Source organism: Tamandua tetradactyla, chromosome 9, assembly GCF_023851605.1.
Source record: "Tamandua tetradactyla isolate mTamTet1 chromosome 9, mTamTet1.pri, whole genome shotgun sequence".
Classification (NCBI taxonomy): domain Eukaryota; kingdom Metazoa; phylum Chordata; class Mammalia; order Pilosa; family Myrmecophagidae; genus Tamandua; species Tamandua tetradactyla.
Genome location: NC_135335.1, coordinates 101,374,140 through 101,518,318, shown reverse-complemented (window position 1 = coordinate 101,518,318; position 144,179 = coordinate 101,374,140). Strand labels below are relative to the sequence as shown.

Here is a 144,179-nt window from a genome sequence, read left to right as displayed (position 1 = left end):
CAGTCCACAGGGCAAGTGCCAGCTCCAATTTCCTGGAAGCTGATCCTGGAGCCATGGGGTCAATGAGGATAGGCCCAGCACAGAACTCTCCAGATGTGACTACCTCCTGAAGCTGAAGTGGTGACGGAGCAAAGCTTGCTAGATCTCCCCAGGGTGGAGGGCCTCTTTGAAACTAGGGATAGAGTCCAGTGGCATCAGGGTAGGAAGCAGAGATTGTTAAGGCATGAGGCAGGGGTGGGCATTGCTCCGCAGAGGTCATTTTATTACTCTTTTTTTTATCTGGATGCTCAAATAAGGAAAGACAATGCCTGAATATCTTTCACCTGGCCCAGAGGTCTAGCTCACACCATCATCCCATCATGTTTACTTTGCAAGCAGCAAAAAGCAGAGCAGACTCTTTCAGAATCTTAAGTATATACACTTTAAATTTGACGTCATGCTTTCTGTGTTAGTCTTTTGTTTTGTTTTGTTTGTTTTTTTAATGAGGAGAAATGACTGGCTTTTACCTAATTAGGAAGGTAGGATTCACAGTTTCAAAGACAGTGCTCACAGCAGATGGACCAAAAAGTCCAGGAAGCTTTTGGTCAAAAAGCTGTGGAAGTCACAGCTATTGCAGACAGAGAAGCCCCTAAGGGAAGATCCTCTTGGGACACCACTAACTAGGGTACAACCTCTTCACATTTCCCAGCCCCCTGCCTGCTGGGGAAGGTGTAAGGAGAGAGGGAGTGCTCCAGAAACATTTGCGGTCCAGAATGTGCCAAAATGGGGGCTAGCATAGGAGGAAGCCTTTCCTGCTTCCTCGTGGTAAGGTCTTTTTATTAAATCTCTTCTGAGGTGCAGACCTTGGAGAATGACCCCTTATTTCTGACCCCTTCAGCCATGGCAGAATTTATGTTTCAGGATTTGCCTAGATGCCCTCAGTCCTTCCTTTCTAAGCCCCTCTCACCTAAGTAGCTTTTGTTTCCTACTCGTCCAGGGGCCTGCCTGAATTTCTCATCCCCAATGGAGCCTGCTGAACTTGTCCAGAGTTGAAGATAGGGTTGGAATAAGTTCCTTTTCTCGGAAGTATTTGAGTAGTAAAGAAGGGGAAGATTCAGGGGTGATAAAGAAGACAAGTGTAATTAACACAAAGTAATGAATCACTAACAATGGAATATCCGTGGACTCTGTAGAGGCATTCCCTCACACCACATCCTTTGGGAGACTCCTTTCCTCTTTCTAGCATGTTTTCTTTGGAAGCCTGGCTTTCCTAAGGGGGAGATAAACACTAGAAGCGTGAGTTATAGAGGGAGGAGGAGGATGCAAATAGGCACCAACTTTCCTGGGCGGGAGCTGTGATTCTACCATTTCCTAGTTGGGTGATATTGAGCAACTCAGCTTTTCTAAGCTTCAGATTCTCTATCAGATGAAGAGGAGTCATTTCCCAGCCCTGCCTGCTTCCCACGATTGGCATGAAGATGAACAGATTCTATGTGAAAAGGCCCTGTCAACGTTAAATGCCCACGATTTAGGGGAATTAAAAAGCTTCCTGGGCCACCAGCCTCTTATTATTTCCTTCCCACTCACGTTCCCAGGCACTTTGCAGGAACTCCGGAAAGTGTCGTTCAAGATGTTGAAAGCACATCAAGCTGTATGGGAAAAGTCAGCCCCACCTTTTTGAGAAATTGTGAGGAGCAATAGGGGCCACGCCTACTCTGTGATAAACAGAACAGAGGCATCTTCCAAAGCATCCCTGATATCTCGAAGCATAGCTTATCCCTCCCTTTCTTTATGTTCGGAGAGGGTGTGTGTGTGTGTGTGTGTGTGTGTGTGTGTGTGTGTGTGTGTGTGCGTGCGTGTGTTTGACCAAGCACTGCGCCTCAGCGAGAAACGCGGTCTTATATTGCTGCTTTGGAGGACATTGCGCACGATCGGGTGTTGGGAGAAAAGACTGGGGCTTGGCATTGGGTGTTTTCTGCGCTTAGAGCGGTGGCCCCTTCGCGAGCTCGGCCGGGTTAAGGTTCGGCGGGCCACGGGGAAAGCGCCCCGCTGCACCCGGGCAGCTGGTTGGCTCGTGACAGCCAATGAAGCGGCGCGGGGGCCCGTGCGGGCTGTCTGAGGTCCAGCGCGGGCACCCGGCCACTGCGCGATGAGCGGAAGGACAGCGGCCGGACGCAGAGTCACGCACAATCCTCAGCGCCCTACGGGAACCGCGGACTGGAGCGTCGCTGACCCCGGCCCGGTTCCGTGCGTTCGGGTCCCCACCATGGCCGTGCAAGCCTGCTGGGTCCCGCGTCCCGGATGGGGCTCTGATTTCCAAGTACGCCACCGAGTCCGCGAGGACACGTGTCAGTCTAAAAAGTGTCCGGGGCCGGACAGACTTGACATTTATTTAACCGGTTAACATCTCTGATTTCTTTCAGAACCATTCTCTGCAAACGGATACGGACTTCGATCTGCAGGATTTCAGAGCCACAGTGGATGAACTCATTGCAGGCAAGTGCAGTGTCCTGAAAGTTAAACAACAGCTGTGGTTCCCTCCACCTCAAAACCAGATTTCGTGGTCGTGAAGGTAATAAATTAGACAGCAGTCAACGACTCCTCAAAGGGTCAGACTCTTTCATAGTATGACCCACCCTTCCTGGTGGAGAAGATTAATCTATGGATCTCTAACGCTTTCTTGGTTTGGGGGTGTGAGTTCTAGGAGAGGGAGCCCCACGCTGTGATGCAGTGGGGGAGAGGTTGAATGACGGGAGTGTGGAGAGGAGCGAAGGCCAAGTGTGAGTCTTCCAGACCCTGGTAGGTTTGCCCTGGCCACCGTGGAAATCCAATTCAGTTCAGGTCAACTCAACGGGCATATACTGAGCATTTGCTGTTTATGTACAGAATATCAGGAAGGATCTGGAAGTCGAGGAGATTGCAGTGTGAAGGGTGCTCTGTTTAGTAAAGAAAAAGCTTTCACATGAACCCTGCACCCGGTGTGGCATTTTGCCTCTCTGGCTGGCACCGGTCCGAGACTGCAAACCCAGCTCCTGCACTTTCCCCTAGACTCGTCCTCTTTGATGTCGCCACCCCTGGCCGGAGGAGACTTCCCCTTCTCGCCCTGCGAGGTATCACCGTTCGGACCCTGCCTGTCACCGCCGCTGCACCTTCCAGACGTGACTCCACCAGAGCAATACTGGAAGGAGGTGGCCGACCAGAACCAGAGGGCTTTGGGGGACGCGCTCGTCGAGAATAACCAAGTAAGGATGTGGGGTGGCAGCCAGGAAACCTGGGGCGGGGGGCAGGGGTATGGATGGAGCTCAGGGTGGAAGTGGGGGTCCCCCTGAATGCCTAAAGGCGCGGATGCCTCTGTGGCTGTCAAAACAGTCGGTGGAGTGGAGGTATACAGAGCTGGTATTACTCCAGTGGCACCACCTCAGTTTCCACTTCATTAAATGGGAATAATACTATCTCACCGGATTTTTAATAGGGCCGCCAATATTTATCGAGAGCCTTCTATGTACTTATCAATTTTCTTTCTCTCCTTATACTCACAGTTGCCCACTGAGGTAGGTAATCTTACCAGCCCTATTTTACAGATAAGGAAACCGAGGTATATAAGAAGATTGAACTTCATATTCAAAGAGGCAAAGCCATATTAGAATCTAGATCTGCCCCGTGCCCAGGTCAATACTTTACCCACCACTCTATACTGAGGATTAATTGAGATACATTTTGTCGGAATGCTTTGATAAAATAACGTCAAATAAAGAAAATTCATTATTGTTCTCACCATGCAAATGCCCTTTGAGTTCCCAGTTCCTGATGAGACATTAGGATCTGGGTTTAATTCATGCACAATATTCAGACGAGACCACCAAGTATGGTGGCCGAGAAGTGAAAATGGGTCCCCTCTCCTTGCAGTTGCATGTGACGCTAACTCAGAAGCAGGAGGAGATCGCCACGCTCAAAGAGCGGAACGTGCAGCTGAAGGAACTTGCGAACCGGACCAGGCACCTTGCCTCGGTGCTGGATGTAAGTGGGACGCCGGCGTGCGGGAAACCTGCGGGAGGTCGGAACAATTCCTCTGAACCTCACCCTAGTCTCAGTGTGGGAGCCTGGAGGGGGGTGAGAGAGAAGGAGGAAGACCGCCGGGAGTTCGCTGGACCACCTGCAGCGAGTCTCTGAGTCGCGCAGAGTTTGGGACGTGCTTTGTGCGCTCAGGTCTCACTTTGCGCTTCCAGCCGGGGTCGTCTTCCTCTTGCGTCCCACTGCGCCTCCTCTCCATCTTTCGCAGAAGCTGATGATCACGCAGTCCCGGGACTGCGGGGCAGAGGCTGAGCCCTTCCTGCTCAAAGCGACGGCCAAAAGGAGCCTGGAGGAGCTGTTTAGCGCTGCGGGACAGAATTGCACCGAAGTGGATGCCATCCTGCGCGAGATTTCCGAGCGCTGTGACGAAGCCCTGCAGATCCGCGATTCCAAAAGGCCCAGACTGCAGCCAGAGCTCGCGAGCACGGACGACAGGCCGGGGAACCTGCACGGCTCTTTCCGAGGGCTGCGCACCGACTGCAGCCGGAGTGCGCTGAACCTGAGCCACAGTGAGTTGGAAGAGGGCGGCTCCTTCAGTACCCCCATTCGCAGTCACAGCACCATCCGCACCCTCGCCTTTCCGCAGGGCAACGCCTTTACTATTCGGACAGCCAACGGCGGTTACAAATTCCGCTGGGTTCCCAGCTGAGCTGGTATGCAATCTTCCGAAGCACTGCCCGGAATCCCAACTGAAGTCCCTGACCGCCAAGCGAGCGTGGCTGGAATTGTTTCCCGAACTGGCTTTTAAGAGCAACTCCCCCTGCAGGGCAAATGCTACCCTGGAACTGATTTTTTTAAGAAACAAAAATATCTTGATACCACTACACTGTATTTGAAGTTGTGGTTCAAAATATTATATTGTACATCCTCTGTTGGAGGAGAAAGAGAGAGAGATCCACAGTCAATTTTTTTTTTTTTTTTGGCATGGACAGGCACCGGGGACAGTCAATTTTTAAAGTATTTATTTTTAGAGCTTTGAATTGTGTACATTTAGAGCTGGAAGAGACTTAAAAACCCTTAAAATTTTGGTTACTTTTATAATCATATAATGCCCCAGTTTTATAAGGAAAAGGAGGTTGAAGTTAATTTGCCACAATAAGAAGCACTGTCAGAAACTTCCAGTCGCTCTCAAAGTCAGTTAGAAATTTTGGACCCAGGAGCCAGCACTCTGGGTGAATGTTTCAATATGTTACACAACTTCTCCCAGGACTAGAAGGACACCCAAATTTGTTATTATTGAAAATTGTTATTCCAACTGCCAAGATGAAAAATCTGGAGAGGTATTGCCTTGGGGCAGTGAACTAGGGAAGAATGCAAGTTCTCAGGGGCTGTGGGCTGCCAACAAAATAGGTGCCAAACACATTTGTTTGTTATGGTCATTACAATAATTTTGTAGGATTTATGTTAAATGTTTATATCAGTTATATATACAGATTTATTTGTGCAAGCAGAATAATCGTCCAAAAAACAAATTTTGTTTTTAAGAAAATGGCATATACCACATGAAGGAGTGCTCACACTTTTTGCCAGAAACTGAGTGGACATGTTAAAAGTAAAATTTTATTGATTCAAATTCCATGGATAAACTGGGGTGCACATTCATGTGTTTTATTTCCTGGCTTGATCTTCTAAGAAAAACTTACATGATATATAGCACCTTAAATTTGACTCTTCTATTCCCTTTTGTCTGAGATTCCTGTTTCTCACCTATTTTGAAATTATGTGAATGGCATATGTCAAGTGGTGATTTGTGTTCAACCTCCATAGTTCTTACATGTAAGAAATAGGAGGGCTACTTCTTACATTTGGGGGCTCAACCTGGGCATGTTTCCAACCCTATTATGCCATTGCTGCTTCTGCCATCTGAGCGGAGATATCAGGTAACAGGTGAGCTGGGTAGGGTGGTGAAACCTGCTTCTCCAGTTTGCCATGTGTACTGTTATCTGTATTTAAATAGCCATTTAGAAAGAAAAAAAAATTAATAAAATAGACCACATTTCCTCATATTTCAGTTAACAAATGAATTTTTAAAAAATACAGTGGATGGTCCAGAAATTTTTGTTTCATCGGCTCAAATATAGAGTTACCACAGTTCAGGAAATAAAAAACACTTAGCCTGTCTTGAAAAAATTTGGCTTGGTTGTCAAAAGGGATCATTTTCCTCTTCATTCCTCAGTTAGTATTTTCATAATGCATAAGTTTCAATGGTGGGGAGATTCTCTTGTGAGCTAATGGCACAAACCACCTACTCTGTTAGCAGTTATAGCTTTAAAATGACTTGAGTCATCTATTAATTTAGCAGACAGTTATTGAATGTTACTGAGAATGCCAATGATACAGATACCAAAGAAATAGCAATGAAAGCTGAAGACACGAACACCCAGCTTTCATATGAGGAGCTTACTTTCTCCTGGGAAGCAGTAAGCACTATACAAATAAATGTATAAATGTATAAAGAAAAATGAAGATTAAGGAAGATAGAGAAAATCGGGACCAGGGGATGCTATTTTAGAAAGGACTCTCTGGTCAGAGAAGGTGATATGTGAGCAGAGAGCTGAGAAAGGTGAAGGATTGAGCTTTTTGGGCATCTAGGCGAAAAGTATCCCAAAAAGATAGAACAAGAGGTGCAAAGACCCTGAGGGGGATAGTGTGGTAAGAACAAAGTGAACAAGAGGGGAAATGACGAGGCAGAAGAGGTAACAGGGTCACTCAAGGCCTTTTTGAAGACTTCAGCCATAGTAGCAGACACATGATCAGATTTAAATTCTAAATGGAGTGCTTGAGTTTCTTTTAGAGAATTGGAGTGGGGTGGGTATGGGAAGTAAGGGGAGAATCAGGGGAACCCAATTGGGGGATACCAGAATAATCTAGGTGAGGAATAATTATGATTTGTGTTAAGGTGGCAGCGATGGAGGTGGCGAGAAAGTTGTCAGATTCTGGATATATTTTGAAAGTGAAGCCCCTGGGACGCTCACTGATGGATGGTTGTGGGATATGAGAGAAAGAGAGGAGGCAAATATGTTAGTTTACAAGCTGCCAGAATGTGATATACCAGAATTGGAACAGCGTTTATAAAAGAATTTAATAAGTTACAAGTTTATAGTTCTAAGGCCATCAAAATGTCCAAACTAAGGCATCCAAGGAAAGATACCTTAATCCAAGATAAGCTGAAGAGTCTGGAAAGGCTATCAGCTGGGAAGTCACTTGGCTGGCCTCTGTTGGTCCCTTGCTCCTGGGCTCCGTTGCTTTCAGCCTCTCTTCCTGGGGGAATCCTCACTTTGTTTCTCCAGGACTGACTTTCATCTCTTGGCTTCCCTTGACTCTCTCCAGATTCTGTAGTGAAATTTGAGAACTGACAGGGTTTTAGAGGCCATTTAGTTCTCCTATCTAATATTAATGCTGAAGAACTGAGACCCACATTGTGGGGTCGGGGGTTCTGCTTTCTGCCCTGCTGTAAGAAAATGAGCTTCTTTCTTTTCTCAAGATATCAGAGAACTTAGTGGATAAGACAGGTGGTTTCTGATGGATGTCCCTCTGTTTTCGAACCCATCTGTTGACTTGCATCATTTTATGATTCCCAGATAAAAATCAGAAAGGCAAGGAAAAGCTTTCAAAAATGGGTTTTGGAAATCAAATCCAAATCCAAAATAATTTCATAAATGAAGATAGCATGTAGCCTAAACCGTGAAAATTCAAGTGCCTAAATATAATAGATATATCTGCAAGAAAGCAACTCACTTACAACAATCAAATAGGGAGATAACTATTGTAGATGATAAAGACAAAATATCAAAAGTATAATAACTACTATAATTAATTATGGTAATTATATGGGAGATTTGTTTTGTTTGTTTTCACTCCCTGGAAGAGGAGGAATAAAGAGTAGATGAACTAGGTATATTTGGGGAATTTCCTGAAGGGCATTGTATCTGGAAAAAAGGAATACAAGGATCATTCTGAATTTGGTTTTTCTTATACTGTTTTGAGATACCATTAGAAAATTAGATATAACTTTGAGATGGTCAACATGATCTGACCACAAAGACATTTTGCTTCCTGGCATTAGTGAAATTTTCTCTTTTTAAGAAAGACCCAATAAAATAATGAGGCTCCTGATTTTCTGAGAGGGTCTTAACAGAACATATGCTAATGACATAAAATCCTAGATCTGATTTATGGGGAGGTGGAGAAGTGAGCCAGGACCTGCTTTGGTGGAAGAGGGCAGGAGACACAACGATGGCGCAATGGGCTGAAGAGACCCTTTGACTTCCCCCATGGGACAAGCATCTGCGGATGGAGACTCAACAGTTGAGGTTAGTCCAAGAGGCGTCATTGGTCAACTACCTGCTTACTGAGGGACAATGTCCAGAATAGGAAAGGATCCTCCATTAGGACAGGGATGGGACAATGGAGATGTGACTATAGGAGAAGTCCCCCTACCCACTACCACCAATTTTCCCCCAGAAAAGAGGGCCTACTGACAACTCTTAGGACAACTTTTAAAATTGTATGTCATTGGATGTACTCAAGTTTATTTTGAACTATTTCCAGAAGCGGGGAGATCATGCATGACCAGGCTGGAATGAGAATATGATTCTATAGAAAAGAGAATACAGAATTACACTACTGGGGCATATCAAAACTTTTCTATGCAGTGGTGGGTAGTCTGTGGGACTTCCTTCTGCTGGGTGAGCCCACAACTCTGAACTCCTCTGACCAGTGATTTCCTCACTGCTTGAGAACAGTTAATAACCCAAGGACTGAGTGCTTCTGTGAAAAATGAGGGGGGGAATAGAGAACTGTTCCACTCACATGAGTCCTTATAGTGCAAATCCTTTGCACTGCTTGTTTCTAGTTTGGTAGCCAATTTCAGTGAGAGCAACTTTGATCTGAATCTGTCATATTCCCCATTAGTCTTTGAAGCAGACCAGCTCAAAAGACAACCCGGCCAATGATTCTTTTTCAAGAAGACATGGTATCCTGAAATCATCTCAAGATCCCTTTATTTCCAGTAGGGCCAGGTACTGTTCTAGGTTTTGGGGAGACAGCCATGAACAAAACAAAGTCGTTGCTCTCATGAAGCATGCATTCTAGTAAGGGAGACCAATAGTAAAGAAATATATAATGCCAGATACTTAATATGTGTTATGAAGAAAATGAAACAGGTATAGGGATAGGGTGTGAATGGAGTTACTGTTTTGGATAACAGGGTAGGGTATTTTTAGAACAGCTAACAAAATCAGCTTAAAAAAAGGAGGCATGTGCATCTTAAATAAATGATCCCTAAGGGTATGACCACATACTAGTAAAAGTGGGAGGTTATAAACAGTGTTATCAAATTGCAGTGTGCATCACAATCACGTGGAGGGCTTACTAAAGCCCACCCTGATGGGCTCCTACCCCGAGTGGAAACTCAGTGTGAGATCTGTTGTGACACCCAAGAATGTACATTTCTAACAAATTAACAGGTGAGGCTGATGTTGGGGTCTCGGCTACATTCAAGAACCACTGTTCTAAGGAAACTTTTAAGAGATCAATGAAAAAGTTTCAAATAAAGAAAGAAAAAATAATTGTCCTAATGTTATGAGAATGATTATTGTGATTTAAAATTAAATTTTAATGGTAAAATAATATCCAGATTTAAAAAGGGCTATATTTTAAATAGTTGAAAGTGAAGATAAGGTGCTTTGAAAAATGATGGTAGATGACTTGAGAGAGATATTAACATTAAAGATGCATGGGCAGAGTCTGAATAAAATTGTTCATGAAATGTGTTAAGGAAGCTCAATTCAATGTGCCTTTATAAAAGGAGAGAGAGATTAGGATCTTGTCCTAATTCCTTTCATTGAAAGTCATATATAAGAAAAACATAACTAACACTTCCAGGTAAAGAGTTACAATATCATTAGTTTATAGAATTAATTAGTGATTTTTTTGTTACTGTATTTTACCTAAAGGTGAATTTAGGCAGTACAGTAACAACTAAAGAATTACAAATTTTTGGAGCAAAATGGAAAAAAAATCATTGGCCGGGTTGTCTTTTGATCAAATGACTGAACATAGCTTGTTAATCTTACTTTGGTGAGCCTTAAAGTAGATGCTATGAGCTAAAATCTGTGTCATAAGTAATGATGTCTCAGCTTCAGCATAAGACTTCCTATATGTGGAAATCAAACAGATTTCCCCAAGTTCCCTTTCTCTCCTCCTTTCTCCCCTGATCTCTTATCTCACAGAGAAGAGCACCAGTACTCTGAAATCCTGTGCCAGGCAGTTGAGGTAGGGGTGGAGGTGACTGCATTTGCTTCAGTTTTAAACTAATAAGGGTTTGTTTTCCATGCAATAGTAAGCCGAAGCAAGAGTTGCTAACATTTGGTTCGATTGCTCTATGATGCCATCAATGAACCAGGTTCTAATCTGCTTTTTCCCCCTCAACTTGTTAGTCCTTTGTCCTCATACTCAATGCTTCATGATCCAAAGATTGCTGCTGTAGCTCCAAAGTCATGTCTACATTCAAAGTGAAAAGAAAGAAGGGATAAGGGGTTGCACTCATTGTCTCTGTCACTTTTATTAAGGAAACAAAAACTTTCACAGAAAATTCCCAAGGGACCTCCACTTAAATATCATAGCCAGACCTGAGTTACATAGTACCACTACTTGAATGGGAGGTTGTGAATCTAGTTTTCTCACTTTTTTAGCCATTACAGCAGAAAATAGGGAAAGAGGATGGAAATTGAGAAAAGCGGTTGGGTCATCCAACTAATGTCTGCCAGAAAGGTTTGATTAATCGCAGTACCTAAGGAAACCTGAATAAAATTGTTCATGAAATGTGTTAAGGAAACTCGATTCAATTTGCCCTTATAAATGTGGGCAGAGGTATTAGAATCTAATCCTAATTTACCAGTACCTCTCCTTTACCTCATTCTTCCTAGAGACTTATTATGATGATCCAAAATGAAATTTAAGAAAACAATTCAATTTACAATTGCATCAAAAATAATAAAATACTTAGAGGTAAATTTAACAACAACAAAAAAAGAGTATATGTGTACTGTAAAAAGTACAAAACGTTGTTGAAAGAAATTAAAGACCTAAATAAATGGAGAGACCTACCATGTCTTTGGATCCGGAGACTTAATATGACTAAGATGACAATACTCCACAAATAAATCTACATATCCAACAGAATCTCTACTTAGATTTCAGCTGACTTCCTTGCAGAAATTACAAACTGATCCTAAAATTCGCGTGGAATTGCAAAGGACCCAGAGTAGCCAAAACAATCTTGAAAAAGAAAAACAAAATTGGAGGGCTGCTCCTGTAGACCTTTCCCCACTTCAACCCCTATTCTCTGCCTTTTTGATGGTCCAAGTTGCCCAAGAACTAAAAAGAAACCAAACAAAAAAAAATATCCCATGCTCTAGAAATCAAAGGTGTGAGCATGGGTACCTGGAAGGCAAAAATAGCATCCTTGTTTACAACTGTATTCTGTAACCTATCTGCCAAGTGGAGGAAATCAGAGAGTGTCTTTATTAACAAATACTGGAAACCATTCCCAACAGTTTAACACTTCTAGGCGACTGAGGGGAGCCAGAACAGGGGGAAGGAAATCAATTCTTGTCTCCCAGTGTAATTGCCTGATTCAAGAGACCTAAGACTGAAATTTGGAAGGAGGATTGCCAGGGTCCCAGAGAACTTGCGGTTCTGATGCTGTGCAAACATATCCCTGTGAAAAAGATGCATTTAGTCAGTAAAATCATTTACTGCAAAAACGTTTTAAATTTTGATGTAGTCCAATTTATCTATTTTTAATTTGGTCACTTGTGCTTTCGGTGTTGTATCTAAGAAACTGTTGCCTAACCTAAGGTCACAAAGATTTACTTCTCTATTTTCTTCTAATAGAGAATTGTATCAAGTTTTATATAAAAATTGTATAAAGATTCCTTCCTTGTTATTATGTCTCCTTCCTTCCTGTTATTATGTCTTTGATTCACAAGTTATTCCTTAAGGCCTTATATGTTATTTTCATCTGTTTATAAAATATATTGCCACTAACTTCCAAAATTAATGTGAGACCATTTGTAATAAAAGCTTACACGAAACGGGACAGTTAAAATTGAGTGCTATTAAATAGAAGGAAATGAGTATAGTTAGGATAATAATTCACTTTGGTTCAATCATTCTTAAACTTGCAGTCTTATAGCCTTCCTTTAGGCAAACACCTGTTCAGATTTCCATAGCTAACAACTATTTTCAATATTTACTTTTAACTGCTTAACAAAATACTGGGTAAATCAGACACAACAATAATCTATGTTTATTGTACTGATGTAAGGGGAAAAAACATCACAGATTTACTTAAATTTCTGTGGGCAGCCAAGTAATAATTAGAAATCGCATTTAGTTAATAAGATGTGGAAAATTCAATTATTTCCAAGCCATGCCACAGTTTAAAGCAAATCCAGGTGAATCATGTTCTGTGAGTGGTAGTAATAGTTTTGAGCACTTGCATAAGAGCATTCCTAACTCACAAGGTTTCAGGATTTGTTTTTGTTTGTTTGTTTTTTGCATAGGCAGGCACTGGGAACCAAACCCGGGTCTCCTGCATGGCAGTGAGAACTCTGCCTGCTGAGCCACCGCAGCCCACCTTCAGGTTTTATTTTATATTTATGTCTTTAAATGTAAATTTCTAATGTAGAAGACAGCTTGTGATGTGGCTTCCAGGATCGTAGTGACTTCCCCTTTCCTGGGAACAAATCTGAGTACAGAGGTTTGGATCTGTTTGGCAAGGGCTGGGCATCACCCTCCCTCCCACTCTCCCTCCTCCCTTCGGTAATAACTGATTGATCCAGGAGATTCTTTTTTTTTTTTTAACCCAGATTTATTGAAATATAATTCACGTAGCATGCAATTCACCCATGTAAAGTGTACAATTCAATGTTGTTTAGTATATTCAGAGGGGTTTTTGCATCCATCCCCACAATCTAATTTTAGAATAACTCTGTCCCCCCTAAAAGAAATCCAATATCCATTAGCAGTCACTTCCCATTTTCTTTTCCTACATCCAGCCCTAAGTAAACACTGACCTATTCTCTCTATTTAGATTTTCCTATTCTGGACATCTCATATAAATGGGATCATACAGCACATTTCTTTTGTGACTAACTTCCTTTACTTACCACAGTGTTTATAAGGTTCAGCCATGTTATACCATGTATCAGTACTTCCTTTTTATTGCCAAGTAATATTCCATTGTATGGATGTATCACATTTGTCTTATCCATTCAGCAGTTGACAGACATTTGTGTTGTTTCCACTTTTGGGCTACTATTATGAACACATCTGTACACGTTTCTGTGTGAGTCCATGTCTTTATTTCTCTTGAGTGGAATTCCACCTAGGAGCGGAATTGCTGCATCATGAGGTAACTCTGTGTTTAACCTTTTGAGGGACTTTCCAACTGTTTTGCAAAGCAGCTGCACCACTTTACATTTCCTCCAGCAGTGTATGAGAGTTCCAGTTTCTTCAACTCCTTGTGAATGCTTATTAATGTCTTTTTTATTATAGCCATGCTAGAGGGTGTGAAATAATATCTCATTATCTCATTGTGGTTTTGATCTCCATTTTGATGACTAATGATATTGAGCATCTTTTCATTATTGGCCATTGTATATCTCCTTTGGTGAAAATCGATTCAAATTGTCCATTTTTTTAATTGAGTCGTTTGTCTTTTTGTTATTTAGTTGTACGAGTTCCTTGTATATGCTAAACATAAGTCGCTTGTCATATATATTAGTTACAAATATTTTCTCCACTTCTGAGGATTATTTTCACCTTCTTCAAGGTATCATTTACTGCAGAATCCTTTTAAATTTTGATGTAGTCCAATTTATCTATTTTTAATTTGGTCACTCGTGCTTTTAGTGTTGTATCTAAGAAACTGTTGCCTAACCTAAGGTCACAAAGATTTACTTCTCTATTTTCTTCTACAAGTTGTATAAAATTTTCTCTGTTAATTTAGGTATATGGTTCATTTTGAGTTAAATTTTTGAATTTTTTGTTCTGTTAACATATAAGCACCTAAAATTGTACCCACTTTCAATTATACAATTACATTCACAGTGTTGTGCTACCATCACTACCATCCATTATCAAATGCTTTCCATCACCCCAAGGAGAAACTCCACGCCAATTAAGCATAACTTCCCATTTCCCATTTCCATTCGGTTCCCAGTAACCTGTACTTGGTTTCTGACTTTATGATGTCAAATAAGTGAGATCATATAGTATTTTTCCTTTTGTATCTGGCTTATTTCATCTTATAAGCTATCTTTCAAGGTTCATCCATGTTGCAGCATACATTTGATTAATTTTTGTTTATGCAGTGAGGTTAGGGGTCCAACTTCATTCTTTTATCACTGGACAGTCAGTTATGCCAGCACTGTTTATTGAAAAAGCTATTCTTTCCCAATTGAATTGTCTTGGCACTCTTGTTGACAATCAGTTGACCATAAATATAGGGGTTTATTTTTTAACTCTTAATTCTATTCCACTAATCTGTATGTTTATCCTTAAGGCAGGATCATACTGTTTTGGTAATTGTAGCTTTGTTATAAGTTTTGAAATCAGGAAGTGTGAATCCTCTAACTTTACTCTCTTTCAAGATTGATTTGGAAATTCTGGGTCACTTACATTTCCACATGAATTTTAGAATTGGCTTATCTTTTTCTGCCCCCTCAGAAGCCAACTGCATTTTTGACAGGAAAAGCTTTGAATCTCTAGATCAGTTTGGGAGGTTAAGTCACCTTGACGATATTAAGTTTTCCAGTATATGAACATGGGATGTCTTTCTCTTTATTTTGATCTTCAATTTTTCAACGATGCTTCATAGTTTTCAGAGTACATATCTTGTACTTCTTTCATATTTAAATTTTTATCTATTTTATTCTTTTTTGATACTATTGTAAATGGAATTGTTTCCTTAATTTATTTTTTGCATTTTAACTGTTGATGTATAGAAGTGTGAATATTTATATATTGCACTTGTGTCCTATAGCCCTGTTGAACTAGTTTATTAATTCCAATATTTAAAAATATATATTCCTTAGAACTTTCTTTATACAAGATCAAGTCATCTTCTAATAGATATATTCATTTCTTCTTTTCCAATATAGGCATCTTTTTTTGTTTGTGCTTTATTTTTAGGGAAGGAAGGAGGGAAGAAAAAAGTAGTGGAGAAAGAGAGGCAGAGAAAGAGAGGAAAGGAGAAGGGAGAAATAAGGGAAAGAAGAAGGGGGAAGGAGGGAGGTAATTGGGTAAGAGAGCACCAAATTCCCCATCTCCCCTCAAAATCTTCATAATCTGGGTATCTTTTATTTCTTTTTCTTGAAAATTGGTCTCACTAAGATCTCCAGTACAATATTGAATGGAAGTGGGAAAAGTGGACATCTTTGTATTATTTCTGACCTTTCATAATTAATTATCATATTTGTTCTGGGATTTTAATAGATGCCCTTTGTCAGATCAAGGAAGTGTCCTTCTATTCCTAGGTTATTTATTAATTATTTTTTTGTTAGACGTAAATTTTAATTAGGACTTGCAAACAGGAGAGAATCTGCCATGGTGGTGGCCAGCCATGAAAAATGAAGGTTAGCACTCCACAAAGTGGGCCGGAGAATAGAAGGGCTTATAAGGGTTTAGGAAAAGAGTGTGAAAGCAGAGTTTCAGCAGGGTCTCCTGACATAGGGCTTTGTTATCAACAGTGATCAAGGGAAGGGAGTTTCAGTGCTTTGTTTACAATAGTTCTAAGGCCATGAAAACATCCAATGCTAAAGCATGTCCAAATTAAGGCATCAACAGGAGGTTACCTTCACTCAAGAAAGGTTGATGAAATTCATGAAGCGTCCCTGTCGGCATATTCCTTCTTCATATCCAAAGGTCTCTAGCTGTGTGGACTCTTGTGGTTCTTCAACATTTTTCCAAAAATGTTTCCTCTTTTAAAGGATTCCTGTAAACTAATCAAGACCCACCTGGAATGGGTGGAGTCACGTCTCCTTCTAATTGAAGTTTAATACACAACTAATTTAATAAAGATTAATACACAATTAATTTATACAATTGAGCATGCTGTATCTCCATGGAGGTAATCTAATCAAGTTTCCAACCTACAGTGCTAAATAGAGATTGAACAAAAAACGGCTGCCTCCACAAGATGGATCAGGATTAAAACAAGGCTTTTCTAGGGCACATAATCCTTTCAAACTGACATGCCCACCATATATTATCAGTACTGGGTTGTACTGCCACAGCTGTCCATGTGGGAGGCTGCCTGCTCGTGGACTCATCAGTGCACCAAGCAGACTCTGGTATGGTACCCATGCTTTCTATAGTGGGCATTTCAACTGCTATTTCAGGTGCAAAAACTTAAGCTATTGAATCTTCTATATAGGACACAGGTCTGAGAATCTCATTCATTTCTTAAATCAGAGGGCTGGTATTGAAATACTGTAGGTAGACTTTCCATCTGGTCAATGTGCTCAGTTGGACACTGCCAGAGCAGGGATTAAAAGTCATGTCGGTTATCCACCCTGAATAGGGAAGGCCGTTTTCAAGGTGACTGGGCATCTTTGCATCAGTCCCTCTACTTGCAATAAGGCATTCTATGCAGCACACAATTGCTTTTCCAGGGGGCTGTACCTCAGTTCTGCCCCTTTCCATAATTGTGACCAAAAGCCAAAGGGCATTCATCTAGAATGTTGCCTCTGCCACATACATTTCCCCTAGCTCCCGCCCAAAGCCAATATCAGTGCATCCAATTCACAGGGTGGGGCTGGATCTGCACCACCACCCTGCCCCCACGCTTGTGCCTGCACTAATGCCCTGTTTGCCTTTTAAAAGCGGCTTGCTGGAGTTCCTCCCATTTCAAAGAATGGTCTTTTTTAATCAGCATATACAAAGTTTTAGCATTTGTGTTAAGTTAGGAAAGAAAGTTTCCAATATCCCAACAACCCCAAGAAAGCCATTAGATGTTCTGGGGTATGTGGCATGGAAAATGTTTTACCTTATCAATTACTGCGGAAAGAATAATTTTTGTCTTATCCAATCATATAACACTTAAGAATTTGAGAGATCAGCCAAGGCATTACGGTTTGTCATCATTAATTGCCCATCCCCCAACTCCCAAGGTGAGATAACAATGAGCCTGAGGCTTCTTTTAGTTCTGAAAGAGAGTAACTGGTTCACATGGCATCATCAATATAGTGAAATAAACTTTTCCATTTAGCCAAATCCTTTGCCACAAGGCTGTGGCATATAGTAGGGCTCTGTAAATAGCCTGGTGAAAGCATGGTGAAAGTCCTTTGTTGTCTTTCTCAGGTGAAAGCAAAAGCAGGTTGACTGGCCTTAGGTAAGGGAATACTAAAGGAAACATTAGTGAAATTTAACATGAAGTGATAATGACATAATTGAGTGCTAATTCTTTGAAGTAAAGAGGCAACCTTTGGAACCACTGCATACAAAGATGGTGTTACTTGTTACTCTATCCTTTGCTTCCCAAACCTCTTCTAAGTGGCATGCACACAGTGGCTTTTGCCACTTGTTCTGCCTCAGTAGTCAGTGGCAGGGCTCCTAACAGAGGCCAAGCTATGGCTGCCACTATTTGGCTTGCTATCTGTTGCAAATCAGTTAGCAACCCTGCTGGAGTTTTTAGGACATCCCCATTCTCTCGTGGCAGTCCCCATTTATTTGGAACAGTAGCCATTCCTCCCTACATGGATGATAGAGGATCAACTTGGGATTTCCTACATGGATTCTCCTGTCCAAAACTCATGCCTGCTACGGCCAGCAGCACTTTGGTCTCCTGGCTGGATCACCAATTGTTCCAACTCAGCTCTTGTGGGGTCGGGTTGGAGCAGCCCAAAGACCAAAGAACAAGCCAGGCAAAGAGTTAGGCATTGATTTTAATTAGGACTTACAAACAGGAAAGGATCTTCCATGGTGGCAGCTGGCTGTGGAAAATGAAGGTTAGTGCTCCACTATTCCTGGTTTATTGAGCATGTTTATTATGAAAAGGTGTTGAATCTGTCAAACCCTTTTTTGTGTGTCCATTGACATGATCATGTGTTTCTTTGTCCTTTATACTTTTAATGCATTCTATTACATTAATTTTTAGACTCAGGAGAATCGTAATGCAGGATAAACCAATTAGAATTCCCTTTCCTGGAAAACTGAAACTTGTCACTGAGAACTTCAGAGACCTGTAATAATTTTAATGACAGATCAAATTTTTACATCAAAACTTTGGGAGTATGCATTATTTAGGCTACGAGACTATCATGGAGGCATTCCAGGTGGCTGCCATCAGTGAAGTGAATCATGAGTCTTGGAAAGTTTCATGTGTCAAACAAAAAAGAGGTGAAACTTTTCATGCAAAGGACCAGACACTCTGTGGGAGAAAGCGTAGAGCAAAGGAACACAAGGCTAAGGAGCAGCCAGCTTTTGTGCTTTGTTGGTTCCTTCTTTCTTAACAAAACAAAGAGGAGGGAGACATTTGGGTTAAGGCTGAGTGGGAAGGCGTTTGTGCCTGGTTGTCACAGCTCTTCCTCAGTGATCTCAAGCCTCTGGGGGGAAACAAATAGTAATTTTTATTTACACTCAAGGCTGAAACTCCTGCAATATAAAGCTGTCTTTAAAAAAAAAAGCTCACAAGAACTAGAGACTTCACAATCATGTTTCTTTAGCTTTCTAAAAATTCCCTTTTCCTTTGCTTTCTCAGTTTTGTCTTCTTTTTAGGAAGATGATAAACTTAAAAAATCTATCATTGTTATTGAGCTCTGTGAATATTATCTTTATGCAATTGAATCTCATCAGCTTATTTTAAATCCTAGATTTTGGTTAATTCCCTGGGAAATAATATACTGCTCAACTTTTAAAACACATAATCAGTTAAAAATTGAAAACGTGCTTTTTGTTGATAAATGAAATACAACGTGGATTGTAAGTGTATTTGCACTGGAGCTTGCATACCTTCTGCAAAACAAAATCAGTGCTTTTCGTCCTTTGATGGGTCCTCCTCGCAATCTGGTGTACATTAAAGGACATTCATGAAGCCAAAATCTAAATTAAGGCATCTTCTACTTGTGAAATGTTAATATAAGGAGTATAATTATCAAAAAATGTTGCTTTTGGCTGGCTTTCAACATTTACTGTATTTGTGGAAGGGAGAGAAGGAGACTTTTTTTTCAGAGGTCACTCTGTCAAAACAGCTGTCATGCTCCCCACGAACCTAGGTCATTTTAATGTTGCTGAAGGTTAGAGTATATAGAACAGAAAATAGAAATGAGTGAGAGAAATCTTTTTTTATTTTTTTGGTACATGCCAAAAAGTAATGTTGCTCTAAAATTCAAAAAATAGCAAATCAAAGGTAACAGAAATACAGCTATTTTACACTTGAAGATTTAATCTCAATGGTTCATTCTTTACCCCCTCTTCTTGCTGACTCCCAATCAACCTTAATCTCAGGATATCACCAAGCAAAGTTTTGCTGCAAATAAAACAAAAGACCAAACACCTATTCAGGAGTTCACTAAAAGGAAACAAATTAAATAAATGATGCACTTTCTTTTTTCTTTTAACTTATTTTATTGTATAGTATAACATATATGCAAAGCAAAGAAATAAAAAAGCTATAGTTTTCAAAGCACTCTTCAACCGTAGTTACAGGACAGATCCCAGAGTTTGTCATAGGTTACCATATGATCCTCTCATATTTTTCTTTCTAGCTGCTCCAGGATATAGGAGGCTAGAGGGCTTAAACACTTTTTTATCATCACAATCGACTTTTTTCCTCCTTTTTTTTGTGAAAAAGAACATATATACAAAAAAGCAATCAATTTCAAAGCACAGCACCACAATCAGTAGTAGAACATATTTCAGACTTTGACATGGGTTACAATTTCACAATTTTAGGTTTTTACTTCTACCTGCTCTAAAATACTGGAGACTAAAAGAGATATTAATTCAATGATTCAGCATTCATATTCATTTGTTAAGTCCTATTTTCTATGTATAATTCCACCATCACCTTTGATCTTTCTATACCTCTCTTTAGGGGTGTTTGGGCTATGGCAATTCTAAATATTTGATATTGGTAGGGTCTGTCACAGATAGTAGGGGGATGGAACTATCTGATGTTCTGGAGAGGCTGGGCTAGGTTTCAGGACTTACAGGGACCAGGGACGCATCTGGAGGTTGTAGGTTTCTGGCAAATTACTCTAGTGCCTGGAACCCTTGTGGAATCTTATATACTACCCTAGGTGTTCTTTAGGATTGGCTGGAATGGTCCTGGTTGGGGTTGACAGGTTATGATAGGTAGCAAGGTTGCATAAGAGCAACTTCCAGAGTAGCCTCTCAATTCTATTTGAACTCTCTCTGCCAGTGATACTTTATTAATTACAGTTTTTTTCCTCCTTTTGTTCAGGATATAATTGTTGATCCCATGGTGCCAGGTCTGGATTTATCCCTCGGAGTCCTCTCCCACATCGCCAGGATGTCATGTCCCACATACCGGGGAGGGCAATGATTTCACTTGCAGAGTTGGGCTTAGAGAGAGAGGCCACATCTGACTAATAACAAAGGTCCTCCAGAGGTAACTCTTAGGCATACCTATAGGTAGTCTAAGCTTCTCCATAAATGATGCACTTTTAAACAGTGACTTTGTTCCTGTATTTTGGGCAAATGGTAGACATTTTAATAACAATTGAAATACATGAAGCACTGAGGCAATTGCTCAGTACTATAGCATTGAAATATAATCTTTTAAACTCAGTTCTCTCAATATATGAGGGGTGTTATTTCTTTTCATTATTATCTTTTAGGTTAACTAATTTCTTGTTTCAATTTAACATATTTCTTATTACATGTCTTATATATGAAAAGCCAAAGTGGCAGATTAAGGTTATGTGGAAATCAAAGGAATGAAAAATAAATCTCGTTTGTGCCACTGAACAATATCATTTGGATCACTGACATTAGTATTTTTATTTTTATTTATTTATTTTTTAACATTAGTATTTTTAAAACATATTTTTATTGAGATAATTTCACACACATACAGGCCATCCAAAGTAAACATTCAAGGGCTCACAATATCATCACATAGTTGTGTATTCATCACCATGTTCATTTTTTAGAACATATGCATCACTCCAGAAAAAGAAATAAAGAGAAAAAAAAAAAAACTCATGCATCCCATAACCCTTACCCCTTCCTCTCATTTACCCCTAGCATTTCAGTCTACCAAAAATAACTTTTTTACATCTTACCCAGCCCCCCTTATTATTATTATTTTTTTATCCTTATGTTTTTACTCATCTGTCCATACCCTAGATAAAGGGAGTATCAGACACAAGGTTTTCACAATCATATAATCACACTGTTAAAGTTATATGGTTATACAATCATCTTAAGAATCAAGGCTACTGGAATACAGTTCAACAGCTTTCAGTTACTACTCTCTTGCTCCTCTAATACACCATAAACTTAAAAAGAACATCTATATAATGCATAAGAATAACCTCCAGGATAAGCTCTCAACTCTGAAATCTCTCAGCCACTAAAACTTTATTTTGCCTCATTTCTATCTTCCCCTTTTGGTCAAGAAGCCTTTCTCTATCCTATGATGCTGGGTCCTGGCTCATCACTGGGAGTCCTGTCCCACATTGCCAGGGAGATTTATGCCCCTGGGAGTCATGTCCCATGTAGTAGGGGAAGGCAGTGCCTTCACCTGCTGAATTGGCTTAGAGAGAAAGGCCACATCTGAGCAGCAAAAGAGGTTCTCTGGAGGTGACTCATGCATAATTATAAGTAGACTTAGCTTCTCCTTTGCAGGAATATGTTTCATAGGGTGGAGCTCCAAGATCGAGGGCTCAGCCTGTTGAATTTGCTGTTCCCACTGCTTGCAAGAATATCAGGAATTCCCCAGATGGGGAAGTTTAATATTTCCTCCTTTCTCCCCAGTCACCCAAGGGGATTTTGCAGATACTGTTTTGTTCTCAGCCCAAATCACTCTGGCATATATCAGGGCATCACACTAATTTGTACAGAGCAGCAAGATCTCACACCCTATTCAAGATTCATGTGATTAGGCTGTTTGAATCAACTGACCATACAAGTTAAATTAGATAACGTGCTACCCAAAATATAAAATTAGCACCAAATAAACATCTCTTCCTTTGGTCTCACACAGAAGTCGAAGTTTTAAAATACAGACCTTATCATCCTTTACCCTGTATTCTCGTTTACCTTAGTCCTATTCAGATCGGTTTCTTTCATATCTCTAGTTGAAGTCTGATTACTTTTTCAACTTTTTTAACAGTTGCTGTTTGGGGTACTGCTGACTGTCATAATTTCAGTGCTCTAACTCTGAGTCTCAGGTGTCACATATATACCTGAAATTTCAGGGAATGACCAGGTTATACACCAATAGCTCAGTATCTCAGAATTTAGAAATAACAGTTACGACTCCAGAATAGATGTGACTGCTTGCTGTAAGAGCTTACAATCTAGGACCCTTTACAATAGGCCCCAACTTGATAGCCCGTGCTCTTGACTTCAATTCTCCAAGTTTGGGTATATTGTAGTTAGTACATATGAGTGAGGCATGATAATATTTGTCTTTTTATTTCTGACATTTCATTCAATATACAGTCCTCAAGGTTCATTCACCTGGTTGTGTGCTTCACAACAGTTTCATTCTTTTTTCATGAATAAATATTTGGAACTGTACTGAGGACAAAATTCACAATGTTTGCACTTTTCCCCTTTTTAATGAAAACTTATATTACACATTTAAACATATTTTAAAGTAAGCAGAATAGTATAAAGAATCTCCATATGCCTATCACATAGTTTAATTAGTTACCAAGTCATGGCTAGACTCTATCCATACTCTGACCTACTTCTCCATTCCTGAATTATTTTAAAGCAAATTCTTAAAGCATCATTCAACAGTAAATATTTATTAATTATTCTCTAAATATTAAGGACTGCTTTTAAAAACATGGAGTGAAATGCCCAAATCTTAAATGCCTTGTTTGATGGGCTTTGACAGGCGATTATGCATGTTTCCCAGAACTCTATCAACATAGAGGATATTACTATGTCCTAGAACAATTCCTCCTGGTAATTTTCCAGTCAATCTCCAACCCTCCGCCCCCAAAGCCACTCAGTATTCTGATTTTGAACATCATATATTAGTTTTGCTTGTTCTTCACACGAGTGGATTCTTGTTTTATGTATTGGTTGTGTCTTGTTCTCTCATGCAACATGTTTTTGAGATTTGTGGTAAGCAGATTAATGGCCCCCAAAGATGGCCATCCTCTAACCTCCGGAAGCTCTGAATACATTATGTTCCATGGTAAGGAGGAATTAAGGTAACAGGCGGAATTAGGTTACTAATCTGCTGACTTTGAAATTGGGAGATTATTTTGGATTTTCTGGGGCCCAATGTAATTGCGAGGGTCCTTATATAAGTGAAGATGCAGGCAGAACTTCAGACTCAGAGGAAGATTTGAAGATGCTATGTTGCTGGCTTTGAAGAAGGAGGAAGAGGCCATAAACCAAGGAAAATGCACCAACCTCTAGAAACTTGAAAAGGCAAAGAAACAAATTCTCCCTAGAACCTCCGGAAGGAACAAAGTTCTGCTGACCCCTTGAGTTTAGTCCAGTGAGACCCATTTTGGACTGCTACCCTGCAGACCTGCAAAATAATAAATTTGTATTGTTGTAAGCCACTAAGTTTGTGGTAATTTGTTGCAGCAACAATTAGAAAAAAATACACAGTTTATCCATGTTGTTGCATATGTGAGTAGTTTGCTCTGTCTGTGTTGCTCAGCAGAATTTCATTGTACAACTATACCACCATTAAGAAAAATCCATTTTCCTGTTGAGGGACATATGTGTTATTTCCAGTTTGGGGCTATTTATTATAAACAAAACTTCCATGAAAGTTCTTGTACAAGTTTTTTTTTGTGAACATATGTTTTCATTTCTTTTGAGTAAAAAATACCTAGGAATGGGAATTTTGGGATCGTAGGGAAGATGTATGTTTAACTTCATAAGAAATTTCTAGTTTCCCAGTGTTGTTGCACCATTTTACACTCACATGACACTGTATGAATTATGCTTGTTCCACACTCTTGTCAATATTTAGTGTTATCTGTTTTTTAAATTTTAGCCATTCTAGTGGGTGTGTAAGTCATGCTAGATTTAATGCACATTTCCCTGATAGCTAAAGATGACTTTTTTCCTCTATTTATTAGCCATTAATATACTTACTTTGTGAAATGTCTCTTCAAGTCTTTTGCCTATTAAAAAAAAAATGGGTTGTTTGTGTTTTTGTTACTGACTTGTAGGAGTTTTAAAAAATATATATTCTGGAAAATATATTTTGTCAGATATATGTATTGTGAATGTTTTCCCTTTGTGTGATGCTTGCTTGTTCATTTACTTAATGGTGTCTTAATTATTTTGTGCTTAGTGCTTCTTGTATTTTATCTAAGAAATCTTTGCTTACCCTAAGTTCACAAAACTGTTTTCCTTTATGCTATTCTATAATTGTTATGGTTTTTAGCTTTTACCTTTAGGTTTATGATCCATTTTGAGTTACTGACTGTGCATGTTAAGAGGTATGGGTCAAAGCTAAAAGGCATCCTTTTCCCCATAGAATTGCTTTAGCACTTCTGTTGGAAATCAATTGACTTTATGTTTAGGTCTATATTTTTAACTCTATCTGTTCCATTTATCATTTTTTTCTATCTTTATTCTAATATCACATATCCTTGATTACTGTAGATTTATAGTAAGTCTTGAAGTCAGATAACGTAAGTCCCCTAATCCTGTCTGCTTTTTCAATTTTGGGAGGGGGTGGATTCTAGTTCCTTTGTATCTCATTTAATTTGGGAATCAACTTTTTCATTTTATCACAAAAAAAGACTATTACATGGAAAAAAACTTAATTGAGGTAGAGTTGACATATCATGAAAGTCACCCATTTTAAGCGTACAACCCAAAGATTTTTATTAAGTTTACTGGACTGTATAACCATCACCATTTTCATCACTCCAGTTACAACTTAAGTCTATTTACTGTTAATCGCCATTTCCGCTTCTGGACAAACACTAATATACTTTCTGTCTCTACACCTTTATTTGCCTTTCTACAGTTTTCATATAAGTGGAATTTTACAATCAATAGTCTTTGTGTCTGGCTTCTGGCATAACATCTCCACTCTGACTCTAACTTCCTCTGTATGGCCCCCTGGCTTCTAGGCTCCAGTACCATCTTTTGCTTCCGTTGAACTTCTAATTCTGAGCATACTAGTGGCTTCCTCTTTTATAATCTCTAGCTTGCCTCAGCAATCTGTCTTGGTTTCTCAGCTCTTTCATCATCTATGCAGCCAATTTTCATCTTAGTTGAGTAGAAGTCATAATTTTGTTTTGGTTAGCAAAATATTTTGTAAGATTTTCATCATTTGAGATACATTGAGATTTATTTTATAGCCCCGTATATGGTTTAAATTGGCGAATGTACCATATGCATTGAAAAGAAAGTGCGATGTACAATTATTATCATGCTCTATATGTGTCAATTAGGTTAAGGGGTTTGATATTATTGTTCAGATCTTCTATATGTTACTGAGTTTCTGCTTTTTTGACTTAAATAGTTTTCCTTTTGTTCTGTCAGGTTTTGCTTCATGTGTTTTGGGTCTCTGTTATTACATACACTTGTAATTCTTATATATTTTAAGGTGTTAACTCTTATAATTATGGATTATCCTATTTTCTATAGTAATACTTGCCTTGAAATTTATTTCTCCTGATATTGACATAGCTACTCCAGATTTCCAATGCATATTACTTGCATGCAATATCTTGTTTTTCCTGTTATACTTTGAAATTAGTTATCTTTCAATTAAATTACCTCTCTTATAGAGAGAAAATACTAAGTTTTTGCTTTTTTATCCCAGTCTGACAATTTCAGCCTTTTCAGTATATGTTTTGTTCATTTATATTTAATTTAATTATCATTATAGTTTGATTTAGTTCTGCTAATTTGCCATTTGCTCTTTATTTGTCATATATATTTATGTCTGGCTCCTCTATTCCTTTTATTCCTTATTTTGTTTTAATCAAGTACTTTTTAGTATTCCATTTAAATTCCTCTATTGGTCTTTTAACTCTATCCCTAAGTGTCAATTTTTTTTAGTGGTTGCTAATCTAGGGAATGAAATTTGCATCTTCAATTTATTACAAGATACTTAGATATTGAATTACTTCAGGTAAACTATATATAACTTTCAATAGTATAATTCTTTTAATCATCCCTTCACCCTTCTGATACTACTGTCATATATATTTCATCAATTTATGTTATCCACTCAAAAATTAGAGTGCCATCACTTTTGCCTTTCACAAATATGTATGCCAAAAAATCAAGAAAAATACAGTATTTTATATTTGTCCACATATTTATAATTTCTGGTGCTCATCTGTTCTAATTTACTAGCTTCCAGAATGCAATATACCAGAAACATAATGGCTTTTAAAAAGGGGAATTTAATAAGTTTCTAGTTTACAGTTCTAAAGCCAAGAAAATGTCCCAATTAAAACAAGTCTGTAGAAATGTCCAATCTAGGGCATCCAGGGAAAGATACCTTGGTTCAAGAAGGCCGATGAAGTTCAGGGTTTCTCTCTCAAGTGAGAAGACACATGGCGGACACAGTCCCAGTTTCTATCTCAGCTGGAAGGGCACATAGCCAGCAAGGCGTCATCTGCTAGCTTTCTCTCCTGGCTTCCTGTTTCATGAAGCTCCCTGGGAGGCGTTTTCCTTCTTCATCTCCAAAGTTCGCTGACTGGGGAATCTCTGCTTCTTGGTGCTGCAGCATTCTCTACTCTCTCTGAATCTCCTGCGTTCTCCAAAATGTTTCCTCTTTTATAGGATTCCAGTAAACTCATCAAGACCCACCTAGAATGGGTGGAGACAAGCCCTTCACTTAATCCAGTTTAACAACCATTCTTTTTTTTTTTTTTTTTTTTTAAAGGAAAGACAGAGAGAAGGAAGGAAGGATAGAAGGAAGGAAGAGAGGAAGAAAGGGAAACATCTTTTTAAACATTTTCTTGTTTTATTGTATTTTGTTTCTCCGTTTTCGTTACATGGGCTGGGGCCGGGAATCGAACCGAGGTCCTCCGGCATAGCAGGCAAGCACTTTGCCCGCTGAGCCACCGCGGCCCGCCCTAACAACCATTCTTGATTGAGTCATATCTCCAGGGAGATGATTTAATTAATGTTTCAAACATACAGTACTGAATAGCGATTAGGAGAAATGGCTGCCTTTACAAAATGGGATTAGGATTAAAACATGGCTTTTCTAGAGTACATACATCATTTCAAACAGTCACATCATCATTCCTACTTATAGATTTAAGTTGCCATCTGGTGTTATTTACCTTCATCCTGAGGAACTTCTTTATCATCTCTTTAGAGATAAAGGTGTGATTATCTCAGTTTTATTTACTTGAAAATATCTTTATTTTGCTTTCATTTTTGAAGGACAGTTTTGCTGGACATTGAATTCCTGATAATATTTTTCTTTTAATACTCTACATAAATCATCCGATGTGTTTTCGCATCTTTTTGTGTCTGTTGTTATGAAGCGCCTAAGTGTATTATTGTTTTGAATGTAATATATCATTTCATCATCTGGCTGCTTTCGAAGTTCCCTTTTTCTTTAGCATCCAGAAGTTTGACTACATTGTACCTAGGTGCAGTTTGCTTTGTATTTATTCAGTTTGGGATCTGTTGAGTTTCCTGGATCTTTAAGTTAATGCTTTTCCCCACATTTGAAAAGTATCCTACCTTTATTTCTCTTTCTCTTCTCTCTCTCTCTCTCTGGGACTCCAACTATGCAGAATAGAGACTGCTTTATATTGTAACAGAGATCTGGAAGGCTTGGCTCATTTATTTCCACCTTTATTTCTCTGTTTTAGTCATATAAGAATTTTTATTGATGTACTTCAAAATCACTTTTTCTTTTCTCTGCTCTCTCTAACTTGTTGTTGAGACCAGGTAGTGAATTTTTCATTTCAGATATTATACTTTTTTTTTCAGATATTATACTTTTCATTCCCAGAATTTATATCTGTTCTATTTTTATAGTTGCTATTTCTCTGTTGAAATTCCCTTTCTATTCACTCATTGTCTATTTTATTTCAATCCTTTAAAAATATTTCTAACAGATGATTTTAAATCTGTTAAATCAAATAAATACATATTTGCACTTATTTGATTATATGTCCATTAGTTAACCATGAATACTTAAAACACAAAATATTATTAAAATGAGCCAAATGGAAATTTGAGAACTGAAAAATACAATTTCTGAAATAAAAATAAAAAAATAAAGAATGGGTTTAACTACACTTTAAAATAGACTTTATTTTTTAGAGCAGTGTTAGACTTACGGAAAAATTGAGATGATGTACAGAGAGTTCCCATACATATTTTTCATTCAGTTTCCCTCTAATTAACATCTGATGTTAGTATGGTAATTTATATTCAGTGAATCAACATTGATACATTATTATTAACTAAAGCCCATACTGTATTCCAGATTTCCTTAGCTTTTACCTAATGTCCTTTTTCTGTTCCAGGATCTATCCAGATACTACATTACATTTAGTTGTCTGTTTCCTTAGACTCCTCTTGGCTCTGACAGTTTCTAATGCTTTTCCTTGTATTTGATGTCCTTGACAGTTTTGAGGAGATTGGTCAGGTATATTGTAGGATGCTCCTGTTGGATTTTGTTTGATGTTTTTCTCATTATTAGACTGGGGTTATGGATTTTGGGGAGGAAGATCTCCAAGGTAAAGTGCCATTTCCATCAATAGGATCCATACCATGATTTGTGACTGTTGATGCTGACGCTGATCACTTGAGTGAAGCAGTGTTTGTTTGCTTTCCCCACTGTAAAGTTACTTTTTCCCCCCTTTCTATATGATATTCTTTAGAAGGTACACTTAAGGAATGGGGAGTTATGCAACCTCTCCTTTGTGGTGGAGAAGGAGTATCTACTTAAATTATTTGGCGTTCTGCACAGATTTTTCTCCTTACCTGCAACATATTTTACTGCCTTTAAAAAAATCTCTCTCTTTATCACTCATTCATATCATCTCTTTTGATTTCAGATTAAACAAAGAAAATAATAGATTTTTCTCTATATATAAGACAATATTATTTCTAAATCTAAATTGGCTTGTTTTTATCTACTCCAAAAGTTAACTAAGCAGAATAAGGTTGATTATGTTTGTTTTCATTTTGACTACTATTTGGCTTTTACCTAAAACTCTATAATAAAATCCTCAGTACCTTTTTATTGTTTGTCTTTGCAATAGTTTAGTCTACTGGTTAACACTATTAACCTTGTTTTACAGAGGATGGAACAAAGTGATTAAGTACCATTACTAAGTCCTTACTGCAAGTCATTAGATGAGCTGTCTCTATGATTGATTCTTTGCTTTGCGCCCACTTTGCATTTATCTTGTTTGTAAATGTTAAGACTTTTCAGAAAAAAATCCTTCCCGTTTATTTCTTGTGTTTAAGTCCTCTAGTTAAAATTTTTCCTGTCTTTACAAAAAATGTTTATTTGGTACAAAATTTATATTTTGACTAGCGCATTTCCTAACATAACTTATGTAGATAGCTTGGTTGAACACCATAAGTACATGGAACCTTGGGTAGGACATGAGATTTTGTTGGTTTGTCCAGGTGATGCCCTGATGAATCCCAGAGTGATTTGATCAGTGAGTGGAAAAGTATTTGCAAAGTCCCCTTTGGGGAATGGTTGAATGGGAAAATTCAACCTCCCCGAGTTGAATTCTTGATATTCTCACAAGCTGTGAGGACAACCAAAGCTATAGACTGAGCCCCCAGTCTTGGGGGTTGTTCATATGAAACTTAACCCACAAAGGATAGATCAAGCCTACTTAAAATTAGGCCTAAGAGTCACCCCCAAGAGAACCTCTTTCGTTGCTCAGATGTGGCCTCTCTCTCCAGCCAATACAACAAGCAAACTCACCCCCCTCCCCCTGTCTACATGGGGCATGACTCCCAGGGGTGTGGACTTTCCTGGCAACATGGGGCAGAAATCCTAGAATGAGCTGAGACTCAGCATCAAGGGATTGAGAAAAACCCTAGAATGAGCTGAGACTTAGCATCAAGGGATTGAGAAAACCTTCTTGACCAAAGGGGGAAGAGTGAAATGAGACAGTGTCAATGACTGAGGGATTCCAAACAGAGTTGAGAGGTTATCCTGGAGGTTATTCTTATATATTAAGCAGATATCACCTTGTTATTCAAGATGTAATGGAAAAGTTAGAGGGAACTGCCTGAAAATGTAGAGCTGTGTCCAGTAGCCATGTTTCTTGATGATGATTGAATAATGATATAGCTTTCACAGTGTGGCTGTGTGATTGTGAAAACCTTGTGTCTGATGCTCCTTTTATCTACTTTGTCAACAGACGAGTAGAGCATATGGAATAAAAATAAATAATAGGGGGAACAAATGTTAAAATAAATTCAGTTTGAAATGCTAGTGATCAATGAAAAGGAGAGGTAAGGGGTATGGTATGTATAATTTTTTTCTCTGTTTTCATTTTATTTCTTTTTCTGTTGTCTTTTTATTTCTTTTTCTGAATTAATGCAAATGTTCTAAGAAATGACCATGTGATGATATGCAACTATGTGAGGATATTGTGAATTACTGATTATATATGTAGAATGGGATGATCATAAAAAATTAAAAATTAAAAAAAAATTTTTTTTCTGTCTTAAATAATGAAATTTTATACATAATTTAAAGAGGAGAAATTAAAGCTACGCTTTTCTACAATGCTCACGAAACCACTAACCAGCACAAACTAAAATGTAAAATCAGAATGTCACTTTGAAAGTAAGGCAAACCTCAGTATTGCACGAACAAAATGTAAAACTGCAAATCCAACAACAAATAAAGAACTTACAGGTGTCACTACTTAGAGAAACTTTAGCTTTATGTTCTTTTGTTTCTGGATTGAAAGCAAAACATGTTTACATTTAAATTTAGAAAGTTTTGCTGATCCCTATTCTTAAAAGCAAACACTTCACAGTAAGTGGTTCAATCATAATGTGTGTATAGTAGGAATAGAGAGTTCTGCTAAGGAGATGGAATGGAAAAAAGAAAATATGAAGGTGGAGCTTGGCATGAAGAGTGAGGTTGAGGAAATGGAGCTATTTGTTAAATTTACTCCTATGGGAATTTTAAAATGAATTCAAAGTTGTTAAACAAGTTATAATGAAATCTATACTATTAAAAATCTTTATATGGTTGTGGTATAAAGAAATTTTGAAACGTCAAGGAGTCACATCCATCATAGGAAAATGGCATTAGTATCTGAGTTTAGTATAGAAAATAATTTTTTCCAAGAAATATTGTATTTTCTGAGCCAAGTAAAGCACAGAAAGCTAGCTTTATGATGGCACAAAAATATTTAATATATTTATACTGGTGGGGAAAAGTCTATAGATAGTTTTTTTGTTTTGCATGGGTAGACTCCAGGAATGGAATCCTGGTCTCTGGCCTCACAGGTGAGAATTCTGCCATGGAGTCACCATTGCACCACCCTATACCTAGATTTTAAAACCATCAACTAAATGGAACTACTAAGTAAATCAAGATAATGAATTAAAACCAAGAATGTATCAGTACTACACTGTCAAAATGCAAAAATTTGAACTGTTTTATTTATAAATAATAATGACCTTATTCTATTAAATGTATTACATTTATTGAAGACACATTTTTATCAGATCAGTTGATGAAAGCTAACGTATTATATAACATTGACAGGTGATTTTCAGTTAATCACCTAACTAGTGGCTTATTAGGTAGTCTAACAGTCTCTTACTCTAGGTTTGTTTTCAATTAATTTTTGGAGATATAGTTACAGTGGGCTGAACATTAATTCGCTCAGGATAGTGTGCTGGTTTGAAAGGATGTATGTACCCTACAAAAGCCATGTTTTTTTTTTTTAATTTTTTAAATTTTTCTTAAACATAACAACATACAAACATGAACATTCTTACCATATGATCATTCCATTCTTGGTATGTAATCAATAACTCACAATATCATCATATAGTTGTATATTCATCACCATGATCATTTCTTAGAACATTTGCATCAATTCAGAAAAAGAAAAAAGAAAAAAACTCATGTATACCAACCCCCTTACCCATCCCTCTCATTGGCTTCTAGTATTTCCATCTACCCAATACATTTTAGCCTTTGTTTCCCCTATTTTTTCTATACCCCTTACCACTCCCTTTCATTGATCACTTGTATTTCAATCCACTAAATTTATTTTAACATTTGTTCCCTCTATTATTTATTTATTTTTAATCCATACATTTACTTGTCTCTCAATAATAGACAAAAGGAGCATCAGACACAAGGTCTTCACAATCATACAGTCACACTGCGAAAGCTGTATCATAATACAATCATCTTCAAGAAATATGGCTATTGCAACACAGCTCTACATTTTCAGGCACTTCCCTCTAGCCTCTCCAATATACCTTAACTAAAAAGGTGATATCTATATAATGCATAAGAATAACCTCCAGGATAACCTCTCAACTCTGGAAAAGCCATGTTTTAATCCTAATCCCATTTTATAAAGGCAGCTGTTTCTTCCAACCCCTATTTGGTACTGTATGTTGGAAACTTTAATTAGATTATTTCCATGGAGATGTGACTCAATCAGTGTGAGTATTAAACCAGATTAGGTGAAGACGTGTCTCCACCCATTCTGGGTGGGTCTTAATTGGTTTTACTGGAATCCTTTAAAAGAAGAAGCACTTTGGAAAAAGCTAGAGAACTATAAGAGAGAAAGCAATGAGATTTTGAGAGAGCAGAATGCTGCAGAACCACGAAGCAGAGTCCACCAGCCAGTGACTTTTGGAGATGAAGAAGAAAAACACCTACCAGGGAGCAGGAGAGAAAGCTAGCAGATGACGCCATGTTCACCATGTGCCCTTCCAGCTGAGAGAGAAACCCTGACTGTGTTCACCATGTGCCCTCTCACTTGAGAGTGATGCCCTGAACTTCACTGACCCTCTTGAACCAAGGTATCTTTCACTGGATGACTTAGATTGGACATTTTTATAGACTTGCTTTAATTGGGACATTTTCTTGGCCTTAGAACTGTAAACTAACAACTTATTAAATTCCCCTTTTTAAAAGCCATTTTGTTTCTGGTATATTGTATCCTGGCAGCTAGCAAACTAGAACAGGTAGTATCTGTGAATTCTTGTTGGGCCTACCCATTTAAAGTACTTCTCCTTAAAAATACCTGAAGAGATTCTTTACCTTAAGGCATTAATTAATTAGGAAAAAAACAATAATTGAATAGAATTCACATACTCTGGAATAGATCATACATAATTTACAAACAACAAGCATATGCAAGTACACAGCTGACACAAAGGGCAAAAATAGCCTCCTTGTGTGTTCACAACCAGTCATTTCCCATTAGGGTGATGGTGAAGCCCTGGGCTAGAAACGTGCTCTATAGAATCTACCCTTGATCTATTTTCTTCTGTAAATTTCTCTCCTTTGTATCCATTCGTTGACCCATTTCTATATTTCCTGATAGTCTATACTGGTCCATTTCAAACTGATTAGTTCTTTGTATCTGAAATGATATGCTAATTACAGGATTTGTAGTCTGTCTAAAGTTGCTCTAAAGTTCAGTCCTTCAAAACAGACTTTCTACATCAGCTCTGGAGACTCCACTAATTATACTCTGTGGTGCTGTTTCTGTTCTCATTTCCTTTTCTATTATGAAAACTGTGTGATGCAGTGAATTCAGGTAGTGTGATGACCCTTTAATTTAAACATACCCTACCTGGAAATGCTTTTATATACCTGTGCATATCCTCCATAAAATAATCCCTAGTACATCATCACTGGCTGCAATGGAAGAGTTTTTATAAACTGACTTGGTTCTAGTCGAGAATATAGGACTGTATAGCATTGGGATTAAGTGTGATTTTGTTACATTGAGTTGTTTTTCCCCTACCATCACGTGTCAACTTGGCCAGGTGATATGTTTGTTTATTCATTTCACAGATGAATGAATCCCATGGGCTAAAAGATGAGGAAGGTAGAGCCCCTATTTCTAAGGGCTTAGAACCCTATTTCTAAGGGGCTCACAGTCAATTTGGGGAAAGCTGTATCAAGGAAAGAATGATGGAAGGGAAGGGAAACAGGTTACTTGGGAGACAGGACAACTTCATTCCCCAAGGTAATCCGGGAAAGAGAGCCACAGCAGAACATGGAAAGATGCAAAGATAAATTCTAAATAAAGAATTTCCCTAGCTAAAACTAATTGAGGATGAGGAAGTCAGAGGAGTGATTACAATGAGGAGGGCTACCGGCAGGGAAAAGGAAGGGCATGAGGAAACCTTGCGGGGTGGTGAAAATGTGCTATGCCTTCATCTGGGTGGTGATTACACAGGTGTATTCACATGAAAAAAAGTCATCAGGCAATACACTTAAGAGTACTGTACTTTATGCATGTTATGCATCAATAAAAAGTAAAAGTTTTTCCTCTTAGGGTTGGCCGTCTGCCCAAGGTGCATGAGGTTCTGGAGAGCTCTGCCCCTACTATTCTCTCTCTACTCCCTCAGGCCTGTTGACAGGACCCAGGACTCAGACTTTATTAGTAGTGGCACGGCTCTACTGCATTTTAGGTGAAAAAGGCTTTTGAAGACAGATTTTGGAAGTTAAATACCATTTAAAACTAACACTACAGGAAAGCGCAATTGACGTACAAAAGACATCTAGAGGGCAGTTCAGCAAACAGAGTGTGGAAGAATTGTGCTTTGTCTCTCAGAGGAATGAGACCAGGGTCCTACTGGCAGGGGCTTGATCTTCCCCCAAGTTAGGGTCTTGCCCATATTACTATTGGTTCAACTCTTGATTTTTAGGAAATGTGATGGCCAGGTTCACGTGTCAACTTGGCCAGGTCATAGTAACTAGTTGTCTGGTTAAACAAGCACTGGCTATCTGTTGCTATGAGGACATTTCATGGGCTTAAGTCATGAGGATGTTGGCTGCATCCGTGGCTGACTACCTCTGCAGTCAGCTAAGGGGAGTGTCTTCTGCCATGAGTGACACTTAATCTAATCACTGGAAGGCTTTTAAAGAGGAATCAGAAGAGACAATCCCTCTTTCGGCTTCAGCCAGCCAGCCTCTCCTGAGAGTTCATTGAGGACCTTCACTGGAGCTGCCAGCTCATGGCCTTCCCTACAGATTTCGGACTCTTACAGCATGAGACACTTTCATGATCTTATATTTACAGATATTGTCTGTGGATTCTGTTTCTCTAGAGAAACTTAATACAGGAAAAAGCAAAACCTAGTGTCTTAGGAAGAGATGCTCAAGATCATTAGTTATCAGGGAAATGCAAATCAAACCACAATCGGATACCACATCACACCCACCAGAATTGCTATAATTATCAAAAAGACAGATAATAACAAGTGTTGATGAGGGTGTGGAGAAATTGGAACATTCATACATCGAAGTTAAGAATGTAAAATTGCGCCTCTGTTTGGGAAAACAGATTGGCAGTCCCTCAAACGGTTAAACAGAGTTACCATATGACCTAGCAATTCTAGTCATAGGTATTTACCCAAGAGAAAGGAAAATATGTCTACACAAATGTACCTAAATGTTCATAGCAGTATTATTCAAAATAGCCAAAAAGATGGAAAGAACCCAAATGTCCATCCACTGATGAGTGGATAAGCAAAATGTGCTAAGTTCATACAATCGAATATTTTTCTGAATAAAATGGTATGAAGTGGGCGGGCAACAGTAGCTCAGTGGCAGAGTTCTCGCTTGCCATGCCAGAGACCCGGGTTCGTTTTCTGGTCCTGCCCATGTTAAAAAAACAAACAAACAAAAAAGGTATGAAGTGCTGATCCATGCTGCACCATGGATGGACCTAAAAAATATTATGCTAAGTAAAAAAAGTCAATCACAAAAGATAACATATTCTATGATTCCATTTATGTGAAATGCTCAGAAGAGGCAAATCTGTAGAGACAGAAAGTAGATCAGTGGTTGCCTAGGGCTATGGAGAGAATGGGACATTACTGATAAATGGGATGGTTTTTTTGGGTTTTTTTTTTTTTCATGTTTTGGAACATGAAAATATTCTAAAATTGATTGTGGTCTTGGCTGTAGAATTCAGTGAATATATTAAAAAGCATTGAATTGTATGCTTAAAATGGGTGAATGGGTCTGTGAAGTATTCCTCAATAAAACTGTTAAAAACCCAACGTAGTGCCTTTGAAGAAAGCAACAAAAAACTTGTTTAACACCAACATTTAAGCAATGATATCAGAAGGGTAACTGCTGCCCTGGAGCAGGCCACCTAGGTTTTAATCCTAGTTTATTAAATCCCATAAATAAAAATCAAGTTCCTTAACCATTCTGGGCCTCAGTTTCCTATTTGGAAGATCAGGATATTGGTAGAACCTACCTTACTCGTAGGCAGATGCTCTCAGGTTTTGTGCAAAACTGAGTGAGTTAACAGGTATGTGTACAGCACTCACGGTTAGTGCTCGATATGTTAGCTCTTATCTGTAGAGTGCTCTGACATTTATAAAGTACTCTTTCAAACATTTTCTCATTTGATAACACAAGTAGCAGGAATTTTTCATTCCATCTGTTAGAGTTAGTCCTCAGTGAAATTTTGAGCAGCTTGTTTTTGGCACTCAAAAGTCTCTTGATATTTGTTCATCTCTCTCACCGGCCTTTCATTCATGAATACCTAGAGTTTAGCCTTAGTTATTTCTTGCTTTTTACCTAATTTCTCTGAAGATGTCAATAAATAACATTTAAATACATGGCTCAGTCAAAGATGTTTGCATGTTAAAAGAGATAGCTTAAAAATGAAAAGAAAAAAAAAGCCTATAGGATCAGAAAGAATGGCTCTCAAATCATATCACAGAAGAGGCATCTTGTCCTACCCACTCCATAGGGTGGACTCTGAGTCTTGTGATGATTAACCTATGATTTGGTACGAAACATTGGCCTATTCTAAAATTAGCTTAAAAATCGAAAAATTGTAAGAATCCTCTAATATATATATAATTTATACTTCTGTTCCTTAGATTCATTAACACTCATGTTAATAAATCAAGTTTCTAAAATTTGCTCTAAATTCCTAGAATTGTTTTTATTCTAAAATGAGGCATCTTATTGAGTTTTTTCTTGCTATAACATTAATGACTATAAGAAAAAGTTACTAAACATTCATAAACTTCCCATTTTGATATATTCTAGACTCATGTGTTCGTTCATACAAAAATATACTTAAAAGAACAGGACTCACACTCCATTTGTACTTGCTTTTTCTCCTACTTACTGTTTATGATTTTTTATTTCTGAATTATCTTTAATGTCTTCATTTTATTATATATGTGCGACTATTTTATTTAACCAATACCTTGTGGTTGGGTATTTAACAAATCTGCAATAGGTCATTAACTGCTTCTGTAATTTTATTGTTTGAAAAATGTACAAAATGCCAGGAATTAAAGGAAGAAAGGAATTTCTTTTTTCAAAATTCAGCCTTTTGGGCTCTTATAGTGGTGGAACAGTTTTGAGTTCTATAATCTAAGACAAATATTGAAACTTGAGGATTCAGAGGAGGCCAGTAAACAAAGAATTGAGAAATCGGAATTGAAATTATTTAACCTTAAGTAGAGAAAGCTTAAAGATGACTATATTTATTTATACAAAAATAATATCCTGTAGCATCTTGTATAATGATACTCTTCTCATGGTCTGTGAATATTAGGGTTATTAATGAGTGTGCTTCTCCTCCTTCTTAGCCTTAGAGGCAGAAACTATATTATTTCTCTATTTCCCTTGTAGTATGTGCTGTTTGTAGAGTAAATGTTTGTTGGACTGAAATGGAACATAATTATGCCATTTCAGGTCGATAGAACGGGGATAGTTTAGTGCTGTTTACAGTTACTCTCCTAATTCGAATACATTTCTAAAGCAATTGCCAGGCATGTGACCCTGTAAACATTGCTAGTATGCTACAGTTTGCTTCCTATTCCCATGAAGAAAAAATTGAGAGCATTATGCTCACTGGCTTACCGTAGCAAATCAGATTCTTGTGTATAATATTACTGAAATGTAAACATCATTGCGTTGAAATTGGGGACTCACCCACTAATTTGAACTGTATTAAATGTTAACTAAATGCTTCTGTATTTACACAGGTATGTTTGCTTACTGGATAAGGGTAGTTGGAAGTGTCTCATTAAGTATGATGATCTGACAATTTTGTGGTGCAGCTGAGGGACAAATTTGCTATAGTAGTGACACAATTCAATTTTTTCTGGGCAGTTATAACAAAATATGTAGGGGATAATGCTCTGAAATATTACAGAGAAAATTAAAAACACTTGTCTGTATCTGTGGCACACACTAAATCCATTTATTGATATTATGCTGTCTCAAACTTTGAGGGATGTTGTAAAATTTTGCTAGTCTCTGGAGCAATAAGGTAGCTATAAACTATAAGATTGTTTGGATCAGGACTTCTTACATTGGATGGTAAAATAACTTAGGTGGCTTGTGCCTTGCTAATCTAGATCCGACTCTGGTGGGGGTTGGTGGTTGTTTTCTGTTAACAGAAAACAGAATATGCCCTTGATTCGATGTTTATTTATTTATTTTTTGTAGTAGGTGACAAAATTAAGACTTTTATGTAGTTACGTCTGCAGTTAATGAAGACAAACATCCTATATTGTCCCCTTACTATGTTGTCCCAGAAAAACACCAGAGAAACATGTTTATAAATGCTTAATTTCCTTAGCAAAATCAGGTCATTTGGAGTTGCAGGGTTTGAATATTCTTTTAAAATGCTCCTCTCTTTATGGCATCATTGAAGTTTATACAAAAATGCTCTAATGTATTTAAAATGCTCAGGGTAGTGACTGACACATTGTTCTAGTTTGCTAGCTGCCAGAATGCAATATACCAGAAACGGAATGGCTTTTGAAAGGGGAATTTAGTAAGTTGCTAGTTTACAGTTCCAAGGCTGAGAAAATGTCCCAATTAAACAAGTCTATAGAAATGTCCCATCACAGGCATCCAGGGAAAGATACCTTGGTTCAAGAAGGCTGATGACGTTCAGGGTTTCTCTCTCAAGTGAGAAGGCACATGGCGAACACAGTCAGGGCTTCTCTCTCAGCTGGAAGGACACATGGTGAACACGGTGTCATCTGCTAGCTTTCTCTCCTGGCTTCCCGTTTCATGAAGCTCCCTGGGAGGCGTTTTCCTTCTTCATCTCCAAAGGTCGCTGGCTGGCAGACTCTGCTTCTCGTGGCTATGTCATTCTGCTCTGCTCTCTCTGAATCGCCCCTCCTCCAAAATGTTTCCTCTTTTATAGGACTTCAGAAACTAATCAAGACCCACCCAAATGGGTGGAGATGCGCCTCCAGCTAATCCAGTTTAACAACCACTCTTGATTAAATCACATCTCCAGGGAGATGATCTAATTACAGTTTCAAGCATTCAATACTGAATAGGGATTAGAAGAAACAGCTGCCTCTACAAAATGGGATTAGGATTAAAATATGGCTTTTCTAGGGTACATACATCATTTCAAACCATCACACACATGGTTAGCATTTAATACAATTTAGCTTTCATTTAAGAAGACAGTTTCTTAGTATAAAAACTCATTCAAAAAGTTAATGGGTACAGCTATAGCAGAAAATAAATCTGATCTCAAAAAGGGAGAAGTTTCAAAATGAAAGGAAAATAGCAATTTAGATGATCAAATGCAGCAGAATAACTGAAATGCATATTATGCTGCATTTTTTTTCACTTAATAAAATAGTCCTAGAGTTTCCAAATAAGTTAAACAGTGCTAATTACTTTTCTACGTTTACAGTGCCACCTTCAGGAAAGAACAGTGCTCATTTTCATTAAGTGCAAATGCATTCTAAAGATCATGTGTAATAAAGAGTGTTTTAGTTGAGTTGGTTATTATTAAGAAAGCTCACTCTGCTTTTTTTTGGCCTGGGCATGTTCATTCCAGAAGATAATCTGTGAGTTTTTACATTTTGAAGTGGGATATTAATAATAATAATTAAAAAGAAATGAAATGCATATGGTTTCTAATTTTCTCTTGACTTTTGGAACACTAAGGTCATCATATACAGATGATTTTGCAATTTTTACATAGTTCCAAGAGATTTAAGTGTCCTTTGCTAGTTTGCTCCATTAATGAGTCTCATAAGCAAATTTTCTATCATATCTAATAAAAAATGGTACTAAATAGTTACTTGTGCACCTTTAGTACTTGTCTTAGTTTGCCAAGACTGCTATAACAAGTACCACAATTGGTTGGCTTAAATACTAGAAACTTATTGACTCACAGTTTGGAGGCTAGACGCCCAAAATTCAGGTATAGCTTTCTCTCCTGGCTTCCTGTTTCATGAAGCTCTCAGCAGGGCATGTCTTCTCAGAAGTCTGTAGACTTCTTGTGTTGCTTTTCAATAATCCTGTGCCCCATGGAGATCTGTTTCTTTTTGTCTCCTTTTGTGGCTTGTACTTCTCCTGTTAGGTCATCAGGGCCTCTGTCTAGACTTCCTCTCCTCATAAAGACTTCAGTCATACTGAAATAAATCCACCATGATTCAATTTAGTCTTATCTAAGGATTTGTGGAGAGCCAATGCATAAATAGGATGTCCATTCCCATGGGATCAGGATATAAGAGACGAACATGCGGAGAACATGTTTCAATTGACCACTTAAAATAGTACCCAGTTAGTTGAGGAGGCCAAAGTGGGTTAGATTAAACATCCTGGGGAAGGAGAAAGAGGAGGGGGAGCTGTTGGAACTCAGTTCGAGTGTTGGTTACCATTCAACAAGGTAACCACTAGTCGATATAATATGGCTATTGAGCATTTGAAATGTAGGTGGTACAAATTGAGATGTGCTATAGTGTAAAGTATGTACAAGATTTTGAAGATTTAATGCAAATCAAAGCTGTAAAATGTATCACTAATATTTTTTTATATTGACTACATGTGGAAATGATCATATTTTGGGTATATTGGGTTAAATAAAATATATTGTTTAAACGGATTTCACCTATTTACTTTTTTGTTTTTTTTAATGTGACTACTAGATAATTTAAATTATATATATGGCTTGGATTATATTTCTATTGGACAACACTGCTCTAGGGCATGTTTATCCCTGGAAACTTACAAATAATCACAGTGGCAGCAGCACCCCTAAGGATGATGGATTTGAAGAGCTTGTACCATGTGCCTCGTATTATACTAAGTGCTCACAAGAAACCATTAAGGTAAAGTTCCAGGATTACTCCTGTTTTACCTGGAAACTGAAGCTGAGAGATTAAATAATTACCAAAGACATTACAGCTAATAAATAGAGGAGGAAGGATTTGAACTGTATCTGATTCCAAAGCCCATTTTCTTAGTATCTGTACTATTCTGGCTTCTGGAATAACCTTTACTTGGAATCATAGAAATCAGAGCAACACAGAGAAGGTAGAGAATTTAATTCAAATGTTCACTTCTTTAGGTGGGGGAAATGAGGCCAAAAGAAGATAAGTGCCTTGTTCAAGACTTCCTGTAGTTGTGCCTCATATAGCTTACAACTAATTTGGGGTGCAGTGGATCATGAAAAATCCTAAGAAGGAAAAGAAGAGGGTGCTATGAGAGCAAATAATTAAGGGGATGAGATGTGGTCTAGAAAAGTCAAGAAAGGAAGTGGTGTTTTAATTGAGGTCTGAGATTAGAGCAGAAATTTACTAAGTTCAAAGAAGAAGTATTTATAATAAGGGAAATAAAATATACAAACGTCCCAAGGCAAAAGGACCTGGCTCCTTTCAGGGAATGAAAGGTCATTATAAATAGAATGCAAGGCAGGAGTGGGAACTCAGATAAGTTTGGAGAGGTAGGCAGAGGCCAGAACACATAGGGACTTTCAGGCCTTATGAAGATTTTGGCCATAAGAAAGCCATGGAAGGAAGGACTTTAATCAGAGGAGTAACACAATCCGATTTGTTTTTAAAAGTGGTCACTCTGGTTATTCTGTAAAAAATGGATCAGAGATGTTCTAGTTTGCTAGCTGCCGGAATGCAACATACCAGAAATGGACTGGCTTTTAATAAAAGGGAATTTATTTTGTTAGTTCTTCAGAGGAAAGGCAGCTAACTTTCCACTGAGGTTCTTTCTAACGTGGGAAGGCACAGGGTGATCTCTGCCGGCCTTCTCTCCAGGCCCCTGGGTTCCAACAACTTTCCCCAGGGTGACTTCTTTCTGCATCACCAAAGGCCTGGGCTGAGCTGCAAGTGCTGAGATGAGGAATGCTGAGCTGCTTGGGCTGTGCTACACTGTGCTCTCTCATTTAAGCACCAGTCAATTAAGTCAAACATCATTCATTGTAGCAGGCATGCCTCCTAACCGACTGCAGATGTAATTAGCAACAGATGAGGTTCACGTACCATTGGCTCATGTCTGCAGCAACAAAACTAGGTATGTTCACCTGGCCAAGTTGACAACTGAATCTAACTACCACAAGAGAGGTACAAGAATAATGTGGGACGCCAGTCAGGCAGCTGTGCGGTGTTAGGGCAAGAGCTGATTGTCACTTACAGGGACAATCCTTTATAGTTTTATAGCATGGGCTGGCCTAGGGTGGTCTTTGCAAAATGCGCATTGATTCTCCTATTCTCCACGGCCTTAGGCCTATGGTGTCAAATTTCAGGACCTTCCATTGCCTCTTCCTTTGGAAATCTTTTAACCTTTTCTCTCTCTTCCTTTGGAAATCTTTTAGCCTTTTCTCTTCCTCTGTTTTTCAGCTTTCACCTGAGGTGGTTGTGGCAGGGTTGCTTCCTAGTGGTGGAGCTACTCTGCTCACTCCTCTTAAACTTATGCTTTTCCTAAAAGGGCATCTGAAAGCAATCACTTACAGATTAAACTTTCAAGCTCTCTAAATGTTTTCAGTAGAAATGTATATCCAGCTAGGGAAAGGCCACCCAATTCATTGTAATCTTTTAGTCTTTTTCTTCCCAATTATTTTATTCTTGTGAGTATTTTACCACTTCTTTTTCAAATAAAAACAAAGATTTATAGTATCTTGGACTAAGATGATTGCCGTGAATTTGAAACGAAAAGTTTGGGTGAAATTTAGGAGGTAAAATTGTCTGGGCTTGGTGTTGGATTGATCAGGAACAGGGAATGAGATGCTGAGTATAATCCGTAACATTCTGGCTTGGTTAATTGGAGAGATATTATGGTCTATTTACTGAGGTAGTGAATATTGGAGGAAGCCAAAATCTGGAGGAGAGGTCATGAGTTCAGTTGGATGGATGCTGGCGATGCCTGTGGAGAGTCTGGACTGGATTAGGTATGAGTCACTGACCCCACGGACAAGGTTGAGATTACCTATGGAGGGTATAGCGTGTAAAGAAGCCCTCCAGTGGTGGCTGGAGCTGGCTTGTACGGGCCTATGAGCCGATTTTGCTTTTCTGTTCCAACTTTGTATTCAGTAATGCCTTTTCAGAAGTTTGAAATAGGCCACACTGGGAATATTTACACCACAGAAATTGGCAAACCTTTTAACTCTGGGCTTGCCCTGCAGCAAATTTACCAAAATACTGGTTAGATGAAAATTTCAAAAGCCTAGTAAGAAAGGTGAATCAGTAATCATCACTGAAGAGGAAGCCTGGGAATATACAGTGTTGATAAAAAAAAAAATAGAAAAGAGTCAAAGCAGGAGAAAATGATAAGTAACTTCAAATATTAATGAGCTATCAGATAAGGTGAAAAGTAAGACATTTATTGGTAGGAGCAACAGGAGAGTTATAGCGAACAGGTTGATTTTTATTTTTTTTACTTCTCTTAAAAATTTGGAGTTAGGAAATTGATTGGAGTGATTTGGAGTTAGGAAAGTGAGACAGTGCAGTTTAGCTGTGGGGAAGGTGGGCTAGAACAGTAGTTGGAGAATGAGTACATTTAAATGTTTAAGGGAAGAATAGAAGAGAGGGGAGATAGCTATTAAAGTTGGGATCTTAAGAAGATGGTTAAAGTCCCTTCAGGAGAAGGGATATTTTCTCTATTGCATTGAAAGGAATGAAAAAATGTAGGTGTTACAGGGTGGGTTACCAGAAATCAGACCTGGGTTTATTTTTCTCAGATTTACCTTATAGTTTACGATGACTTCCTGACATAATTTTTAGGTACATGAATATACTTGTGAGATTCCTCCAGATGATTTAGTTTGTCAATATCCATTTTGAAGTGTGATATTTAAGTGTCATATCTATAGATAAAGTCTGTCTAGTACAAAGGAAGGAGTAGCATTTCTCTCCTGAGGACACTATATTTCTAATACAGAAACTTAGTGTTTTGGTAACTATCTTAACATCATCATATTGATTCATATTAACTTGCAGTCAACTAAAATACCCAAGTTCATTATATGGTGGTGTCTTTCTAAAAATTTTTATTGATATATATTGTATATTCAAATACAATGTAATCATCCAAAGTATACAATCAGTGGTTCACAATATCATCATACAGCTGTGCATTTATCATCACAATCGATTTTTTTCTTTTTTTGTGAAAAATAGCATATATACAAAAAAGCAATAAATTTCAAAGCACATCACAGCAATTAGTTGTAGAACAGATTTCAGAGTTTGGTATGGGTTACAGTCCACAATTTTAGGTTTTTACTCGTAGCTGCTCTACGATACTGGAGACTAAAAGAAATATCAATATAATGATCCAACAATCATAATCATTTGTTAAACCTGAACTTCTCTGTATACCTTCACATCACCTTTGATCTTTCTCCCACTCTTTAGGCATATTTGGGCTATGCCCATTCTAACTTTTTCATGTTGGAAGGGGCTGTCAATAATATGGGAAAGGGGGGTGGGGCTATTTGATTTTCTGGAAGGGCTGGCCCCTCTGCATTTCAGGACTTATACCTCCCATCAGGAGGTTGTAGGTTTCTGGAGAGTTACCCTAGTGCATGGAACTTTTGTAGAATTTATATAATGCCCTAGGTGTTCTTCAGGATTGGCAGGAATGGTTTTGGTTGGGGTTTGGCGAGTTATGATCGGTAGCAAGGTCTAACTGAAGCTTGCACAAGAGTGACTCCAGAGTACCCTCTCGCCTCTATTTGAACTCTCTCAGCCACTGATACCTTATCTGTTACACTTCTTTTCCCCCTTTTGGTGAGGATGGCATTGGTGATCCCACGGTGTCAGGTCTGGATTCATTCCTGGGAGTCCTATCCCACGTTGCCAGGGAGACTTTCACCCGTGGATGCCAAGACCTCTTTTTAATTAGTTATCTAAGTGCCATTACTTCATCCCAAAAGAAAGAAAATTACACCTTTAGTGTTTTATATTCTCTATCTTGATCTTCATTATAAATGTGTGCAGTAGGTTATCATCTTATACAGATGAGGCACCTAAGCTCTAAAGCAATGCAATAACATGTTTTAGGTTACATAGAAAGTGGCAGGCCTAGGAAGACCCAAATCTACCTTAATCCGATGACCTTTCCTTTCCACTATATCTTTTAACTAAAAAATTTCTTAAATTTATCACATTCTAAGCACAGTGTTATTAAGGTCTTTTGTGAGTGACTGTATCTTGGTTCCACAATTTGGAACCTAATTTCATTTACAAATCAACTCAACAAACATTATTGAGCACCAAATATATGGAAAACTTGCTGTGTACAAAGCTAATCTTTCAAAAGGATACACAAATGTGAAAGACAAGATCTTTGCATTCTTGGAGTTTACAATATAAAGGATAATGCACACACACACTTGAAATTAAGTAGAATAGAGATACAAACAACATGCTGTGGGAATGCAGGAGGAGAAAGAAAAAATTCCTACTAGTGAGATCTGAGAGGGCTTTTTGGAAAAGGTAACTGTACTCTGAGCTGAAATCTGTCAGGTAAGCTTTTGCCAGGAGTAGACAGGGAAGAGAGACAATTTAAAATGAAGCAAACCCAGCAAAGGCCTAAAGGCAGGGGTTTATGACAAACTACATTGTGGGGGACAAGAGATATAAGTGTATTGTGGGAGATGAAGCAGGGAGGTAGAGAGAAGTTTAATCATCAGGGGCTTACAGATGAGCTAGAGAACTTGAAACTTAAATCTGTATGTAAGGAAGTTCTTTCAAGGAATCTGAGTCAGTGGAGACAATTACATCTATAGCATTATTACTTCACTGCTTTGCACAATGAATGGAAGTTGCTGAGTGCAAAAAAATGTGTTAAATAAATGGACTGGGGCGGGCCGCCCTGGCTCAGCAGGCAGAGTTCTTGCCTGCCATGCCAGAGACCTGGGTTCGATTCCCAGTATCTGTCCATGCAAAAAATTTAAATGAATGGACTGATCCGGAATAGGTTGGATGTAGAGTGGTCAGTTAGGTTAAGATAATCGACATGAAGATGATCATAAAGCTCTGATGAGAGTGGAAAGCTGAGGGCAGAGGTCATCAGCACTGCCAGGTGAAAATAACTGTATTTGATAACTGGGTTTGGGCATACCGGGAAGTGAAAGAGTTAAAGAAGGTTGACTGTTATACAGAGACGATGGTGATGCTGGGAACAGGCCCTACAGCAGGAATAGATGTTCCGGGAGAATGAGATGAAGGAAAGATTCTCAGTTCTATTTTAGATTATGTGGAGTTTGAAGGGCTGGTAGGATATCTACTAGAGATACCTAGCAAAAAGGTGGACTTTCAAGTCTATTTGCAGACCTGTAATTTAGAAATGGAACATTATAGAAAAGGATGCACAAATATTTGAAAAAAGTAAGTAATAAGTCATAAGCGATGTAAGCCGAGGTGACGTGCTACTTTGACCACTCTTCTTTTTTTTTTTTTTTGACCACTCTTCTGATGGAGGTTTAAGCTTTTATAGCTCTGCTGATAGTCTGAATTATAAGGGATTCATTCATTCCTATGTGCTACTCTGAGCTGTACAGTAGGGAGAGTAGACCCAGTCAGAAATTTATTGGTCCAGGACACAATGGTTTCATTTCCTTTCTTTCCCTCCACAGCTAACTGCTTCACCCCACCACAGCGCAAACATCCTGAACTCTCCAACTTGCTCCACACCATATAGGTCAGAGTCGGGGCTCACTCTTCTCCATTTCCCGCGCATCTTCCCACCCCCCCTCCCGCCCCCACCAGGTATAATGCTCACGGGTGCAGCGCTTTCCCCCAGCACCCGCTCTCTCAAACCCCCCACTGGCGAAGGCACGTGCCCCAGAGACCGTTGGGGCAAACACCAACCGTCCCTTCCGACCAGTAGACGCGCGCTCCGGCGCGGGTCCGGCTGGCGCGCGGGAGCTGAGCGCGCGAGCCGGCGCGGGCTGGCTCAGGAGGGGTGGCGGGGCAGAGACCTGAGGGCGCGGGCCGTGGGGTCGCGAGCTGGAGCGGGCGGTGCGCGGGCCGTGGGGGCGCGAGCCGGGGCGGGCGGTGCGCGGGCCGTGGGGGCGCGAGCCGGGGCGGGCGGGTGCGCGGGAACTGAGGGCGCGCGAAAGTGCCCTGGAGTTCCGCGTAAGCGGCGCACGAACCGGCGGTTGGAGCTGGGGGTGGGTGGGGAATACTGCGGTTTGCATTTCTGGGAAAAGCAATTGAATACCAGTGAAGTAGAAAAAGCAAGTTGCAGAACCTTAAGTGCCATAATAGCTCATTTACGCAGAAGGAGTCCCAGGATCAAACTATTGTTGCGCTCGCATGCATACATGCATGCATGTAAATGCCCTGAAAAAAAGCCTGACGAGGCTCTGGGGAAGGGAGTAGGATGGGAGAATTGATGAAGGGAGCTTACTTTGTACATTGCATGTGTCTGAAATATTTAATGTTATTATTTAGAACGAAAATTGAAGAAATAAAGAGATTTTAAAAATCTGCTTTTGGGAAGCTTGGGTATCCTAAGTCCATCAGTAGGGACCTTCTCAGACTCGCCGAAACACCAGGTAGTTTGAGAGTCTGGAAAAGCTACTTCTCTCTCGCCCTTCTCCCTTCCTTCCTGCTCCACTTTGGCTATTTTACTCGCCATCCTCAGAATTTGCTTTTGTGGAGGAGATTTCTTCACAGCCTTTCTCTTTATCCCATAACCTACCTTCAAAAGCCACTCTCAAAGAGGAAACATTTTTATAGTAGTAAATTACTCAAAGACACGTGAAACATGAATTAGGCATTATTCCTATACCATATTTGACAAAAATTAAGAGAAAATATTTACAGGTTAAGTCAGTTCCTCCTCAAATATAGGATTTTACAGGTGCGATCAATTGATACATTTATTTTTTTAACATTTAAGATAATTTCAGATCTATAAAAAGTTAAAAAAATACAAATAATTTCACTATATACTTCACCTAGCTTTGCATTTTACATAACCACAGTGCAAGAATACAAACCAATCAATATCATTACTGTTATAGTAACTAATCTATAGATATTATTCAAATTTGTCCAATTATCCAACTGACATGTTTTGTTTTGTTTCTGGTCCAGGATTCAATTCAGGATCTCACATTTCATTTAGTTGCCATCTTTACTTGGTTTCTTCTAATCTATGACAGGTTCTCAGTCTTTTCTTTTTTCGTGACTGTAACACTTTTGAAGAGTACTGGCCAATTATTTTGTGGAGTGTTCTTCAATTTGGATTTGCCAAATATTTTATCATTATTGAATTTAGGTTATGCATTTTGGCAAGCATACCACAGAAGTGGTTTTGTGCCCTTCTCAGCACATCATTATCAGGAGGTACGTGATGCCAACATGTCTCAATGGTTAGGCTAACTTTGATCGGTAGTAGAAAGTGGTATCTGCAAGTATCTCCAATGAAAAGCTGTGGTTTTTCCTTTTTTATTTAATCTTTTTTCTTTTTTTTAGAGAGAAAGAAAATAGAGTTCCCATATACTGTCCCCCCACACACAGTTTTTTCCTATTACCTTTATTAAAATTGATGAAACTGTATTATTATAATTAAACCATTAACTATGGTTCATAGTTTACCTCAGAATTTGCTGTGTTGTAGAATCCCATGGTTAAAAAGATTTTTTTTATTCTAGTACCGTATATTCAACCTAAAAGTTTCCCCTCTTAACTACGTTCAAATATATAATTCAGAGGCGCTAATGACATTCACAATGTTGTGTTAACATCACCACCATCCATTACCAAAACTTTACCATCGTTCCAGAAACTTTGTACCAATTAAGCATTGGCTTCCCATTTCCTACCCCCACTTGGTCCCTGGTAACCTGCATTCTAGTTTCTGACTCTATGAATTTGTTTGTTCTAATCATTTCATATCTGTGAGATTATATGATATTTGCCCTTTGCATCTGGTGTATGTTACTCAATATTATGTTTTCAAGGTTCATCCATGTGGTTGCGTGTATCAGAACTTCATTTCTTTCTATGGCTGAAAAATATTCCACTGTATGTTTATACCACATTTTGTTTATCCATTTATCTGTGGGCGATGGGTTACTTTAATCTTTTGGCAATTGTGATTAATGCTGCCATGAATATATATATATATATATTTTGCATGGGCAGGCACTGGGAATCTGCTGCTATGAATATTGGTGTGCAAATATCTGTTCAAGTCCCTGTTCCTAATTCTTTTGGGTATGTACTTAGAAGTGGGATTGGCAGGTCGTACTGTAATTCTAAACTTACTGAGGAACCGCCAAACTGCTATCCACAGTGGGTACACGATTTTATGCTCCGATCAACAATGAATGAGTGCTCCTATTTCTCCACATCTTCCCCAACACTTATTTTCAGTTATTTTAATAGAAGACATTCTTGTGGGTGTGAAATGGGATCTCACCGTGCTTTTGATTTGCATTTCTCTAATGGCTAATAATGTTGGCCATCTTTTTATATGCTTTTTGTCCATTAACATTTCTTGTTTTGTGAAAAGTCTATTCAAGTCTTTTGCCCATTTTTAAATTGTGTTATCTTTTTATTCATGAGTTTTAGGATTTCTTTATGTAATTTGGATATTAAACTCTTGTCATATATGTGGTTTCCAAATATTTTCTCCCATTCCATAGGATGACTTTTTAATTTCAAGATGAAGTCCTTTGATGATCAAAAGTTTAAATTTTTTTTGGCCTGGGCAGACACCAGGAAAAGTTTCAAATTTTGATGAAGTCCCATTTATTTTTCTTTTGTTGCTCATGCTTTGGTGTAAAGTCTAAGAAACCATTGCTCAACACAAGCTCTGGAAGATGCTTCCCTATTGTTCTCCTAGAGTTCTTTAGTTTTATTCTTAAATTTAGGTCCTTCATCAATTTTGCATTCATTTTGTATATGGTTTGAGTAGGGGGTCCACCTTCATTCTTTTGTATGTGACTAATCAGTATTCCCAGTACATTAAAACATTTTTTTAAAACTTTTTTTTAATTGTATAGTATAACAAAATATATACAAAGCAAAGAAATAAAAAGCAGTATTTTTCAAAGCACTCTTCAACAAGTGATTACAGGACAGATCCCAGAGTTTGTCATGGGCCATCCTCTCATATTTTTCCTTCTATCTGCTCCAGAATATAGGAGGCTAGAGGGCTTAAATACTTTCTTTATCATCACAATCAACTTTTTTCCTTCTTTATTTTTGTGAAAAATAACATATATACAAAAAGCTATAGATTTCCAAGCACAGCACCACAATTAGTTGTAGACCATATTTCAGACTTTGACATGGGTTACAATTTCACAATTTTAGGTTTTTACTTCTAGCTGCTCTAAAATACTGGAGACTAAAAGAGCTATCAATTCAATGATTCAGTATTCATATTCATTTGTTAAGTCCTATCTTCTATGTATAATTCCACCATCACCTTTGATATTTCCATACCTCTCTTTAGGGGTGTTTGAGCTATGGCAATTCTAAACTTTTGATACTGGAAGGGTCTGTCACTAATATGGGGTAGGGCAATGGATCTGTTCTGGAGAGGCTGGGCTAGGTTTCAGGACTTATCTGGACCAGAGACCCATCTGGAGATTGTAGGTTTCTGGCAAGTTACTCTAGTGCCTGGAACCCTTGTGGAATCTTATATATTGCCCTAGGTATTCCTTAGGATTGGCTGGAATGGTCGTGGTTGGGGGTTAGCAGGTTATGATAGGTAGCAAGGTCTAACTGAAGCTTGTATAAGAGCAACCTCAGAGTAGCCCCTGGACTCTGTTTGCACTCTCTCTGCCACTGAGACTTTATTAATTACACTTCTTTTCCCCCTTTTGGTCAGGGTAGAATTGTTGATCCCACAGTGCCAGGTCTGGATTCATCCCTGGGAGTTATCTCCCATGTTGCCAGGAAGACTTTCAGCCCTGGATGTCATGTCCCACGTAGGGTGGAGGGCAATGATTTCACTTGCAGCATTCGGCTTAGAGAGACTGAGGCCACATCTGAGCAACAAGAGAGGTCCTCCAGAAGTAACTCTCAGGCATGCCTACAAGTAGTCTAAGCTTCTCCACTACCCACATAAGCTTCACAAGAGTAAGCCTCATGACTGAGGGCATGGCCTATTGATTTGGGTGTCCCCAAAGTTTGACACAGTATCAGGGGATTCCCTGGTGGTAAGGTTTAATAAATCCATAGTCTTTCTCCCTTCCCTCAGGGGACTTTGCCAATACTTTTTGATTATCTGCTTAATATACTCTGGGATGTTTCCAGGCATTACAATAATCTATACAGTATTAAAGGACTTCTTTCTTATTCTGTGCTTCCTGTGTTTCATTTGTTCAAATGAGCTCTACAGATAGGTTGAATTAGATTATGCACTACAGAAAATTTCAGTTCCAGATCAAATAAAACTTTCTTCCTTTGGTCTCAAAGAGTGTGTGTGGTTCTAAAATATAGACACTGTGTTCCTTACCCCTATGTTCTGAGTTACTTTAACCCCAGCCTGTTTGGCTTCAGTCTTATCTCTAAATAACATTTTATATATAAAATTGTTCAAGGATTCTGTTGGGGGGAGGGGGAGAACAGTACCCCGGAGTGTCTTATGCATCAATCTTGGTCTACCATAAGTCTGTTTTTGATCTTATGGGGCAAATACCCTCATTATATGCACACTAATTTTAGCATCTATTGTTCTTAACTGCAAAGTTACTAATGTGGAATTTGCCAAGTGGTGATTTTTCTATATCCATCATTCTGAGGTTGAAATTTAATCTGAATACTCAAGTACATACTAATACTTTTCTGGTTTACACCAGGGGGGAAATGCAATTGGAGGCTCTGTGACAAGCATTTGGATTAATTGCTAAAATGGTACTTGTAAATGTATTGCTTACAAATAAAACTTCATTTTAAGCAAATAATTCGCTCTTATTCTCAGTACTTGTAAAAACTTGTATTTTAAAGACCCAATTTTCATTGTTTTATGAATTCATTAATTTATTTTTTGTCCATATTGTACCTGTTCTTATAAAAGAGAAATGTAAAATGATATTTAAGATTTAGAACAAAATTCAAAGTCTTGCACATTATTTCTGATGTTTTGCGAATTTTGATCGGCATTTGTAAAATTGATCATTTACATTAGCAGTACATCTTGCTATCATCCACTTTCTTTAGCCTTAAGGTTTGCTGAAAGGATTTACTATAAATCGGAATGTGTACTCCCTTGAATGTATTGCAAGGAAAGTAGAGCTCTTGTGGGTAAAACTTAGAGATCTTTTAATCAGTAGGTTATTTGGGTATCAAACACTTTGATAATCTCATAGAGAGGTTGTTACCCTGTTCCGCATTATCCCTACTCTTTACCACTGTACGTGGAAAATCAGTCTAAGGTTGAGTCTTAATTTTAATGACAATTTTTCTTGCTTTCAGTATGAAGGAAAGCGGGAGAGTGAGTTTCAGCCTTTTTTTCAGAATCACTGACACTTTAAGTATGATATCTTTGAACCCTTTCCCGAGAAAAATGCACAAAACCACCTAATACATTAGAGCAAAATGCAATCCCATGTCAGATGGGGGGGTGTAGAGGGTGGGAGGCGATAGGGGAGGGAAAAGCAGCTGCCATATTGAGGTTTCTCAGACACAGTTTACCCTTCTGCCATATGGCACAGCTTGTTTCTCTTGGCAGCTCAGGTGGGCACTAAGGCTGCACAGCCCTTCTGGCGCCTTGTTTCTTCCCTCCAAACACCTGCCTCTACTTCTCACTATCATCTTCTCCTCTTTTATCATTTAGTCCCCAGTCTGCTTGACTCCCTTGCTGGTTCTTCACTTTTCTCTCTCCTCTCTCACCAACCACATGTTTAGAAAGATAACTAAAGTGAAAGAACCTGACCACTTACAAATGGATAAAGCAGAGAATTGTGAATAAATGCATCACAGTTCTTCTTCTCTTCAGCTTGGAAATCCTGCCATGTTTTCCCTGCGGGTTTGGAGCTGAAGAAGAGTTCACGAATCCTTGGGGGAGCACGTGTAAAACCAATCGCTTATGCAAACGGTTGCTACCATCAATGAGGAGAAGGCTGGATACTTACTGCACCCCTCCAATCCCCCAAAGGAAGGATGGAGTGCTGAAAGGAAGGTGAGGGTCGAGGAAAGGGGCTCGAGACCGGTTATAACAAAACCTTTTTGTTTCTGAAAATGGGAAGAATTTGAACTCCTTGAACCCGCGTCTCCGCCCGCTAACCGCTAACTCCCTAGTCCCCAGCAGCTCTAACAGCCCTGGGCGCCGGGACCAGCCTCTGGCCCGCCACCGCTCGCGGCAAAGCTTGGCGCTCTCGCGCGCGCCCCCGCGGACAAAGAGTCTACAGCGGGCGGCGGCCGGGCCCGGCGCGGAGGGAGTAGTGGCGGGGGAGAGGCGGAGCCGCGGCGCGCTCGGGGAAGCCCTCCCGGGCTCTGACGTCACCGGAGCGCTGGCCAATGAGAAACCCGAGAGGGGGAGTCCCGCTCCCGCGGCCGCCCCGCCGGCTTTTTAAATGGTACCCTGGGGAAATTTCTCCCGGACCAGAAGGAGGAGTGGGAGAAAATAAAGGTTGGGGGTGAAATAGGATGACCCTGGGGGACGAGACTCTAGGGATTTGGTGATTAGGCGTCAAGGTTGTCTTAGACCAGGTGGGGAAAACCGGAGGCCATTGAGGAGAAACTGAACTCCAGATCAGGCCAAGTCCGCTGGAGATGGATGGCAGCTGAAGCGCGTCCCCCGACGTAGGGTCCGGCCCGAAGAAGAGAGGCTGTGGGTGAGTAGCGCTGAGCGGGCTTCGGGCCACCGTTTGTAACACCTGTTTAGGACCAAGAGGTGGGACGAAACTCTAAATTCGAATCTTAATTTTGAATTCGTAATTATATTCTGGAGGTACGTGGTTGCTTTTTCGTTTCTTTCTTTTCTTTATTTCATTCTTTCTCTCTTTTTTTTCAGTAAATGTGGTTTGACAAGCTCAGGACCTAGAAACATTCCACACCTAAGGTGGTATCTTTTTCGAAATAGTTTCTCCCTCAACAGGTTATCTCTGTTTCAAAGGAGAATATCGTGCGGGTGCTCGCCAAGGACACGGAGCAGAAGAGAAAGCAAGGTTTCCCCAAGGTGGAGTGTCCAATGCTGCTCTTGTTCTCTGTCTTAATTCTGATCTTGAACAAACTATAATTCTTGCTAAAATAAAAAAAAAATTTTTTTTGTAGGAAATGTACTCTGGTCTGCAGATATGAGAATTTTTCGTTGTTGTCAATCTCCTATAATATCAGTAACTAATTATGATTGCCCCAAGATACTAAAAAGCATATCAATTAAAAAATAGTCTCTAATCCTTACTAAAATAATTCTTTAACAAAATGGTGATTGTTTGTATATGAATGATGCTTTCAAGTTTTTGCCTCCACAGCAAAGGTGAAACGTGGTGTCAGGTAGGCAGTGCATTGCTAGCTGGCTGTCACAACGTCTTTTAACAGTTGCTAGTTGCACTCCCCGCGGTTGCTGTTAAGTACATGCCTCCCAAACAAGTGGAAACAGCGCCATCTTGTGGACAATGCATAGAAGTGGCATGATCCACAGACTAGGTCAGCAATTTACAAGTTGGTCCAATGCAGTAGTTTTCTCCTTGAGAGATCAAATCCAAAGGCTTTAACCTTTTTTAGTAATCAGAGTAAAAATCAGATTTAAATATTTTTCTTCACATAAACAGCCTTCATGTACTTTAAGTCTCTCATTATCACCATTCACCTTGCTCCTTTAGGCTAAATAATTCACATTCCTTTAACTTCTATTCATAGACTCTAGTTTCAGATCCATCACCATTTTTATAACTTTTTCTAGATCTCTCAATTTGTCTGTATTCAAGCAGTGACACCCTAAATTGAACACATAACTGCACTTTCAGTAGGCAATGACTAATGTCATTTATAGTGGGTGAAAACTAATGACATTAAAACCCTTAAATTCCCTTCATATATATTTTTTTACATTTTTAAATTTTTTTAATCCCTTAGTATTTTAATACTGACTTCTTTCCAACACATTATTGTAGTTTTGTCTCATGCCCTGCTTATGTATTTTTACTACTCCTAGATATTTTACTGCCAGATACAGAAAACTGATCTTTTTCCACTAAATAGAAATCATTTGAAAAGCTATAGTTTACTTAAGTAACTTTGTTAATTCATGTGTACTTCAAATTACAAATTTTTGTTATCCAAGCTTTTAATTTGGAAAACCTAAGTGTAAGTATTCTGAGAATTTTTAAGTTTTTCACTAGATTAAAGTTCTGCCTGTGTTTCATATCAGAAATTTAGCCTCAGCGACTTCATGACCATGGAAAGTAGCAGTGACCTGAATCAAGCAGGCAGTGTATTGTTAGCTGGCTGCTTTGGATCAGTTCAGCAGCCAGGACTACCCTGCCACTTGCTTCTGGATAAATTCATCTTGTTAATGAAGTGCATTTGTTACCTGTGTGTGACGGGGTGGCAGTGTATTGTTAGCTGGTTGAATATGTAACGGCATCAGCTAACATGCATCTGCTATCTTATTGCATACTATGAACATCGGAGTATAAATAAATGTGTAATTAATATATATTCTTTTTGCCCAAAACCAGGGCACTATTTTACCATAAGTTATTATTGTGATTCCAGTTACTCAATTATGAAGTAATGGACAGCTTTAACATGGTGAAGATACTATTTCAGTTAATTATCCTAAAATTTTCCAAGTAATATTTTTGGAGTTTTGAGTAGGCAGCAGTAAAGTATTTGTGAAATTATATATATAAGAAGTATTATATATTTAATGTAAAATAATAATAATAATAAAATGACAATTTAGAATGGAAAGTCTAAAATGTTTCCCCAAATTTTCCATTGTCTCTAATATTCTTTCTGGTCCCTCAGTTTCTTAATATGATGTTAGAAAAGGTCTTGATAACCATGTGTGTATACTGACTGAAGGGAGAATTGGGGTAACTTACCAGATGAATCAGTCAACTAAAACATTTTTCAATTGAAATATCAAGAAGATTGGGGAGTTTTTTTGGGGGGCGGGTCAGGGGAGGGTGGGTTGAATCGGTTGGAAGAATTGCCTTAATTCTTCATTTCCTGTAAAATCACAGGCTCATGAAGTGTTTGGAAGAAAGCATGAGATTTAGCTTGTGAAATGGGAAGAACTGATCGTACAATATGATATTAAATGCTTTCTCCTTTACTCGGAGGTCATTTTGACCCATGGTGCATGTCACATGTATCCTGGGTTCTAGCCACATAGTGCAGTCACATGGACGTTCATGACAAGGTTGTGTAATTTACTTTGGTGGTCTGGTCAATCAGTTACTCTCTAAGTGAGATGTGAGAAGTATATAACACCATCTTCTGTATTGGGTTATGAATTATTGGTAAAATAATGGTATTCTTCCCTTATTTAAATTTAAACATTTTTAGAATCATGGGCTAAGCAGATATCTATAATTAGATTCGTATGCATTTTATTAAATTCAGATCTCCTTTTTGTTGTTGTCCGGCATCATTCCATTTTCAAGATTGTTGTGCCTAAGTCTCCCTTCCATGTAAATATTACTTTCATCTTGTTTTTTTTTTTAAGGTTAAATTTCAACATGTTATTTTCTATAGAAAGCCTGTAACCTGTTGATATAAAGAAATAAAACCTGCTTAATGTAACCTGCTTAAACACCTTTGTGTTTTAATTTTTTTTTTAAATTAAAGAGTAAGACATAAGACACTAACATTTATAGATAAATAGAACAAATATTTAAAGCTGCTCTTACATTCCACATTAAGAGATGAGGAAGTGGGGGGGGGGAGGTAAGGAATGAATGGAATGAAATAAAGATTAGTTAAAGAGATAAAAGGGTAAGGAGGGAAAAAGAGATATAAATTCAAAATGAAAATCTTCCCATAGTAGTGAGATGGGAAGAGAGGGAACCATACCTGGGAAGCCAAGGGAAAAGCAGAGGGGTGGGGAAAGGGGTTAAAAATGGTTATGAAACATTTTCTCCTAGGCATTTTGTCTGGGGACAGCCGCTGTCCTGTTCCCTTGTGCTAGCAATGTAACTGCTTCCCATCAGTGCCCTCTGAAAGGCTGCCAGTTTCTTAGCTGGTCTTTATACACCCAAAAAGATCATGCTTCACTTTGCAAGGTAAGGCCTTAGCAGTTCAGATGAGGAAAGGGTGGAGGGGAAGGGAAAGCTGGGAAGGAATGTGATGTGTTAGTTTCTAGGTGGGGGATAACAGTTATTAGAATTTTATTATTCCATGGGATAGATGAAATCAAGCCAAGGACTAAGTAAGTGTCCACATACCAGCTCTACCCAAAGGAATGCCACTAATAAACATGATATTTTGTACATGGACCGCTCAACACTTTTCAGCTTATATAAGGCAATCTTTCAAAAAACAGTTAATATTTTTAAATAAAGAGAAATATAGTTTTTGTTTTCTCCTTGTGCTTCTTCTTTCTTTCTTTCCTTCCTTTCTTCCTTCTTTTCCTCCTCCCTTCTTCCCTACCTCCTTCCCTCCCCACTTTCTTTCCTACCCCCCCCCCCCCCCCCCCCCACTGGAGTATTTTCCTATTTGAGAGTACCTGTAGTCAATCCAGTTAGGTCATTAGATTTTAGTGTGATTAGGCAGTACTGTTTAACAGCTTTCCATAATTCAGCAACTGCATATAATTCCACATTTCTTACATAATCTTCTGCCAAAATAGTATGTTTATAGTAAAAATAAAGCAGATACATATGATACATTTTTAACATAGATTTTTTTTTTTTGGAAATTCTTGATACCGGATGAAGTCTAATTTTTAAGCAATTTGGTATGCTTTAGTTAGCTCGGACTGGCTAAACTTTGCAAGCCAATGGTTAAACCATTGGTGCTTGAAATTGGCTATGTCAGAGCATGTACACCATGGAAACTGGCAAATGTTGCAAATCAGGAATCCCTCTCTACAGTGGGTTGTTAAACATTTATCAATACCACTGAATATATGCTGCTTACACGCTAATTACTAGGAATTATATATGTACATATATATATACTATGATATTTACATTATAATTATTGAATATTTAAAAAAATGAAGTACAACTTTCAGGACATATTTCAGGCAAATTCATATTTATTTCAACTCCCAGCACTGTACTGGTACATCTCCCATGAGATGATCAGGAGTTAGTATGAAATATTCCCCTCCACTTCCAAGAAAAACAAAACAAAACAAACCTGAAGTCAGTGGATTATCTACTATAATTAAAATGCACTTGATTTTGCCCCTTTCCTTTGACATGAGGGCAACAGCTGAAACCCTTTCACGTGTCTTGATCTTCTTCTGTTAAACTACTTATTTCAGCCAGATTTTCACAGCCTGTGTCCCAGACTTTTTGATGCTGAGACAGGGAAGATATCATGTTCAGTTCAAGAAAGATGCAACTTTTGCTCAGTGGAAGCTTCTGTGATGCTGTTTACCTGAGATGTGTAAGTTGCATAGGCCATCAGCAAAATGCTCCACTCTTTCAGCGCCCATGGCCAAATTGTTACAGAACCCTTCGAGTTTCCTTTCCTTCAAGGCAATACATATGGTGCACTTTCAAATCCCCATCTGCCTTCCCTGCATACACAAGAAGACAAGGGGAGAGAATCAAGCACTGACTGTAGTAGAGATGCAGGTTCAAAAACAGGGTTGGCAATATTAAAGCAAAAACCCAGCTTTAGATGGTTTTGGAGCTCACTTGTGGCTTCAGGCAGGCTGGACATCTGTATTACATTCCCAGGAAAGTCCTGGTTGCCCCCAGTGCGACTCCAGATCTCTCTGGCGTGGGGACTCTACGTTGCCTATGTAGTACTGGCATATACTGGCATATACTGCTCAACCCCCTAATGTGAGCATATGCAAATACCCCAGCAGTCCTGCAGCATGCTTAGGAGCCATGGAAGTCCCAGGTGGGGGGCGTAGCAAGAGCGCTCTAGAAGCAGTACTTGGAAGCGTTGCTCTAGGGCAAAATTTGCCTTAGAGACCCAGAATTCAAATTGCTGATAGGTATTTGGGGTAAAACTGCACAGATAGGCAAACTTGTTAGGTGGTTTTTCCTTATACACCAACAATCCAAATTAGTCTTCAGATTTCATTTCTGAACACTTAAAACACCTTGGAAAGTATGTTCATTTACTTTTGGAGTTTTTTTTTGTTTTTGTTTTTTAAATCTAGTTCAATCCTTCTCAATTTACAGATGAGGAACCTGAAGTTAAAAGTAGTTAAATGACTTGCCCAGTGTCATGGCTGGAGGTAAAGCCAGCTTTGCTGATATACTGATATGGCTGCCTTGAGGGTGTAGATGCTGCATCCCTATAGATCCTTTTTAGCATTTTAACTGTATTGACCTCTGATGGAAACTGCATCCCCCACCTCCACCAAATATCTTACTAAATACATTCATAGCTGGATGATTGGACACACACATATATATATATATATATTTTTTTTTGACATATATTTTGAAGTAGAAGATTCTTCAAGAAATATTTTTGGTTTCTCTAAGAAGTGTAGGTACTAAAAACATCTTCATTTTTGTCAATCAGTTCAGAATTTGGAGGCTAAGTCACAAGCATTTTAAATTGGGTCTCCCTTCTTAGCCAAATTTTAGTTTACTGAATTTTCTTTTTTTTGCCCTCAGTCTTTCATATATTTCACGGGCAAAAATTAGCCTTCACCAACTTGGCAGGTTGTTTTATCAGCCAAAATATAAAGGTTATGACTTTGGGAGCTGAAGTATATTGTGAATCCACCAAATGGATGTTCAGTGATTGTTAGTCTACGTTTGATAAATATATATAAATTGATAAAGAGCAATGATAAACGACAATTTGGTCAGATGTAGCAAAATGTCCCAGGTTTACAAACAATTAAGAAATGCAAAAACCCTTACATGAAACAAAAAAACATAAGGATTTGAATTTGTTTTATATTTTCTGATATTTGTTTTGTGTTTTATTACAACACAGTAGTCATTTACAATGAATTATCCCAAAAATTTCAGCCACATATAGTGTCCTTGAATCTAAGCAGTGGTCTAGCATGTTAGCATTTCCGTCAAGTATAACCCTAGAAAATGTCAAGTTGAACAACAGGACAATGAAGCACATTGGCAATGCGTATTCTGAAGTTTTCAGTGTGGTCAGGTCAAGTATTTAGTATTTTTCATCTTGAATCTTTGTCTATCCTTTATTTTTGCTTTGGGTAACATCTCTATCCTGGGGATATGCATTACCACTGACTAACAAGATAATTAAAAAAAAGATTCATCCTTCCATGTCACATCTAATTGTTAGAGAATCCAAAAAGAGACAAAATCTCTGTGGAGACATTTCCCTTTTCTGACTGCTGCATTTGGAATGATTCAAATGACATTTTCATAGATCCTCTTTCTTTTTTATAATCATTTGTCTAATCAGAGCTGCGATGTCAGGCCTGATGGCTTCAAAGGGCTCCTCTGGCCTCCAGAACTTCACAACTTGACCCTCAGTGTTGACCAGATACTTCCAAAAGTTCCATCTTGGTTCCTTCTTTGAAGAATCTAAAATATCAGAACATATTTGCATGAGCCTAATTTTATTCTTTGTCAAGATTTTCATTTCTTTTAGTATCTGCATTAGTGACAACTTTAGAGTCAGTTTCTAGGATTGTTGTAACGTCAAAAACAAAACAAAACTAAATAAAACACCCATGCTAAACAAACTTAAGGGCTGAGTATTCAGATCTCAAAAGACTTGAGGACTTCAATGACAATTCTAGAGTCACGAAATGACACAGAGAGTTGTTTATTTTGGATTTGTTGAGCTAAATAACAAAACATTCACCTAGTCACTTGCTCAAAACTTTTAGTTTCTTTATTCACAATTTGTTAAAGATGATGTTCTAAAGGTAGTTGGTAATGGGCTTGTATGGATTACTTTCCATATTAAATATATCAATGTTTTTCATACTGTTACATAGCTGAAAACTAAGGAATTCTAAATTATTTTATTTTGAAAATTATGATTTTAATATATCTTAATTTACGCAGAAATATTTTTCCACTTATATCATATAGGATTTATGTTCATATTATTGACTAATATGAAGAAATATGTACATATATAAATAATTATAAGGAAAATGTACCAAGTGTCTATTATGTGCCTAGTAATGTATGCTCATGTGCTAAATGGATGCTCCCATATGGTCTTTACAACAACCGTATAATTTGGGTTATAACTATCTGTGTTTTACAGATGAGTAAATAGAGGCCTATTTAGACTCAAGGTCGCATGTCTGATGAGTGGCAGAACCCGGAATGACAGCCAGGCTCGTGCTCTTGACCTCTGGTTGTTCTGTTATTCCAAGGAACATGGCAGAGCAAGCAGATTTGAGGAGAAAGATGGCAACGTATGCGATGAAATTCATGTCTCTGCAGGACACCCAATCAGAGAAGGCAGCTGGGTATTTGGCTTTGGAATTTAGGAGAAAGAAGTCATCCAGAGAAAAAGCCCGAGAGGAAGCCAACTGTAGCCTTACCAGTCCCGCTCAGGATAGATGTGGAGTAAAAAGTAAAATACAGTGATCTGAGGAGGAAATGGGGATGGTGAAGCAGAGATAAGAAGTGTTAATTACTCTTCCAAAAACAGGGGTGAAATAGCAGGAAGGAAAACACCGATAGGATTTTTAAAGATGTGGTGGTGGGTAGAATACTTTGCTTTATGCTGAGAAAATATCTAATGAGAAAGTATAGGTTAAAGATTATAGGTAAAATAAGTAGCCCAATATTTCCATGAGCTTTGCATACCGTGCCAAACATTGAATTGTATTTCACTATTAGATAGTAATGTTGCTGATTAGATCAAACATCAATGACTCAATATGAGCATCACATTATTACATTAAAGTCTGCTTAAAATCATTTTGAGAAATAGCCATTTCCTATGGTGAAAAATGTGTTTCTTAAAGTGTCTGTTCAGGGTGGGGCACTCTCTAACCAATGTGACATCTCTATGTGGCTCAGAGAAAGACGCTGTCTGGTTGGGTACAGCTCTCAGCACTGGCCTCAGCAAATGAAACTTTGGTGGTGTTTCAGCACTCATTTGCCTCTTTATTCAGATGCCCTTGTTTAGTGAACAACGTGGACACCTGTACATAGTGGTCGTTTTTATGCCCAAACGATCATTCACTGCCTATTTTGTCCAGTTTTAAAAGATCTAATTTTCATTTGGCCATGATCCCACAGCCTTTGTCTCTAGAGCTTCATCTAACTCCAGTGGTTACCCAGGGTAAGCGGAATTTCAGAAGCTTTTTTAATGATAAGGGGGAAGAAGCTAGGAGCTATTGTGCCTAAGTATTTGGCTGCTATAATTGAGGACTGATTAATTCAAGGGCATGTGCTCTGGCGTTTCTTTCCTCAGCATATACTGGAAATCAAAGGAATGGAGTCTCACTGTGGTTGCTATGTATGGTGTTAGGGGTTATATATTGACTTTCCTTACAATTTAGGGATATTTTTAGAAGATTTTGATTTCGCATATGGGAAATATTATGAGCATCATTATCTGGCTTGTTAGGTAGGAAGCCTGATTGCCTGATAGAGCTCAGAGTTTTAGCAAAACTCAAAATAAAAGCAAAAAATGGAACTGAGGGTATCATCAGAATAAGTCAGATGAGAGGATGTTAGCGAATGTCCCTTAGAATAGCGTCTGGCACACAGTAAGCAGTGTATAAGTACTTTATAACTGACACATTTAATCCTCCATACAATCTCAGGAGGTACTATCGGTAGCCTTATTTTACAAATGAGGAAATGGGCACAGAGAAATCAAGCAATGTGTCTAAAGCCACACAGCAACGGCAGCAGACCAGGGATTTGAACTCAGGTAGTCTGGGGCCTGAGCTCTTAACCACTATAAGCATGCTGCTTTTCTGCTGATCACACGCTTGAAAAGTCTTTAAATGGATTTCTGAAGCTGGCTTAATTGTAGGAATAGTCTAACCCAACACTCCTCCAAAATATCATTATATTCTTTTTTAAATTTTTGCAAAAAAAGAGTCATTTTTCATTTTTCACGTTAATGTCTCATATAGGTAAAGAACATAGAATTAACCACAAGGGTGAATTCAACTAATAATACTCATCAATATTCATGCGAAATGTACAGATTTAGTAATAGGGAGGGACATTTCTCCATATTAGTTAAATGAGAAAAGAATTGAGATGTTTTGTGAAAATGATCACAGCCACACTTCAAGTAAATTCTTCAGGAAGATATTCAGGAGGAATAAAATACATAGTATTTTAAATCGATTTCTTTTGACATTTGACAAGTTAAAACATTCAGGGATGCATACTTTCTAGAAAGTTACACAGGAGGAGATTCTGGCTCTCTGATAGTTTTATAAAACTTTCCAAATAAAGCATTTCAAATGAGATAGGATAGTATGGTCCCGGTATATTTGTTTTAAAAATGAAAAGCAATGAAAAAAAGATTATATTGGTGAGGCAAAGGAGATATTTACCAACAAGAAATCTAAATGCAGGTTCTGCTTCAGATCCTAGAATCTTAATCTTGTGGAAGATGGGGAATGTCACTCCGTAGTTACTTCTTGCAAAAGATTCTATGTCCTTGCTTGGGCGGGGCTCCGAGTCTCCAAACTGATTGCACGGAAAAGCCAAGACGCTGAAGTGGAATGGTCCAAACTCTCTGTGCAGTTCCTGCAGTGCTAAGTAATTTCTGTCTGTGAGTTGGCAGTCACTAGCCACGTTTACAACTAGTGAAACCTCCCGGAAAAAGAAAAAAATCCAACCGAAAGTGAAGCAAATAAAAGATTAAAAAAAAAAAAAAATCCTGCAAGTAGTTAAGACCTGAACCATGTTGGAGGAATAGAACTTCTGATAGAGGGATATTTTGCATTTTTATACATACACATTTTTATTGGAAACCACAACTTCAGATATATGAGTTAAGATCCTGAATGATCACTGACATTAACAAAAACGTTGCATACTCACACATTTATTTAAAAATGAAATATGATCATTGATGGAGAGCTTTTTAATGTTGTTAGATTATGAAATTAACATTTTTGTTAATTTCTCCATATTCACATTATCAACTAGCAACGTTTTCTAACCGATTTAAAGTATTAATTCAGCACAGAAATTAAAACGTTTTTAAGAAAACAAGCAGAGTTTATCAGTTAGAAAGTTATAAAATATCAGAACTCTGATAAAAGTGATGTCCTAACAATATTTTGAAGGCTAAATTCTAACTTAAGATCATTTAACAACAAAAAGTGGATGGATTCTACTGAGAGAATAAACAGAGAACACGGAAAAACAATAAAAAATCAGAATAATCAGAATATGCAACTTACTTTGCCTTTAAATTTTTCCAGAGAAACCGGCCTCCCTTTTGCATCTTTCACTTCAAAGGTATAAAAGCTATTGATTTTAGGTCTTAGGAATTTTAGTTGTAAAAGAAAGAGCGTTACTGTGCATAGAACCACAGACAACAAAACTGCAAATACCTTTGCTTTGGGCCCTGAACATTTTAAAGAGTAAGCTGCAAGGGGCTCCATTTTGGATGATTCCAGAGGGCAGTCTCAGCAGGCTGGAATTCAAGGAGGAGCTGAAACTTGAAACCAGTTCAGTTTAACGGAAAACCAGGAAGGACAGACTAGCTCCTTTAACTGCTAAGGAATAGAGAGATCCTTCTTCTTAGAAGAATGGAGTTAAACTTTTGAGTGCAATAAAGAGATCTAAAGAATTTCAATCTATTTGTGATGTCAATGACAGTTTTTAAAAAATTTTTCTAGAAAAATCAGGTCATTTTGGGTAGCTCTTTAACATCCTCTCAACAAAGAAAACATTTCACCAGATGATGGTACTCTTAAAACTTGAAAGCTGTTAAACGCTCACAGTAGGGAATTGGGTACTTAACACCCAGAAAGGGTTCAGAGTGTAAATTTAATGTGATCTATTAATATGATTGTGTGATCCTAAAGAGTCTATTATTATGTGTATGGATCAAATATGCTACCCAAAACAAATGCTAAAATAAATTTAGTTTGAAATGCTAGTGATCAATGCAAGCGAGGGGTAAGGGGTGTGGTAAGTATAATTTTTTTTCTTTTCTGTTTTCGTTTTATTTCTTTTTCTATTGTCTTTTTATTTCTTTTTCTGAATTGATGCATATGTTCTAAGAAATGATGAATATACAACTAAGTGATGATATTGTGAGTTACTGATTATATATGTTAATGTTTTGTTTGGTTTGTTAATTTTTTTAAATTAATAAATAAATTAAAAAATATATGCTACCCAAGTACAAGAAATTTATTGTGGAAAGAATAGCAGCATACCTGAAAAAAGCTACTTACCCTGACCTCATCTAGCTAAAGCAACCAAATGCCAGGTGGATATAGTAAAAATAAGGAGCTTAAAAGCAATACAGGCTTTTAAAAAACCCTCTTCTATCATATAGCAAGCTATAATCCAGTGTTTTTCACTGTACAACATAACCCCATGAATATGTAAAAGCACATATAACTGAGAAGTTTCGTGAAATAGTACTTCCCCTTAGAAATACAATGCAGCCCCATCTATTGCATTTTAAAACAACCTGGCTCTGATCCACAAAAATGATTTCATGCATCACCCATGGGCTGCAACCTGTAGATGGAAAAATACTGAACTCTGTAATAAAGCATGGAATTTGACAGTTAAATAAGGTTTACTTCTATTTATTGGATAACTCTACTTGAGTACAACATATAATTGCTTCATTTTCTATCGTTCCTTGGGCTGCTGCCTGCCACAGAAGGCCTCACTTTGCTGTTGCTAAAGGTCATGAATTTTACAGGTGGGTGTGGGTAGAACAGTTGAGGGCTGCATGTCTTAAAATCCATGGTTCCCTTCAGTCATCTTAGAATCTGCTCTGTTTAAGACACATGCAAACTCTGAATTAGGGTGCTTTGTCCCACTTGGGTCTGATTGCTGGTTTTGTGGTGTGTTTCCAGAACGTGCTAGGTAAGTACCCAGAATGAGCTGAAGTGTGGGTGGGTCCTTCCCATCACTCTTAGGTGGCTGGAGCTTTAAAGGACTAAGTACTAAGGAGGTTACCCATTTCTCATGGTGGTGGCTAGTGGTGTGTGTGCTCGGGGATGTTTGAGCAAACTGCACACAATTCCCTTTAGTATATACAATACTTTCTGGAAATGGGAAGCAGTTCAATACTCATTCAAGATTACAGAGCTAGTAAGTGGAACAGCCAAGAGTAGAGTTTGGGACTTTCAACTTCATAACCAAAATGATTTCAACCATAGTAAACCACATCTCTGTGATAGGTAGTGTGTGTTTACTTAGGAGAAAACATAGCAGGTGAGATTGCCATAGTACTCTGTGAAGCGTGATTCCTCAGGAGGCATTCAGTTTTTCAAGAATCATTGTAAGGATCTAGAGAAGACTGGAAGTGGAGAGCAATAACACAAAAGCTTAGCCACGTGTACTGAAATGATCTTTAAGGGGTAACAGTAAGCCTGCAAAGCAATAGTCAGGATGAGAGGTGACAGGGACTTAATGAAGGCAGCCTTGGTCAAAGCAATAGAAGGAAAGGAACAGATACAGAAGATGCTCTGGAGGTCCTAGTGGCAGGGGCTGGCCAAGGAGAATAAAGGATAAGGCCTACTGAAAGTGACGTTGACAGGTTTTGCTTGGATTGTACTGACCACTATGGTGCAGAAGTATTGAAGTTTCCAAAAATGAGAAGATGAACATTTTGTCTTCGTTATTAATTTGAAAAACTATCAAGACCTTGCATTTGAAATGTCTTGTGGACAGAATGCTGCTGCCTTGGGCTAGTGGTGGTGAGGTAGATGGGAAGGGAAGACATTCAGAGAAAGAGAATTGGGAGAATATACCTGAGAGCTAACGGGATCATTGTTGCTACATTTGCCTCAGCCTTGTGGTTCTAGAAAGACCCTGACATGGTCAGCGAGTCTTTCTTGGCATGTCCAGGTTTTCCCCACTCATCGAATATTTGTGTGGCAGATTATTTATTACTATGCATATTTGTTTCTGTTTTCCCAGTTGTTTCATTTTGTTACTTCCTGACCTTATTTTTAACCTCTCTAGGTTCCTTTCTATGTATTTATTTACCCTGATGCTCTGAATCCCTCCCAATTTAGTGTCAACAGTGGACTCTAAAGATAAACAAGCCAAACCCATATACTTGGAGTGTCATGTCATTCATCCTTTTTCCCTTCTTTGTCTTATTTTCCTTATCTTCCTCTTCCTCTCTATTAATAAATACTTGAGTCATTTAAAACTATGTGACAGGCATTTCCTCAGCAGGAGATAGACCCTGGAACAAAAGCTTAAAAATGTGGAGGGTGAAAGAACGTGACACAAGCTGCAATCATTTGCATTCCACTTCCATGATTTTGGCCATATTCATATATTATGATTTATTTAAATTGAGTTATTTTACTCAAATTAATTTTTTATAAGGGAAAAAACTATGTCAACAGTGAGAAATTTAAAGCAGATTTAAAAATGCGCATTAAAATCCCTAATTATGAAAAAATGTTTACCAGTATCCCTACAAACAATGTGTCCGTTTTCACACAATGCAGGGACAGAGCAAGAATAACATTTTATATTCAAGGTGTTATGGAAAATCGTGGTGTTACTCTTTATACTGAGTAAGAATTTGCTTCCTCCCATTCATGTTTCTGGTTTTGTCCTCAGGAGCCATACAAAGGAAGCTTTTCTTTTTTTATCATAAATCACATGCCTTTAAATATTTGAAGACAACGTCTTTTGCATCTTCTTTCCTCTTGACTAACCACCCTTGGTTTCCTCTCTCTGTTCATGTGTTACTCTGTTCCTGGGGAAGATTTTCCATGAATCCTTATTGATTTTAATTTTGCTGATTTGGAGCCTTGCTCCAGACCTTTATTCTGAATCCTATTCCTTCCTTTCTGTCCTTTAATATTTTCACTATCTTTTCAACTTAGGATAATCGATAATTTGATAAATAAATCTCCATTCAAGCCACTGATAATTTTTTTTTTAATTACATGGGCAGGTACTGGGAATCGAACCTGGGTCTCTGGCATGGCAGGTGAGGACTCTGCCACTGAGTCACCATGGCCCGCCCGCCGCTGATAATATTTTGCACAGCACAAGGCCAGGGGAAAAGCCCTGCAGTACCCCACAGGGGAACTCTCTCAGGCTAACATCCGTCCAGGGAGACTTGTGGCATTAGGACACGGGCCACAAACTTAGTTCACTATTTCTAGTTACTTGTTCCTCCTGCTGAAAACCATGAAAACCATTTATCTATCTTAACTGGGGTGTGGGGAAATCATTTTCTCATTTTTAATGCTTTTTTTTCCCCCATAAATCACTAACAGCTGATCAGTTCTGGAAGTGTTGTCCGTTCTCTGGGTTTCATTTATCTGGCGCAATAGACTTGAACTTATTTAAAATGCCTAGATGCTCTCTTGTTGCCTCAAATTTGTCCTGCTCTCCAGTTTCAGCAAAAATGTTTATTTTATCCTGTCCAATTTAAAAGTCGTTCTTAATGGAGACGAAGAATAAAATAACTTATTTCCTGGCCTCTGGATTCTTTTTTTTTTTTTCCCCTTTCAAAATCTTTACTCTCTGTATTAAGTCAACAGAATAAAAGTACATCACAACTCTGGATTCTTAAATCCTTTGTGTGTGTGTGTGTGTGTGTGTGTGTGTGTGTGTGTGTCTGATTGCCTCTAGGGGCAGAGATTTCTTCATTTATTCATTCAATACTTAATGGAGCGCCCTGATCTTAAAGAGTTTATAGTTTAATAGGAGACAAATAAAAATAATCAGAAAAGTGGAATATGAGCAGATATGCTAAAAGCATGTATGGATTGATTTGCCAGAGTTCCAACCTTGGCAGGGCGGCTCTGGTTGGTTGTAAAGGTTGTGTCCTGCATGCTCCAAGAGATGCCACTCATAAAGATGGCAATCCACACAACTGTATGCAGTGGCCTGAATCTTGGATCCACTCAACAATAGCTCTATATCCTTGCTCAAATACCTTAATCCCAATACGCTTTCATTTTCATTTAGAATGAGGGAAATAATTGTGCCTATCTCATAGGGCTGCGATGAAGTTTAAATAATCTGTGCAGTGCATTATCCCAGTCCTTGGCACATATTGAGTACTTGATAAATGTTATTATTAATAACATGTGGACGTGCTCTAATAGAAGGTGCACACTGAGCTACGGAAGCACAAGGTGGACTGTCCGGCCCCATTTAGAATGGGGAGGAAGGGAATGTCAGAGAAGGGAGTTGACGGCTGTGAAGCTGGGCTAGGAGCTATTCTGGCAGAGAAGCATGGAAGGGCAGCCCTGCTGGGGGAACACTATGCAGAGAGTAACAGTAGATGAGCCAGAGAAAACCAGACCTGCCAAGCAGAGTGAGATTTAACATGAGATTTCTTGATTCCTTCTCTTAAGTGACACTTCATTGAATTTACTCTTCTTTATTGTCCCTCTTTTAATCTCAGGATTTTGTTTTTCTAATGTGTATTTAAATTTGGGGATTCCAAGGAAGACTTTGAGCAGCATCTCCTTTCTCTGTCATGTTTGTTACTAATTAAGTATCTCTTCAAAGACGGTGGCTCCTTCCTTTCTCGGTGTCCAGAAGCATAAGGGCTTCCTGGCTAGTGTGGCGGTTGCCCGTGTAGACCAGGCCTGCACATGGCCCACAGACATGCTCTGCTTAGTTCTATAGTGCTTTAAAAAAAAAATCCAAATCACACAAAAACTTAAAAAAATAATTCAGAAGAGAAATCCAAGTTTCCAACCTCTGTTAAAATATGGGACAACATGTCCCTCTGCCCAATAGTCTTGTTGGGCAACAGTCAGAGAAACATGAGCCGGTTCCCACAATTCCCACTGGCCGGTCTCTGGGGCAAGTCTCTGTGGCTAGTGAAAGCCGGAAAAAGAAAGTCCGAGGGGGCCACGTTTCTCATTCCACGGCTGCTTTGCTAATCACCATACCTACCATTCCCTAGTCTTGGCTTTTGGGTTTTAGATGCCTCAACTACGGTTACTGGCCTCTCTATTTCCCTCTTTCCAGCTTTCCCCTTCTGTTTTAGTTTGCTAGCTGCCGGAATGCAACACACCAGAGACGGATTGGCTTTTAATAAAAGGGGATTTATTTTGTTAGTTCTTCAGAGGAAAAGGCAGCTAACTTTCAACCGAGGTTCTTTCTTACGTGGGAAGGCACAGGATGGTCTCTGGTGGGAAATGCTGAGCTGCGAGTGCTGAGATGAGGAATGCTGAACTGCTTGGGCTGTGCTACATTGAGCTCTCTCATTTAAGCCCCAGCCAATTAAGTCAAACATTCATTGCAGCGGGCACGCCTCCTAGCCGACTGCAGATGTAAATCAGCAACAGATGAGGTTCACGTACCATTGGCTCATGTCCACAGCAACAGAACTAGGTGCCTTCACCTGGCCAAGTTGACAACTGACTCCACCTATCACACCTTCCAACTCAAAGACCAGGAGCCAGGGCAGAACAACTAGAAGGCACCGTTGACCCCAAACAACACTGCTTGCAACAGCCATGGCCTCAGGCTGCCAACTTCTTTTATTTTCCGGGGTGGTTGTCCCCTCAGTGTAGATTCTGGAGGAAAACCCGGAGAACAGCTGTGAAGGACAGAGATTGTCCAGCCACGTGGAGTGAAAGAATAAACCCACTGCGACTGTCAGCAGGTGGGCAGCCAGTGGTGTGGGCAGATCACCCTTCCTCACACTTACTCAACAGCAGCACAAAACCAGTATTTATTGCTCAACATTCTAGCACACTTCTTTCCTGTCTTTCATTTATATACTGGAAATGGGACCATATTCAAATATTCCATTTTCCACTTGGCAATATACTGTAAGCATTTTCATATTCATCACTGAATACTATCCCATGTCACCATTTTTTTTTTATTGGCATGGGCAGGCTCCAGGAATCGAACCTGGGTCTCCAGCATGGCAGGTGAGCATTCTGCCACTGAGCCACTGTTGCACTGCCCCCATGACACCATTTTTAATGACATTAATAAGACTTTTCCCTTATATGGATATCACATGGTTTACTTAGTCAGTTCTCCCTTGCTGAACATTTAGTATTCTGCCCCCTGCATCTTTTTGCTCCTGTGAGCGATATAGTAGTCATGCTCTCAGTTAAGATCATGGATTCTGGAGTCAGAGATTGAGTGAGGGCGCAGCATCTCCACTTACTCACTGCATGGTCTCGGGCACTTTGCTTGACTTCTGGACGTCAATGTTCTCATTGATAAAAAGGCAATAGATAATAGACCTGTCTCACAAGGTGTTTCTAAGCATTAAATGCAAATGTGTGTAAAACCCTTAGCACATGGGCTTTTCTGTGATAAGCACTCAGTAGATTCTGGATAGTCTTCCCCTCTATCCTTGTCCATATCTTTGATTTCTTAAATTCCTGGAGACGACATTGCTTAGTCAGAGCACATGGAGGTTATGAACGTGGATAAAGGCTTTTGACACACATTGTCAAATTGCCCTTTCCAGATACTAATTTACTCCTCATCAGTGTCTATTTCCAGCACCTTCAACACTGGGGATTGCTATTTGAAAGAATTGCTACTGCTATGTCATTGTTTTAAATTTGCATTTCTTTGATTACTGCAAGGCTGAATATTTTTCATATATTTATTAAGTATTTATATGTCTTGTGACTTGCCTCTTTATGTCCTATACCTACTTTTCCATTGAGTTTGTAAACTCTTCTACATTTGTCAGAGCTCTTTATACAAAGGTGTTAATCTAATGTGTCTGTAATTTATGCTACAAATAATTCATTCCCAGTTTTAAATTTTAACTTGCATTTTAATTTCACAGTACTGGACAGCATGGGTCGCCCTGCAGGATCTCTAAATACTAACCTCTTGGGGTTTCTCAGAGAGTATGGACATACGTTAAACAAGTTACTTAACTTCTCCAGACATCAGCTCCCCATCTGTGAGGTTGGACTAGAAAATTGTTTTTAGATTTGAGATTTTATATAAATATCTTGTGTGTTTAGTATATAGTGTTATTTCTTATTTCATATTTTACATCAAGGTATGATAGAAATAATCATAAATATAATTACTCCCTAAGCTGCTTTGGTATGTCTTATGTCTTGAGACTCTTGAGTAATGACTCTCAGTAAGTAACAGTATTTTGGAGGAATAATTTGCAATATATGGATATTTGGATATATGAATATATGGGTATATATATATTTTGCCCACTACTGTATTTATATGTAATATATTTATCCCTTATTGTATATGATATCCCAATAATATATATGCTCATATATAATACAATTCTAGGTTTCAAGAATTAAATATCTCATATATATATTTTTAATTTATTTTGTACAGGATGAGTCATTTACTGTTCTCCTTTGAGGGAGTTTTACTTTTGCATCATTGAAGCCACTATAAATTACTTCTCTTTTTGTTGTTAAACAGGTATTTGATGCAGTTAACACTACATATCTAATTTTAAAAGCAACTTTTCAAAGAGGCTTTCAGGGGGTGCCGACTGCATGTAGCCCCATTACCACAAGATGGCAGCAAAGGCAAACCAGCGATTTGGCAGCTCTGTCCTTGGGGAAGAGCACTCAACTGCTGACCTTTTAGAATCTTCTGGAACAGTGCTGAAGATAACACCTGAGAAAGAGACCTTGATTCCAGGTAAGGCGATAGGAATATAATGCCACAGCCTGGTTCTGGAATGTCAAAAAAGAATATATTCCTGAGAGAATCTTTGCCTTATACAACTGTCTAGTGTCACATTTAGTCAACTGCTTTTCTCCTTTTTTATCTTTGAATTAGAAATTTACAAGTTGGGATCAGGGAATGAAACAAAGATGAGAAAAAGTATGTCGCGTTTAAAATGAGTTTCTGAGACTTGTATTGGGAACGATCACTTTTGTAAATATGCTTAAGTATGTAGGAATGTATGTATATATGTGTATACATACAAACATTTGTATGTTCTTTCTTTGCAAAGTACAGAATTTCAATACCTCTGGTAAGATTCCAGGTCTATGGCAGTTAAGAAAAATGTATTTTAGTAATGCAGACTCAGGTGTGAAATGGACGAAAAGATTGAATACAGGAGAGGGTAAGAAGAAGGAAAAGTAAAAGGAAGGAAACAAGAGAAAGAGAGAAGAGAAAAGGTAATAGTGGAGTAAGAGGCAGTCTGAAGCCTGTGCTTGGCAAATGGGCACTAAATGTCTGATCTGATCGGTCGGGTCCCAGGAGCCACCTGCCAGAACCCTGTCACACAAGTTTATTCTCATTTGGGCCCTGCCTTTTTACTTCCATCCTTCAGAAGCAAACTGGACCACCTTTCATCCTGTGATTTAATCTATTCTTCCCATTTGAAATCTTAGGCAATAAGTTTATCTGGCCATCAGCATGTTTAGTTAAGACATGCCCAGGGTCATGCCATCTCATTTCTCAATGACATTGTGCACGATAAGGCATTGCCGGCTTCCAGCTTGAAAAGGGGCTCAAATAACTTTTTAACCATTGAAATTCACATGTAACAATAAGTGTCAATATTCAATATAGTTGGTCCAAGAAGTAGGAGATAAACAGTTGTTAGAAAGATCATTGTTAAGGCTGTCTTCTGAAACAAATCTTTTGTATCTTGTTGTAATCGAGGGGCAGTTTTCATGCTGATTGTTTTAGAGGAACTTCTGGTTGAAATTAGGGGCTCATTTTTCATTTATAGGCTCTTAATTAATTGATTGGTGCTTTTCCTATAAGGCCTTTAGTGAAAATTCAAAACAGTCAAAAGGACATTACAAGGAAGTTCATTTTATTTTCTACTTAAGCTTATACTCACTACTAGTCAGACAGTGGTTTCTCAGTGCTTTGCTGGTGGGATTTCTTTCTCTTTGATTAAGAAAAATGAATACAGAAGATCCTTCTATCCTAAAAGGGACATGTGCAAAGAATTTCATTTGCATTTATGCTCTATGACCAAAATCTGCGAGGTCCCTGCTTTCTTAGGCTGGTGGGTCTGATTCTTTGCTTATAGCTGGGAGGTCGTCAGTACTAACATCCAATTGCAACTTCTTAGTTGAGGTTCTGAGAGCTAATTTCCTTTCCTCTGTACTTTTATGGAAAAATATAAAAAAGCAAGAATATATAGTTTCTCAAGACAGAGAGCAAGATCTAAAACTTTACTGAATGTTTCATGTTTTCATCCCCCTCCCTTGATGTAGCATATATGTCTTAGCTTCTGACTAGCCCAGGACTAGAGGTGCTGACCTCTAGGAACAGTTTATCAAACCCATCTTAGGTCAAATGAAGAAGGGATTGTCACATAGCAAAGGGCCATGCTTTTCCACTGGATCCTGGGCCCCTCTGATGAGTGTGTGATATGGTGATACAGGGTTTTAGAGAATGATGCCACAAGGTTTTCAGTGCAGTTAAAGTCTGGTAAAGGGTGCAGGGCCATTGAAGGGCTTTCTCAATCATGAGCAGAGAACAGAGATGAATAGTAATGATGCATTGACCTTGACTCTCCTATTACTATAACTTAGTATTTCACCAATGTCATCTCAAAACTATCCTTACAACATCTGTCTGCAGTAGGAAGGGTTGGAGGCAAAGTGATTGACACATGGTGGTGTAGTGAATGCCGATGATTGGCAAAGCATTCATCCCGTAGTGGTTTCCCAGTCAATAAGTAAAATTTGGGGAAACTGGATACCCTTAGTGTAATCATTTAAAATTATTGAACTATTTGTATCTATTCTTCAAAGGGTGAATCTGTGCTTGCAAGGGGAGAGCATTTCTGCTGCTGCTGCATTTCTTCCTTGCTCTGGAGGCCACTGAGGCAGTTCTCCCCAAGTTTCTCTATGGACAATCACCTGCACCCTAAGGGGAACGATAGTTCGCTGTGAAAGACGCCATGAACGAACCTCCCATCAAAGTGTTACCTTGTTTTAAAAACAAAATTCAAAGCTAAATGACTCCTCTGCAGGATCCTACAAAGAGCCACTGAAGACCCCAGTCAAAGAAGCTTCTGAAGCAAATAACTATGCTTTCCATTTTTGCGAGACACCTCACTCACTGAATGGAGGCTAGAAGGAAGAGAATTGCCTTAGAAGGCCAGGTAGATAAAGAGAGAAAATTCTTTCCTCATTAAATGTGATGCATGAGTGAAGGATGTGAATAGAAGCACTTCATAAAAGAGATAAAATGTCTGTAAATACATGAGAAGGTGTTTTGTTATCAAAGAAATGAAGATGAGAATAACCATGAAATATCTTTATCAAAGATATTTTAATCTTTAAAATATACAAAAATTTTTTAGATATAAATTTAATCTTTGTCAAAGAAGTAAAGATTAAAAATATAATTATACATATTATGGCATGCTTTCTTTCTGCCCAAAGATCTCCTGGGTAGCTGTTCCCTACTATTTGTTGACTTTTTCTGCCCTTAGCATTCTCTTAGGATAAGTTCAATTTTTCTATAAATTGTCTTTTAAATATTTCCTTTAAGTCTTTGTTGTTGTAGTATGTTTGTTTCCTGATTAAGTACACTTAATTTTTGTTACATTGGGTGTCTTATTTTTCATAGCTTTAAGATCTTAGGAGTCCCTCTAAATCCTTTGGGCATATTAAATATTAGTAGCATATTTCAGGTTTGTCAAATGCAATAAAGAATCTCTGATGGAGTCACTCTTTCATCTTGGAAGCTTTGAGCTGGAAAAGTCATAAATTCTCACTTTAGGCAATAATACTCATTTAGTATGTGCCTCCTTTTGTGTTTGATATGTGTATCTTGCTAGAAGAACAACGAATATTGTGAAAATGATTTTTAATTATTTGAACTTATGTGGAGTTGATCATAAACCTATCAGAGGAGGTCTTTTGTTGGGTGTTTTAGCTGTTTGGGTTTGGGGATAGGGGGATGACAGGGAGCTCTACTGGATTATTAGGGGCACAGTTGACTTCACGCTTGGGCCAGGCGATGAACTCCTACCCCTACCACCCTCTATGGCTGATTAGAGTTTTCATTGCCCTGCATCTCAGGGCTTCCCTTTTCCTTCCCCTTATTCCATCCAGTAACTGGTGGCAGCAAAGTTGGTGGCACTATCTATGGGGACACCACAGTGTTGGTGAGACCTTACTTTCATCAGTTGTTGTACCAGACACAACATGGTCCCAGTGCCGTAGAAGAAATGGGCAGGGGTAAAGGAATATGGAGCTGCTAGTGGAAATGCTTTTACTACTTTACGTAGAGTATCTATTTGGATTCGCCTGACTATTTGGAAGTCAAATAACAAAGAATGGGGAAGATACAAAGTGTGTGTGGTCCTCGCCGAGTGCCTGGGCACGGTTTCCACAAGGAGGGCTGCCCTGGCTTTGGCAACTTTCAGAATCCTCATATCCGATGTGCTCTATGCCCTGTTTCTCACTAAATCAAGAAGTAAATCTCATCTAGGAAAGTACACCCCTGGGTAGATAGAGTAGGAGCACACTGTACTGCACAGCGCCTTGGTCAGCTTTGTGTTAACTATGGGATTCTGAAGAGGTAAGTCTGTATGAAGAGTTACCCTGAATTACTGGCCAGCAGGCTGTTTCAGGAATGTTATTTTGTACCAGTGGTTCTCAACGGGGTGTAATTTTGCACCCAGGAGACATTTGGCAGTATCTGGAGATATGTCTGATTATACTATTGTGTGTGTGTGTTTGTACTATTGGCATCTAGTGGGTAAAGACCAGAGGTATTGCTAAATAAACTACAATACACAGATCAAACCTCACAACCATGAATTATCTGGCCCCAAATGTCAATGGTGCAGAAGCTGAAAGCAACAAACCTGGAAGAGAAAGACTAGCAGATGCCAGCCATTTTGCCTTCCCATGTGACATGAGGTGTCCCAGATGCCAGCAGCTTTTCTTCAGAGAAGGTATCATCCTGTTGATACCTTCATTTGGACATTTTCATGTCCTTCGAACAGTATATTAGTAGGTTAATAACCCCCATTGTAAAAGCCAACCAATTTCTAGTATATTGGATTCCAGCAGTTTTAGTAAACCAAAACACCTGTTTATACATTATTGTTCTACTGGGATCAGCTGAAAAACCCAGGACTGGCTATACCTTTCTTGTGACATAACATCCAGGAACAAAATCGAAATATGAAAATGACACCTTGATGCAAAGATTGATGCAAAGAGACTTCTGTCTGAACTATGGTGGCCTAGTGATTATTATACGTATAAGAATATATTGTGAAGGAGACAAAAAGTCTCTGCTTTAACCATTCTCTATTATGTTTTTTCAAAAATTCCAATAAAAACTTTTCTTTCCACTAACTTTCCTATTTGATTTTTTTTACATCTAGATTGGATGTAAGAATATCAGAAATACTGTTTATGTATTGGTCCAAAGCGATAGCAATCAGATTTTTATAGGCATTGGAATTTAGGCAAGTTACTTGAGATTTCTTTGATGTGGTGTCTCATTTCTAGTGGGTTCGGGAGTTACTTGAAAAGGACTTCTAGATGATTAGAGCAATATTACAGATGAGAGAAATTGTGGCCTGGAGGAAATCTCTGGAAGAACTGACAGAATATCTTTGGTCTGAGTGCTGAGAGGCGCTCCTTGAAAAAAATCTTTCATGTAACAAGTGGTCTTAATAATGTTCAATCTTAATATTTTGGAAGATCTTTCAACTTCCGTGAATATTAAAATTATCCTGAAATTTCCAAATTCTTGCAGGATTTGATGGTATCAGCAGCCTATGGTTGGTTTCCAAGCCAAAAGAGTTTTTAGGCTAGAAGAACAAAAAGGATTTTATCCTAGCTAAATAATACCTCTTTGGAGCTGTTGGAGAGATTAGAAATAATGTAACTGAGAGGGGCCAAGATGGTGGCTTAGTAATGTGCGCGTTTTAGTTCGTCCTCCAGAACAACTACTAAATAACCAGAAACAGTACAGAACAGCTCCCGGAACCACGACAGTGACTGGACACACAGCGTACCCCAGTCTGGATCAGCTGGACCCGCTGCGAGTCTCCGGAACTGTGAGGTCCCCAAGCTGCAGCGGCTGGTGGCTGGTGCCCCTCCCCCACAGGCGGCTTCCTGGAAGGAAAGGAAAGAGACTCTAACAGTAGCAGGGACTGAGTCTGACCAGACACCAATTGTGGCATTAGTAAACAAATTCTGACTACTAAAAATAGGCCCCCAGCTCAGACAAAACTGGTCAAGGTGGAGGTCGCTTATTGGGCTAACTGAAAAAGAGGAAAGGGGATGAAACAGGTTTTTGTGGCTGTTTCTACGGAGGCTTGGCTGCCTCTGGATTCAGCAGCGGGATTACACAGGCTGCAACTGCCCCAAGCATATGCAGAAACAGACTGCGTTCAGGGCTGTCTCCCACCTGAGCCTTCCCCAGGGGAGGGGTGAAACGCAACTCAGGTGGAATCCCTCTCCCAAGGAATTCAGACCCCAGAGCTTCGCAATTTGAAGCCATTAAAACCAGCCTACAACCTTTCCTCTGTCTCCACCACTACCCAGCAGGGAGAGCCTTCCAAAGTTAAAGAAGCCACAACATCTTTTGCTGGTGGGACCCAAAGACAGACAAGCGCCACATACTGGGCAGGATAAGAAAAACAGAGCCCAGAGACTTCACAGGAAAGTCTTTTAACCTGCTGGGTCTCACACTCAGGGAAAACTGACGCAGGTGACTCCTTCCCCCCAAAAGGAGGCCAGTTTAGTCCGGGAAAACCCGGCTGGAGTCTGTAATACCTATGTAGACTCTCCTAAGTGTGGGGAGGGAAAAGGCACCTTACAAGCAGGACAAGAAACAAGAAAACAAGCACTGAAAAATTACCCTCTGTTAAACAAAACTTAAGCTAGAGGCCCAGAAAAAGCTGAACTGAAGGTCAAAGAACAGATAGACAACAAACTCATCTAGCAAGAAAACCCTAGGTAAGATAAGTGAAAGCAATCACCAGAATAAACTAATTAAGGTAATTAAATGTCCAGATGCCAGCAAAAAATAACAAATCACACCAGGAAAACTGAAGATATGGCCCAGTCAGAGAAACAAACCAATAGTTCAAATGAGATACAGGAGCTGAAACAACTAATTCAGAATATACGAACAGAAATGGAAAACCTCATCAAAAACCAAATCAATGAATTGAGGCAGGACATGAAGAAGGCAAGGAATGAACACAAAGAAGAAATGGAAAGTCTGAAAAAACAAATCACAGAACTTATGGGAATGAAAGATACAGTAGAAGAGATGAAAAAAACAATGGAAACCTACAATGGTAGATTTCAAGAGACAGAGGTTAGAATCAGTGAACTGGAGGATGGAATATCTGAAATTCAAAAAGAAACAGAAACTATAGGGAAAAGAATGGAAAAATATGAGCAGGGGCTCAGGGAATTGAATGATAATATGAAGTGCACAAATATATGTGTGGTGGGTGTCCCAGAAGGAGAAGAGAAGGGAAAAGAAGGAGAAAAACTAATGGAAGAAATTATCACTGAAAATTTCCCAACTCTTATGAAAGACCTAAAATTTCAGATCCAAGAAGTGCAGCACACCCCAAAGAGAATAGATCCAAATAGACGTTCTCCAAGACACTTACTAGTTAGAATGTAAGAGGTCAAAGAGAAAGAGAGGATCTTGAAAGCAGCAAGAGAAAAGCAATCCATCACATACAAGGGAAACCCAATAAGACTATGTGTAGATTTCTCAGCAGAAACCATGGAGGCAAGAAGACAGTGGGATGATATATTTAAATTACTAAAAGGGAAAAACTGCCAACCAAGAATTCTATATCCAACAAAATTGTCCTTCAAAAATGGGGGGAAAATTAAAACATTTTCAGACAAAAAGTCATTGAGAGAATTTGTGACCAAGAGACCAGCTCTGAAAGAAATACTAAAGGGAGCACTAGAGACAGATATGAAAAGACAGAAGAGAGAGGTGTGGAGAAGAGTGTAGAAAGAAGGAAAATTAGATATGATATATAAAATACAAAAGGCAAAATGGTAGAGGAAAGTACTACCCAAACAGTAATAACACTAAATGTTAATGGACTGAACTCCCCAATCAAAAGACATTTACTGGCAGAATGGATTAAAAACAGGATCCTTCTATATGCTGTCTACAGGAAACACATCTTAGACCCAAAGATAAATGTAGGTTGAAAGTGAAAGGTTGGGAAAAGATATTTCATGCAAATAACAACCAGAAAAGAGCAGGAGTAGCTATACTAATATCCAACAGATTAGACTTCAAATGTAAAACAGTTAAAAGAGACAAAGAAGGATACTATCTACTAATAAAAGGAACAATTCAGCAAGAATATATAACAATCATAAATATTTATGCACCAAGCCAGAATGCCCCAAAATACGTGAGGCAAACACTGCAAACACTGAAAAGGGAAATAGACACATCTACCATAATAGTCGAATACTTTAATTCACCACTCTCATCAATGGACAGAACATCTAGACAGAGGATCAATAAAGAAACAGAGAATTTGAATATTACAATAAATGAGCTAGACTTAACAGACATTTATAGGACATTACACCCCACAACAGCAGGATACACCTTTTTCTCAAGTGCTCATGGATCATTCTCAAAGATAGACCATATGCTGGGTCACAAAGCAAGTCTCAACAAATTTAAAAAGATTGAAATCATACACAACACTTTCTCGGATCATAAAGGAATGAAGTTGGAAATCAATAATAGGCAGAGTGCCAGAAAATTCACAAATATGTGGAAGCTCAACAACACACTCTTAAACAACCAGTGGGTCAAGGAAGAAATTACAAGAGAAATTAGTAAATATCTCGAGGTGAATGAAAATGAAAACACAACATATCAAAACTTATGGGATGCAGCAAAGGCAGTGCTATGAGGGAAATTTATTGCCCTAAATTCCTATATCAAAAAAGAAGAAAGGGCAAAAATTCGGGAATTAACTGTCCACTTGGAAGAACTGGAGAAAGAACAGCAAACTAACCTCAAAGCAAGCAAAAGGAAAGAAATAACAAAGATTAGAGCAGAAATAAATGAAATTGAGAACATGAAAACAATAGAGAAAAATCAATAAGACCAGAAGTTGGTTCTATGAGAAAATCAATAAGATTGATGGGTCCTTAGAAAGATTGACAAAAAGAAGAAGAGAGAGGGCTCATATAAATAAGATCAGAAATGGAAGAGGAGACATAACCACTGACCTCACAGAAATAAAGGAGGTAAGAACAGGATATTATGAACAACTTTATGCTAATAAATACAACAATGTAGATGAAATGGACAACTTCCTAGAAAGGCATGAATAACCAACTTTGACTCAAGAAGAAATAGATGACCTCAACAAACCAATCACAAGTAAAGAAATTGAATCAGTCATTCAAAAGCTTCCCAAAAAGAAAAGTCCAGGTTCAAAAGGCTTCACATGTGAATTCTACCAAACAGTCCAGAAAGAATTAGTACCAACCCTGCTCAAACTCTTCAAAAAAATTGAAGTGGAGGGAAAGCTACCTAATTCATTCTATGAAGCCAACATCACCCTCATACCAAAACCAGGCAAAGATATTACAAAAAAAAAAGAGAAAACTACAGACCAATCTGTCTAATGAATATAGATGCAAAAATCCTCAACAAAATTCTAGCAAATTGAATCCAACAACACATTAAAAGAATTATACATCATGACCAAGTAGGATTCATCCCATGTATGCAAGGATGGTTCAACATAAGAAAATCAATTAATGTAATACACCATATCAACAAATCAAAGCAGAAAAATCACATGATCATCTCAATTGATGCAGAGAAGGCATTTGACAAGATTCAACATCCTTTCCTGTTGAAAACACTTCAAAGGATAGGAATACAAGGGAACTTCCTTAAAATGATAAAGGGAATACATGAAAAACCCACAGCTAATATCATCCTCAATGGGGAAAAATTGAAAACTTTCCCCTAAGATCAGGAACAAGACAAGGATGTCCACTATCACCACTGTTATTCAACATTGTGTTGGAAGTTCTAGCCAGAGCAATTAGGCAAGAAAAGGAAATACAAGGCATCAAAATCGGAAAGGAAGAAGTAAAACTATCACTGTTTGCAGGTGATATGATACTATACGTCGAAAACCCTGAAAAATCCACAGTAAAACTACTAGAGCTAATAAATGAGTACAGCAAAGTGGCAGGTTGCAAGATCAACATTCAAAAATCTGTAGTGTTTCTATACACTAGCAATGAACAAGCTGAGGGGGAAATCAAGAAACGAATTCCATTTACAATTGCAACTAAAAGAATAAAATACTTAGAAATAAATTTAACTAAAGAGACAAAAAACCTATACAAAGAAAACTATAAGAAACTGTTAAAAGAAATCACAGAAGACCTAAATAGATGGAAGAGCATACCATGTTCATGGATTGGAAGACTAAATATAGTTAAGATGTCAATTCTACCTAAATTGATTTACAAATTCAACTCAATACCAATCAAAATCCCAACAACTTATTTTTCAGAAATAGAAAAACCAATAAGCAAATTTATCTGGAAGGGCAGGGTGCCCTGAATTTCTAAAAGTATCTTGAGGAAAAAAAATGAAGCTGGAGGTCTCACACTGCCTGACTTTAAGGCATATTATGAAGCTACAGTGGTCAAAACAGCATGGTACTGGCATAAAGATAGATATATTGACCAATGGAATAGAATAGAGTGCTCAGATACAGACCCTCTCATCTATGGACATTTGATCTTTGATAAGGCAGTCAAGCCAACTCACCTGGGACAGAACAGTCTCTTCAATAAATGGTGCCTAGAGAACTGGATATCCATATGCAAAAGTATGAAAGAGGACCTGTATCTCACACCCTATACAAAAGTTAACTCAAAATGGATCAAAGATTTAAACATTAGGTCTAAGACCATAAAACAGTTAGAGGAAAATGTAGGGAGATATCTTGTGAATCTTATAATCGGAGGCGGTTTTATGGACCTTACACCGAAAGCAAGAGCACTGAAGAAAGAAATAAATAAATGGGAGCTCCTCAAAATTAAACACTTTTGTGCATCAAAGAACTTCATCAAGAAAGTAAAAAGACAGCCTACACAATGGAAGACAATATTTGGAAAGTACATATCAGATAAAGGTCTAGTATCCAGAATTTATAAAGAGATTGTTCAACTCAATAACAAAAAGACAGCCAATCCAATTACAAAATGGGAAAAAGACTTGAACAGACACTTCCCAGAAGAGGAAATAGAAATGGCCAAAAGGCACGTGAAGAGATGCTCAATGTCCCTGGTCATTAGAGAAATGCAAATCAAAACCACAATGAGATATCATCTCACACCCACCAGAATGGCCATTATCAACAAAACAGAAAATGACAAGTGCTGGAGAGGATGTGGAGAAAGAGGCACACTTATTCACTGTTGGTGGGAATGTCAAATGGTGCAACCACTGTGGAAGGCAGTTTGGCAGTTCCTCAAAAAGCTGAATATAGAATTGCCATATGACCCAGCAATACCATTGCTAGTTATCTACTCATAGGACTTAAGGGCAAAGACATAAATGGACATTTGCACACCAATGTTTATAGTAGCATTGTTTACAATTGCAAGGAGATGGAAACAGCCAAAATGTCCATCAACAGATGAGTGGCTAAACAAAGTGTGGTATATACATACGATGGAATATTATGCAGCTCTGAGACAGAATAAACTTATGAAGCATGTAATAACATGGATGGACCTAGAGAACATTATTCTGAGTGAGACTAGCCAAAAACTAAAGGACAAATACTGTATGGTCTCACTGATATGAACCGACATCAGTGAATAATCTTGGAATATGTTGTTGGTAATAGAGACCATCAGGAGACAGAAATAGGGTAAGATAGTGGGTAATTGGAGCTGAAGGGATACAGACTGTGCAACAGGACTGGATACAAAAACTCAGAAATGGACAGCACAATACTAACTAACTGTAATGTAATTTTGTTAAAACACTGAATGAAGCTGCATGTGAAAATGATAGAGGGAGGAGGGCTGGGGACATAAATGAAATCAGAAAGAAAGATAGATGTTAAAGATCGAGATGGTGTAATCTAGGAATGCCTAGAGTATATAATAATAGTGAAATGTACAATGTACAAATTTTGAAAATGTTTTGGCATGAGGAAGAACAAAGGATTGTCATTATTGCAGGGTGCTGAAAATAGATGATAACTAATACTTTAAAATGTCACCTTATGTGTGAGACTAAAGCAAAAAATATTTATTTGTTACAAAATTTAGATTTTGACTAGAGCATTTCCTAATATAACTCATGTAGATAGTTTGATTGAATGTCATAAGTACTTGGAATCTCAGGTAGCACATGAGATTTTGTTGGTTTGTCCAAAGGGATCCCCCGATGAATCCCAGAATGATTTGATCAGTGACTGGAAAAGTATTTGCAAGCCCCCTTTGGGGAACGGTGAGAGTGGGGAGAAATTCAACTTCCCCAAGTTGAATTCTTGATATGCTCACAAGCAGTGTGGATAAACAAAGCTATAGGCTGAGCCTCCAGTCTTGGGGTTTGTTCACATGAAACTTAACCCCACAAAAGATAGGTCAAGTCTACTTAAAATTTAGGCCTAAGAGTCACCCCCAAGAGAGCCTCTTTTGTTGCTCAGATGTGGCCTCTCTCTCCAGCCAATATGATGAGCAGTCTCACCACCCTCCCCTCCCTGCATGGGACATGACTCCCAGGGGTGTGGACCTTCCTGGCAACATGGGACAAAGATCCTGGAATGAGCTGAGACTCAGCATCAAAGGACTGAGAAAAACCCTAGAATGAGCTGAGAATTAACATCAAGAGACTGAGAGAACCTTCTCGACCAAAAGGGGGAAGAGTAAAATGGGGCAAAGTGTCAATGGCTGAGAGATTCCAAACAGAGTCGAGAGGTTATCCTGGAGGTTATTCTTATGCATTAAGTAGATATCACCTTGTTGTTCAAGATGTAGTGGAGAGGCTGGAGGGAATTGCCTGAAAATGTAGTGCTGTGTTCCAGTAGCCATGTTTCTTGATGATGATTGAACAACGATATAGCTTTCACAATGAGACTCTGTGAATGTGAAAACCTTATGTCTGATGCTCCTTTTAGCTACTATATCAGCAGAAGAGTAGAACATATGGAATAAAAATAAATAATAGGGGAACAAATGTTAAAATAAATTCAGTTTGAAATAGGTGTAAATGAAAGAAAGGGGTAAGGGGTATGGTACGTGTAGTTTTTTTTCTCTATTATCATTTTATTTCTTTTTCCGTTGTCTTTTTATTTCTTTTTCTAAATCGATGCAAATGTACTAGGAAATGATGAATATGCATCTATGTGATGATATTAAGAATTACTGATTATATATGTAGAATGGAATGATTTCTAAATGATTTGTTTGTTAATTTTTTTTAATTAATAAAAAAGTTAAAAAACAAACAAACAAAAAGAAATAATGTAACTCTTAGCATTGTATTGGTTACTCAGTGGTTGGTTAATAAACAATACCAATTATTTTGGTGTTGGTTTTGATGATATGGAATATTTGAACTGCCAAGAGAATTATCACTTGTATCTCTAAATTATGTATCACATCTGAGATGTACATTTATTTTTCTAATATATTACACATATGTTCTATTTCTCTTTATGTGCATTTGTTTGTTTGCAGGAATGCCTATACCAGCTATTTTTAATCCAGAAGGAGATTCATCAGGATCAAGGAAAAATGCAGCTCTGTGAGAAATCCCAATGTGTTTGGAAAGGTATCCAGGCAAAGATTTTTTGTTTGTCTTACTCTCCTACTCTCCACTCTCCCTGATGGCTTTATTTCTTCCTTATCTTAAAATATATTAATTTTTATATATTTCAGAAAAAATCAACATAATTGTAATATTTAGATAATTCTCCTCTGTCCTAACCATCCCCACCCCAAGCCCTGTTTTCTAGGGGCAACTACACTTAGCCTTCCAGTTATTTTTCCTAGTATATCCATCTATTTTCTAAATAATATTTGTAAACTGCTGTTTCCTGCAATTTTACTGTTTTTTTAGCACAGTAGATAAGAACTTAGCTCTCCTTCCATCTCATTCACCTCCTTCAGCTCTTGTTATGATTATATAACATGTTTTTTTCCTTGGAAAATATTTATATTTTATTACCATACAGCTTTTATTCACTGCTATCAAAGTATTTTACTATGATTATGCCTCTTTTTAAAAAAATACTTTATTGACAAATCTTCACTCACATATAGTGAGTGTATAATCATGGTGTATATACATGGTGTATAATCAGTGGCTCACAGTATCATCACATAGTTGTGTATTCATCACCAGGATCATTTTTTAGAACATTTGCATCACTCCAGAAAAAGAAATACAAAGAAAATGGAAAAACTCATACATACCATACCCCTTACCCCTCCTTCTCATTGGCCACTAGTATTTCCATCTACTCAACTTATTTTACTCTCATCCCCTGCATTATTTACTTATTTTTTATTCATATTTTTTAACTTATCTGTCTATACCCTGAATAAAAGGGGCCTCAGACATAAGGTTTTCACAATCACACAGTCACATTGTAAACATTATATGTGTGTACAATTGTCTTCAAGAATCAAGGCTACTGGAACACAGCTCTACAGTTTCAGGTACTTCTCTCCAAGCCACTCCAATACACCATAAACTAAAAGGGATATCTATGTTTGAAATCTCTCAGACAAAACTTTATTTTGTCTTATTTCTCTCTTCCTCCTGTTGGTCAAGAAAGCTTTCTCCATCCCCCAATGCCGGGTCCTGGCGAATCCAGGGAGTCATGTCATATGTTGCCAGGGAGATTTACACTCCTGGGAGTCAAGTCCCACGTGGCGGGGGGGGGCGGGGGGGGGGCGGCAGTGAGTTCATCTGCTGAGTTGCATGCCTCTTTTTTAGTATAACTCTTTGTTTTCCCTAGAAATAAATGTTGCCTTATTATTTTCCATTTGTGTAGCTATCTATGAAAATATTAATGTTTTTCCTAAATGCCCTAACATTTTGTCACACAACTATTAATAACATTTCCCATGTACTCACTCATATCAGTTTCATGTTTTCCTTGTTGACCTTTCTCCCAGAGTCTGCTGAACGTGGTATTCTCCTAACCAGTTGCACAGTTGTAATCCTCGGACTTCTGTTTTCTTATGTTAGATCCACCATCTCCTGGCAGCTATGATGTCCTCTTTCTGGGTTTGCTGGTCTGAAAAATCTCCTTATTCTACTCTTACAACTGATTCAGAATTTGACTGATTATAAATTCTCTTTTCATTCAACATTTCAAGGTATCACTTTATTGTATACTAGCATCCACTCTGAGGGTGAGAAATGCTATTTTGACTTCCTATATTTTGTATGCCACCTATTTTTTCTCCTTGGATCCCCTTAAAAAAATCTCTTATCATCAGTGTCCCCAAATCATATGTTGATAAAGTTTGTTGAGTTTTTATTCCCATTTATCGTGAATGAAATTCCATTGAGTGGACCATTTCAATTCTGAAAACTCATGTCCTTTAGATTTTGGAAAGCTTGAATTATTCTTTGGTAATTTCTTCACTTTTCTTTGTTCTCTCTTTCTGAAACTATTGTTTTGTTCCTTCTAGATTCACTGTCTAATTTTCTCATTTATCTTTTATGCTCTACTTTTCAGTTTGTTATTCTTTGTATCTTCCTAATAAGTGATGACCTCAACTTTGTCAACTAGCCATGCTGTCAGATTTTTAATTTTGGTTATCCTAGTTTTAATTTTTTAAGAGCAATATCTTATACTCTATTCTTGTTTTTTTTTTTTCCGGCATCCTGTTCATGCTTCATCGTTATGTCTTCTTTTTTTATCTTCAACTTTTTCTGTTGTGCAATGTAATCCATACATAAAGCAGAGAAAGAAAAAAGCAATAGCTGCCAAAGCACCCTTCAACAAGCAGCCACAGCAGGGATCCCAGAGCCTGCCCTGGGCCCCCACACTGTCACCCCAGATCCCCCTCCAGCTGCTCCAGAACACAGGAGGCCAGAAAGAACAAACACCCTCCATCATCACAATAGACCCTTTTCTCTCCTTTGTGAAAAATAACATATATACAAAAAAGCAATAAATTTCAATGCACAGCACAACGATTAATTGCAGCACAGATTTCAGAGTTCTATATCTTCTTTTATTTCTGATGATAGTTGATATGTTTTAAGAACTGTGCCCATTCTCCCTGCATTATCTTTCCTGATTTGATTTTGCTTTTCCCCCCATTTGTTTAAGTTTCTCTCTTTTAGAGTTAAAACCTTTCTGAAATGGGTGGTGTTCTGAAAATAGTGTTAGGGAAAAGGGCTACTGAATTTGGAATGAAGATTTTCACTTTAGTCACTGTTTTTAGCTTGCCAATCACCCTTTCTCCACAGTGTCTGGTCCTCTCGAGTTAAGAGATTGTCCTCTTTTATTTATCCAGGAAATAAATCTCTGCTCTCTTCTGGTGTGTGCACGTATGTGTGTACGCATTTGTGGTTGTACAGGGTGTGTGTGTGTGTGTGTGTGTGAACTTGACAGTCTTACTCTCAACTTTCTCTGTCCAAGCCCTGGCCCGCTGTGGAGCGTCTGCATATCAAATCAGCCTGCTTCTCTTCACTGTCATTCTCTGCGGGATCTTACGGGGTCGTTTCTTATGCTCTTCCAAGTCAGTTCTCAATCCTTCATCCGCTTTGCAGAAAATTGTCATGATGTCTTTCCTACTGTTTTATCCACTCCCCAACTCTCTGTTTTTATTTTTTCATGTCTCCCAAAAAAGTCATTTGCTGCCACCTCAGTTATTATGCAACCATTCCTCTGCAGCAACTTGCCAATCTGTTTCAGAGAGAACACTGGTGACTGTATTGAGGCAAGACTTGAAGGGGAGGGTGCTGGAGGCAGGAAGACTGATGGAGACACCACTGGGAGAGTCTCTATAAGGATCTGCTCTGTTACTGGTTATTTCAAGGGGATTTAAAGTTTAAAATGGATCCTATATGATCCGAGGAACTGATCTTCGAGAAGTGAATCACTGGGATAAATCTCACCCAGGTGTTGTGTTTATAATATAATTTCTTCTTGCCTTATATGTATCTGCTAAAGGATGAAACTCTCCAAGTAGCTCCTGTGACTTTGAGGTGTACCTATCGGGAGTATGTGGGGCAGATCTGCAGTTATGCAGTGGGAAGATAACTGCCTGTGGTAGTTTCTAGATAAATCCTGCTTCCATATTGTATTTCAACCTCCCAAAGTTAATTTTACCCTAAGCCCCACAGGTCCTCTTTCCTAACTCTTCTTTTCTGTCTTGGAAGTCTTTGTGTCTTTCAGGAAATTGTAATCATGAAAAATAATTGATGAGCAGCTTGAATTCTGTGTGAGAACTTGTTGAGAGAATAGTGGTTTGTTTCATAAATGTCAAGGCAACTTGCCAGTTACATTTCCCTCTGTAATAATTTCACGGGGTGCTTCGGGAAGGGCCTCAGATTTAATGTAAACAAGGAGAGAGAAATCCTCAACGTCAAATTACACTTCTGTTTTTATGTCCCTTCATATTTTTCCATTTAATATAATTTTAGTAATAATTTTATGAATTAAAAGAAATTGTACAAGTAATGGATACAGACTTTTGCCTTTTAGAACTTTGTGCACATTTTCTCTTCATGTCTCTGTTTTCTAGCAGTAAAAGGGAACACAAATAGTTATATGCAAGAAAATGACCTTGAAAATTTCAGGCCTTCTGAGTATCTTTTGGGAATACATGGGAATGTACAGTTGGGATGAAAGAGTGAATCTTATTCATTCCTTTCTTATTCCTTTCCTTAGAATGATATTTTCTTTAAAGAAAAATAAAATATTTGGGTATCATGTATTGCTTTGGCCCTTCTGGTTTCTTTTGACCTAACCAGCGACAAATTTGTGTTTCTGTAAGATACTAAATATTTGACTTAAAATAAAAATTCTATATCCTGTCAAGACAGAAAAAATGTCCCTATATTATTCTTAGACCCTAGACTATTTTGACTGGAAGAGTTTAGGCTGGAATATTCTGATTACTTCATCAAGCTTTCCTTATCCCTGTAATTAGAGCAACTAGCACTGACTTGATAAAATGGCTAGCATTAGGAAGAAAGGATAAAAAGTCTTACAGAAATAGTGCTGAAATTGTTAACCATCGTTCTTCTTCAGAAGTCCCAACTATTTGATTGTTTGTATTCAAATATTTCAATTAAATCATCATTTGAAAGAGAGTTAAAAGCTGCTGGGAGGGAATGGGGCTGGTCCATTTTAATTTCTTTTTAAACTTTTACTGATCCTTTGTTATCTGTACCTCAGTATTTCTAGCATCTTTGCATTCTGCCCACAACTGGAGGTTTTCATAGATAGCACACTGAGTCAGAAATTGATGGTTAACAAGCCAGTTTCTTGACAGTCTTGTGACTGTCTCTTGTTTTTACCAGAAGCTCTCTGATCAGAGACCACAGGCCACCTGGCTGGGCTCAGTTCCTGTCCTTCACGTCATTCTCAGTTTAATCACAAGCGAGTGGTTGGAAAGATGAAAAGACAATGGCATGTGGTTTGAATATAGTGGTTTTTTTTTTTTTTAATGAGAACTTAAAACACAAGATATAATCCTGACCTGAGATAGTCACGGTTTAAACTAACCAAAGTAGGAACTCTGTGTTTTCTGGTACAGAGATAGTGTGAGAAAGAGTCAAAGTCAACGACAAATATTTATTAAGGAGCCAGACTAGGGCTTAGATCTCTAAGATAAGTGTTGAGGTGATGGACATAAGACATATGAAAAACATATGCAAAAATCATTTGGGTTTTAAAATCATACAAATGACACAATAAATACCCAAAGCATGACAGAGTGTTTGTGCTTTCCACAACATCTATCACCTAGGTTTAGATCTGCAATTCATGTCTTTTTAAAAATAGAGAATAGCATTGAATAAGTTTTTAATATTCTTGTTTAAATAATACTGAAATTTTCCTTTTCCCTTTCCTCCTTTTCTCTTCATAATTTAGTTTTATCATGATGACCATTTTCGTTTTCACCCCATTATCTCTTCATACCTACAAAAGTAAAACATGTTTCCAGGAATGCAGAGGAGTGTAGAACTGTTTTTAGTTTGCCTCTTCTAGGCTGCAGAGATGGAGTCAAAGATGAATCCTTCCATCTGAAAAGGTTCAATGATATAAACTATTCCATACTCCACCCAGAAGTGAAGATTCATCTTTCTGGCCTGAGAAATGACTACTGTAAGCTATTGTTTAGATCATGAATTGAAAAGTAGAAATTATGAAATGTGCCCTGTACTCTGGCATAAACTTGAAATTTGATTCTAAGAAAATAAAGGTCTTTCTGCCTCATATCCAAATGCTGTAATATTCAAAAATGAAAAATAAAATCAGGTTTCCCTTGTGCAATTTACATGTTCAGAAATGGGTGGTATTGGTGGGCCATGAGAAATGTACATTTTGCTTTACTGTATTAGAATGCACTATACTAAAGGAGGCCTATTCTTATATTTAGCATGGGTAAATGTCATCAACTACCACATTAGATTTGTTTATGTGCCTAGAATTGCATTAGAGAGTTCTGGGCACACAAAAGAAATATCTACTAGTGTAGAGTTTGTTACCTGATAGGGAAACAAGTCTACCTACATGAGGTAGCCACAAACATGCCAAGGTAGAAAATAAATCATGAATTTTTGGTGTAATTGTAGGGACTATAAAGAGCTCAGTGAGCTTTGAGTTGTCCAGAAAGACCATGGAGATATTCAGACTCAAGTGGGCCTTGTATGATGGGTAGGACTTGGAGGGGTTGAGGGGAGAAGAGAGAGACTTCTGGTGTTGCTAAAAGCCTGTGCAAAGGAAGGATGCTGACAATAAGTGAGAATTAGTCACAATGAAGAAGATTCATTGGGAACTAGTATACAGGTGGATGTAGATTATGGAAAAGTTCAAAAGTCACATAAGAATTTCAAATTTGTTGTGGGAGTTGTTGATCAGGAGAAACATAAAAGGAAAATTCAAGGCAGAGTGTGCAGAGTATGTTCTTAATCTTAACCTACTCCTGTGAGTGTGAACCCATGTTTAGTTAAGGTGTGGCCAGCTGAGTTAGGATGGGTCTTAATCCTATTATTGGAGGCCTTAGAAGGGCACAAGGAGAAAGCCATGAGGAGGGGAAGAAGCCATAAGTCAGTAGAACCCTGGGGGAAAGGGTCACACGGCAAGGCATTGCCATGTGGCAGAAAGGCCACAGATCCAGGACTGCTGGCAGTCAGCAACAAGACACGACAATCTTTGGGGAGAAGCATCATGTTGCTGTCTGAATTTTGGACTTTTCCTAGTCTCAAAACCCTGAGCCAATAAATTTCCATTGTTTATGCCAACCCATTGTATGGTATTTGTTTTAGCAGCTGGAAAACAAAGACAGCCACCATTGTTATAAAATAGCCACATATATTCCAATTTTAAGTAACTTATGATGTCAAAATAGTCTTTTAATATTTACCCAAATATTTACCAATTCTGGTGCTTCTTCCCCTTCATTTCTGAAGATCCAGATTTTCCCATGATATAATTTCCCTTCAGTCTGAAGGGCTTTTTATAGCATTTCTTGCAGATCAAGTCTGTTGGCAGACTTCTTTTAGATTTATCATCTTCCATTTTATGATTGTTTTTGCTGGATAATGAATTTTGAATTGCAAGATTTTTCCTTTTAGTACCTGTAAGATGTTGATGTGGTTTCACTGATTTCTGGCCTCCATAGCTTCTAGTGATAACTACACGATCATTTGAAATCTTCTTCCCATTTCTAAGCCTTGACTCCAATTACACCTATGTTTTATCTTTGGATATTATCCCACAAGTCCCCAAGACTCTGTTCATGTTTGTCAATGTTTATTTTCTAGTTCTTCATATTGGATAATTCCTGTTGATCTGTATTCAAGTTTACTTTGTCTTTTCCTCTGTCATTTTTCTTTGTTGATTTTCATTGCTATTGAGTTCATCAGTGAACTTTTTAGCTACTGTATTTTTCAGTTTAAAAATTTCATTTCGTTGTTTTAGAGCTTCTATTTCTAATTTAGAATTTTTATTTTATAGTTTCTATTTTCTTTATATATAAAAAATTCTATTTTTCTATTTCTCTACTGAGATTTCCTATCTTTTCATTCATTTCAAGTGTGTTTTTCTTTACCTCGTGGAGAAAATAGCTGCTGTTTTAGTTTGCAAAAGCTGCTGAAATGCAATGGCTTTTAAAAAGGGGAATTTATTAAGCTGCAAGTTTACAGTTCTAAGGCCATGAAGATGTCCAAACTAAGGCAAAGCTATAAAAATGTCCAAACTAAGGCATTCAGGAAAAGATACCTTGGCTCAAGAAGGTTAATGTCATAAGGGGTTTCTCTCTCAGATGGAAAGGCACAGGGTGATGTCTGCTAGCTTTCTCTCCAGGCCTCTTCAACAACTACCCTGGGAGCATTTTCTTTATACATCTCCAAAGGTCTCTGGCTACATGGTCTTTGCTGGTTCTAAAGCTTTTGTCCAAAATGATTCCCTCTTAAAGGGCTCTAGTAAGCAACTCCACCTTGAATGGGTGGAAATGCATCTCCATTGAAGCCATCTAATCAAAAGTTACCACCCACAATTGGATAGGTCACATCTCCATGGAAACAATAAAAATAATCCTACCCAGCAATAATGAATGAGGATTAAAGGACATGGCTTTTCTGGGGTACATAATAGATTAAAACTGGCACAACTGCTTTCTAGTCTTTGTCTCATAATTCCAATACCCAGGTCATCCTGGGATTTTCATGGATTGATTATGCTTTCCCTTGCAAATGAGTCACATCTTTGTGGTCCTTTACATATTATTAATAATTTTTTATTGTGTTCCAGATATTGTAAATATTATGTTGTATAGATTGTGGATCCTGTTATAATACTCTGGAGAATGTTGATTGTTTTGTTGATTGTTTAAGGTTTAGACCTTATGTTCTGTCTTGCCTTCTAAGGGTGGTGTTTCAAATCTCAGATAATTTCTTAAGCCTTGACTGTGCTGGTTTGGGTCTGTCCCTCATATGGGTGGATCAGAGTTTAGGCCAAGACTTATATGGCTGTTTCACTTTTGCTAAACTGATTTCAGTCTTCTTTTCATTCATGTGATTCAGGGGTTAGCCTGAGACCTGTGTGGGTTCATACACACAAAATTAAAGGATCTCTTTCTCTGGCTCTCTCCACTCCTAGCCTATCTACTCACACTTTGGTCACTTCAGGCTGTTTTCCTTGGTTCCTTTGACCAGAACATTGGTGGGCTTTCCATCAGAGTTTTACATGCAGTTTTATGACTGGGGCCCACTCTCTGGGAAAAGCTTTGTGAGAAATAAAGTAGGACACTCATCCCTGGGCAGATTCTTCTCCAAATTTTGAATCTTTTCCTCAATTTATTTGCTCTGCTTTTGTTTTCTTTCCAGAGTTCTCTGGTATTTGTTGTATATTTGTGAAACAGAGTTTATAGTTGTCATCTGTGGGAGGAATGGGTTGTAGGTCTTAAACCACTGTGGTGAAACTGATATGCTTCATACTTTGTACTGAGATATACAATCAGGATAATAAGCATTTCTGTCTTAGAAGGAAAAAGATAAGGGTGCTTTTTTTTTTTTATCATGACAATTGACTTTTCTTTTTCTTGTGAAAAATAACAAAGATGAAAAAAAGCCATAAATTTCAAAGCACATTGCAACAATTAAGTTGTAGACCAGATTTCAGAGTTTGGTATAGGTTATGATTCCACAACTTCAAGCTTTTTTTCTTTTTCTTTTTTAACTTTTTTTATTGTATAGTATAACATATATACAAAGCAAAGAAATAAAAGAGCAATAGTTTTCAAAGCACTCTTCAACGAGTAATTACAGGGCAGATCCAAGAGTTTGTCATGGGCTACCATATGATCCTCTAATATTTTTCCTTCTAGCTGCTCCAGAATATAGGAGGCTAGAGGGCTTAAAAAATTTTTTTTGTCATTACAATCGACTTCTTTCCTTCTTTTTTTTTGTGAAAAATAACACATATACAAAAAGCTATAGATTTCCAAGCACAGCACCACAATTAGTTGTAGAACATATTTCAGACCTTGACATGGGTTACAATTTCACAATTTTAGATTTTTACTTCTAGCTGCTCTAAAATACTGGAGACTAAAAGAGATATCAATTTAATGATTCAATATTCATGTTCATTTTTTAAATCTTATCTTCTCTGTATAACTCCACCATCACCTTTGATCTTTCCTTCCCTCTCTTTAAGGGTGTTTGGACTATGGCAATTCTAAATTTTTCATATTGGTAGGGTCTGTCACTAATATGGGGTAGGGAGATGACACTAACTGATGTTCTGTAGAGGCTGGGTTAGGTTTCAGGACTTATCTGGACCAAGGACCCAACTGGAGATTATAGGTTTCTGGAAAGTTACTCTAGTGCCTGGAACCCTTGTGGAATCTTATATATATTGCCCTAGGTGTTCTTTAGGATTGGCTAGAATGGTCCAGGTTAGGGGTTGGCAGGTTATGATAGGTAGCAAGATCTAATTGAAGCTTGTGTAAGAGCAACCTCCAGAGTAGTCTCTTGACTATTTGAACTCTCTCTGCCACTGACACTTTATTAATTACATTTCTTTTCCCTCTTTTGGTCAGGATGGAATTGTTGATCCCACAGTGCAAGGTCTGGATTTATCCCCAGGAGTCATCTCCCACATCTCCGGGGAGACTTTCACCCCTGGATGCCATGCCCCACGTCAGGTGGAGGGCAATGATTTCACTTTCAGAATTGGGCTTAGAGAGACTAAGGCCACATCTGAGCAATAAAGAAGGTCCTCCAGAAGTAACTCTTAGGCATGCCTATAGGTTGTCTAATCTTCTCCCCTACCTACATAAGCTTCACAAGAGTAAGCCTCATGATTGAGGGCATGGTCTATTGATTTGGGTGTCCCTAAAGTTTGACACAGTGTCAAGGGATTCCCTGATGGTAAGGTTTAATAGTTCCATATTTTTCTCCCATCTCTCAGGGAACTTTGCCAATACTTTTTGATTATCTGCTTAATATACTCTAGGATGTATCCAGGCATTACAATAATCTATACAGGATTAAAGGACTTCTTTCTTATTCTGTGCTCCCTGTATTTCAATTGTTCAAATGAGCTATACAGATAGGTTGAATTAGATTATGCACTACAGGAAATTTCAGCTCCAGACCAAATAAACTTTTCTTCCATTAGTCTCAAAGAGTGTGTATGGTTCTAAAATATAGACACTGTCTTCCTTACCCCTCTGTTCTGAGTTAGTTTAACCCCAACCTGTTCGGTTTCATTCTTATCTCTAAATATCAGGTTATGTATACAAAACTGCCTCTCAAAATCCAGAAATAATAATCATCATTCCAGACTTCATGTATCTGCTCTGTAAGCTTACAATATAGGCCCTTGTTTTCTTAAAAACATTTTCTAAAGGTGACCATATCATTCTTGTTCTTTTGTTTCTGGCTTATTTTGTCTCATCAGATGTCCCATATGTTCATTCACATCATTGCATGCCTCACGACTTTGTTCCTTTTTGTAGCAGCATAATTTTCATTCATAAGTATACAACATCATTTGCCAATCTGTTTCTCCATCAGTGCATCCTTCAGCCACCTGCATTCATCAGGCATCATGTAGAGGGTCCAAAGTCCACAGTCCATCAACGGTCTCAATTTTAGATAATTTCATTGTTCCCAAGAGAAAGAAAAACAATAAACACACCCTCGCCAAATAGGAAATCTAAACCTCCTCTTAATTCTTTCCCTCCCCCCATTATTTACCTCTGCTGTTGCTGTGGTAGTGCTGATGGTTTCCTTTTGAACATAGCTCATAGCATGCAATAGCAGTGTTCCTCCTGTACCCTGGACTTAAACACTCTTTGTACAAGAATCATATCTTTGAAGTAATTCTTGTGAGAACTAATTCGTATTTCTAGTGTTAATCAGTGGGACACATAGGTCTATACAATCCCTTTCAACCTTGCTCATCTCTAATATGATAATATTACTTCTAGACCCACTAGAGAACCACCGTCACTCTTATCTATTCCCTTATGTTGGAGTTCAACCTCATTAGCTAACGGTTCACCCATCTCTAGCTTCTATGTATCTCTAAGTCTTCTGTATTCTGTATTATAAGTCTCTGATTATAACTTTATGCTGGTCATAGATGTGGAATCATACAGTGTTTATCCTTTTGTGTCTGACTAATTTCACTCAGCTTTATGTCCTCAAAGGTCATCCATCTTGTTGTGTGCTTCAGGATGTCATTTTGTCTTACTGCTGTATAATATTCCATCTTATGTATATACCACATTTTGTTGATCCACTTGTCTGTTGATGGGCATTTGGTTTGTTTCCATCATTTGGCAATTGTGAATAATACTGCTGTGAACATCAGTGTGAAAATGTCTTTTTGTGTGGTTGCTTTCAGCTCTTCTGTATATATACCAAGTAGTGCTATTGCTGGATCATAGGGCAAATTGATATTTAGTTTCCTAAGGAACTGCCCAACAGTCTTCCATAGTGGCTGCGCCATTATACATTCCCACCAGCAGTGCCTAAGTGTCCCAGTGTCTCCACAGCCTCATCAATATTTTTAGTTTCCTGTTTGTTTAATAGCAGCCATTCTCATATGTGTGAGGTGGTATCTTATTGTATTATTGATCTGCATTTCCCTTATAGCCAATGAAAATGAGCACCTCTTCATGTGCTTTATTTTCCCGCATGGGCAGGCACCAGGAATCAAACCCAGGTCTCTGACATAGCAGGAGAGAACTCTGTCTGGTGCTCTTCTTGTGCTTTTGAGCCGTCTGTATTTACCCTTCAGAAAAATGCCTATTCGTATATTTAGCCCATTTTGTAATTGGGTTGTTTGTTCTTTTGTTGTTGAGTTGTATGATTTCTTTGTATATACAGGAAATCAAACCTTTGTCCAATATATGATTTCCAAATATTTTCTCCCATTGAGTTGGATGCCTCTTCACTTATTTGACAAAGTCTTTTGAAATGCAGAAGCATTTGATTTATCTATTTTTCTTTTATTACTTGTGCTTTGGGTATACAGTTTAAGAAACTACCTCCTATTACTAGGTTTTGAAGATGTTTCCCTATATTTTCTTCTAGGAGCTTTATGGTGCTAGTTCTTATGTTTAGGTATTTGATCCACTTTGAGTTAATTTTTTGTGTAGAGTATAAGATAGGGGTCCTCTTTCATTCTCTTGGCTATTGATATCCAGTTCTTCCATGCCCAATTATTGAAAAGACTACTTTGTCCCAGTTCAGAGGATTTAGGGGCCTTGTCAAAAGTCAGTTGGCCATAGATTTGGTGGTCTATTTCTGCACTCTCAATTCGACTCCCTTGGTCAATGCTTCTATCTTTGTGCCAGTACCATTTGTTTTGAGCACTGTGGCTTTATAATACGTTTTTAAGTCAGGGAGTGTTAATCCTCCCACTGCATTCTTCTTTTTTAAGATGCTTTTTAGCTATTTTGGGTCTCTTTTCCTTGCAAATGAATTTGGTAGTCAGCTTTTCCAAATCTTCAAAGTAGGTTGTTGGAATTTTGATTGATACTGCATTGAATCTGTAGATCAGTTCAGGGAGCACTGACATTTTAACTATATTTAGCCTTCCTATCCATGATCTGGGAATGTCCTTCCACCTATTTAGATCTCCTTTGATTTCTTTTAGCAATGTTATGTAGTTTACTGTGTACAAGTCCTTTATGTCCCTAGTTGAGTTCATTCCTAAGTACTTGATTCTTTTAGATGCTATTTTGAATGGGATTTTTCCTTAACTGACTCCTAAGCTAGGTCATTGCTTGTGCATGGAAATGTTACTGATTGTTGCACATTAATTTTATATCCTGCCACTTTGCTGAATTCATTTATTAGCTCAAGTAAATTTGCTGTAGATTCCTAAGAATCTTCCAAGTATGGCATCATATCATCTAATAATGAGAGTTTTACTTCTTCCTTTTCAAGTTGGATGCCTTTTATTTCTTTGTCTTGCCTGATTGCTCTAGCTAGAACTTCTAGCACAATGTTGAATAATAGTGGTGACAGTGGGCATCTTTGTCTTATACCTTCTCTTAGGGGGAAAGGTTTCAGTCTCTCCATTGACTATGATGCTGGCTATCATTTTTTCAAATATTCCCTTTATCATATTGAAGTAGTTATCTTTGATTCCTATCTTTTGGAGTGTTTTTATCTGAAAAGGATGCTGAATTTTGTCGAATGCTTTTTCAGCATCAATCAAGATGATTATGTGATTTTTCCCTTTTGATTTCTTCATATGCTGTATTGCATTAATTGATTTTCTTGTATTGAACCATCCTTGCATTCTTGGTATAAACCCCACTTGGTCATGGTGTATAATTCTTTTAATGTGTTGTTGGATTCCATTTGCTAATATTTTATTGAGAATTTTTGTATCTATGCTCACTAGGGAGATTGGTCTGTAGTTTTCCTTTCTTATAGCATCTTTACCTGGTTTTGGTATTAAAATGATATTAGCCTCATAAAATGAGTTAGGTAGAGTTCTTTTTTCCTCAATTTTTTGGAAAGGTTTGAGGAGGATTGGTGTTAGTTTTTTTTGGAATGTTTGATAAAAGTCCCCTGGGAAGCCATCTGGCCCTGGGCTCTTCTTTGTAGGAAGATTTTTGATGACTGAATCTCTTTACGTGTGATTGGTTTGTTGAGATTTTCTATTTCCTCCTGAGTCTGTGTAGCTTATTTGTGTGTCTCCAGGAATTTGTCCTTCCTCTAAGTTGTCTAGTTTTTTGATGTATAGTTGTTCATAGTAGCCTCCTATGATTTCTTATATTTCTTCATGGTCTGTGATAACGCACTCTTTCTCATTTCTGATTTTGTTTATTTGTATCCTAGTCTTTTTTTCTTCATCAGTCTTAGCCCATCAATTTTGTTGATTTTCACAAAGAACCAACTTTTGGTTTTGTTGATTCTTTCTATTGTTCTCCCATTCATTTATCCCTGCTTTAATCTTTGTTATTTCTCTTTGTCTATTTACTTTGGGATTACTTTGCTGTTCTTTCTCAAGTTCCTCCAGGTGTGCTATTTTGTCCTTGATTTTTGCCCTTTCTTGTTTTCTAATGTAGGCATTTAGGGCAATAAATTTCCCTCTCAGCACAGCCTTTGCCACATCCCATAAGTTCTGATAAGTTGTGTTCTCATTTTCATTCATCACCAGATAGCTACTGATTTCTCAAGCAACTTCTTCTTTGACCCATTGGTTGTTTAAGAGTATGTTATTTAATCTCCATATATTTGTGAATGTTCTCATTCTTTGGTGGTTATTGAGATATAGCTTCCTCCCATTGTAATCAGATAAAATGTTTTAACTAATTTCAATGTTTTTAAATTTATAGAGCTGTTTTGTGCCCTAGTATATGATCTATCCTGGAGAATGTTGCATGAGTACTAGAGAAGAATGTGTATCCTTGTGCTTTGGGGTGCAATGACCTATATATGTCTGTTAGGTCTAATTCATTTATCAAGTTATCAAACTTCTCTATTTACTTGTTAATCTTCTGTCTGTTTTTTCTATCTAGAGAGGAAAGTGATGTATTGAAGTCTCCTACTATTATTATTGAAGCACCTATCACTCCCTTCAGTTTTGCCAATGTCTGTCTCATGTTCTTTGGAGCTCCTTGGTTCAGAGCATAAATATTTATGATTGTTATTTCTTCTTGGTGAATTAACCCTTTAATTAGTATATAGTGTCCTTTTTCGTCTCTTATGATGCCTTTATATTTAAAGTCTATTTCATCCAATATTAGTATAGCTATTCCTGCTTTCTTTTGGTTATAACTTGTGTGGAAAATATTTTTCCACCCTTTCACTTTCAACCTATTTGTATCCTTGTGTCTAAGATGAGCCTCTTGTAAGCAGCATATTGCTGGATTATTCTTAATCCATTCTGCCAATCTCTATCTTTTGAGTGGTAAGTTTATCCCATTAACATTCACAATTATACTGAAAAGGCATTTCTTGATTCCACCATCTTATCTTTTTTATTTAATTTGTCAGATCTACATATTCTTTTTTCTCTTTCTCTTTGTATACTTTCAATTACCCTTAGTAGTACTCTTCAATTCTGTGCCCTCCTCCAGGCCTCCCTCTCCTGTCTTTTTAAATTTTTTCTGGTGGCAGGACTCCTTTAATATTTCTTGTAAGTCCAGTCTCTTGCTGGCAAATTCTTTCAGGACTTCTTTGTCTGTGAAAACTTTGATCTCTCCCTCAATTTCAAAGGACAATTTGGCTGGGTACAGAATTCTTGGCTGGAAGTCTTTTACTTTCAGGATCTTGAATATGTCATACCACTGCTTTCTGAGTAGTCTGAACTCAGTCTTGTTTATTTTCCCTTGTATGTAGTAGATTGTTTTTCTCTTGCCACTTTCAGGATTTTCTGCTTCTTTTCAGCATTTGATGGACTGATTAGTATATGCCTTGGGTAAGGTCTATTTGGATTTATTGTTTGGAGTTCTTTGGACTTTGACTTGTGTATTTATGTCCTCTATGAAGGTTGGGAAGTATTCCCCTATTATATAATCAACTACTTTCCTAGCCCTTCACTCCTCTCTTCTCCTTCTGGGACACCAATGATTCTTATATTTGTGTGCTTTGTTATGTCTATTATTTCCCTGAGACCCGATTCAGTTTTTTCCATCTTTTGTGCTATTTTCTCTTTTGAGTCTTCGAAGTCAGTTATCCTGTCCTTTATATCACTTATTCTCTCTTCTGTCTCTTCAAATCTGGTTTTGTGTGCCTCTAGTATGTTTTTGATTTTGTCAACAGAGTCTTTAATCTCTGCGATTTCTGCTAATTTTCTATTTATTCTTTCAAATTCCTCTTTGTGCTCTTCTACTGTTTTCTTGATTTCCTTTATGACATTTGCTATCCCACTTAATAAAATAAGTAGAGTTGTATGAACATCTTTGATTGTTGTTCCAATGTCTGTGTCTCCTCAGGTGTTTTAATTTAGTCACTAGGCAGGGTTATATCTGTCTGCATTGTGATATGCTTAGTGATCTTCTGCTGTCTTTGTGGAATGTAAATATCTTGATTGATTTACTTTGGAAGTTGATTTCTTTCAATAGTCTAATGGCTTGTGTTTGTGGGATGGTTGTACAGCTGGGAGCAGGGCACGGGGTGGAGCACTCAGTGTGGTGATTTGTTTCAGGGCAGGTATAGGTGCAGGTTGGGGGTGTTACACTGATGCTTGTGAACATGGGCACCCAGTGGCCAGGGAGGATGTAGCTTTGTGGGTACACCAGTCTGGGGGGCGTAACCCTGGTGTGCGCTAGGCTAAGGCATGGGGCCCTTTGGGCACATGCATGGAGCTATGAAAGCAAGTCAGCATTATGCCTTCATGGACTGGGGGTAGATGTGACCTGGCTGCGCAGGTCAGCACTTCCTTGGAGCTGGGAACTGTGACTGAGGGCCATGCGCATGTGTGGTTTTAGGAGTGCCTGTAAACAAATGTACAGAGCTTGGGGTGGTGGTGGGATGAGGTTGAGTGACACTATGGGTGGGGGGCAGAGTAGCCTGGGTATGGAGGTTAGTGCCTACAGTCTTTATGTGCTGCAGGGAACAGGGGTGGGGTAGTGCTTGGGAGGAGCACAAGAGAGGTGGGTTGGGCTGCCCTTGTGGTGGGGTGTGGAACAGGTATGTGCACTGGGGGCTGGTGTGGTGGGGCATCTGGAGTGCAGGGAATGGGAGTGGGTGATGGGGTTCGGGTGCCTGGGTGAGTCACCAGTCAGTCGAGTTGTGCTGGTGAGGGGAGAGCACCCAAGGTGCGTCCTGGCTTACTTCCTAGTCCCCAGCTCCCATTCATGCACCTCTGAGGGCTCTGCACATCTGCTCTAGGCTCCAGCCCTCTGCCTCTGTGTTCATTGGCCTCTGCAACTAGGGCTGCCTCATGTGGTGCAGAAGGCTCTCCCAGGTCAGCCGCATTCCCGAATCACTGTCTCAGTCACCGTCTTGTCCCTTCTCTAACTTTTCCATGGAGCAGGGCTAAGTTCAAGCTACTCTGTTTGGCCATCTTCCTGGAAGTCTTCTGATAAGGGTACATTTTAATAAACGGCTGTATAAATATGGTTTCTCTTAGCAGTCAAAGAGTTCTTATAGTATAAGCTAGAGAATACTGCTGAGAACTTCTAGTTATCATAAATGAGCCAGTGATCACCTTTTTTCAGATATAGTTTAGTTGGATAATGCTTTGCATCAGAAATGATGGTGATACCTCTCAAATGGAGAGAGGATGCCCAAGGATGCAGCCATTAGAATTATGTGCTTTTAATTTTTAGTGATCTGTTAGGTAAAATCTATGGATATTAATAAATGGTAGATGACATTGCCAAGTTCTTTAAATACCTCTAGATAAGTATATTTGGGCATAAATAGTAAGCATTATTGCTGACGAGACTGTGAGTATTGATACCAGGTTCTAGTCCAATACCAGGTTCTAGTCCAGTTTTTGTTTAAATGATCTGCTTAGATCCATAATTCTATTTTCTAACTGACTGTGGGGAAGGTATTAACCTTTCTCCCTTACCTGTAAATAAAGTATTTATTTGAACTTTTTATTTGTCTTTTCATGTAGATCTGAATATACCAGACTGGAATTTTCAAAATCTTGTTGCTATAGCCCTTGGCTCCACTGTATACCTCCGGAATGGGGAAAAACACAATTGGATCAATAGCATAGACTTAAGTGTCACATGTAACTATGTTTCTTCTGTGTCCTGGACAAAAGAGGGAACCTGCCTGGCCATTGGCACCAGCGAAAAGGGAGAAGTGCAAGTACTAGGCAGTTTTTCTTCTCTTAATGTGCTCTGTGTAATTACTTGATGGCTAAAATTGACGTTTACTAACATTCTAATATAAAATAGAGAAATTAGGTTAGGTGTGGTCCTTGAATCTATGGAGTGAGAGGATATAATATTCTGTTTTTTTTCCTGAATGTCATTTACTAAGAACTTAAGGATACTCTGCTTAGTTTCCCTCCCACCATCTTTTTTCTTTCTTTCTGTCATATTTGTTATATTATTTTTTTGGGTGTGTTGTCTGGGAATCAAATCCGGGTCTCCCACATTGAAGATGAGCATTCTACCACTGAACCACCTGTGCACTCTTGTCATATTATTTTTAATTCTTTTTATTTTCATCTTTTCTTTCAAACTAGCATTAGGCTTGCAGAACCTCCAACTTTGGAACTTTGGAGAGAGGAAAATAAACTTCTCTTCTTCTTTCTTACCTCAAGTCATGATTGGGGTGTAGTTATATAGAATGAATGATTTTTTTTCCCTCAAATAGCCTCTCTGAGATGCATATTTACCAAATTTCCATAAATCTATCTAATTTCTGAGGTCTCAGTATTATCATTATTGTTTGTTAGCAATAATGTAAACAATACAGCTCACGTATTAGATGATTTTCCAGGGCTGCAAATGATTTTCACTACTCTTGCTCTCTGCAATGATTTTTCTTATGAAAAAGTTGCCATTCCTCAAGTGGGTCATAATATCATCTCTACCTGGCATGAAAGGAGTCTCTTAGGAGTGAATAAAATTCCTGACTCTAGGGAGTATCCAGGTAAAAATGCCGATGCTACATAATGTTGCTTGTCCACTTTTGCAGTTATAGGATGTGGCCACTAAAAAGCAGCTGAGAAATATGCCTGGCCACTTGTCAGTGGCTGGGGCTCTGAGCTGGAATAACTATATCCTCAGCAGGTAAGAAACATCTTATTAGAGTCAGTCATGTTTGCATCACAAATTGATTATTGGGTTGAGTGAACAGAACAAAGATATTAGAACCAAAAGCAAACAAAAATGAACATTATTTTTGTTCATTATTTTGTTCATTATTTTGATACTAAGGACTTTAGCCTTAGTGCCAGCTGCAATCCTACCATGTCAGTTTTTCAGATCTTCCAGTGACATAAGTGTCCCTGCTGGCACGCAGACCATGGAGGGCCATGTGCCTTCTGCATGTGCTGGCATTTGGAAGGTGAGGCTGGGGACTCATTGAATTGCTCAGATAGAATGTGGAACTCCTTTAAAGCAAGATTTCTCTGTACCACATAATACTGTCCACAGAGGGATATTTTGCTGAAATCAAGTATTTATTGCTATTGATGTCAATACTTTGGAATATATTAAACTTTCTGAAATGTATTAAGCTTTCTGTTATCAATATCAATGCTTTGAAATATATTAAGCTTTCTGGAGCATGTTTCCAATGGATAGTGTCATGGAGTTTAGAGCTGGAAGGAACCTCGTATATTATCCAGATCAGTGATTCCCAAATTTGAGTGAGCTTCAGGGTCACCTGGAGGAGGAAGCCTTCTAACACAAATTGCTGCCCTTTTCCCAGCTCCTGCTGGAATCTCTGATTCTGTAGTCTGGGCGGGACCAGAGTATTTGCATTTCTAATACCCCAGGATCTGCTGGCCCTGCTGGACAAGGAACCACACTTTGAGAACCATGGGCTTAGTTTGCCTCTTTTCAAAGAGAAGACAGAGTCACAGAGTAGTTAAGTAACCTATCCCTATGATCCTACACACTGGACTAAATGTGTATTTCTTTTAATAATAACCATTCATTTTATACTGTTGATTTAAGGTAGATTTAAGTTAAATTCCAGGACTTTTTACAATTTGTTTAAGTAGCTCAGATATAAGTTTTGGATTTTAATATCTTGTAAGTACAGGCTAAACTGAAAACCACTGAAGCACAAAGCTCTATAAAGGCCCAATATTCACCCTGAGAAGTTGCCGCAGTCAAGTCAATTCTTCATGTGAATCTCTTTCCCACTCTGGATTAAGTTTAGTTTCATTATCCATGAGGAATAAGAACGGGTCCTTTCTAATAATGATAACAGCTAACTTTTTTTTCACTATCCTGTGCCAAGCACTGTGCTGTACTCTTTACATGCATGATCTCATTTTAATCTGGTAATGACCCTATAAGGTGGTTTCTTATTGCCCCCCCCCCCCCCACCGGGTGACTAAATTGAGACACTAGCTGGAAGTCATGTGGTTAGTAAGGGTAAGAGTCAGGGTCTGAACCCAGGTTGTCTGGCTCTAGAGCCCATACTGTTAATCAGAACGTTTTCAGTGTTGTGCCTGAGTAGTTTTAAAGTTATATGTGAGAAATTTCAGAACTATCTTAGTTGTAGGAAGTGGTTTACTTGCTCCTTGGAGGAATTAAATTAGGGCAGAAAAAGTTCATTATCTGTGAAAGGGTGGTATGATTCTTATCACTGTTTGGATCCAAATCACAGAGAACGGAGTAGAGACTTTAACCACTGATTTTTGAATCATACTGCAGTTTGCTGTGACATGCAGATATTTTATATTCTTTTTACTTATTAGTAGCATTAGTGAAACCAATAGTGAATATGCAGATTAAAAGGAATAAATCTATAATAAAAAGGAAAGCATATATTTTTATGTCTAACATTTTACTACGAATATTTACTAAAACCATTTCACTGAGATAATATGAGAGTCTGAATTGGAGGAAAGCAATATTTTTTCTCAATCTAGTACACAATCTACTACCGTAAAAATCTGGCAGTCTTCTAAATTTATATTTTGCATGGCTGCCTACATCATATTAAAGCCATTAGATATCTCTAACAAAGAATATCTTCTTGATCTCAGATTTGAACCTCCGTCAGGTAAATCTATTTACTTGTGAAAAGATTCATATGGGCAGAATTCTCCATTCTTTTTAGCCCACAGGATTTCCACCCATGGTTTGAATCTGTCATAAGGAGTTTTTCATTAGTTTTGAAATGAAAATATCCTTTCCCCCATACCCTCAAATGCTTTGGTAGTAATATTTTGGCCACAAATATCTGTCAGGGAACTCTGCCCCTTTACCTCCCGTGCAGTGGTTCGAGACTGGGGCGTGTTTACCATCCCGCTGTTCGGGTGGCCAAGAATCGAGTTGAAACACTTCACCACTGGCAAGCTGTGTGCGCTCTGAAGTGGTCACCAGAGGGCCAGCTGCTTTCCAGTGGCTGTAGTGATGGACTGTTGATCATATGGCCCCATGATCCAGGGGCAAATGCCCAGGGTCAACCACTAAAAGTTACGCCCCAACCTACAGCTGCCAAGGTAAGAAACCCAACAGCCCGTTCAGATTTCCTTTTACCCAGGTACCACTGGGTGAAGTTCGTATCTAAAACCAAAAAAACACTAGCCAACATTTTGAGATTTTTCTTCCCCCAGAATTTGTTTCAGATTTTGCCATTACTTCCTGAAAGACAAACCTGTTTATCCTCCTCATGTGCCAGGATTTTTCGGTTGCAAGTGACTTAAACCACAGTCAAACTTGAGCTTAAACATAAAAGTAAATGAATTTTCTCATGTAACTGGAGAATCCTGGGGTACATACCACTGTTTCAATATTGCCTGGGTTTGGGAACTTGAGTAGTGTCATCAGATTCACCTTCTGTTGACTCTGCTTGTCTTTGTTTAGCTTTATTCTCCATTCAGTTTCATTTTGTGGGCAAGATGGCTCTTGGTGGCCTCAGATTCACATTCTTCTAGGTGGGAGGTAGGTAAGAGGTCATCTTTCCAGATAACCCAGGTAGCAAATTCCCAGGGAAGACTCTGGCCTGGCTTTGGTTGTATTCTCATCTCTGAATTGATAACCATGGTTAGATTTTTTTCTATGTTAAAAATACACTCAATTGTTTTTATAAATTTGAGGAATTGTCCTATTTGGTGGAAGTGAGTTCTATTCCCCAAGATGTAGTCTCTGGAGGGTGCAGTTGTTCTGCCCTTGGTTCAGAGGCTTTGGGTCTGCAATGGGACAGACAGCTGGGACTTCTGCTTACCCAATTGCATCACATTCACGAGTTCACCTTCTCCATGGGCGATCTGCTGTGTTATTATTTGGGACTTTACAGGCCATGGATTGGTGTCCCTGGCAGTCTGGAGTCCTTGCTGTTGGGGGTGAGATGAAAGATGGACACTTACACGTCTTTGATGTAAACTCTGGGAAGAACATTCAGACCCCAAGTACAAACTCACAGGTAAGCATCTCCTCTGGAGTTTACTTTCATTCTAATTCTCCTAGCATCTTGTGAAAAAATTTTGTGGTATAGCATAGGACCCAAACACACTTCACCCTGCCTACTGAGTCTGTAGAAATTTCAGATCTCAAGAGTTTATTTTCATAAAACCTCTTGATCTGTTAGCCCAAAGTTAATTTGTGTTTTCTTTTCTCTTTTTTTCTTACAATGGCTTTGACTGTGAAACTTGGGAGCATCTGGTTATTCCTGGCCAAATGTCATAGTCCCCTTAATTCATTCATACGTTCAGTACACCTAAATCTATTAGTGTACTTGATGCTTTGTTGTCTTGGGATAAATATTCCCTATTCGAATTCTTACAACACCCTAAACCCAGGTGTGGCCTGGAGGATGGGTGGTAGACACAGCACATTTCCTAGAACCAATTTAAAGTACATTCAGAATGAATCAGAAAATGCCATAATTCTGTATTTTTTTGGCCATTATTGCAGATTTGTTCTCTAATCTGGCTACCTAAGACAAAGAAGATTGTGACTGGCCAAGGCACTCCTAAGAATGATGTAACTGTGTGGATATATCCCTCTCTGGTCAGAACAGGTGGATTTTTTTGTAAGTTAATGGGAGAGTAAAAATAAATGGATTATCTTTCATTGGTAGGAAAATCCTTAATTAGATATTTTTCCCTTTGGCCATTTGAAGTACACATTTCATCCCTTAAAATGGTCAAATCTTCTTTTCCTTTCATATGTGTATGGATGATTGAATAGTGGTCTTGGATGGTTTTGAACTCCAGAATTAACATCACAACTTACCTTATTTTGCGAACAAAACAAAGCAAAACAAAAAGTAGCAGCACTGAAATGTATAAGAGATAAGGAAACTTGAAAGGGAGAGACATGGTTGAGTGTGGGCAGGCCACTAAATATCATGACATTTGGTGAGCATCTGCCCTTTCAAGGTGGGCTCTTGCTCTTTTTCAACTTAATTCTATAAACTTCTATTTGGTACTTCTTGAGAGTAAGATCCCATGTTGGGGAACAAGGCCCAATCCCTCCCTCAAGTGTGTTGAGTCCTTTGGGGTACAATCTGGAATATAAAGGAGATTGAAGGCTGAGCAGGTATCTCCTTTTATCCATATCTGGGAGATAGGAAGACAAAAGTGGTTGATCTCTTGTAGAACTCTGATTTTGTATCCTGTCTTCTTCCTCTCCCCACTCAGCCTTTCCTATTTGATATCTGCCTATTAAGCATTTACTATGTACTTGGGATGCTGGGGCTACATGGGTGAACAAACCAGACAATGTCCTTTCCCTCAAGGGATCTATACTTTCGTGGGAGGAAACAGACAAAAAAGTGCTAGGTAGTGATAATTTCATGACTTTTTTTGGAGATTCTGAGAAAGTTACTTGGAAAATAGAATTTGCCGAATAAACACCCTTGTCAGAGAGACTTCCTGCTTCTGTCATTCAGCCTTGCTGGTCCTCTGGTTAGCCTCAGAATAACCTTTACATCCTTCAGCTATGACACTGCATGGTTTGGTAAATAAGAACACAGGCAACTCTTTTTTTTTTTTAATTAATAAATTGTCACACATACATTCCATACATGGTTTACATCGGTGGCTCACAATATCATCACATAGTTGTGTATTCATCACCATGATGATTTTTTAGAACATTTGCCTCACTCCAGAAAAAAAAATAAAAAGAAAACAGAAAAAACTCATACATACTATACCCCTTACCCCTCCCTCTCATGGATCACTAATATTTTTATCTACCCAATTTATTTTACCCTTTTTCCCCCTATTATTTATTTATTTTTTATCCTTCCTTTTTTTTTTTTAATCATTCACCCATGTCCTAGATAAAAGGAGCAATAGACACAAGGTTTTCACAATCCCACAGTCACATTGTAAAAGTTTTATCTTTATACAACCGTCTTCAAGAATCAAGGCTACTGGAAAACAGTTCAAAAGTTTCAGATACTTCCCTCCAGCCACTTCAATACACCAATAACTAAAAAGAGATATTTGTAAAATGCATAAGAATAACCTTCAGGGTATTTCCTTTTCTTCTACAAAGAATTCATACCCACCCTCCCAACGCCCGTTGACATTTAGTTTTGGCATAATGCCTTTAGAACACAGGGAGTTCTTGATGGACCCGTTGTGGAGTCAGGCATGAGTGTAGGAAGAGTATGGGTTGATCTTTTGCATATTTATTTTAATCATAAGATATGCAATTGCCTTGTATTTGACTTGATTTGCTGATGCTGAGACGACATAAGGAATGTACTTATCAGGTGCATTTCCTTGTTTTGCAAGTCTTAAGCAGCTATGTTTACTTTAGTTTTAACTCCTTGTGAATTTTTTTCATTGATACCTGACAGAATTCCAAAGTACAATCAAGTTTTTTCCTTCTCTCATAGGTTTATGATTGGAAATGCAGTTACTTTTTGAGTATTGGACATGTTTTTTGCTCCTAACCCAGTAGATTTTTTTCTATACATAGCATTTCACTGAAGTGTTCAGCAGGACAGATGTTATACAAAAACATGTCATGTGGTCAAATAAGTTTGGAAGTGCTAGGTTAATCAAGAGTAGTTATTTTTTTACCTAAGGACATCTCAAGGTCTTTGAGATATTACAAATCTCTGAGGTGAAGTTATAATGCTCAGTGTTTCCCAAACATATTTGGGAAATCTTTTGTGTGGGAGTTTCTTGAGGTATTGCTCCATGAACACATTCCAGGGAACACTGCCATAATGCATAGGATTCCTTAGGTATTTAATTCCTGTGTGTTTGCATTGTGAATTAGTGTTTCTTTCCATTGTGAGTAAAGGACCCTGGTGGTCGAGATCTAGGGCAGGGTTGGTCTTTCCAACTGGGGGTTGTGACCTGTTGGGTCATGACTGTAATGGGTTGACATCAGCAATAAAAAAATGAAATAGAATATCATAGAATAGAAAATATCAGAATGAGACAATGTAATGAGGGTAGGTATTGTGAAACTCTTAGTTATATAGCACATGTACATACCTATGTATGAGGTCACAGGCCCATGAAATGTGGCTCTTGCTGTAGATTGTGGTCATTGAGTTTGGAAAAAGACCACTCTCATGATCACATATTTCCTCTGCCTTACCCTGGTAACCACAGTCATGGTCCTTTCGGGGGAAATTTTCAGTTAAGGAGACCTTACCCGCATGGCTAGAGAAGGAAGATAACTTATAATCATCCCTTCTCTCCCAAAGAGTTGTAATTTCTAAGTTTCAAACCAGGAGTAGGCAACTTTGTAGCCTACAGGCCAGGTCTGACCTCTGACTTAGTTTCCTGAGTCCATGTGCTTATATCAGAATGTGGTCTCATTTGTGATTATAGCTTCCTAGAGAAATCAAACTTTCCTTGTTTTCAATGACAGTATTCTCAGAACTTGAGGATGTGAACCCTAAAATAAGACATCTGAAATAAAGAGGGCATTCCATACAAGTTAGGATTGTCAGTGATATGAAAGGAAAATGTCAAGGATGCTTTTGTTTTCAACCCAAACACCATTTTCCTAACAAGTTCTAGTGGTAGCTAACCAATTTGTAAGAAGCTGCCAAACTTTCTTCTGAAGTGGCTGTATGATTTTTGCATTCCCACCTAACTATCCAATTTTTAAGTCTATTTTTCAAGGCCTGCTTTGGGAAAGATTTGGGTTGTATGCTGTTTCTTTTTTATTCTTTCCCCACATTCTCTGTCTCCTTCCTCGTCATTTTCCTGTTAATACATCCTAATACAGAATGAAAGCATATTCATGGCCTATTATACTTATTGAGAAGCACTGGATATTATAGCCTTTTCTCCCAAATATTTATAATACCTATAGAAATCCTGAAATAAAGAAGTCCCAAAAAGCTAACCTAAGGAGTTTTCTTAATCTGCAGTGTCCCAAATTAATGTGAACATCAAACACTGCTTTCATTTTTAGTACCTATTAACCTCACAAAGAATGTTCTTTGGGAGATGAAACATAAGGAGGAGTATTGTCTCTTAGAAATCCATATGTAGGCCTCAGCTATGCTTTGTGGAAGAAATTTTGGGGTCCTTTCCTATAAGGTGCATCCATTTATTTGACTAATTCCTTTTTTTGAAACTGGGTCCCCAGGGGATGAGAATGGTCATTTAACTTTTGGGGAAGGATGAGAAGAGGGATGGGGTGGGTAGCAGGAGTACAGAAATGACAATTCCTGAGTGTTGGTGGATTAGAGAAATTAGAACTAATAGTGGTATGAGGAATGAGGGGTATGGTAGGCTGAAAAATGATTCTCCAGGAGATCTCCATCAATTCCTGGAACCTGTGACTGTGACTTTTTGGAAATAGGGTCTTGGTAGATGCAATTAAGTGTCTTGAGATGAAATCATTCTGGGTTATCTGGGTGGACCTTAAATCCGAGGACAAGAGTCCTTATAAGAGACACACAAAGAAGGAGGTGTGACCACGGATGCAGAGAGCGGAGTTATGTGGATGCTAAGCAGCAAGTCAAGAAATGCCCACAGCCTCCAGAAGCTGTAGGATGCTTGGCTCCCTCTAGAGTCTCCAAAGGGCGGGCAGCCTTGCCGACATCCTGATTTCAGACTTCCGGCCTTAGAACTGTGAGAGAATAATTGCTGTTGTTTTAAGTCACCCAGCTTGTGGTAATTTATTGCAGCAGCCATAGGAAGGGCACGGAAGGGGGAATCACTGAACAAGCCACTTTAGATGTTGACCTGAGTCTGAATGTGGTGAGTGTGGAGAAGCCCTTTATTCTGGGTTGGGGTTTGTGGTCCCACCTTAGATTGCTTTCGAGTCCTCTGCACCAGCTCGTGTGATGTGGACTGTAAGCTGTGTCTTTCTTTCTCACCGGCCACAGAGGCAGAGTTCTGCAGCTGGCTTTGAGTCCAAACCAGACCTGGGTTTTTTCTGCTGTAGCTGATGGGACACCCTCTGTGTGGAAATGCTACTAGTCACTCAGCCCTGCTGAGCGTCACTTCCTTCATTTCTAAGTGAGGGTGATGTCCTGTCTTCTCTGTGGGGTTGTTATGAGTATCAGGCAAGGAGAAGTACTTTTCCTGATGTGAATGCCTAGTCTCCAAACCTTCTTTCTCAAGTTATTTTATTCATTTTTCTTAATTCCCATTAAATTTCCCAGAGATTCAGTCTTCAATCTTCTCTCCTCTCTCACTCATCTCCTACATTAACCTGTGGCAATTTCCTGCTGGGGGCATTCGTTGGAGCTTTTCTTCTATTCTGAAATTCTTGTTTCTCTCCGCCTTTTCCTTGCAGTCTGTGTAAGTCGTAACCTCTCCAGAAGTGTTTTGAAATGTTACCCTGGGTTTGAATTTTTGACATTGGTCTGTATCATCTATTTGATATTAATATACTATTATAATTGCTTTTTAAATAACTTATTGCTCTGTGAGTCTGGTTATTTTAGTTTTATCATGCTTTTTAATGTTCCCTGTACAATTAAATTGTAATCTCGTGGGCGGTTCAAGGATAGTTCAGCTGTAGAATTCTCGCCTGCCATATGGGAGACCCGGGTTCGATTCCTAGACCATGCACCTCCCTCCCCTATGACAAAAAACACTGTGATCTCATATAGTTGAGGAAGCATGCATTTTACTTTTGGTGGCCCTTAGAATATTTTGCACACATTAGATAACAAATACTGATTTGTTTGCTTTGTCATAAATGCATGCATTCGTATGTATGCCAGTGCATACCTACTCCTTTGCCCCTGCCCCTCAAAAAAACCGAACTCATAAAACAATACAAAATCCTAGCTAATTGAAAAATGGAATAGTATATACAAGGGAGTTAGGACTATCCTGCCAAATTAGTGTTAATTTGTCAACATATTCTTTTATTATTTTCTGCTTTTTTTTTTTTAAACTCTGAAAATCTGCTTGTTAGTACTAATGATTCTTGCCTTACAAACTTTTAGGCCACCAAATGTGATGCAATGCATCCTCCTTTTCTTTAAGCTAATAGTTTAAATTTGATCTTCTTAATTAGCCAGGGATAAACTGGAATAAAATGTTTAGCAGGAGAATAAGCAAAGTGATAAACAATTTCCAGTATTGTCTACCTTTTTGTCCTGGGTACCTCTGTTTTACCAGTCTCATGACACTATGCCACAACTAACGAGCAATTCTCTCTTTTTTTAAAAAATATATTTTTATTAAGAAATCTTCACATACATACAGTCCATCCACAGTATACAATCAGTGGCTTACAGTATCATCACATAGTTGTGTATTCACCACCATGATCATTTTTAGAACACTTGCATCACTTCAGAAAAAGAAATTAAAAAAAAAAGAAAAAAACTCATACATCCCATACCCCTTACTCATCCCTTGCATTGACCATTAGTATTTCAATCTATCCAACATTTTTTTTAATCCCTTTGTCCCCCCATTAATTTTTTGTCCTTATTTTTTTACTCATCTGCCCATACTCTGGATAAAAGGAGCATCATATGCAGGGTTTTCACAATCACCTGATCACACTATAAAAGCTATATAGTTATACAATCATCTTCAAGAATTAAGACTATTGAAACACAGTTCAATAGTTTTAGGTACTTCCTCTAGTCACTCCAATACACCAAAAACTAAAAAGGAATTTCTATATAACACATAAGGACAACCTCCGGATAACCTCTAGACTCTGTTTGAAATCTTTCAGCTACTGACACTTTATTTTGTCTCATTTCTCCCTTCCCCCTTTTGGTCAAGAAGGTTTCCTCAATCCCATGATGCTGGGTCCCGACTCATCCTGGGAGTTCGCTCCCAAGTTGCCAGGAAGATTTACGCCCCTGGGAGTCATGTCCCACATAGCAGGGAGGGCAGTGAGTTCACTTCTTGAGTTGGCTTAGAGAAAGTGGCCACATCTGAGCAACAAAAGAGACTCTCTGGGGGTGACTCTTAGACATAAGTATTAGTAGGCTTAGCCTATCCTTAGCAGGAATAAGTTTCATAGGGGTGAACCCCAAGATAGAGGGCTTACCCTATTGAATTGGTTGTCCCCGCTGCTTGTGAGAATAGCAGGAATTCCCCAGATGGGGAAGCCCAACACTTCCTCCCAGTCCCCCAAGGGTACCCTGTAAATACTTCTTTATTCACTGCCCAAATTACTCTGAGATGTATCAGGGCATCACACTACCCTGTACAAACCAACAAAATCTCATGCCTTATTCAAGATTTCCTGTCCTTATGGTGTTCAACTAAACTGACCATACATGTTAAATTAGGTAACGCATTACCCAAAATATAAATTTTGCACCAACTAAACATCTCTTCTTTTGGTCTCACACAGAAGTTGAAGTTTTAAAATATGGATGATATCATCCTTTACCCTGTATTCTGATTTACCTTAGTCCCATCCAGATCAGCTTCATTCATGCCTCTAGTTCAAGTCTGTCCACTTTTTCAGCTTTTTTCAACAGTTGCTGTATGGGGTAATGCTGATTTTCATCCTTTACCCTGTATTCTGATTTACCTTAGTCCCATCCAGATCAGCTTCATTCATACCTCTAGTTCAAGTCTGTCCACTTTTTCAGCTTTTTTCAACAGTTGCTGTATGGGGTAATGCTGATTTTCATAGCTGCAGAGCTCTAACTCCAGGGAATGACCAGCTCAGTGTCTCAGAATGTAGAAATAACAGTACATCTCCTGAATACATGTGACTGCTGTAAGACTTACAATCTAGGACTCCTTATGTACTGGTTTGAAAGGATTATGTACCCTAGAAAAGCCATGTTTTAATCAAAATCCATTTCATAAAGGTAGGAAAATCCCTATTCAATACTGTATGTTTATAACTGTAATCAGATCATCTTCCTGGAGATGTGATTTAATCAAGAGTGGTTGTTAAGCTGGATTAGGTGACAACATGTCTCCATCCATTTGGATGGGTCTTGATAAGTTTCTGAAGTCCTACAAAAGAGGAAACATTTTGGAGAATGAGAGATTCAGAGAGAGAAAATAGCCGCGAGAAGCAGAGTCCACCAGCCAGCGACCTTTGGAAATGAAGAAGAAAATGCCTCCTGGGGAGCTTCATGAAACAGGAAACCAGGAGAAGAAGCTAGCAGATGACACCATGTTCGCCATGTACCCTTCCAGATGTGAGAGGAACCCCGACTGTGTTCACCATATGCCCTTCCAGATGAGAGAGAAACTCTGACTGAGTTTGTGTGTGCCCTTCCACTTGAGAGAGAAACCCTTAGATTGGACATTTCTATAAATTTGTTTTAATTGGGACATTTTCTTGGCCTTAGAACTGTAAATTAGCAATTTATTAAATTCCCCTTTTAAAAAGCCATTTTGTTTCTGGTATATTGCCTTCCAGCAGCTAGCAAACTAGAAAACCTTATAATAGGCCTCAACCTGATAACCCATGTTCTCAACTTCAATTTTCCGAGTTTGTATAATATAGTTAATCCATATGAATGAGGCATGATATTATTTGTCTTTTTTTTGGCATTTCATCCACATACAGTCCTTAAGGCTCATATAACTAGTTGCACGCTTCATAGCTTCATTCCTTCTTGAGGCCGCTCAGTAGTCCATTGTATGTATACACTACAGTACCCCTTCCATTCCTCAGTAGTTGTAGCATTAGGCCACCTCCAGCCATTGTGAATAGGAACACCACTGCCATAAACAGCAGTGTGCAAATGCCCATTTGTGTCCCACACTCAGTTCCTCCAAGTATATCCCTAGAAACAGGGTTTCAGGATCATATGGCAACCCACCCCTAGCCTCCTGTGGAACCACCACACTACCCTCCAAAGGGGTTGCACCTCTCAGCTTCCCTACCGACAGTGAAAGGTATGTCTCTTTCCCCACATTTTCCCTAGTATTTGTTTCTTTTTGTTCATTTTTCAATTTCATTTATTTCTGCTCTAATCTTTGTTATTTCTTTCCTTTTGCTTGCTTTGAGGTTAGTTTGCTGTTCTTTCTCCAGTTCTTCCAAGTGGACAGTTAATTCCCGAATTTTTGCCCTTTCTTCTTTTTTGATATAGGCATTTAGGGCAATAAATTTCCCTCTTAGCACTGCCTTTGCTGCGTCCCATAGGTTTTTTTTTTTTAATTAATTAACGGAAAAAAAGAAATTAACCCAACATTTAGAAATCATACCATTCTACATATGCAATCAGTAATTCTTAACATCATCATATAGATGCATGATCATCATTTTTTAGTACATTTGCATTGGTTTAGAAGAACTAGCAACACAACCGAAAAAGATATAGAATGTTAATATAGAGAAAAAATAAAAGTAATAATAATAGTAACAAAACAAAACAAAACAAAACAAAAACCTATAGCTCAGATGCAGCTTCATTCAGTGTTTTAACATGATTACTTTACAATTAGGTATTATTGTGCTGTCCATTTTTGAGTTTTTGTATCTAGTCCTGTTGCACAGTCTGTATCCCTTCAGCTCCAATTACCCATTATCTTACCCTGTTTCTAACTCCTGCTGGACTCTGTTACCAATGACATATTCCAAGTTTATTCTCGAATGTCGGTTCACATCAGTGGGACCATACAGTATTTGTCTTTTAGTTTTTGGCTAGACTCACTCAGCATAATGTTCTCTAGGTCCATCCATGTTATTACATGCTTCATAAGTTTAACCTGTCTTAAAGCTGCATAATATTCCATCGTATGTATATACCACAGTTTGTTTAGCCACTTGTCTGTTGATGGAGATTTTGGCTGTTTCCATCTCTTTGCAATTGTAAATAACGCTGCTATAAACATTGGTGTGCAAATGTCCATTTGTGTCTTTGCCCTTAAGTCCTTTGAGTAGATTCCCAGCAATGGTATTGCTGGGTTGTATGGCAATTCTATATTCAGCTTTTTGAGGAATCGCCAAACTGCCTTCCACAGTGGTTGCACCATTTGACATTCCCACCAACAGTGGATAAGTGTGCCTCCTTCTCCGCATCCTCTCCAGCACTTGTCATTTTCTGTTTTGTTGATAATGGCCATTCTGGTGGGTGTGAGATGATATCTCATTGTGGTTTTGATTTGCATTTCTCTAATGGCCAGGGACATTGAGCATCTCTTCATGTGCCTTTTGGCCATTTGTATTTCCTCTTCTGATAAGTGTCTGTTCAAGTCTTTTTCCCATTTTGTAATTGGGTTGGCTGTCTTTTTGTTGTTGAGTTGAACAATCTCTTTATAAATTCTGGATACTAGACCTTTATCTGATATGTCATTTCCAAATATTGTCTCCCATTGTATAGGCTGTCTTTCTACTTTCTTGATGAGTTCTTTGATGCACAAAAGTGTTTAATTTTGAGGAGCTCCCATTTATTTATTTCCTTCTTCAGTGCTCTTGCTTTCAGTTTAAGGTCCATAAAACCGCCTCCATTGTAAGTTTCATAAGATATCTCCCTACATTTTCCTCTAACTGTTTTATGGTCTTAGACCTAATGTTTAGACCTTTGATCCATTTTGAGTTAACTTTTGTATAGGGTGTGAGATATGGGTCTTCTTTCATTCTTTTGCATATGGATATCCAGTTCTCTAGGCACCATTTATTGAAGAGACTGTTCTGTCCCAGGTGAGTTGGCTTGACTGCCTTATCAAAGATCAAATGTCCATAGATGAGAGGGTCTGTATCTGAGCACTCTATTTGATTCCATTGGTCGATATATCTATCTTTATGCCAATACATGCTGTTTTGACCACTGTGGCTTCATAATATGCCTTAAAGTCAGGCAGTGCGAGACCTCCAGCTTCATTTTTTTTCCTCAAGATGTTTTTAGCAATTCGGGGCACCCTGCCCTTCCAGATAAATTTGCTTATTGGTTTTTCTATTTCTGAAAAATAAGTTGTTGGGATTTTGATTGATATTGCATTGAATCTGTAAATCAATTTAGGTAGGATTGACATCTTAACTATATTTAGTCTTCCAATCCATGAACACGGTATGCCCTTCCATCTATTTAGATCTTCTGTGATTTCTTTTAGCAGTTTTTTGTAGTTTTCTTTATATAGGTTTTTTGTCTCTTTAGTTAAATTTATTCCTAGGTATTTTATTCTTTTAGTTGCAATTATAAATGGGATTCATTTCTTGATTTCCCCCTCAGCTTGTTCATTGTTAGTGTATAGAAACACTACAGATTTTTGAATGTTGATCTTGTAACCTGCTACTTTGCTGTACTCATTTATTAGCTCTAGTAGTTTTGTTGTGGATTTTTCCAGGTTTTCGACGTATAGTATCATATCATCTGCAAACAGTGATAGTTTTACTTCTTCCTTTCCAATTTTGATGCCTTGTATTTCTTTTTCTTGTCTAATTGCTCTAGCTAGAACCTCCAACACAATGTTGAATAATAGTGGTGATAGTGGACATCCTTGTCTTGTTCCTGATCTTAGAGGGAAAGTTTTCAATTTTTCCCCATTGAGGATGATATTAGCTGTGGGTTTTTCATATATTCCCTCTATCATTTTAAGGAAGTTCCCTTGTATTCCTATCTTTTGAAGTGTTTTCAACAGGAAAGGATGTTGAATCTTGTCAGTTGCCTTCTCTGCATCAATTGAGATGATCATGTGACTTTTCTGCTTTGATTTGTTGATATGGTGTATTACATTAATTGATTTTCTTATGTTGAACCATCCTTGCATACCTGGGATGAATCCTACTTGGTCATGATGTATAATTCTTTTAATGTGTTGTTGGATATGATTTGCTAGAATTTTATTGAGGATTTTTGCATCTATATTCATTAGAGAGATTTGTCTGTAGTTTTCTTTTTTTGTAATATCTTTGCCTGGTTTTGGTATGAGGGTGATGTTGGCTTCATAGAATGAATTAGGTAGCTTTCCCTCCATATCGATTTTTTTGAAGAATTTGAGGAGAGTTGGTACTAATTCCTTCTGGAATGTTTGATAGAATTCACATGTGAAGCCGTCTGGTCCTGGACTTTTCTTTTTGGGAAGCTTTTGAATGACTAATTCAATTTCTTTACTTGTGAATGGTTTGTTGAGGTCATCTATGTCTTCTTGAGTCAAAGTTGGTTGTTCATGTCTTTCCAGGAACCTGTCCATTTCATCTAAATTGTTGTATTTATTAGCGTAAAGTTGTTCATAGTATCCTGTTATTACCTCCTTTATTTCTGTGAGGTCAGTAGTTATGTCTCCTCTTCATTTCTGATCTTATTTATTTGCATCCTCTCTCTTCTTCTTTTTGTCCATCTTGCTAAGGGCCCATCAATCTTATTGATTTTCTCATAGAACCAACTTCTGGTCTTATTGATTTTCTCTATTGTTTTCATGTTTTCAATTTCATTTATTTCTGCTCTAATCTTTGTTATTTCTTTCTTTTTGCTTGCTTTGGGATTAGTTTGCTGTTCTTTCTCCAGTTCTTCCAAGTGGACAGTTAATTCCTGCATTTTTGCCTTTTCTTCTTTTCTGATATAGGCATGTAGGGCAATAAATTTCCCTCTTAGCACTGCCTTTGCTGCATCCCATAATTTTTGATATGTTGTGTTTTCATTTTCATTTGTCTTGAGGTATTTACTAATTTCTCTTGCAATTTCTTCTTTGACCCACTCGTTGTTTAAGAGTGTGTTGTTGAGCCTCCACGTATTTGTGAATTTTCTGGCACTTGGCCTATTATTGATTTCCAACTTCATTCCTTTATGATCCGAGAAAGTGTTGTGTATGATTTCAATCTTTTTAAATTTGTAAGACTTGCTTTTTGACCCAGGATATAGTCTATCTTTGAGAATGACCCATGAGCACTTGAGAAAAAGTTGTATCCTGCTGTTGTGGGATGTAATGTCCTATAAATGTCTGTTAAGTCTAGCTCATTTATAGTAATATTCAGATTCTCTATTTCTTTATTGATCCTCTGTCTAGATGTTCTGTCCATTGATGAGAGTGGGGAATTGAAGTCTCCAACTATTATGGTATATGAGTCTATTTCCCTTTTCAGTGTTTGCAGTGTATTCCTCACGTATTTTGGGGCATTCTGGTTTGGTGCATTAATATTTATGATTGTTATGTTTTCTTGTTTAATTGTTCCTTTTATTAGTATATAGTGTCCTTCTTTATCTCTTTTAACTGTTTTACATTTGAAGTCTAATTTGTTGGATATTAGTATAGCCACTCTTGCTCTTTTCTGGTTGTTATTTGCATGAAATATCTTTTCCCAACCTTTCACTTTCAACCTATGTTTATCTTTGGGTCTAAGATGTGTTTCCTGTAGACAGCATATCGAAGGATCCTGTTTTTTAATCCATTCTGCCAATCTATGTCTTTTGATTGGGGAATTCAGTCCATTAACATTTAGTGTTATTACTGTTTGGGTAGTACTTTCCTCTACCGTTTTGCCTTTTGTATTTTATATATCATATCTGGCTTTCCTTCTTTCTACACTCTTCTCCGTACCTCTCTCTTCTGTCTTTTCGTATCTGACTCTAGTGCTCCCTTTAGTATTTCTTGTAGAGCTGGTCTCTTGGTCACAAATTCTCTCAGTGACTTTCTGTCTGAGAATGTTTTATTTCTCCCTCATTTTTGAAGGACAATTTTGCTGGATATGGGAGTCTTGGTTGGCAGTTTTTCTCTTTTAGTAATTTAAATATATCATCCCACTCTCTTCTAGCTTCCATGGTTTCTGCTGAGAAATCTACACATAGTCTTACTGGGTTTCCCTTGTATGTGATGGACTGTTTTTCTCTTGCTGCTTTCAAGATCCTCTCTTTCTCTTGACCTCTGACATTCTAACTAGTAAGTGTCTTGGAGAACACCTATTTAGGTCTAATCTCTTTGGGGTGTGCTGCACTTCTTGGATCTGTAATTTTGGGTCTTTCATAAGAGTTGGGAAATTTTCAGTGATAATTTCTTCCATTAGTTTTTCTCCTCCTTTTCCCTTCTCTTCTCCTTCTGGGACACCCACAACACGTATATTTGTGCGGTTCATATTGTCCTTGAGTTCCCTGATACCCTGTTCAAATTTTTCCATTCTTTTCCTGATAGTTTCTGTTTTTTTTTGGAATTCAGATGTTCCATCCTCCAAATCACTAATTCTATCTTCTGTCTCTTTAAATCTATCATTGTAGGTATCCATTGTTTTTTCCACCTTTTCTACTTTATCCTTCACTTCCATAAGTTCTGTGATTTGTTTTTTCAGTTTTTCTATTTCTTCTTTTTGTTCAGCCCATGTCTTCTTCATATCCTCCCTCAATTTATCGATTTCGTTTTTGAAGAGGTTTTCCATTTCTGTTCATATATTCAGCATTAGTTGTTTCAGCTCCTGTATCTCATTTGAACTATTGGTTTGTTCCTTTGACTGGGCCATATTTTCAATCTTCTGAGTGTGATCCGTTATCTTCTGCTGGCGTCTGGGCATTTAGTCAGATTTCCCTGGGTATTGCACCCAACAGGTTGAAAGATTTTTCTGTGAAATCTCTGGGTTCTGTTTTTCTTATCCTGCTCAGTAGGTGGCGCTCGTGGCACACATTTGTCTCATGTGTTTGGACGGGATCCCCCCCGGTCACCGTTCTCCGCGGCCTGGGGATTTCCGATCCAATTCTCTCAGTTGGTCCTGGGGGCCGCACGTGGTGGGGGCGCCAGCTACCGCGGCTTGAGGGGATCCTGTGGCTCCTTTATTAATGCCCCTATTGGTGTTTGGTTGGACCCAGTCCCTGCCACTGTCGGAAATCCCTCCTCTCCCTGGAGGGGTGCTGGTCGCTGGCAGCCGCGGCCTGGTGAACTCGCCACCGGACCAGGAAGCCGCCCGCGGGGGTGGGGCACTGGTTGCCGGCTGCCGAGGCCTGGGGAACTTGCCACCGGACCAGGAAGCTGCCCGTGGGGGAGGAGCGACGGTTGCCGGCCACCGCGGCTTGGGTAGCCCTCTGATCCGAGACTCGTAGCCGGTCCAGGAAGCCACCCGCAAAAGAGGGGCGCCAGCTGCCGTGGCTTAGGAAACTTGCCTCTCCGAGACTCTCAGCCGGCCCGGGAAGGAGGGAGGGAGGAGCTCCAGCCGCCAGCTGCCACAGCTCGGGGAATCGCGTGCCGCTCGGGGATCTCACTGCAGCAGAGTCTCCCAGTCAGTCTAGCCAGTCCAGACTGGGGTACGCTGTGTATCTATTCCCTGCTGTGGCCCCGGGAGCTGTTCTGCACTGTTTCTGTTCACCTAGTAGTTGCTCTGGAGGAGGAACTCTGTCCCATAGGTTTTGATATGTTGTGTTTTCATTTTCATTCGCCTCAAGATATTTACTAATTTCTCTTGTAATTTCTTCCTTGACCCACGGGCTGTTTAAGAGTGTGTTGTTGAGCCTCCACGTATTTGTGAATTTTCTGGCACTCTGCCTATTATTGATTTCCAACTTCATTCCTTTATGAGCTGAGAAAGTGTTGTGTATGATTTCAATCTTTTTAAATTTGTTGAGACTTGCTTTGTGACCCAGCATATGGTCTATCTTTGAGAATGATCCATGAGCACTTGAGAAAAAGTTGTATCCTGCTGTTGTGGGGTGTAACGTCCTATAAATGTCTGTTAAGTCTAGCTCATTTATTGTAATATTCAAATTCTCTGTTTCTTTATTGATCCTCTGTCTAGATGTTCTGTCCATTGATGAGAGTGGGGAATTGAAGTCTCCAACTATTATGGTAGATGTGTCTATTTCCCTTTTCAGTATTTGCAGTGTATGCCTCATGTATTTTGGGGCATTCTGGTTCGGTGCATAAATATTTATGATTGTTATGTCTTCATGTTGAATTGTTCCTTTTATTAGTAGATAGTTCCTTCTTTGTCTCTTTTAACTGTTTTACATTTGAAGTCTAATTTGTTGGATATTAGTATAGCTACTCCTGTTCTTTTCTGGTTGTTATTTGCAGGAAATATCTTTTCCCAACCTTTCACTTTCAACCTATGTTTATCTTTGGGTCTAAGATGTGTTTCCTGTAGACAACATATAGAAGGATCCTGTTTTTTAATCCATTCTGCCAGTCTATGTCTTTTGATTGGGGAGTTCAATCCATTAACATTTAGTGTTATTACTGTTTGGGTAGTACTTTCCTCTACCGTTTTGCCTTTTGTATTTTATATATCATATCTAATTTTCCTTCTTTCTACACTCTTCTCCACACCTCTCTCTTCCGTCTTTTCGTATCTGTCTCTAGTGCTCCCTTTAGTATTTCTTGCAGAGCTGGTCTCTTGGTCACAAATTCTCTCAATGACTTTTTGTCTGAAAATGTTTTAATTTCTCCCTCATTTTTGAAGGATAATTTTGCTGGATATAGAATTCTTGGTTGGCGGTTTTTCTCTTTTAGTAATTTAAATATATCATCCCACTGTCTTCTCGCCTCCATGGTTTCTGCTGAGAAATCTACACATAATCTTATTGGGTTTCCCTTGTATGTAATGGATTGCTTTTTCTTGCTGCTTTCAAGATCCTCTCTTTCTCTTTGACCTCTGACATTCTAACTAGTAAGTGTCTTGGAGAACATCTATTTGGATCTATTCTCTTTGGGATGCATTGCACTTCTTGGATCTGTAATTTTAGGTCTTTCATAAGAGTTGGGAAATTTTCAGTGATAATTTCTTCCATTAGTTTTTCTCCTTCTGTTCTAGTTTGCTAGCTGCTAGAATGCAATACACCAGAAAAGGAATGGCTTTTAACAAGGGGAATTTAATGAGTTGCTAGTTTACAGATCTAAGGCAAAGAAAATGTCCCAATTAAAACAAGTCTATAGAAATGTCCAATCAAAGGCATCCGGGGAAAGATACCTTGGTTCAAGAAGGCCAATGAAGTTCAGGGTTTCTCTCTCATCTGGAAAGGCACATGGTGAACACGGTCAGGGCTCCTCTCTCAGCTGGAAGGGCACATGGCAAATACAGCATCATCTGCTAGCTTTCTCTCCTGGCTTCCTATTTCATGAAGCTCCCTGGGAGGCACTTTCCTTCTTCAACTCCAAAGGTTGCTGGCTCGTGGACTCTGCATCGTGGTGCTACAGCCTTCTCTGCTCTCTCTGAGTCTCTCTGAGTCTCCAAAATATTTCCTCTTTTATAGGACTCCAGTAAACCAATCAAGACCCACTCAAATGGGTGGAGACATATCATCCCCTAATCCAGTTTAACAACCGTTCTTAACTAAATCACATCAACTAGGGAGATGATCTCATTACAGTTTCAAATATACAGTACTGAGTAGGGATTATTCTACCTTTAAGTAATGAGATTTATATTAATACATGGCTTTCTTAGGGGGCATATATCCTTTCAAACCAGCACACCTTCTTTTCCCTTCTCTTCTCCTTCTGGGACACCCACCACACATATATTTGTGCGCTTCATATTATCATTCAATTCCCTGAGCCCCTGCTCATATTTTTCCATTCTTTTCCCTATAGTTTCTGTTTCTTTTTGAATTTCAGATGTTCCATCCTCCAGTTCACTGATTCTAACCTCTGTCTCTTGAAATCTACCATTGTAGGTTTCCATTGTGTTTTTCATCTCTTCTACTGTATCTTTCATTCCCATAAATTCTGTGATTTGTTTTTTCAGACTTTCCATTTCTTTTTTTTTGTTCATTCCTTGCCTTCTTCATGTCCTCCTTCAATTGATTGATTTGGTTTTTGAAGAGGTTTTCCATTTCTGTTCGTATATTCTGAATTAGTTATTTCAGCTCCTGTATCTCATTTGAACTATTGGTTTGTTCCTTTGATTGGGCCATATCTTCAATTTTCCTGGTGTGATTTGTTATTTTTTGCTGGCATCTGGACATATAATTACCTTAATTAGTTTATTCTGGAGATTGCTTTCACTTATCTTACCTAGGGTTTTCTTGCTAGATGAGTTTGTTGTCTATCTGTTCTTTGACCTTCAGTTCAGCTTTTTCTGGGCCTCTAGCTTAAGTTTTGTTTAACAGAGGGTAATTTTTCAGTGCTTGTTTTCTTGTTTCTTGTCCTGCTTGTAAGGTGCCTTTTCCCTCCCCACCCTTAGGAGGGTCTACATAGGTATTACAGACTCCAGCCGGGTTTTCCTGGACTAAACTGGCTTCCTTTCAGGGGGAAGGAATCACCTGCGTCAGTTTTCCCTGAGTGTGAGACTCAGCAGATTGAAAGACTTTCCTGTGAAGTCTCTGGGCTCTGTTTTTCTCATCCTGCCCAGTATGTGGTGTTTGTCTGTCTGTGGGTCCCGCCAGCAAAAGATGTTGTGGCTCCTTTAACTTTGGAAGGCTCTCCCTGCTGGGGGCATGATGGAGACTGAGGAAAGGTTGTAGGCTGGTTTTAACGGCTTCAAATTGCGAAGCTCTGGGGTCTGAATTCCTTGAGAGAGGGATTCTACCTGAGTTGCGTTTCACCCCTCCCATGGGAAAGGTTCAGGTGGGAGACAGCCCTGAAAGCAGCCTGTTTCTGCGTTTGGGGCAGTTGCAGCATGTGTAATCTTGTGCTGAATCCAGAGGCAGCCAAGCCTCCATAGAAACAGCCTCAGAAGGCTCCGTTTTGTCTCCTTTCCTCTTTTTTGGTTAACCCAATAAGCAACCTTCGCCTTGACCAGTTTTGCCTGAGCTGGGGGCCTGTTTTTAGTTGTCAGAATTTGTTTATTAATGCCACAATTGGTGTTTGGTTGGACTCAGTCTGTGCTATTGTTAGAGACTCTTTCCTTCCCTCAGGGAAGCCGCCTGTGGGGGAGGGGTGCTGGGCGCCCGAAGCTGTGGCTTGGGGAACTGCGCGTGGCTTGGGGAAATGCGCGCGTGCAGTTTGGGAAACTCACTGTTCTGGAGACTCGCAGCCGGTCCAGCTGGTCCAGACTGGGGTACGCTGTGTGTTCGGTTACTGTCATGGCTCCGGGAGCTGTTCTGTACTGTTTCTGATTATTTAGTAGTTGCTCTGGAGGATGAACTAAAAATGCGCTCACATTACTAAGCCGCCATCTTGGCCCCCTGGCTTTTTGTTCATTTTTAAACAGTTTTGTTCAGACTTCATACAATCCAATGAAAGTAAATAGCCAAGCCTTCACCACCATAAGCTATATGAAGACATTTCCTTTTCTTCCGCATAGAATCCATACCCATCCTTCATATACCCTGCCTGTTGAAACTTAGTTTTGGCAAAATGCTTTTGTTACATTCAGTGGAAGCACATTACAATTATTATTGTTGACTATAGACCCTAGTTTGCATTGATTGTACTTTTTTCTGTATACCATCCAGTTTCAGCACCTTGCATTGTTGACATTCATTTGTTCTCCCTCATGCAAAACATTTTTAATTAATTAAAATTTAATTAATTTTTCTCTGAATTAATACTGGTGTGTGAATAAGGAGCTTTCATTTTAAAAAATATAGCAATATATCTTTTACCTGCTCTTGGTTTTTGTGGGAAGTCTGAGATATGACTTTAATAAAGAAAAGAGTGGCCGAAGTGCGGACCACATCCGAGCACTGCTGCATGCTGGCCCTCACCACTCAAGTTCTATGAATCAGGAGGTGCAGGCCACAAGGTTTTCACATGGTCGCTCTGAAAGAGCTGTGTAGTTATACACTCGTCTTCAAGAGTCAAGACTACTTGATTACAGTTTGACAGCTTCAGGAGTTGTAGTGCACCACTTTCCCTTCCTAACCCTGCCTCCTTCTGTGGAATGGAGCTCAACAAAGCTTTGTTGTTTTGCCTTTTACACTGCAGGGAAAGAAGCAGATGATGAGAAGAAAATAATGAATGCCAAAGGCAAAGAAATTCTGTCAATGCCGATTGTCTCAACTGCAGTTGGTGGAGTTCATAATGTCAGCTAAGTACTTCATGGTTGGCCACAAAGTCATATTTTATACCATGGTGGATGACGTCTTCAGGATACCTTTGATAGAGCTGGGTCTTCTCCGCTCATTCAAAGTGTTTGAGATCAAGCCCGAGAAGAAGTGACAGGACATCAGTGTGATGCACATGAAGGCCTTGGGGGAACACTGACGGCCACATCCAGCAAGAAGTTGACTTCCTCTTCTGCATGGCTGTGGACCAGGTCTTCCAAGCCACACTTGGGGTGGTGACCCCGGGCTAGTCAGTATCTCAACTATAGGCCTGGTGGTACTAGGCACATCCTGATGACCTTACCTATGAGAAGCAGAGGGAGTCAGCAGCTTTCATTCCATTTGGCCAGGGGGATTTTTATTACCATATGACCATTTTTTGAGGCACACCCATTCAGGTTCTAAACACTGCTTGGGAATGCTACAAGGTAATCCACCTGGACAAGGGAAATGACACAAAGGCACAGTAGCATGATGAAAGTCACCTAAACAAGTATTTCCTTCTCAACAACCCCTCCAAAATATTATCACCAGAATGCTGCTGGGATTATCGTATAGGCCTGCCTTCAGATTTTAAAATTGTCAAGGTATTTTGGCAGACAAAAGAGTATAATTTGGTTGGAAATAATATTTGATTTCAAATTGTGCCCCAGTAGGTATCTGAATTTGAGAGAGTATTATTCTGGCTGCTTTCTGAAAAAAGTAATACTTAATTTTCACTTAAAAAATACTAACAAAACACCAACCACATAGCAAACATCTATTCCTCCTTGAAACTTTGAGCCTTATAATATGTGAGAATGAATCTATGGTAGTCATGTAAATTCTCAGTGATTTCTTGTCTATTCTGAGTTTAGGGTAAATACTATGAGTTGAACCAAAAATAATTTGTCACGAGTGAAAAGAAGAGAAAAAAAAAAGGAAGGAAAAAGCTAGGAATACTCTATATGTACCAGATGATGCACTGGAGAAAAGAGTTCTAAGGAAAGTGTTTAGCAACAAGGTACAGTTGGGGGAGAGAATGTCCCTTGATTTCAATGTCTTCCTTTCCCTGATGAGTCTAAAGCAACACAGAATTACTTTATAGCAGGAAGACTCAGTAAGGACACAGTCTGACTTGGTAATACTCAAAAACTTTTTCCAGCAGATTGGTTCAGGCTGTTTGTGGTCCATGTCCCTTTGTCATCAGGATCCTACCTGGCTTCTGTGCAAAAGAATGGTAGAGGTTCCCAGTATATATTATGATGAATGTTCTGAGTCATAGGGGATCTGAATGCATCAGTGGGTGCTCAGGGGGAAGTGACAATAAAACCTCAAAGTGAAGGGTGCACGGGTGGTTCAGTGGTAGAATGCTTGCCTTTCATGTGGGAGACCCAGGTTTGCTTCCAGGACCATGCACCCCCCCCAAAAAAAAAACACACCAAAAAAACCCAACCACCTCAAAGTGAGCATTCCATTTAATAGCAAAGAAAGAGAGGAAAGAGGGCTCATCACTGGGGCAGTGCTGCTTTGAAAAGGGACACTACATGGGGATGGAGCCAGGTGGTGAGTGGGAGGCAGCATGGGTCATCTCCGTCTCCTTGATCCCACGACTTTCAGAGTAGCAGAAACTTCAATGGAAGATGCTTCTTATTTTGCCCAAATCCCACTCAGGCTGCCAAACTGCAACTTCTTGAGTCTTCAAATCCTTGGCTAAAAGTGGATGTATCGGACTAGGGAGAGGCCTGCAACAAATTGAAGATACCTACGAGGGCCTAAGATTCACCAGAGGACAATCAGTCCAGGGACTGGCTCCAAACTTCAGGACCCCTTAGGCCATCAAGCCCCAATTTGGGAACTGGGAGAAAAGCACCCCCACCAAGTAATCTCTCAATTCTCCCCCGCCCTGTGGCCCATCCCAAGTGTAAGGTTTAATTGATTTTACAACAAAAACATGAGATGGCTATGGGCAACCTAGTACATTCATGCCTGAACAGCTTAACATTCAATTCTTGTCCCTAAGAGAAGCTGTGAAATCCTAGATATTAAAGTTAAGCAACTCAGGGTAGAGGAAGTTAAGAGGCAAAATTTACATATCCACATGTTTATATCTTGCTTGTATTTCAGTTTAGGTCATTTGTTTCCATTTTCAAGCAGTTTATTTAAAAGGCCATTGCATTGGCTTGATGTATAGCACAATGGGCTTCTCTGATAAAATGAAACTTCCAATTTTTTAACTGTTTCCCTGCTGCCTCCTCCTCTTTAAAATTCTTGTCCCCAAAAACTCAAAACCCAACCCAACAAAACAAACAGAAATCCTGGATGAGAAGTCAGCTTTAAAGAAAGAAAAAGACCACATGTCAGTCAGGCATCTTCTCTATAACTCAAGTTGTCTTACATCCATTTTGGAGTAGGAAGAGTTAATGATTTAAGCTCAGCACCAAAGTTATGACCTATCCTAAATGTTTAGAGAGAAGGGCTAATGTTTACTTTTGAGGGACTTGATTTTTTTTTTGTTTAAATGAACAAATTCAACATCTTATTAATGTTATTCTCAAATGCTTCTAAAAATAAAATTCCTTATTTACAATTGAATAAATTATTTTCTCAGTTAAAAAAAGAAAAGAGTGAACTTCCAAATAATAAAAAAAAACAGTCTTTGTTACACTGAGTTTTCAAAAATTTGTAATTAAAATGTTTATAGAGTAATAATTCTCATATAGTAAAGTACATAACTCTTAAGTGCATAGCTTGATGAATTTTTATTTATGAATAGATAACTGTGTAAGCACCATCCAGATCAATATATGAAAATTTCCAGTACTATAAAAGGCTGTTAGTCAATACATCTCCCTATTCTGATCTCTATCATCATGGATCAGTTTTGCATAATGCTGACCTCCATATAAATAGACTCATACAATAAATATTCTTTTGTGTGTGGCTTCTTTTACTGAACATTAAGTTTCAAAGTCTAATTCACATAGTTTCATACAACAGCAGTTTGCTCTTTTCCATTGCTGTATAATATTCCATTGTATGAATATGTATCTGTTGATTGTCCATTTCATTGTGGATAGATATTTGAGTTACTTTCAATTTTGAGTTTTATGAATAAAACTGCTATTCACATCCTTGAATATATTTTTCAGTGTATACCCAGGAGTGGAATTGCTAGGTCATAGGATATTATATGTGAATTTTAGTGGGTACTACCAATTTTCCAAAGAAGTTGTACCAATTTACACTCCCACCAGCAATGTATGAGAGATCTGCATAACTGATTTTTAAGTAGAATTCAAAATCTGTAATAAATGTTGCTAGTAAGGAATATTCCATTATCTTATTGCATTTAAGATCCTGAATAGGAAATAGGGAGTATGAGTACATACCTAAAAATCAATCTGGTTACTCTTTCAGAGTCTCTCTTTTAGATTTTAGCACCAGACCCTCACTTTCTAGTGTAGGGTTCTCATTAGAATCCTTGGAGAGCTCATACAGAAAATACTGTTGCTTAGAGTCCCAACAATGAAATAAGAATCTCTAGAGTTGGGGCTGCACAGTGGTAATTTTACAAGGTCTGGTAAGTCTACAGGGAAACCAATGCTGTTCTAGTTTGCTATTTGCCGGAAGGCAATATACCAGAAACAGAATGACTTTTAAAAGGGGGAATTTAATAAGTTGCTAGTTTACAGTTCTAAGGCTGAGAAAATGTCCCAATTAAAACAAGTCTATAGAAATGTCCAATCTCAGGCATCTGGAGAAAGATACCTCGGTTCAAGAAGGCCGACGATGTTCAATGTTTCTCTCTCAGCTGGAAGGGCACATGGCGAACATGGTGGCATTGCTGGCTTTCTCGTGGCTCTACCAAAAAGGGACTCTCTCTAAAAGGTGTCCTCTTTTAAAGGATTCCAGTAAGCAACTCCACCTTCAGTGGGTGGAGACACACCTCCATGGAAATCATCTAATCAAAAGTTACTACCCACGATTGGGTCACATCTCCATGGGAACAATCAAAAAGCTCCCACCCAGTGATACTGAATGAGGATTAAAGGGCATGGCTTTTCTGGGGTCCACCACAGATTCAGACTGGCACAAATGCATTAGCATTTTGATCAATTCCTTTGTTTAAAGAAGCTGCATTTTAATGTTGGTGTATGTTCTTGGCTTGAGTGAATAGATACATACATTCATATAGTTTATATATATATATATATTACACATATGCATATTATGCATTTGTGTTCCTGAAGGAAGCAACAGAAAATGTTTTTTTTTGGGGGTTTTTTTTTAGAAATTGAAGGAATCTGGTCATAATGTCACATCTTAAAGTGGCTGTCTTAGATGACTAAGTTCAGCATAAGTTCAATATGCTGAATAAGCTACTTGAGGGGGTTTCCACAAAAATTTTATGGTTACAGTTCAACAGTCACTTCTTATTCTGGGATGGTAGCCACTGTTACTACCATATTGATAGGAACTGCCCAGGCTTAGGGACACGGACAATCAAGAAATCACCTAGATAACCCAAGGCTTAAATGCAGGCTACTAAAAGAGGAAGCTAATGTTATGTTGCATAATTTTCTTTGTTGGTCCAATGTTTCATTTGAATTCCCCAGGATTTTAATTTCTATTCCTTACCTGCCTTTTGGAAATACTGCAAAGCGTTTCTATTTATCCCATATACTCAGATTCTTATAGCAGGTGTTGATGTAGAGCAATGGGCTTTGAAGGGAAGACTTATTTCCTTTTAATCTAAATATTCTGCACTGGCCATTTCTGTTCCTGCAGGATTGCTGAACCCTTCACTGTACTTGTTGCTTAGACAGATCTGATTTTAGTGTCACATTTGCTGGGTCTCACTGAGAAAATAAAATGAATAATTCAGGCAAAAGCCTTGTGTCACTAGATACATGGATAGCATTGGTGACACTGGTCCCCTAATCTCTGTCTTGCGTTATTCATGAGATTGCTATATTACTATGCTACTCTTTGCCCGTGAAAATCCATTCCCTAAATTTATGGGAGAGAAATGGATATCATCATACAAATTGCTTTTATTCATGATGAGATTAAAGAATGACAGCAGATGAAACACAAGTTATCTATACTGCCCCCTTGATGGTCTTAATTATCCAGTTGAGGTATTTCTTTGAGAGACGAATATAGATGCCAGGTGCTCGTGGGTCTCCGCATTTCCCTGGACGGCCAAAGGAAGTGACGCCTCTGAAAATACCCTCACATATCAGAGGGCTTCCAGAATCTCCCTGGGGAAAAATAAGGAGGGATGTGGGATCAATGTCAAATATGAACACTAGCGAAATGGAAGAAACTCTACAGCATTTTAATATGGAGTTAAAATCAATCCTGGCGAATTAAAATTAGTGCTTAAAAACCCAAAAAATGTTTGGAAATATTTTAATTGTTTATTTGTTTATTTTATGAGCCAGTGAAAATCAAAATGTAACTTGTATTACAGTTTGTTATCAAAAAATTAAGATACTTATCATATGATACTTTCAGAAAGGAAACAGACTTTGTCATTTCCCCAAAATGCTTAATAATAACTCAAGGGGTAAAAGATTAAATTCAGACGGGATATTGAGGCAAAGAATAAAATCCATGAAAGTGCTTTCTAGGTCCTTTAGCAGTTAATTATCTTCCCTTTTTTACAAAGAAACAAAACCAAAGCAACCTTTCCCTTCCCTTCACTCCTCCCAAATAGACAAAAAGTGTTCGCCGCAAGTCTCCTCTGATGATGCCAGATGGAAACTCTAGGAAATCAGGGATTACACTAAGGCTTTAATCGTAACAAAGAGACTTCAGTTAGCATTAAGTTACTGCTTGCTCTTCCTGACTGTGCTATTCAATGTGTAACCCTGGTATTTTCTCATGCACTCTAAAATAGACATATTTAAACATATTCAAAGTCTGGAGTCTAGATTAGCTGATTTCACCACTATGGCTTTAGGGAAGATTGGTGGTCTAAGGTGGCAGGCCCGTGATGCATGGATATAGAGCTCTGCAAATCCCTGAGGGACCAGTTCCATCCTGGTGATGTGACAGTACCCAAGAGCTGCCTCTTTCAGGCAAAAGTTGGCCTGATGAGCATAGGAAATAAACCAATGTATGTGAGGATTTAACAGCCTCCTTGGACAAACGTATTTCCCCAGTCTGCTGTAGTACCTGAAATTCTCAGCATTAGACCTGCAGGTTTAGCTCATTGACAGCCAATTCCAAGTCATTTTGGGCAATGGGAGAATGGAGAAAGGATTGTTAAGCTTTGATGGTAAAGGGGTGGCAGACAACAGGGGGACTAACATTTTGAGATCCTGCTGTGGCCTCAAGTTACTTGGGTTGCATGTGGATTCCAAGATTAGGGAGGTTTTGGGTTCCTAGATGGAGGAGGGAACGGAATGGGTGAGGGAAGGCAAAGAAAAGATAGGGGGAAGATGCTGAAGACAAACTTGGTCTTTTCCTGAGATTTGCCTGGCCTTAGTCCTGAAGGCAAGTGGCATATATTCTGCTGATGTTTAGACCAACTCTTAGGAAAGGCATAGATCTTTGTGTCCCTCAATCGCTGCTAATCCCAAGCCCTAAACTCTGCACACTCTTCTTCAGGTGAGGGTCTATAGGGCCTTTGGGAAAGGTGAGAAATGAGATTAGACAAGTGTAAAGAGTTTCTTCTACTCCTCTTTTTAAGCAGGCCTCTGCCCCACCCTTTGTAAGGAGACTCTATATGGAAGCAAGACTTCTCTATGGTGTGTGATACCTGGAAGCTGTTTCCTAGGATTGAGTTTGGCTTTAGGAAGGTGTAGGATCCATCTAAGATCCTCAGCCAGGTTTGGGAATGACTGGCATTTCAAATTTGCCTTAGTTAAATGACAGAGGGAGGTGATGAGATGGGGAAAAGGGTACAGAAGGCCGTAGAGGCACTCTGACTTCAGCTTTCCTGAATGTTACATGCTCTCAAGTTTGACCTATATATATCAGTATAAAAATGAGAGAAAGGGTGGGCCATAGTGGCTCAGCAGGCAGAGTTCTTGCCTACCATGCCAGAGACCCAGGTTTGATTCCTGGTGCCTGCCCATGCGAAAAAACAAAGAAGAGAAAGAAGAAATGTCCTTTCTCAGTGGCTTTTAACATAAAATCAAAAGTAGGTCAATCCATGCACTAGCAGAACTTTCTATTTTTCAAGAAAAACATGCTTGAGTTAAGGGCATTAATGTATTTGACTGTGGTTTTGTCAATACCTTGTTCAAATAGCACCAGGACCTGTGGAAACCAATATCATGGCCAGACAAAGCATTATATTAGCTTCTCTATATCTGCGTGACTTAATTAAAATGACCTCATTTTACTCACATTACACGTGTCTTTTCCACCTTGCTTGTTTCCAGCACAAATCATATTCAATCCAATCACAGGATTATAATTATAGTGCTTTTCATCATTGCAGATTTTTCTGTCTATGATGGTGATATTGACTTCTCTCAGAGTGTCTGAAGGCCGAGGTGACTTATTGTGAGACGTCCCCCACCCTGCAACGCGACACACTGTTCCTTGTTTCATATCAGCCTCTTTTTTAGGTAGAGGAAGGATAGCCACGTTTTTATCAATTGTTGCTTTTTTGTTCAGCTGTTGGAAAATATGCATAGAGTTAATAAAATGAGATAATTAAAATACCCACATTTTTACTAACATTCTAGCTCAACCTTCAGGTTTCCCCTCAGTAGTTCTGTAGTTCTTTAGGGCGCAGAGGAACTCCCTCTACATGGCCAAATTGTAAGAGATTCTATGATTTTTTTAAGAAGACAATCAAAGATATGTACCTGTAGAAGTGCAAGATCACCCTCATGTGTGTCCTGGTCATAGCATGGATAAGGAAACGGTTTCTTAATGAACCTTATCTGTTTTTCTGACTCGTTCTTGGTTACTGAGTGAGCGCCAAGAATGACTTGGGGCCGTTCATTCCTGAGAACAGACATAACAACATCAACTGGGTTTATTCTTTTAATCAGGAGCTGAACATGTTACGTGCTGATCAATTTCGTTGTCCTGTTTATGAATATGTTTGTTATAGAAATATTTCTTTGTAGCTCAGAAAGAAAAAAAAATAAATGATTTAAAGAGTAAAAAATGAGATGTTTATGAATTTCATCATCATCACCAGCTTATTTATGGCAAACTAATTTAGGTTCATTGAAAAACTTCTAAGAAGAGAATTCCAAGGCAGTTAAGTCAAGTCTCTGGATCTCTGTTGGGGTTTTAGTGCTAGCCTCCTTTAATTGTGATAGAGAATTATGCTGCAGATTACTGAAGAAGAAATATCTGAGTGGTCCAGAGTTAGAAGTAAAAGGTACCTGGGCAAGTATGACAGTTATGGAGTAATGGATTTAGGGATCTTTGTAACAGAACAACAAAATTGTCTTAAATGGAAAAACTTTCAAAAGCAGATTGCTAAAAAGAAAAAAAAAAAGTAGCTTGCTCAGCTGAGGACCCAATTTGTATGGTATTGAATGTGTGTATGTGTGTGGGCTGATGGTTTGGTGTCAGGGTCCAGGATTCTTTCCTTCCCTTACTTCATGTTGAAGGTTTATTTTGGTTATCAAAATCAAAATACTCTCTGGAATCAACCTAGTATAAAATACAACAATCAGAGATACACACACGGCTTATTTTTCCATAGCACTAGCTGAGATCATTCTCATTTAAGACATTAGTACTGTGCTTTCCAGTAAAGCCTATTTTAATGATGGGATGTTCTATAAATCTGCACTGTCCAATATGGTAGCCACTAACCACAAATATGACTAGTGCAACTGAGCAACTAAATTTATCGTTTTATTAATTTTAATTAATTTCAATTTACAGAGTCACATATGGCTAGTGGCTACCGTTTTGGATTTCCCAAGATTAGGGGTTTGCTTTAGGGAGGTGGGGAAAAGACCAGGCCTGGGAAGAGGTTGGGTGGTCATCAGGGATTAAGAGATGGTTGAAGATATGAGAGGAGTTCATTAAGAGAGACAGGAAGTCACTGAAAACAATTTTCTGTACTTGATAGCTCTGCCCAGGCCTCAAAAGGGCCATTGAAAGTCTTTGCTTTCCATGCAGTGGCTAATTTTACCTGGTCATGCAGTCATGACCAGAAGAAAAGCCTTGCAGCACCTATCTTCAGTGGTGGTATTGGAGACCCACAGAAAGAGTTTGTGGATGGTGCTTCCTCATTGGCCTCATTCTTTGGGGCCAAGTAGGATTAACTACCCATTGGGGTAAGACAAGGTCCTGAAGTTTATGTGGAAATGCGTGTGAGCCTCCTGTTCCTTTAGTGGGGTTTACTGTTTTTATTAATATACCTGAGAATTAGAATATCCCCACAAACATTTTTAAAGGCCAAAACACTTACAGGAGACAGTGAGCTGCAGTCAATACCCAGTCTTCTGCAATCAAAGCCCCACCACAGAGTTTTTTTCCTTTAAGGAGGACCATGTAGGGTCTTGAATGAGGATACACTTGACTTCCTCCAATGATTTTTGCACAGAAACCTGTTAAATAGAAAAAGGCAGTTCAGATGAGTGCCCACCTTAAATAACTCTACATAAAGCTATATTTTTAAGGTCAGTCAAACTTTTACCAGTTGGAGAGGAAGCACGAATGACAGCATTTTTTCCCTTCTTTTACTCCATGTAGATCCTCAATTGCCTGAACATAAATCAAGCTCTTGTTGGATTCGTAAGGGTCCAACAGGAGAGGGATCTGCTCCTTCATTCTCAGAAGCTATGTTGGGGGCCATTCCAGGAATTATCAAGCTGGAAATCTGTCACAAGCCACCAACCTCAGGCTTTGATCTACAGCAAAACAGTCCCCACTTTCTGGTTGAGTCTTGATCTGAGGAATAGTGATGCTTCTAGAAGGTTGAGAACTGCCCTTTCTATCCCAAACCCTTGCAAAACCATCTTACAAACTAACTGATATCACAACGTTTTAGCCATGGCATGAACAATGAGTTATCTGGTCATTGAGAGACTTTTCCCAGTTATTGAACTTTGCTGCTATCCTCATTCACAAATTGGACAATAAAGTCTGTTGCATCGGAGGCTTCCCTTCAAACTCCAGACTGAATCACATGGTTTAATTTAAGATCTTTTCCAATGAGGTAAGATAAGGGAGGACAGAAAATGTTATATGAAGATAATTCTTCCTCTGTAAAATGTCCTTGATGGTAGCCATGATTACAGACCTATTGTTAGAAAAAATAAGACACAGTCACAGGGAAAACCATACTTGTCAACTGAGAGGACCTTGTACCTTTATCATATATGTTCATTTCCTCCACCTTCCTAGTTGAGATGTTCTTGAGTTGTCCTAAGATATTTATCCTGTCTCTTGGCTGAAGCTTATGATTTCTTGAATAGGGCATGGTATCTCTTTTTCAGTAATTAAAGCTAACTCATTGCTAAACTTGTAGTAAGGTGTAAAGGCTAGAGAGACAAGACTCTCATAAGGTTTGATGAGGGTCAAGGTAATGGGAAGGGAGTGACCACAAGGGCTCTCATTTATAGAAGGGAGTGTAAGGAAACCTACAGACGCCAAGGTTTGCCCAGATTTTCCTAGGTGAATCATGTATGATAGATTCTAAAGATGCATCTTTGGACTGTCTGGGTCACAGAATCATACACTCAGTAGCATATTCCATTTTATAGAGTAATGTTTGTTGAGTATATATAGCAGCCTCAGAAATAAGCCCACATCCCCTGCAACCAACCACTCACAGAAGAGCCCAGAGTATGGTTTAGAGTAAGTGGGAAGATTTTTAAAAACTAACAATACCTGGTACCCACTTGAATCAAACTAAGCCAGAATCTCTGGGAATGGGGCTGGAATGTCAGTAGATTTAAAAAATGCCTGAGATTATTCAAGCTTTGTTTTTCTGTGTCCTTTTCCTTTATGGGACTGTATTACTCTTTCTGACCACACGAAACAAAGTAGAGCAGAGAGAGCTGCTTCTGTTTCTTTCCTTTGAAGAAAATATATGATTGGGTTTTAAAATCTATCACTATTTTCACTATTGTGTAGGATTTAACATGTCTGAATATAGTTGAAGTATGTCTCATTTATGCCTGTCCTTCTGTTCCAAATGTCCATCTTAATGTTTTTAATTTCTTCTATCTTCAGGTGGGAGATAAACCAGAGAACTTTCTCAGGAATTCCTGGCAAGATAGGTTGTTTTATCAGTCTCAGCCCATCCCCTTGTACCTTCCAAAGCTGATAGACCCTGAGGGAAAAAATTTGGCTGGTTCCCCACGATCTCTCAGCCCAGTCCCAGGGTAGTCTTCATTCCCTAGAAAATTCTTCAAGGAAAATTTACAGCTACTCAGTGGCTATTGTCCATTCAGTGATAATGCCACAGTTTTACAGAATTTCAAATTGGTACATGAGGAGCTCACATGAAACCAGGAATTTTGGTACAATTTAGTACACCAAAGAAGTAGCTTAATAAAAACTACTACAAGACTCCCAGAGACTTGATATGGGGACTTTCACGATATCCTAATGTATTCCCAAGGAGATGCTAGCTTAGAGAAATAATTATAAAAATTCACATCATTCCTGATTTGCTTTTTATTGCTATGTCAGGTTTGTCTTTAAAACTACGCACTTTTTGCAACAAAAAGGTTTAACTGACTCAGGCACTGTTCTTCCTTTCCTGAATGGTACTATTTGTTTTCCTAATTCAAGGGCTTTTCTGTTTGCTTGCTTGCTTTCTTGTTTGTTTTTAATTTTTTATTGTATAATATAACATATAAACAAAGCAAAGAAATAAAAAAACAATAGTTTTCAGAGCACTCTTCAACAAGTGGTTTGCAAAACAGATCCCAGAGTTTGTCATGGGCTACCATACGATCCTCTCAGATTTTTTCCTTCTAGCTGCTCCAGAATATAGGAGGTTAGAGGGCTTAAATTCTTTTTATCATCAAATCAACTTTTTTTCGTGAAAAATAACATACATATAAGAAAACAATAAATTTTAATGCACAGCTCCACAATTAGTTGTTGCTTGTTTGTTTTTACATTGTCCCTTTTGGGCAATTTTCAAATTACAAATAGGCAGCAATAAGCACCAGTGGTTCTATTATCTTTTGTAAAGAAATTGAAAGAAGCAAAAACTTTTCCTTCTAAAGTACACATTTTTTAGAAGCCAAGAAAGAATGCTAAATGTTTTAAGACTTGGAGAAAAAAAACCTTCCCTTAGTATACTTATCTAATATTATCTAATATGGCTAAAGCTTCATTCAACCACCTTGCTTAATGGTTATAATAGAAATGAGAAGCATCAGTCTTACCTTCAGGAATTAGCAGGAGAAAAATAACAGTTGATAGAGAGAATGTCAGCAATGTACAAGAGTTCCTCATTGTGGCTGATGTGTCCACACCAACTGCTCTGAAATGCTATTTGCAGTTCTTGACCTGCTTCTAATCTATATCTTGAAGTGCAAAGGATGTGGTTTCCTTTCTTTACTTCCAATTTCAAAGTTTAGCATTAGGAATCAAAACACAAGTGAGTGAGAACAGTGAATAATTGCTCGTTACCAGTAGGCAAGATTTCCCCTGCCAGGACTGCTAAGTGGAGTCTTATAATTCAACAGGTTGGGTGGGGAGAGTAGGCCTTGTTGGTGTCAGAAGTTGGTATATGAGAAGAGACTGTAAAAGTTGAGTAGAATGTTTCAGTAAATTTTGAAGACTCTTGTTTTCTTTCATTATCAGTGATATTGTCATCAGTATCCATGAACGGAAGCTCTTTTAAGACTTAAATTAGAGCTTTGGAAAATGTTCTAAAAACTGATCACCAACTAGATTTATTTCTAGCCATTTCCTTGGGTTCCATAAGGATTGGTAGGCCAAGCAGAGTGGAGAAGCAGGAGGGAAACTTATTTAGAGTAAGCTTCTGCCCTGATTTTCCCAGCCCTACTTTGTGGAGAACGGTGCACCTGCTATAGTCTGGGGCAGGTGTGGTCATGGGGGCTTCTGGGAGTGGGGCAAATTGTCACCTCCTGGCCTCTTATTGTGCTTCATAGATCTTGCAACTTTAGACACATGAAAATATCTCTGAGTTTTTTTTTTTTCTTCCTTTTCCTCTGACCCTCTGGCCCTCTTTGGTCTTTCCCTCCTTCCTTCCTTCCTGGATTTGGTTGAGAAGGGAAAATGGGGGTCAGACATTGTTATTTGACTCCAGTATTGGAAAACATCTCACTCACTCTGAGAAGCATAAATCGCAGCTTCTGAGGGAACAGTTTTCAGTATGCTTTCTATTAAAAATGTTTTTAGCTCTTTTTTGGAGTTAAGGATGTGGTCTTTATTATAATGCATGTGGTCATAATGTTCTGTCAGTTGTATTTGGTGTTGAACTGACCTAAAGCATGGTTAGCACCCTGATGACAACTTCAGACCTCTTTTTTGAGAAATCATGTAACCTTAGAAGGAAGTCCTCCTGAGACCCCTGGGTTTCCTTTTCCCAGGTATTACTAGTGCTTTAAAGTTAAATAGTTTTCAGTAGTAGCAATGGGTTACCCTGCTTTGGGCTTGGGTGAGTAATTTTAATACAGACAAATCAAATTTTGATGGTCTATACCTCTTGAAAATTTCTTGGAGGAAACATTGAGAATTTTATTTTCATGTGGGTGTGATTACTATTTCTCTATGTTGATTTTACGAAGATAATAGTTTTATATATCATAATGGTCACCCATTTAAATTTGCAAAGTTCAGTGATTTTTAGTATATTTACAGAGTTGTGCAACCATTATATTAAAAAATGTAATTTTTGAACATTTTCATCATTCCCCAAAGAAGCCTTGTACTCATTAGCAGTCATTCTCAATTGCCACTATTACTTCCCTCCCAGCTCTAGGCGACCTCTAATCTACTTTCTGACTCTATGGATTTGTCTATTCTGGACATTTCATAGAAATGGAATCATACAGTATGTGGTGCTTGTGACTGACTTCTTTTACTTAGCATAATGCTTTTGAGATTTATCCATATTGTGTGTATAATTACTTCATTACTTTTTAAATTTTTTTAAATTTCTTGTTACCTCATTATTTTTTACTGCCAAATAAATTAATAATTTGACAGGCATTTGGGTTGTTTTCACTTTTTGCCTTTTATCAATGGAGCAATTATGTACATTCATTTATAGATTTTTCTGTAGACATATGTTTTAATTTCTTTGGGGTATATAATTAAGAGTGGAATTGCTGCAATACATGGTCAGTGTTCTGTTTAACCTTTTGAGGAACTGCCAAACTATTTTCCAAAGTAGGAAGCACCATTTACATTCCCATCAGTGGTGCTTGAGAGTTCCATTTTCTCTGCATCTTGCCAATACTTGTTGTCCGTTTTTTTTTTTACCTGGGCAGGCACCAGAAAATGAACCTGTGTCTCTGGCATGGCAGGTGAAAACTCTGCCACTGAGCCACCGTGGTACTGCCCTTTTGTTTTTTTGATAATTGCTATTCTAGTGGGCATGAAGTGGTATCCCATTGTGATTTTTTTTTCCATTTTATCCCCCAATCTTTTCCCATTGTGATTTTGATTTGCGTTTTCCCAATGACTAATAATATTGAACTTCTTTTCATGTGCCTATTAGCCATTTGTATAACTTTGGAGAAATATCTATTCAAATTTTTTGCCCATTTAAAAAATCGAGTTATCTTTTTACTATTGACTTATAAACAGTTCTTTATATATTTTGTAGACAAGTGCCTTATAAGATAAATAATTTCCAAACATTTTCTTCCAGTCTGTGTTGTCTTTCCACTTTCTTGATGGTGTCTTTTGAAGTAAAAGAGTTTTAAAATTTGATGAAGTTTTTTGACTTATCAGTCTTCTTATCATTTGTGCTTTTGGTGCCAACGTCTAAGAAATCATTACTTAACCCAAGAACACAAAGAATCCTCCTACATTATGTTCTAAGTATTTCATGCTTTTTAGTTCTTATGTTTCTGTTTATGATTCATTTTGAGTTAATTTTTGTGTATTGTGTGGGGCAGGGGTCCAATTTCATTCTTTTGCACGTGGATATCGGTTGTCCTAGTACCATTTGTTGAAAAGACTATTCTTTTCCCATGGAATTGTCTTGGGTCCTTTCTCAAAAACTATAAATATTAGGGTTTCTGGGCTCTCAATTCTATAATATTGATGTATATGTCTACTCTTATGCCATTTAGTATACAGCTTGATTACTGTAGCCTTGAGTGAGTTTTGAAATTGAGAAGTGTGAGTTCACTAACATTG

At 38.5% G+C, this 144,179-nt stretch overlaps 4 protein-coding genes, 2 long non-coding RNA genes and 1 pseudogene across 11 annotated transcripts in view; 4 read left to right on the top strand and 3 right to left on the bottom strand.

Moving 5' to 3' along the window:
- The window catches only part of MCIDAS (multiciliate differentiation and DNA synthesis associated cell cycle protein), a 7,676-nt gene extending 1,637 nt beyond the window's left edge, over positions 1-6,039 (top strand). Inside the window, exons 4-7 of the mRNA XM_077114918.1 lie at positions 2,403-2,475; positions 3,028-3,221; positions 3,886-3,996; positions 4,259-6,039. Coding sequence (XP_076971033.1) covers positions 2,403-2,475; positions 3,028-3,221; positions 3,886-3,996; positions 4,259-4,699 — 819 coding nt within the window. The 3' untranslated portion in view covers positions 4,700-6,039. The remainder of the gene's footprint in view (positions 1-2,402; positions 2,476-3,027; positions 3,222-3,885; positions 3,997-4,258) is intronic.
- A 17,009-nt stretch (positions 6,040-23,048) lies between these two features.
- On the bottom strand, positions 23,049-45,981 carry LOC143646249 (uncharacterized). The gene is made up of 3 exons (XR_013157416.1): positions 45,435-45,981; positions 40,618-40,857; positions 23,049-23,803 (listed from the first exon to the last, which is right to left on the bottom strand). It is a non-coding gene; the product is annotated as an uncharacterized LOC143646249 (long non-coding RNA).
- A 1,914-nt stretch (positions 45,982-47,895) lies between these two features.
- Positions 47,896-56,068, top strand: LOC143646248 (uncharacterized). Of its 3 annotated transcripts, XR_013157415.1 has the most exons (4): positions 52,506-52,560; positions 53,645-53,827; positions 54,746-54,826; positions 56,021-56,068. It is a non-coding gene; the product is annotated as an uncharacterized LOC143646248 (long non-coding RNA). The 3 variants fall into 3 exon arrangements; XR_013157414.1 differs by lacking the exons at positions 52,506-52,560; positions 56,021-56,068 and adding an exon at positions 47,896-48,239 and having other exon boundaries at positions 54,746-54,903; XR_013157413.1 differs by lacking the exon at positions 56,021-56,068 and having other exon boundaries at positions 54,746-54,903.
- A 2,768-nt stretch (positions 56,069-58,836) lies between these two features.
- Positions 58,837-65,361, bottom strand: GPX8 (glutathione peroxidase 8 (putative)). Of its 4 annotated transcripts, none has more exons than XM_077117139.1 (3): positions 65,135-65,361; positions 64,277-64,538; positions 58,837-61,310 (listed from the first exon to the last, which is right to left on the bottom strand). In XM_077117139.1, the coding sequence occupies exons 1-3, from the start codon at positions 65,336-65,338 to the stop codon at positions 61,147-61,149; spliced, it is 630 nt and encodes a 209-aa protein (XP_076973254.1). In that variant the 5' UTR covers positions 65,339-65,361; the 3' UTR covers positions 58,837-61,146. The 4 variants fall into 4 exon arrangements, with proteins under 4 accessions (XP_076973254.1, XP_076973255.1, XP_076973256.1 ...); XM_077117140.1 differs by having other exon boundaries at positions 65,288-65,358; XM_077117141.1 differs by having other exon boundaries at positions 64,277-64,480; positions 65,288-65,348.
- A 7,337-nt stretch (positions 65,362-72,698) lies between these two features.
- CDC20B (cell division cycle 20B) lies at positions 72,699-114,090 on the top strand. Its single transcript, XM_077114917.1, is given in 12 exon segments — positions 72,699-72,812; positions 73,308-73,443; positions 73,446-73,532; positions 75,841-75,966; positions 86,580-86,678; positions 92,092-92,208; positions 104,653-104,852; positions 105,690-105,784; positions 107,952-108,177; positions 108,975-109,100; positions 109,592-109,709; positions 113,969-114,090. Coding segments are annotated over 12 exon segments (1,566 nt in total).
- A 14,703-nt stretch (positions 114,091-128,793) lies between these two features.
- LOC143646247 (N-acetyllactosaminide alpha-1,3-galactosyltransferase pseudogene) lies at positions 128,794-129,562 on the top strand (annotated as a pseudogene).
- A 4,352-nt stretch (positions 129,563-133,914) lies between these two features.
- LOC143646246 (granzyme A-like) lies at positions 133,915-141,506 on the bottom strand. Its single transcript, XM_077115171.1, has 5 exons — positions 141,227-141,506; positions 138,289-138,427; positions 136,715-136,856; positions 136,248-136,520; positions 133,915-134,149 (listed from the first exon to the last, which is right to left on the bottom strand). Exons 1-5 carry the CDS (start codon positions 141,294-141,296, stop codon positions 133,988-133,990), a joined length of 786 nt encoding a protein of 261 aa, XP_076971286.1. The 5' UTR covers positions 141,297-141,506; the 3' UTR covers positions 133,915-133,987.
- Positions 141,507-144,179: the final 2,673 nt, after the last annotated feature.

Excerpts from the sequence above, each read along its gene's own strand:
- GPX8 (XM_077117139.1), bottom strand. The coding sequence starts at position 65,338 with ATGGAGCCCCTTGCAGCTTACTCTTTAAAATGTTCAGGGCCCAAAGCA. Across the intron at positions 64,539-65,134 it reads TGGAAAAATTTAAAGGCAAA|GTTTCACTAGTTGTAAACGT; the intron begins GTAAGTTGCATA and ends TTTTTCCGGGAG. Across the intron at positions 61,311-64,276 it reads TGCATTTAGATTTCTTGTTG|ATTCTTCAAAGAAGGAACCA; the intron begins GTAAATATCTCC and ends CTGATATTTTAG.
- LOC143646246 (XM_077115171.1), bottom strand. The coding sequence starts at position 141,296 with ATGAGGAACTCTTGTACATTGCTGACATTCTCTCTATCAACTGTTATT. Across the intron at positions 136,857-138,288 it reads ACTGCAGCTCACTGTCTCCT|GAATGAACGGCCCCAAGTCA; the intron begins GTAAGTGTTTTG and ends GTCTGTTCTCAG. Across the intron at positions 136,521-136,714 it reads GTGATCTTGCACTTCTACAG|CTGAACAAAAAAGCAACAAT; the intron begins GTACATATCTTT and ends ATTTTCCAACAG.